General features: G+C 40.9%; 1 protein-coding gene and 1 long non-coding RNA gene across 3 annotated transcripts; one reads left to right on the plus strand and one right to left on the minus strand.

The window, feature by feature from the left end:
- Positions 1–9,612: 9,612 nt before the first annotated feature.
- On the minus strand, positions 9,613–72,948 carry LOC110685198 (putative ubiquitin-conjugating enzyme E2 38). 2 transcript variants are annotated; one of them, XM_021861681.1, is made up of 7 exons: positions 72,819–72,948; positions 37,182–37,351; positions 13,241–13,777; positions 13,079–13,142; positions 12,577–12,716; positions 11,027–11,338; positions 9,613–10,131 (listed from the first exon to the last, which is right to left on the minus strand). In XM_021861681.1, the coding sequence occupies exons 2-7, from the start codon at positions 37,233–37,235 to the stop codon at positions 9,889–9,891; spliced, it is 1,350 nt and encodes a 449-aa protein (XP_021717373.1). In that variant the 5' UTR covers positions 37,236–37,351; positions 72,819–72,948; the 3' UTR covers positions 9,613–9,888. The 2 variants fall into 2 exon arrangements, with proteins under 2 accessions (XP_021717373.1, XP_021717372.1); XM_021861680.1 differs by lacking the exons at positions 37,182–37,351; positions 72,819–72,948 and adding an exon at positions 14,817–15,382.
- A 230-nt stretch (positions 72,949–73,178) lies between these two features.
- On the plus strand, positions 73,179–74,292 carry LOC110685152. Its single transcript, XR_002503920.1, has 3 exons — positions 73,179–73,315; positions 73,645–73,693; positions 73,864–74,292. It is a non-coding gene; the product is annotated as an uncharacterized LOC110685152 (long non-coding RNA).
- The last annotated feature ends 69,887 nt before the right edge of the window (positions 74,293–144,179 follow it).

Here is a 144,179-nt window from a genome sequence, read left to right on the forward strand (position 1 = left end):
CCTCTCAAAGATGACAACCTCAGGAAACGTGCTAGCGAACGCCTTACCTTCATTAGGGTCTTCCTGGACATAATGGACCATTTTCCTCATATGGTCCTTGGTGCCTTTGATAGTTGGGTCGCCTAAAGCAAAGCCGCCTGCAATGGTGCAGATCATGTTCGGATCCTTGTCCGAACCACTATCATCTTTTGCTTCCTTCTTTAACGGCTACTTGGAGTCCGTCATCAGAGTCACCTTGGACTTGAGAATGTAGGATTTCAACAGTCCTTTCTCAACCAATCTATCCAGCAACCGCTTGAGGCTATAATAGTCGTCGGTATCATGGCCTATGTCGTCATGGAAATGGAAGTACTTGCTCTTGTCTTAGTACTTAGCCAGACCTTTCATTTTTTGAGGGCTTCTCAATGCTCACTCGGTCTTTGATTTCCATGAGGATGGAATAGTAGTCTTTGTTAAACTCGTACTTGGAAACGTATGAATTAACTTCTTTATTTTCTTTTCGGACGGCTGACTAGAATCGTCAACCTCCAAAACTTCTTTTCTCTTTTTATTCTCTTCATTTTTCTGAGCCGGATGATCTTGTTGGCTCCCTTGTTGTTTGTCGGACTTCTTGGAGTCCGGCTGCTTGCTGGAGGAGCAGAGCTCAGTCGCCTGTACATAGGCTTCTACCTCCCTCAGCGCCTCTGGAAGAGAGAAGATTATCTTCCGGACAAGGTCGAACTTAAAAGTTGACCCGTCCTTAAGACCCTTGAAAAAGTCTGTGAAAGCAACATCGTTAGACAGCCCTTGAATCTGGATTCTCACCAGACTGAACCACCTAACGTAAGAGTGAAGCCCCTCCCTGTCTCCTTGTTGTAAAGCACTCAAGTCGATGCTTGTCTTCTTGGCGGGTATGTTCATGGAGAAGTTAGAGGCAAAAAGGAATGTAAGCGTCCTAAAATTGTTTATGTACCCAGACGGCAGGTTGTCGAACCATTGTTGGGCAATGCCCTTTAGTGTAGTTAGGAAGCATCTGCACATGCAGCATCATCAAACCCCTGTAGATACATGAGGTTGGTATATGTCATTAGGTGGTCTTCGGGATTGGTGGTGTCGTCATAAGCACCAACCAAAACATTTTTAACCTTGGCCGACTGTGTCGCGTCAGTTATCTCCTTAGAGAACACAATAGGTTGTTCTCCAAGTTTGAGCAGCTAGAGCTGCCAGTCTAATGGTTGGACTTAATATGCCGCATGTCCTCCGAAGAGTGCAGGCTGCTAAAATGGCTGGGCAAACGGCCCGTATGATTGATAGGGCACAAACGGCACGAGCCTATAACTTAGGGACTTGTGTGGACGGACGGGCCGCCTGACAGGTGCTCCTGTGCAAAACAAGAATACCTCAAAGAGGTATTCCTGAAGTTGTCTAGCATTGTCGGCGTTGATGCCATATTAGATAGCTGGATGTTTCTCTTTTGCTCGATGATTTCCTGAGCATCAGTGTAAGTCTTCTTGCTATCATCCGGCCTTGTGTGTCGGATGGGATTCCTCTTTGCAGCTTCAGGGAATCGGAATTTCAACCAATCGATTAATGGTCTGGCCCCCTCCTTTGGCTTGGGATGCAGAGTGGGTTGTCTATCCTTGACTGACTTGGCCTTCTCGGTATGAGAAGGCTTCTTGGCTGACTGTCCCTTGCTTGGACCAGCCGCGTGTTTGGTAATCAAGTCCTTCATCTCTCCCTTGAGTCTTATCATGAATTTCATGAACTCTTCTCGGGTAATCTAAGTAGTCTGCCCTTAAGCCTGAGGCTTGCCGGCTGACTTGCTCGGACCCTTCTAGTTTTCACCCCACTCTCTCTTTTCTTTTTGGCGAATGCGCTTAGAGATGAGGGATCCATCTTAGGCCGTGTGAATTTCGACCTCAGGATCCAATTCTATATCTTGGTCCGAATGAACCTCCACTGTTGGGTGATTGCCCTCAGGAGGCGGTACAGTTTCTTAAGTAACCATCTTAAAGGTACTCTCCCCAAAGACGGCGCCAAATGTTTTGGGATTTTTTATGTGTCCTGCGAGAGAGTTACGTCACCAAGACTGGATCCTCGTCCGCCTGTACCTAAAAAAAATGAGAGAGTTACATCATCAATGAACGTGCCCCCAAATTGGGGTAAATGTCCCTATTGGGTCATTGGGAAACGCGCCCTTCTATAGGTCATTCAGCCCTACGTTGGTGGGATGCGCTGTTTTGCGGCACCTTGGGAAATGGGCCTATGAAGGCCGCCAACTTCCTTCATTATCTGCATGCCATGTGTCATATCCAGGTTGGCCCTTTTTGGACGCTTCCTAGGGTGACACATGTCACACTCTTACTGGACCACGTGGCTTGGGTAAAAATACCCAAAATCAAGATTAATATAATTTATCTCTCACAACTTGCTCTTGAATGAAGCCAATGGGGTCACACCTTGGCACGAAATCAATTGGAGAGACGGAGTAAGCTGGAAGGCCTAAATACGCAAATAAATATAGTTTAGACTAAAATGTCGAATTTTGAGCATAAAGCGTTGAAACCGAGCGTTAAACGTTAAGTCAATACGAGGGATCGACTAAACGAGGAAAAATGTTAAGAAACACAACGTGCTAGGCATGAGGCCTTGTCGCACCATACGCATGGGGGCAAGGCCTAGCCACGCACCAAACAAGGGGTACCAAGCCTTATCTCAAGGCATAGCCTAGTAGCAGCCCCGCACAGTGTTGGCCTTGTCTTCGAGCTAGCTAGGGCTAGCGCAAGCAAGCACTACTAGCTGAGCCTCGCTAGCAAGGGCTCGCAGCTATTGGCGACTTGCGAGTGGGCCGGCTAGCAGGGCAGCCTTGGAGTGCAAGGCTGCCCTTGCTGTCCAAGGCCAGGCAGCATCCAAGCAGCCCCTTAAGGTGGGGCGGGCTGCCCAATGCTTGTTCCCCAAGCATGTGAGTGGTCCTCCCACCTACCCCTCCTTCTTTGTCGTCAAGTGTCGCTTGGCTATTTGTTTTAGCTTTTTAATTTAGTTTTGAATTAAACAAAATGGGTTTTTCCTACCTAGGGTTTTATGATTAAATGGGGATCCTCCTCTATAAGTATGCTAAGGTATTGAGAGGGTTTCACACAAGAATTAGATTTTTGAATCTCCATTTAAGAGTGACAACCGAGAGTTTGAATTCTTAAGTAGTGTCGTATAAGACATTCTAAGCTAATGTCTAACACCAAGGTTGATCGTGTGGGTGGACCTCGTCGGAGGAGTTGTGTTTAAGGCTCTTTGAATTGGCTTGGTTCAAAGTAGAAGCACGCCACAAAGGTATACCTCTAATCCACCTACGCGTTTATGTGTTAATCGTTTGAATTATTACATGGGTCCAGGAACGAGTTTTGGTTTTCGCACGTCAATTAGATCGATGTAGAATCCTGTAATGGTATCAAGAGAGTCTTGAATTTAATTCTTTTGATTTGAAATTGGATTAAAAATAGGGATTAATTTAAGCACTTAATTAGATTAGGCTTTCGAATTTTCATTAGATGAAGTTCGAATAAATGCGTTAATTTGGGAATAACTCAGAATTGGGCATAAAAATAGTGTTATTTGGGTGAAAACGTCGTACTAAGTCAGACTCAACCTACTAGGTAGTTAGGTTCTATCATCCAGTGGCCAAAATTTTTCCGGAAACGTGTTTTTCGAAGGGTCTTTCGTTTAGAACAAATAAATTTTAAATCTTTGGACCTTAATTGATTATTACATGTTATGTTGATTATGTGAATGATATATATGAATTATCTACTGCACTAAAGTTCTATTTTTTCATGTAATTTTTATTATGTTTGTATGATTAAATTAGAGTGCCATAATTCCACTTAAACCATAAACTTGCGTAACATGCAATTGCATTAATTTTGAGTAATTTGGTTTTATTAAACTATGATACCTAGTTAATTATCTCCCTATGTTCAAAGATTAAAACTTTATTGGACTAGGAGTTTTAATTTTAGATGGCTAAAACCCTAAAATAAATAAAAGATTAGATTTTTGATAATTTTAGAATATTCATGTTGAGTTCGAAGAATGTTTTAATCCATTGGATGTTTATAAATTTTAAATTTATATAGTCTTAATTGAATGATTAATTTTTCATAGGATGGTAAAATTATTTATTTGGTTAGTTTGTCAAAAATCATAATTGAATTAATCATAGGAACAACAGATGATCCTCTGATGAATAATTTGGCTTTGGTCGTTAGCTCTATTAATCCTCAGCTCAGACTAATCCTCGGATCAAGAATCAGGCTTCGGCCATTAGCTTTAATGATCCTCAGATCAAGAGTCAGGCTTCGGCCATCCACTCTAAAATGTTCCTCGGATCAAGAATCAGGCTTTGACCCTTAGCTCAAAATGATCCTTGGATAAAGAGTTAAACTCCAGCTAAGAATTTGGCTTCCACCATTAGCTCAAGATGATCCTCATATGAAGAGTTACGCTCCAGCTAAGAATTTTGCCTCCACCATCAACTCAAGATGATCCTTGGATCAAGATTCAGGTTTCGTCCATCAGCTCTAAATGATCCTCTTAGATCAAGAGTTAGGCTTCGGCCATCAACTTTAATGGTCCTTGTATCAAGATTCGAGATTTAGGCTTCAATTAAGAATTTAGCTTCAGTCATTAGCTTCTAAATGATCCTCGAAATTTGACCTCCGCTGTCATCTCTAAATGATCCTTAAATGAAGAAATAGGCTTCGGGCACTAGCTTTAAAATGATCCTCGGATCTAGAGTTAGGCTGCAGCCTAGAATTTGGCATCCGCCATCATCTCTAAATGATCCTCAGATTAAGAGTTCGGCTCCAGCCAAGAATTTAGCCTTCAATATCTGCTTAAGATGATCCTCAGATCAAGATTTAAGCTCCACCCAAGAATTTGGTCTCCGCCATCATCTCAAGATGATCCTCGAGTAAAGATTTTTGCATCTGCCATCAACTCTAAATGATCCTCAAATAAAGACATAGGCTCCTGCCAAGAACTTGGCTTCGCCTATCATCTCTAAATAATCATCAGATCAAACAGCTTTGGCCATCTGCTCAAAATGAATCTCGGATCTAGAGTTAAGCTTCAGCCATCTGCTCGAAATAATCTTCAAATCAAGAGTCAAGCATCAACCATCGTGTTAGAATCCAACTCCTTTTGATGTATTAGATGCTCTTTTAATGCTTTCCTACAGTTTAATTTAAGTTTTCTAGGTCTTAGGTCCCATTATTGTGTTACTGTCATTGCACTATTCACTAGGGATTCTCCATGTAATCAAATTAAAGCTCTTTATAGGGCGAATGATTAATGAAATTAAGAAGCCTTCTACCAAGTGTTGAGTTGCTTTTATGCTTGTTTGTTCTTAGACCTTTATAGATATTGTGTCTTACATACACAATAGCTCCGCTCTACACCAAATTGATGCACTAAGAACTCGTGGTTTAGACCTCCTTATGCCCGCCTTGAAATATCGGCCGTCACAAGCCCCGACCACCCACACTCCATCACCCAAATAGACGTGAGTGCTGCTGAGATTTAATTACCCGCTTGTGTTGCTTCGTGCTCACAAGCCCCACTTCTGCTTAAGGCTAGCGTTCTTGCCGCCAAAAAGGCTAGAGCGTGCCGCACATTCCGGTGCCCAAAATCCTGGACTATGACAGTTGGTATCAGAGCCGAGGTCCAAACCACGTCGCAAGGAACCCGTTTAGGCACCAAGGAGGGCTACACAAAGATGGAATTCGTAGAAGAAAGGCTCGCTTGGCTCGAGGAGAAAGCGCACGAATGGTCTCACCTCTAAGTCATTGTAAAGGAGCAAGCCGAGCAGATTGTGAAATTGATGGAGGATAAAGAGATACGCTCCGCGAGCAATTGAACTTTTCTCAAGGACGAGCTGATGAAGCACTTGAGAAATGTGCTACTCTAATGCGCATTATGGGCAGAGACGCAAATGGGGTTGGTGTGGTGAAGATCAAACCGCCCAATCCTCGCGACTACAGTGGCGCTAGAGATGCCAAAGAAGTTGACAGATTCCTCTTCGACATGGAGCAACACTTCCGAATATGTCAATTAAGTGACGATTAGAAGGTGGATACTGCCATCATGTACTTGTCCAAAGATGCTAAGCTTTGGTGGTGCACCTAGCACGCAGACATCGAAGTAGGGAGAATAAAGATTGATACATGGGAAGAGTTCAAAGAGGAACTCAAAGAACAATTCTACCCCGACAACACAGAATTTGTTGCTCGGATGAAGATGCAAGAGGGCCGCCAGAAAGGCTCCCTCCGCGACTATGTGAAGGAATACTCGGCGATAATGTTGGACATCACAGACATGAATGAGAACGAAAGATCGTGTGTTCAACTTTGTCAATGGGTTAAATGAATGGGCGCAGCGAGAGATTTTAAGGCAGAAGATTGACACCCTCGCTGCTGCCATGTGTGTTGCTGAGAGATTGATGGACTATTCAGTCGAGAAGTTCTGTCAGTCCGAGAATGATTCAAGTGGCACGTCCACACGCTACGATAGCCCGGCTCCAAACTCACAAGAGGGCACAGAGGTCGACTCTCGAGTATTGTCCAACACCGTTGATGGATACCAAAGAAGAAATGGAGGAGATGATGCTTAGAAATCAACATCGACCCCCTCCCACCACTCCGAAAACTCCAAGGCCGCCACGTCCTTGGCAAACACAAGGTCGCTGAACTGCATACTTTTTCAAGGCTCACACAAATGGTGGGATTGCAAGCATACAAAAGAGCTTCACAAGGTCCAGATGAGATTGTAATCCATATCCGTTTAAGAGGCCCCAAAGGAGAAAGAGACCAAGTGACAACAAACCAGTCCAAAGAATGGGTGCAATCTACAGAATGAACTCTATGAGATTGATAGCCCCATAGGAACTCGAAGTCTGACACCTGTTGGCTATGCGAGTGATGGAGCCAGAGAAGATGGTGACATCAAAGAAGTAAGCTTGCACCAGAGACCCTGAGAAGCGGGAGATGAAGCCTTATGAGCTGGCAACATCGAAGATACACCCCTGTCAAAACAAGAATCAGAAACACTACTCGAAGCAAGCAGCGACGAGCCTAGAGACATCAAGGAGACACAAAAGAGGATCTTCCCAAGAGATAAGGAGCACAATGGCCGAGCTAACAACGGAGGTCACGTGCAGGGGATCGCAAAGAGAATGGATACCCAATAGGCACCAGCCACAATTGGAATCTCACCGCCACAACCTTAAGGAAGCAGCTCCCCAACAGATGATCAAGGAAGCAACTCTGCACAAGAACCCAACAGATGTAGCTCCCAAGAGAAAATTTAGAGATGATGCTCTCAACAAGTTGTTCGAGAAGAGCCACCTTAGAGACAAGCTCCAAGGCAACAACAAAGATCCAGATCCGGAGTCGACGAAGATTCAATAAGCCAGTCGCATCAACGGCGCACCAGAGACTCAAGATAGATTAGGATTTTCAAATTCTGATTGTAATTCTTGTAAGCCAACGAGGTTGTCGACATCTTAATTGGGGGAGGATGTTAGAATCCATCTCTTTTTGATGTATTAAATGCTTTTTTAATGCTTTCATAGAGTTTACTTTAAGTTTCTAGGCCTTAGATCCCATTATTGTGTTACTGTCATTGCAGTGTTAACTAGGGATTCTCCATATAATCAAATTAGAGCTCTTTAGAGGGAGAATGATTAATGAAATCAAGAAGCCTTTTACCAAGTGTTGCTTGCTTTTATGCTTGTTTGTTGTTAGACCTTTATAGATATTGTGTCTTACTTGCATAAAACTCCCCTCCACACCAACTTGATGCACTAAGAACTCGTGGTTCGGACTCGCTTGTGCCCACCTTGAAGTATCGGTCATCACAAGCCCCGACCACCCGCACTTCGTCGCCCAAATAGACGTGAGTGCTCCTGAGATTTAATTGCCCACTTATGTTGCTTCGTACTCACAAGCCCCACTTTCGCACAAGGCTATCGTTCTTGCCGCCAAAAGGCTACAGCGCATCGCACATTCCGGTGCCCAAAATCCTAGACCGTGACACATCGGCTCCAAATGATCCTCGGATCAAGAGTCAAGCTTTGGCTATCCACTCTGATGACCCTCGGTTTGAAAATTAGGCTTTAAATTTTCTTCACTACATAAAATAAATCGGGTGGTAAAACTCTCCACTTCAAGTGCTACTATCGAATAACTCGGAAAGAAAAATAAAACCCAACTCATTCTTCAAATAAAGTCGAATATGGGGGTACTAAAATGGTCCTATCCCTTTCAGCCTAATCCAATCCTACCCATATAAGCCCAAAGGGTACCAAAGGCCTTAAAAGGTCCAAACAAGCCAAATGCCCTATTAGGGCCCATTATTGCCCATCCATGTATTACTATATATACGTTCCTTGGAAATATAAAGGAGGATCATCCTTTAACTAAGATGACCATCCTTCCACCTTTCTCTCCCAAAAATACCCTCATGGCTTGTTTGGAAACATGGAATTCATTTGAAATGATGGAATTGGGCTAAATGACATGTTTGGGTAATGTAGGAATTTGGATTCGTATTTAGCCCAAATCCAAGTCTTATAAAAATTGAGTCATGTAGAAGGAATCTGAAATCCAATGTAAAATGGTATCATTTCAAATTCTTAAAAACTGAAAAACCTAGCTAGCCTCCTTTTACTGCTATCCTATTGCTCTCCCCTCCCCTCCCCTCTATATGCCTAGCCGCCATTAATGGAGTTGTGGAAGCTTTATTTCACGGTAAATTTCAGTGTTATGTTAAATAATCGTGGATAATTATGCTTAATTGGTTTTCTTTGCTCTCCTGCAGGTGTCTCCTTTCTCTCTCCTACTTCTCCCATCATAAATGATATTATCTTTCCTCTATCCTCCATTAAAGCTTCGAAGCTGAAGAATTCATCAATCTTGATCAAGTATGATATTATAAATAATGATCTTCATTGTTACCATCTTTATACAATATTGACATTGATGACGAAGTCGGTGAAACTGACGAGAGGTAGTCAGGTAGAGCAATACGAGGAGATAGAAATTAAATTGTTTCAAAAATCAAATTTAGTGCTGAAGAATTAACACCACCTAACTACAGCAATTAAATTAATTTGATACTAAAAAAAATCTTTTTGATTTAATGATTTCATACTTGATTATGGAACTGCAAATAAAAAAATTAAAAGTTCTCAATTCTTGATTTGAAGTATCATCTATTTGACCATATTTCCCAAACGAGGGGAATTGAAAATTTGAAATTCTTGAACTTTAATTTTAGTATTTTCCAAACATGATATCTGGAATTCAAATTCCAGATTTCAAAATCCAGAATTGAATTCATGGTTTCCAAACACTACCTCAAGTATTCATTATTTGGCTTCTAACTTGGTCGTCCAAGGCTCTACCCCAGGGTCCACCCTCAAGGCTCAGAGTACATTTTACAGGTCAACATGAGGCCCAAGTTAACCAAGCCGGTACATGATAATCAAAGCTTCTACTTCATATTCTTTTCAAAAAAAAAAAAAAAAAGCTTCTACTTCATATGTATTCAATATTTGATGTGCCTACTGGAAGAATGATCTTGAGCAGAGAATTTAGATGTCAACAACATCCATTTCACTAAGAAATTAATAAAGCAGATGTTGATTCTGAGAGTTACATTGTCCTAGAAAATCATATCATTTCTAGGCACAATAAAAGCGATAATGCTAGCACTGCACAATAGTTTCCTAAAGTTCTATCAAAATCTGCACAAGTAATTGCATTTAGATTATGCTTAGGTCCTACTTATAAGCCTTTCTAGAGTTATGTCAGTACTTGTTGAGCAATCAGAAGTATCTGATATAAGGTCAACGCATCAGCTCTGAAACTTCTCGCAGTCCTTCGACCCATTATTGATGAAATATTTGACAAGCGGTCTCATTATTTTAGCAACCTCAGTTTTGAAGTTAGATGAGCCGGTTTTTAAAGCATTGTCGCCCTCTTCAAGCCATTTCTTGATATCACACCCTACCTCAGCACCATCAGCATATGCCTTACATGCTGTCATGATATCAAGAGCACGAACACGAAAATGTCCAGCTACCAGAACCTCAAAATGCTGCAGGAAGAGTAATCTGTTTGTGAATCCTCACAAGTACAAATGGCTAAACAGCAACCAAATTGTGAAACATTAGTCATATTCATTCTTTATATCCCCCCCCCCCCCTTCCTCTCTTTTTGCTCTCTCCCTCTCCCACCAAGGAAAAAGACACCCTTAAGTTTTCTAGAAGCCTCAAACATAAGATACTTCCACAGAGTAATCAAACTTCGCTTTTGTGATTTATACTTAAGAAAAAAATAATTATATTAGGTTTGGTTAAATTTGTCTGAATTAATACTTTGACAATATTAACATACTCCCTCCGTGTTTTAATAAGTGTTACACTTACCAATGCGGCCGTGTTTGACAAAAAGCTACATTTTAATACTCCCTCCGTGTTTAAATAAGTGTTAACATTTTTTTTTTTTTTGGCAAAAAGCTACATTTTAATACGGAGTATTATACATTTCTCTTTTATGGTCCCAACCCAAACCCACAATTATTTTTTCTATTATTTCTTTCCTCTCACATTCATTACTTTTCATTAAACTATTAACCACATTATCTTTCTTTTACAATTTTTTAATACTCCAACTACCCCACTTACCTCTTATTTTATTTAAGTCAACTAAATTGACTAAAACTATGTGCCGGTCAAAGTGTAACACTAATTAAAACACGGAGGGAGTATTATAATTTTTACTAAAAAATAATTAAAGAATTAATAATATAAAATGTGCATTGATAAGCGTCAAAACCCTAACGTTGCAATTAAAAAAAGAACGAAGTAAATAAAATAATAAATAAAATAAACTAGTAGAAAGAAAACTTAGCCATCCCATTGTGATACTCATATCCATATGAATTCAAGATCATAAAAAAGAATATACTCTTGCTGCATATGGAGCCATACCTGAGGGGGATTCCTAATTGTGTACATCATCTTTTTCAAGGATTTAATGAAAATATCTTCACTGTATTCCTTGGCTTTTTTCTTCCCCTCGGAACCTCTGTATGTCTTGTCGAACCCAGGTTCATTAAAAAAGGGTTCAGCATTCAGAATTAAAGCTTGAATAGACACCAAAACTTGAAGCATTGTTGACTTTTTTGGAAGCCACATCTCGTCTCGTCCGCCACTCCATGTGTTCAACAAGCTCAAGCAGACTTTTCCACATTCATACAGGTTGGGATTAAGTCGAAAGCCACTTGAATGATAATGGACCATCTGACATATGAATTTCACAAAAGTTAATATTATCAAAATGTAATTATTCTAACTAACTGCTGCGAGTATTTCAAAGCCATTACTCTAACACCAAATGCCTGTTTAATACAAGATAGACAGCGAAGAAAATAAGAAAATAACAATTAAATCCTATAAAGAAAATAAGAAAATAAAAAAAAAACAAATACTTTCATTAAATCCTTAGTTCACATGAATGTGACAATATGATGATGTAAATGCTATAATGCATCTCCATTAGGAAGGTTTATTCTTCATTAGCTAACATTACCCCTCATATGCACAAGCGCAAGATGGTAACTAGAAATGTAAAACAGCTAAGCACCTAATTCGCTGTCTAACTTATCATACACGGAGTACTAAAGACATCATACGTAAAATCACAAACAAATGCACTACCATTCCTATAGTTTAACCCTTGTACGGAGTACCAAATACGACATACAACATCAAATTTTCTCATGAAAATCTAATCTTTTGAACTCATCAACAATTTGTTTGCAACAAAGAACATAAGAAAATAACAAAAACAAATACTACGTATTAAGGAGCTTATTAAGGAAGAAACTCCAGGGGCCAAAGCAGGGTACGGAGGCATACTATGAAACTAATTATTTCCCTATATGATGCCCCCCATTTATTTAAGAAAATAAAATTATAAATTCATGGCACAACCAAAACTGCTACTATGGCTCAGTTATCTTCACCTGATTTTCATAAAATTGAAACTAAACATAATGTTGGACTACTGGTTACTGGTTATTACTGGTTTACTATTGAAACTATACATAAAATTGAAACTATACATAAAATTGAAATTAGTTATTACTGGTTTAGTATTGTACTGGCTACAAAAAGTAACTGGTTAAACCTAATTAAAGCTACATAAAACCGATTTTAACAATATAAAAATTAACTAAAGAGACATGAACCGCCTTCTACAATGTATGGCATTCAGGGTTGTGTCAATGCATAATTTTGAGCAAATTACAAATACCTTTCAATTATGAAGAGTTGATATATTGATAAAGCTAACAAGATCCCACTCAAGTACGAAGTATGTTTAAATTATATATAAATCAGTATACAATCACGGTCAAAATCTATTAATCTCTTGGGTAAAGCTAAAGAGACAGAGGGAGTAATACAATGCAACATCTATGCAAAAGCAAATATAATTTCAAGGTGATTGAAAAGTTTTTGCTGCCATGAAAACATACCGGTGGTTCATTTGGATATGTAGCTGGAAACACAGCATCAAAGACAAAAAGCCCATCATGATATGGAGTACCTGATGGTCCTATAATGACAGCTCTTAAAAGATCCATCCGTGATTCATAAACTCTAACAAATATTGTTTCTGCAAAACAGTAAGCAAAGAATGAGGCTTCGGCTAAGGTTGAGCCTCCTTGGACCTAAAATTTCTCTGTAAAATCAGCCAACCCACCGAACCACACCCCACTCCCTGCAAGAAATAATAAGTTGAACAAAAAAGGTGCAAAAGCATAAAATTATTCAGAGGGTACCTCCTTCCATTTAGTATAATCAGATTTCAACAGTTTTAAGTATATCACTCTTTAAATCAGTAAATAAAAAAATACTGAATGAAATTAAATAATAAATCATAAGGCAAACATGAATCTCTAGAAACCTAAAACGTAAAATTGACTACACGATCCCATAACTTAACAGATATACAACATAAACCATTGAAAGTCAAACCTGGTAAGTTCTGCTCCAGTATCTTCCACTCATCCTGAATTTTCTTTGACCAATCCTTTGAAGGCTGCAGTATCATTTAAAGAAGCACATATATAAGCAAGCTGCAAAACTAACATTTGTTAGACAAGCTATTTATTTCAAGAAAAGGAAAATAGTTTCAACCATTCGCCCTGAGGATTCCATATCTAGATAGTGATGATCAGAACATACAGCGACTGTATCAAATTGTTTGAAGTACATTAATTTTCTCAAAACCTCATCCATCTCTTCTTCCTTTTTAACAATTGAACTTGACTCGGCTTTAGAGCTGCTAGACGCAGAGACTTTCTCTTCCTGGACTGGAAAAGTTGATGTTCCAGCAGCAGGAGGCTTCTCACTTGGAGAAGGATCCTGCAACCAGGGAACTGATGCCTCAACACCAGGGGGCAAGTCTGCATTGTCAAATTGAGCTTGCAGCTTCATAAGTTCATCATCCACATCAGACAAATACTCATCATTATCATAGTAGTCTGAATAAACATCATCATCCACATAATCATCCCCATCATCAATGGCATCATCTTGAAATGATAAGTCGGAAGTAGAACCATTATGATCAGCTGAATTATTGGATCCTGATGTGGAGGTCTTCACACCATTGCCATTATCCACAGAAACTAGCACAGTAGTTGGCACCGCTAGATCAGCCATTAAGACATCCTGTAAGCACAAAACATCAGAGACTGGAGGACATACTATGATAGATTAAAGATATAATTCAGCAGGTTATTAAATTTCCAAGCCGGGTAAAATCTAATTGACAAAGTAAGTCACTTTGGAGCAATGCACACTTTTTTTTTTTACTAATATTAGTTTCCTTTCCAAAATACAAACATTATTGTTTTGAAAAGGGATAATGGAAAATGAATGCCTTGAATGTCATAATTACTTTAATTTTACTTATAGTGCTTATAAAACTCATGAGCAATGTACACTCAACAAATTTTATTTACACACGGTCACAATCATCGAATTTGCAGTGGAAAACTAGCATCATAATCATGATCATAAGAAGCGGAAAGCTTCCTCAGCAGTCACTACCAAACAAACATCTACCAAAACGTTGTAATAATCCTTTTCATGTTTACACATTGGTCTAATCATTATAATTTCATGGCCACTAACATTTTGATATAGCAACAATCATTCCTCAACTGAATTCGGCCACTTATTTTCGCCGGACAAAATTATTATATCATTCGACCCAACAAGAATTTCAAAGAAGTATCCTACAGAATACGAATTTCACAAAAATATGTTAGGAAAGATATCACCAAGAATAAATTCAATTAAAAAACTCCAAAAGAACAGAACAAATTCAACCGAAACCCTAATCGATTGCAAATCAAATATACCTACAAAAAAACCCTGATCAACATTTGTACAAATTAATTGAAATATTATTCCGAGAAATTGAACCATAATCATCGTCTTAAATTAAAAAATAACAATAATTCTCTACAAAAAAAAAAAAAAAAAAAAAAAAAAAAAAAAAAAAAGAGACAAATTCACTGAAAATTAAAAAAAACTTCTGACTACAACTCGTAAAAAACAAAAAATAACTGAATTTCATATATTGAATCAAATTCCAACAAATTCAAAGAAAATCCAATTAATCAGACACAAAAATCAGCGATCAAAAACAGTAATCAAACTCGGTAAGCAAACAAATTACAAAAATCAAGATTAAATTGGCTACCTTTTCATCTTTGAGCTCGTTAGCGATGACAGGATGATCCAATTCCATATCCATAACAAGCAAAATTCTTCTCTTTGGACAAAAAAAACACAAAAATTCGATCTAGAAATGAAATCTTTGTTCTTGTTCTTGTTGTTCCTCAAACGGAACAGTGGTGCATTGTTTCTCCCTCTTTAGTGAGTCGCAGAGAAAGTAGAGGAGAGAGAAAGTGAATAGAGAAATGTGGGACCCTTATATTGGAAGTCTTGGAGAAAGAGAACTGATTAGGTAAAGCTTTTGTGAGTCTGTATAAATAACAATGGGAGAGAGGTAATCCTGTGTGAGCAGGTGTTTTTATCTTAAAATAGATCTGCGATGATGAATTTGAGTATTGTATGATTTCACGCTGGATGTGTTCAATTGCTTTTGTTGTTGTGAGGGCGAGTGGTATGTGATCTTTGCCTTAAGTATATTAGTGTGTTTTTATTCAAATATTATTTTCCTTGTGTTTCGTAATAATTGTAAAACTTATTTTTATCTATGTTATAGTTCTTCCATTTTTTTAAATTGCACCATTTCAAATGGGCACAAAGATTAAGGAAGTAATTCAATCACAAAAATGCCTATGTCACTATAAATAAAAGAAAGAGAGTAAAAATTAGGTAAAAGGGGTAAATACATTTGAACAAGGGTAAATAAAAAATTTTGTGTGTCAACACAACCAAAAAGGGAAAAGTTGTCAAGTAAGGAAATGGTGCAATTAATATGCAATTTCTTAAAAAGAAAAATGGTGCAATTAAAAAATACGGAAGAAGTATAATACTGGCAACATATTTTTATTTCCTTTTTTTTTTCCTACCAATTCTACCTACGCTATAGTGTGCATTTTATTATTTTTCTTTCCTACTAACCATAGACCCCGTTCCAACTACTCCCTCCGCTTTTAATTTAATTCCCCATTTTTACTTTGGCACTATTTATATGCATCGTTTTGACCAATTTTCGTGCTTTTTACACAAGATAAAACTAGGTTATTGAAATGAATGGTGTCTTTCAAACAAGTGTATTATTCCGATAGAGGGTTCGAAATTAATTAAAAAACTAATTGTTCAGTGAGGTCAAGTGATCGGAATGCCTAGCAGGAGGCCGCTTTCGATCAGTAATATTAATGAATAATTAATATTAGCTTAATCTTGACTGAACCCTTCGGGTCACACCCAATCATGTAACCGAATCGAATCGACGAATTAATCCGAAGGATTAAATGAGTCAATAGAGTTTTTACGAACAAAGACGTCGAATACCGAGCTTAGAGCGTCGAAGCCGAGCGTCGTAAGTCGAGTCGAATTTAGGAATTGACAAGACAGAAAAATCAACCAAACGACAAGTCATCGTGGGAAAAATCCTAGCCTCGAACTGGCCTAGCCAATCGAAGGATAGGTAGGCTAGCATGGCTAGCCAAAGCCCTTACCAGAAGGCAAGGCTCGGCCGCAAGCTCAGCATGCACCGCATGGCCGAGCATGCTTGCCGAGCAAGCCTTACGGGCAAGGCTAGGCCAGCCACGCGTTACTAGGAAGGTAGCAGCACCAGCCCCGCACCATCGCAAGCAAGGCCAGCAGCAAATGCTCGCTAGGCCTTGCGCGAGGAAGCAGTAGCAGTAGCACGGAAGCTAGACTTGCGGTAGGAGTGCCCAGCAGCACCCAGCAGCCCGCAATGATGAGAGGCATGCTGGTGCGGGCTGCCAACGCATGCGACCAGCTGGCAAGCCCAACCAAGGGGCCAGGCCGTCAGCGAGGCAGCCTTGGCGCCCAAGGCAAGCCACGCCAGCTGGCGCGCTGCGAATTGGCTGAGAGTATGTGGGAGTCGTTTTGTAGGTTTGCTTGGGGAGCAAGGGGAAGGTGGTCCTTCCCTTGTGGTCCTCACCTAACCCCTTGCTCTCCATGTGACACTTGTCGTTTGGTGATTCATTTGGCTTTTTAATTTTAATGGAATTAAATTAAATTCTATTTTGCCTTTTTACCAACAATCCCACATTGAAAGATGATGGGAATTCTTGAGCTCTATTCCCTATAAATACCAATCATTTGGCATTGGGAAAAGGCACTTGAGTTGGTGAACTTTAAGGGATCTCCAAAGAGAGAAAACCTTTGTTCTAATAACTCTAAATTGTTTTTGGTCTAGCCCCGACTAACCTTTGGGGTAGGGACCGGTTCGGTTCGGTAGCGAGGGTGTGAGTCGTTGGAGGTTCTTGCACTTGCGGAACTTGAAGTTTTCAAGTCCAAGCTCAAAGGTCGAGCGAAACACGCTACAAGGGTGAGCAATCTTTCTCTCTCTTCTCTTCTTCTCCTATGTTCATGTTTATTTTGCATGCTTTTATTTATGTTATAATTGTTATGCATGCGATCCGGCTATTGGGTTGTGTTTCCACGCGGTGTCGGATACCGCAAAACCCAACAGTTATACCCCGTGCTATTGATGCACGGTTATTATAACAGCATCATAAAACAGTATTCCATAAAAAAAGGACTTCACATACCAATTATTAGAGAATATTTTAGAATGTTATAATACTTGTTGTTCCACTTTCCCAAGGGGTGCTGAAGGATGGGAAGTTTTTGGTGTTTCTCTAAGAACGGCACATACTCTGTTAAGTTAGGGTATTGGTTATCTAAGGGGGTGGTAATGATGAGCTTCTAGAAGGCGACAATGATCATCTATGGAAATCAATATGGAGGATTAGAGGCACACCTAAACTTCAGCATTTCCTATGGAGTGCACTTAAAGGCAACCTTGTAGTGAGAGACCATCTTGTGCACCGTCATATTATTGGAGATGCTTCATGTCAGGTATGTGGTTGTGAAAGAGACATTATTATGCAATCTTTGATTTATTTTAATGCTGCTAGAGCAATATGGGAGCATAGTGATCTAAAGGTGAATTTGAATGGAGCACCCAATGAATCTTTTGTGGTCTTCTAGGGATGGCTAAATAATAAGTGCAGCTCTGACGAAGTATGCATGATGGCCACTTTAATGTGGGATACTTGCACTGCTGTAATTTAGTCATCTTTGAGAATGAGCAACCTGATGCGGTAATGCTTACAGTGGGATATTGTAAAATGGTACAAGAATATAATATGTACAAAGCAAAGGTATCTTGCTACTGGTTGTTCATACGCTATCAGAAGCTCTACGTGGAGATGTCCACCTACTAGATGTGTGAGGGTAAATGTTAACACTCATTTCCCCGTGGAAGGAGTTGTTGTAATGGGTGTAGTGTTTAGGGATGAGTAGGGGCACATTTTGTTGATAGCTACTAGGAAGGTTGGAGTGTCAAGCCCGGAGTGTGTGGAAGCAATGTTAATTAGGTATGCTTTGCAATTATTGGCCAAGAGGATGGGTTACTCGAACATATGGGTGGAGTCGGACTCTCTGAATGTCATCTATGTAGTGTCTTTTAAGGATGTTGGTTTTTCTCCTAGTTATGTGGTCTATGATGATATCCGTGTTGATAGAGCTTGGTTTAATGTTTGTCATTTTTCTCATGTCAAAAGATGTTGTAATACAATAGCACATATTGTAGCAAGAGGGGATACAGGGTCGAACATTGAACTTGTACGTATAGGTGCCTTTCCTCAAAGTATTACACTTTGACGAGAATGGACATGTCTTGATTTCTTTTGTTTTTTTTAAGGAACATTTCTTGATTTCTTAATAAAGCTCTGTCATCACTTTCTTAAAAACACAATAAATAGCAACATTTTCTTATTTCTTTTTTTTCCTACCAATTCTACTTACGCTATGAAGTGCATTTTATTATTTCTCTGTCCTACTAACCATGTACCCCATTCCAAATACTCCCTCCGTTTTTATTTTAGTGCTTCATTTTGACTTTGACACTATTTTATGCATCGTTTTGACCATTTTTTGTGCTTTATACACAAGATAAAACTAGGTTATAACTCGTGCAGCAATAGATGCACAGTTATTATAACAACATCATTAAACAAGAATCCATAAAAAAAGGACTTGACATACCGATTATTAGAAAATATAAAGTTTATATTAAAAATAGCCACTTATAATGGTTATAATGAACAATTTAAATTTTAGAAAGCTTAGTTTAAATTTTATGTAAAGTGAAAGTCAAATTTAGATACAATATTTTTTTAGTAAGGAAAATTTAATTTTTTTTGGCAAATATTTTAGGATGGAAAATTTTTAATACAATCATGACAAGGTGTATTTTTGGTTTCGCCTTTAGTAATACTAGCCTTTTGGCCCGTGCCATGCACGGGTTATATATAGAAAAATTGAGAAAGAAAAAGTGTTAACAATTTTATGTCCCTTGAAATATTGTAACCGTTGCATGGGTGATTGAATAACAATCAATCAATTCAATGAAAGTTAAGAAGTAGGGGAAGAAAAGAATTACTTGTATGTGAATTGAAATGGGAAATGAATAATACAATTTATGAAGAATAATGAAGGGATTTAAATGTTGGAGATGAATGGGGAAGGTAGATCTATCGTTAAGGCAGGAGAAATTATAAAAGTTTTTCATATAAAATTATAATTAAATAAATTCAGATGGAGATGAAGGAGAGAGGAGGACATGTGGTGTATTGTAATCCCCCGTATTTTTAAATATTTTATAAATAAAATTTTATTTTATTTATAATATTTATTTGTATTTTTCCAGAATTTAATTTTCAAATTATTAATTTGGGTCAAAAATTATTTTAGGCTAAATTAATTTATGAACATATATCCTACAATCCATTATTATAAAAACAAAGTCTAACCCATTTGTTTAGTTAATTGGCCCATTATTTTCATGAGGCCCAATTCTACCCTACAATTCTCTCCTATAAATACCCCATGAATCCTCAAATTCCCCCCCCCCCCCCCCCACAAAAAGGTTAGTCTTATTTTCTTCCTCTATTTTTTATTATTTTCATAAAGCTTATGTAATTGATTTTTGGGTTTTGGTTTTTTATTGCTTGAAATTAGTTTATTTAGTATCAAAATCATGCTTTTGATGTTTTAAACTAATAATTTCAGATTATAATTGTTGTTTTAATTTTTAGATTTTGTAATTTTAAACATAGGGTTTTAATTTAGTTAAATTAGGATTTTAGGGTTCTAATGATCAATTAATTTGGGGCTTTTGTTCCCATTGAATTTCTAATGATTAATTAAGCATAAAAATAAATTTTCAAGTTTTCGTAATCAACTTATGATCTCCGTTCTTAATTTTTTTAATCACGTTTAGATTCTAACTCGTCAGATTTTTACAAAAAAATAGTGTTTTTCGTGTGTAAACAACGTTTTAATAAAATCTTATTACTTATGGTAGTGAGCACCACCCTCTCGTGGCCAAATTCAGCCTCTAAATATGGTTTTCGGGCAGTTTTTGATTTTTAACTAAGGTTTAATGTTTAAAATAAATTTTCAGATTTTTCTAAAGCTCTAAACTTGCTGTAATTTTATGAATAAGTATGTATTTTAATGTTTTTATGTAGGAAATTTTAAGAATAATATATAAGCTTTTAATTCTAGTAAAAAGGAAGGTTTTAAAGTGTTGTTTAATTGAATTTTGAAGGTTTGATTGAGTTTTTATGAAACTAGTTGAATTCTAATTATATATTTTAAGTTTAGTTGTTGTATTCATACATTCTACTATTAAATTAAATTTTCAGATTTTTAATCTAGGTTTTAAAGGTTTTAAATCATGGTTTTATGATGGATTTTTAGGTTTTGAACATACTAACCTACTATATAATGATTATTTCAAGTAGAGATGTTTATGAGGTTGTTTTATATTCTTAAACTAAATTTCCAGATTATAATCCTTACTTTAGAGTTGCTGGAATTTTATGTTAGAAGCTATATATTCATGATTTTAACATATAAACTTATAGTTGAACTATTGAATTATTAACTTTGACTAATGTGAGTAATTTAAAAGCATTATTTCAATGGTTTAAGGGGTTTTAAAGTAAGTTAGTATTGCTGTAAATTATATTACTTGGGTATTGATTGAATTATTATTGTTTGGTAGGAGAGGATTTTGTAGAAGGCGATTTCTAGTTCCTAAAGTGGCCAACCAACTCGTTTACTCAAGATACGTACAAGGATACGAAAACCTTGACTTTAGAAGCATGTTTAAGGACTTGGAAAACCTTAGAATCATGTTAGAAAACTTGTGGATTGGTTGGAATTGGATGGTAGTAAGTTTAATTGGTGAATAATGTGATGATTGATTTTGTTTCATGTATGAGAATTGCGTATTAATTTATCTTGTAAGCATTATTTATGCATTAACTTACAAGATGAGCTTAGAGGCAAAGGTACGTGAATATGAGGAATGAATTATTTTATTACTCGTTCATGATTATTGAAGTGGAATGAGTAAAGGGAGAATTAAAGTCTTATAAGACGAGGTTGAGGGTTGAGGTGCCTTATGCACTTAAGGTGTTTATACACCGAGGTAGTTAAAGGATTCAACACTAAATATTGTTTGTCACTAATAAATCAAGAATTGAATTAGAAATTTGAATTGTTTGAATGATTGATGTATGATTGGTTGTATTGTTTTGCATTGAGTCATCACCAAGTTTAAACTGGTAAATCACATAAAGTGCATGAAGGATGAGCAATAAAACTCTGGATTTGTGCACATCTGGAGTATTGACAATCAGGGGTTGGGGTTCACAGGGTATTAGCCGTGTACTTTCTAGAGGCCGTCTGATCTACGAGTCTCTTGTTTACAAATGTTTTTTAAAACTATAAGGAGTTAGATGAGATCTCATACTAGCTATGGTCACGGAGTCGTGCCCGTCTGCCATTGGTTGTTTATTAATGTTTCCAAAAGGTGGCATAGGGTTTTTCTTTTATTGATGTTCCGAATTGGAGCATGGGGAGACAACCTGGTCTATTACTTAATCCAACCAATGAGTGAAATGAATTATTGTTAGTAATTAGTGAGGTCTTAGTAATGTTAACAGTTGAGGCGTGTGTGTTTGAGTCAATAATTAGATTGTGTGTGCTGATTGATTTTAGTAACATGTTAGGGATTCTTTATTATATTATGTAGCTTGTATGTACTCAGCGTTGCTGATTGCGTGCTTTTTTTGTGTCTTTTTCTTGGTCATGGCCTTCGCCTTTTCAATGACCCTGTAATGATCCAATTTTTACACTTGTAATATTGGGGAGCAGATTAATCACAGGTTTATACACAATCAGAACTTGCATCAAGGTGGTGGGATTTTGAGTGGAGTGTTGGATATTTTCACAGTTTATTACAACTCTTAAGTTGGATTTATTTTAACTTTGATTTGATTTATTTACTACTTTTAATTGGGTTTGAATAAGGGTCTTAATGGTTCCAACTTGTAAGACTAAATTTGGTTTTGATTTATGGTTTTGGAAACTTATTTATAACTGAGTTAGTTTTTTCGCTGCTAAATTCTGAACTAGCCTTAACGTTTGAACATGTAGCGGTAGTACGTCAGTAATTCTCTTGCAGATTGTTAAAGGTATTTACAGGTTTTTAAAGAGAGAATTATTGGGGTGTTACATGTATATAGTTGTTTTCATGTAATAGGTATATAGGTACAGGTAGAGGAAATAGGTTAATTTATTTGAAAAAATCACTTTAATAATCCCAACTATGGATGATTTACTTCTAATAATCCCAACTATTGATTATTATCTAAAATCCCAACTTTGATACGAGTTTACCTCCAATGGTTCCAACCGGTCAACACCAAGTCAACTACATGTTACAACAGGTATCCATGACACTTGCCAACACGTAATTGGTCTAATATTAAAAAAAATTATAAAAAAAACTCTACTAGCAACCACTCCCCTCCCCTTCCCCCACCGTGAAATCCAAAGTCCAACCCCCTATCCCACTAGAAAACGGTCGACTGCCTCCCCCCCGAAAATGGCCGGCCAGCCCCTCCTAACTCCAAAACAACCCATATTATCTCATTTCTAGGAAACGAAGATAAATTTGCAGAAAAATAATCTAAATTTGATGAACCCACAAATTTGATCGTAGATTTCTTTGATTTGATAGGGCAACCCTTTAATTTTAATCGGGAAATAAATTTAAAAAAATAAAGGAAACTTGTACCTGGATTTGCTAAATTTTCATTCGAATTGCAATGGGAAGGTGCGAATTGTAGCTAAATTGCCGTTAATTTCATCTGAAATTGTAAGGAATTTATTAAGAAATGGGCGGTTTCGGGGGGAGGGGGAGGGAGTAGCTATTAAGTTTTTTTTTGTTTTTGTTTTTGGGTTTTCCGACGATGGGGAGGGAACGAAGAGGGGGTGGTTTTAGGAGTGGGGGTGGATCGACTGGGAAGATTTGGAGTTGAGAGGGGCCGATAGGCCTTTTTGGGGGTTAGGGGAGGTGATCGGCCGGTTTCCGATGGGTTGGGGTTGGGCGATGGGCCTAGGGTTCACGGTGGGGGAAGGGGGAGGGGTGGGAGTGGCTGGGAATGGGTTTTAGGTTTTTTTCTTATTTTTTTTTATTTTTTTTAATTTATTTTTAAAAATAAATTTTAGAGCAAAGCTGACACGTGGCTTTTAAAAAACAAAAAAAAACCTTTCAACAGGTTACCGGTCATTGGGACTACTGGAGGAAAGCTCATATCAAAGTTGGAATGATTATATAATAATCAATAGTTAAAACTATTGTAAGTAAATTGCCCATAGTATTATTAAAGTGAATTTCTCCTAAAGGTCTCTATTATTCAACATAAAGTGGTTGTTATTTAAGCACTATTTGATTGAAAATTTAATTTTTTTTTCTTTTTATAAATTACGTGTCATTTTTATATTTGTTTTAGTGTATAGATTTTTTATTTTCTTAAAAATATCCTAACTAATATAAGAGGATATATACTATAGCTAAAATGGTATAAAATTTAAAAATTCTTTCCATCTTTAAAAAATGTAAGAGGCCTTGACTTAATGTATATTAAAAATTGTATAATAATGTTCATTTTATATTTTAGTAACTTAAATTTATGATGTGAATCAAGAGGCTAATTCCTTTGAAGGGTCCAAGACACTTTTAGTAGGTCCAAATAGCTCCATTATAGGCTGCCCAAACAAGAAAATAAACAAGGAAAGATCCAATAGCTTAAATTGGAAAGAAACAAGCACGAATAGCAAAGAAGAAGAAATTGCGCAGTTCACTTCCGACGAGCACACAGGTTCCACGCGCCGACTCCAGGCCCACGCGCCGGCTCCCTAGCTCCGCCTTGGACCCACCTTGACATTGGTCAGGCGCGTGCATCTCATTGGTGGCGCATTCATTGAGTTCCGGCTTCGACACGAAAAGGATGATTTTCCATCCTTAGTTTTTTTTCTAGAGTTTTTGCTTGCAAGTTTTTACCTTTCACTTGAAAGGGTTTTTCTTGGTTTAATCACTTAGGGTAAGTTTATTTTCTGTCTTTTAGTTGCTATAAACTTCCTAAGATGATTAGGAAAGTTTTTAGTTAGTTAGAGTTTGATTAGGAATAAACTACCTAGCAATCTATCTTTGATGGGATTGAAATTCTATCTTATGTAGGATTATTAGAATCCTATTTAGGTTAGATCTCCTACTTCTAGGAGGACTAGGAGACCTCTTTTGAGGCCTATAAATAGTTTATTTTCGTGGGTCTTCAAGGGACACACAACCAGAAAATTCAATACAAGTTTATTGTTTGTTTTGCTTAATTGCTTACAAATTCTTTTGCTAATTTTCAATTCAAGGAGTTGTTTTGATAATTAGAATGTTCAATACTTAGTTCTAGGAGTAGTCTAAGTTTTGTTCTTCAAAATACTTAGTTCCAGGAGTGGTTTAGGTAGTTTGAGAGGCGTTGAATTCGTTCCAGGAGTGGTCGCTTTCAAGGTCATATCCGGTTTGTTATCCTTAAGTTGTTTGATTTTCTAAGGAGATTCGAAGGGCTTATTTTACTTGTGTGATTTTAGATTCTTTATTAAGTTAAGGGGTTTAAATCCACATCAATTTACCAAAATTAATTTTGGTTGGTAAATATAATATGAATATTGTGAAATTAATGTTTAAACGGTAAATAACAAGTAAAATAAAAAGAAGAAAAAATCAAAATAGTAATTTTTGAGGGAAAAACCAGCACCAAGAAGTGACATGTGTCACTTTCTCTGTTTTAGTATTAAGTTATTTATTGATATGTAATAGATAGTGTTTAGGGTATAAATACCCTTGACAAATGAACCAACCAGAGTCTGACAAGTGTCACCCTAAGAAGAGCCCAAAGTGGACTTACCAGGGCTCGACACGTGGCAGACAGATATTCAAAAAGGGTTTGGTGGCCTTCAGGGCCCAAACTCCTAGGCAACCCATCAGTCCTAGGTTTTTGTAACCTAGGATGGGCACGAATTTTAAGACTCTATAAAAGGGGGATGTTTCCACCTAGGAAACACATTGAATACACACGAGAGAAACACTCAGATATTGAGGTAGTCAATGATTGCCGGATAACACATTCTCACCATAGAGAAACATGATCTCGGAATCCGAGAAGATACTTTACTTTCCGCACTTTTTACATCATCCGAACACGTTTTAACTTGATTGTCAAAGGCGAAACTCCACCCCACCGGAGTCTCTGTTGTTTTGCAGGTATAGGCGCCCGGAGTCCAGTCTTGGAATTGTAGCTCTCCCGAGGGACATAGAAAACTCTGAAACATTTGGCGCTGTGTGTGGGGAGAGTACTTCTAAGATGGCTTCACAACAGTCTGTACCGCCTCCTAATGAGAAACGGCCTACGACCAAAGTTTAGGTCTATTTAGACCAGGACAGTGGTGACGACTTTGACTTCGACACCTATGTAGCTGCTGACGGTTCACTCAGAACCAGGCGCACCCATCCTTTGGAAATAAGGAACGGGGAAAAGATTAAGCCGATCCAAGTGAGACAACTGGACTGCCGTCTGGACAACACTAGGCGGCAGAAAGCGCAGCCCCAGTTACTGAAGACGATCTCATGAAATTCATGATAAGTTTCAAAGGGGAAATCAAGGACTTGATCAACAAAAAGATGGCTGGCTCAAGTAGGGTTAGTCGGCCAAGAAGCCTTCTTCCTCAGAGAAGAAAAAGCCAGTCAAGGACCATGTGCCTACTCCGCATCCCAAACCAAAGGATGGAAACCAGCCCTTGATTGATCTGTCCAAGATCCGATTCCCTGAATCAGGGAACAGGAAGGCCATCCGGTAGGTTCAGCCGGATGGCTCAAAGAAGACTTATTTTGATGCCCGGGTGTTAATCCAGCAGAAGAAAAACCAACAAATGTCTGAATCGTCTTCAACGTCGACTTACTCAGACAGCTTTCTGATTACCTCAATGAGGTATTCGCAATCAAACCGGGAGAGTCAGTCAGGCGGCTTGTCCGTCCAAACTGGCCCTTAGATGATCCATCCGGCTCCGTATGTGCCCCAGCAGCCATACATGTCGTATGGGCAACCATACATGCAGCTGACCCTCTTAGGGGGTCAGGCGGCACAGAATGTCCAACCTTTGGACTAGCAGCTCCATCTGCTAAAACTTGGGGAGCAACCTTCTGCGCTCTGTAAGGAAATAACCTTTTGCGGTCGGTGTTATTACTACAGGCATCATGAGGCCAAAAGTCAAGTACTACAGGCGTCATGAGGCCGAATGTAAGAGTCCTACGGTCAAGAAAACTATCTAACCTGTCAGACTGTCGTGCATTTTATTGTCACAAAGGAAGGGTGGATGGCATAAATTGTCGTTTGATCCTCCTAATAAGCAAGTTGTTCGGCACTATGTTGATAAGTCAGCCGGCCTCAAAATCGTCCAACGAGAGCTCAAGTTCACATGAGAGAGATAAGTTAGGCGACAAAGCTCAATAAAGTGGGTGAGCAGCCGTATGTAAGATTACTCAACAAAGAGGCTACTCGGCATACAAGCCCAAGCTATTTGCTTGAGAATAAGTGAGGCGGCAACTATATGTTAGAATAAGCTAGGCAGCACTTGCCGAATGGCCATGATACTCCCTTTGGAAGTTACTAAGCGGTGTGGCAATATTGTCAAGATGGTCACATAGTGAGGTTCTTCAATGGTGATACAGCTGGTATTGAAGACCGACTCACTACTTTGCTCACCTACACTTAGTGTATGCCGCTTCTCATGCATAGTTAGTCGACCATGATTGAGCCTAGTTGAACGGCAATCAAGCCAAACAATGAAACAAGGGTCAGACAGTATTGAAGCCCAGCTACATACAAGCGGCTTTAATGTCGAGTCGGTTGGATTCGAGTGCGTGAGCAGAGTCTGTTTGGTACACATTATCGTCCAATAGCTCTCTTGTAAGCATAAGACACGAGCGGCTCTTAAAAGCCAAGAAGTCGAGATGTGAACAAGGCATCCGACCATGGTGCCGAGTGTGATGTCGAGAGCTTGCTTACCATGTGAACATGGCTGGACAACTACTTGGTCGAAAGGCCGTCTGAGTATTGTTCAATTCAACAATTATCATTATTATGATTATAAAAAAAAATGGGCCAACTACACTAATCTTTTAGTGAGCCGGCCACGCATGGCTACTCCCATACTCCTTAGTCCTTGATAACTAGCTTGCTTGTAATATATGATGCCAATTACAAGAATTACCTAGGAAAATAGCCTCCTGTTTCAAAAGAGCAAAAAGCTAAGGCATAAAATATATATTACTTGACCTGAATGCATACAACCGGTCAATACAAGCGGACTTGGCCTGAATGCATGCAGCCAGTCAAATATGCTACACAAGCGGCTCTAATGTCGAGTCGAATGGGTTCATGTGAGTGAGTAGGGGCTGCTTGCTACCCATTGTCGTACAAGAGCTCTCTTGTAAGCATAAGGAACAAGCGGCAACTATGTGCCGGGGTCGATATGAAGAATTGAAGCCCCAACTTCGCAAATACAAGCGGTAAATATGCTGACTCAAGTTTAGCTCGAGAGCCTATTCACTCAATTATTGCGGTGGGTCGGCATAATGAGAGTGGTGGCAATATTATGATTGAAACTATCATATATTAATAAATATATGTAAGTCATAATACATTGGCGGCACCACCTTTTGCATAAGCTTAATAAAGTAAGGTGGCAACCGTATCTAAGAATAGCCATGAAATTGGAAGTTACTAAGTGGTGCAGCATCCAAAGAGTTTGAGTTGAACATGTTGGAACAACAAGTGTGTAGTGTGTGAATTTTGTGAAAAAACTCAAAGTCCCACATTGGTGGGAAATGAGAGTTTTACTCTCTTTATAATATAGAGAGTGGGCTAAAGGGGTGTGGCCCTTGGGCTACCCACATCTTGTGGAGAGGGAGGACCTATATGGTAAACCATATATCACACACACGCGCGCCGAACCAAACCGAGCCGAGCCGGGCTGGGTCGGGTTTGGGTTTGGGTTATTAAACAAACTTAATTTTTGTTACCGGTTTGATTAATATTCAGTTACAAAACGTTTTACTGTTTAATGCCTTGATTCTTGCTTAACGAATACACTAATTGCAGTAAACGTTGCTAATCTTTCTCCCGTTTTCATGCTTAAGCTGTTACGTATCTTTACCTATAAAAGGACGGTTCCAGCTTTGTTTTTATATACACGAAAAAAAAAAATACAGAAAACCACTTTGCAAAATATATTTTCTCTTCCTCTCAAAACAGTCGAGCAGTTTCTTTCTGAATTTCTGGTGTTCCGTTGTCCGGTGGTTCGGTGCAAAACCGCCGGTATTTTATACTTGTGAAAGACTGTTTTATCCTGGGGGCATCCGGTTTGGTACGAGCTGCTTGCACAAGTTTGAGGCAGTGCCGCGAATGTTCTAAAGAGAGCGACATAGTCCGCGACTCAGTCTTATTCTCGGTAACACTGTTCTTACTATTTTATTTGTGCAATTCCATTTATAACAATTTTAGAACAGTCGTTTCTGCCTTCGTGAACACTATGTCTACCGAAGAAATGACTATGTCTGCTGACCTTAACAAGCCCTTTCGATTTGAGGGCGCTCACTTTAAAAGATGGAAACAGAAAATGCAATTTTTCTTAACTGTCAAAAAGGTTAATTCTGCCTTAACAGCCCCTCGGCCATTTATTCCTGATAATGCTCTTGAAGATGAATTAGCTTACTTGAATAGTGAAATCGAAACCTGGAATGAAACTGATTTCATGTGCAAAAACTATATACTTAATGGTCTGTCTGATAACCTCTATGACTATTATAATATGGAAAATACTGCTAAGGATTTGTGGGATGCCCTACAAAAAAAGTATGATACTGAAGAAGCAGGTGCCAAAAAGTATGCTGTCAGTAGGTACCTAAAATTCCAGATGACTGATGATAAGTCCGTGGAAGTGCAGTCTCACGACCTTCAGAAAATTGCCCATGAGATAATTTCCGAAGGTATGGCCCTTGATGAACAATTTCAAATTGCTGTTATTATTGACAAGCTGCCTCCTTCCTGGAAAGATTTCAAAAATAATCTCAGGCATAAGACTAAGGAATTCTCCTTAGAGAGTTTGATCACTCGGCTACGTATAGAAGAAGAATCCAGAAAACAGGATCTAAAGGAAGAGATTTTACAAATCTCTGCTAATAATGCTCCTAGGCGATCTGCTGCAGTACTTAAACCTGCTGGTAAGAATTTCAAACCTCAGAACCGGAAGAATAACTTCAATAAACCGAATGTTCAAAAGAACAATGGAAGACAACAGTTTCAACCCCCTAAGAATGGTACTGGTCAATTTCTGTGCTATCGGTGTGGAAAACCAGGCCATATGGCACGAAAGTGCAGGAACATGCCTAACCCTGTGCCTGCGCAGGCTAGCATGATTGAAGAGCCTTTTGTGGCTATGATTACTGAGATCAACCTTACTGGTGGATCAGATGGGTGGTGGATAGACACTGGTGCCACACGCCATGTCTGTTATGATCGTCGGATGTTTAAAACATACACTGAAAAGACCGATGATAAGAAAGTACTGTTGGGTGATTCCCATTCCACTAACATTGCTGGTGTTGGAAATGTTGAGTTGAAGTTTACTTCTGGCAGGACTCTCATTCTGAAAGATGTGTTACACACTCCGGAAATGAGGAAGAATTTAGTTTCTGGTTTTTTGCTTAATAAGGCTGGTTTTATACAAACCATAGGTTCTGATTTGTTTACTTTAACTAAGAATGGAATATTTGTAGGAAAAGGATATGCTACTGATGGCATGTTTAAACTGAATGTTGAAGTTAATAAAATTTCTAATTCCGCTTATATGTTGTGTTCTACTATTAATGTTTGGCATACTAGACTTTGTCATGTGAACAAAAGACTCATAAAAAATATGAGCAATTTAGGCCTTATTCCAAATATCTCTCTCAATGACTTTGACAAATGTGATTCTTGTAGTCAGGCTAAGATTACAAAAACACCTCATAAATCAGTGATTAGAAACTCAGAACCATTAGACTTAATTCATTTGGATATTTGTGAACTAAATGGAACGTTGACCAGAAATGGACAACGATACTTTATCACCTTTATTGATGATTGTTCTGATTATACTTGTATTTATTTGATGAAAAATAAGAGTGATGCTTTTGAAATGTTTAAGTTGTTTATAACAGAGTTTGAGAATCAGTTTAACAAGAAAATAAAAAGATTACGAAGTGATCGTGGTACTGAGTATGATACTGATGCTTTTGTAGAATTTTATAATTCACATGGTATCATACATGAAAGGACAACTCCTTATTCCCCAGAAATGAATGGAAAGGCTGAAAGGAAAAATAGGACCTTTACAGAATTAGTAGTTGCTATTTCCTTATATTCTGGTGCTGCTGATCATTGGTGGGGTGAAATTCTACTAAATGTTTGTTATGTCTTAAACCGTATTCCAAAGACTAAGAGTAAGGTTTCTCCCTATGAAATACTTCGTAATAAACGACCTAACATTTCTTATTTCAGAACTTGGGGTTGTCTAGCATATGTTAGGATTCCTGATCCTAAAAGAGTTAAATTAGCTAGTAGAGCTTATGAATGTGTATTCATTGGATATGCTATTAACAGTAAGGCATATAGATTCTTTGATTTAAATGCTCGTGTAATTATTGAATCTAATGATGTTGATTTTTATGAGGACAGGTTTCCTTTGAAATCTAGAAATAGTGGGGGTTCGTCCACCTCTATTATTCCTAAAGTCAGGTCTAACTCACAAGAATTGGATGCTGAACCTGAACTAAGAAAGAGCAAGCGGGCTAGAGTAGCAAAAGACTTCGGCCCAGACTTTGTAGTTCTTAATGTAGAGGAGGATCCTTCTACCCTCCAAGAAGCTCTAACCTCAGTTGATGCAGATTTATGGCAAGAAGCCGTGAACGACGAAATGGACTCACTTGAGTCTAATCGAACTTGGCATCTAACTGAGTTGCCACCAGGCTGCAAGTCAATTGGTTGCAAATGGGTCCTAAAAAGAAAGCTGAAAGTTGATGGGACCGTTGATAAGTTCAAAGCCCGTTTGGTAGCTAAAGGCTACAGACAGAGGGAGAATGTTGATTTCTTTGATACCTATTCACCTGTAACTAGAGTAACATCTATTAGAGTACTAATATCTCTTGCTTCTGTTTTTAATCTTGTAGTACATCAGATGGATGTAAAGACTGCATTCTTGAACGGTGAATTGGAAGAAGAAATCTACATGGATCAACCGGAAGGATTCGTTGTTCAAGGAAAAGAGCATCTGGTATGTAAGCTAGATAAATCTCTTTATGGTCTCAAACAAGCACCTAAACAATGGCATGAAAAATTTGATAACTTAGTCATCTCACATGGTTTTAAGATAAATGGTAGTGACAAATGCATATATGTAAAATTTGAGAATGACATATGCACTATAATTTGTCTATATGTGGATGACTTGTTAATTTTTGGCTCGAACATTCATGCTGTGAATGATGTAAAGCTATTGTTGAATGCTGAGTTTGACATGAAAGACCTAGGAGAGGCTAATGTAATCCTTGGAATTAAGATTACTAGGACAGAAAATGGAGTTTCTTTGGATCAATCTCATTACATTGAGAAAATCCTAAAGAAATATGGTTACTTTGACTGTAAACTGCTAATACACCTTATGACTCTAGTGTTAAATTATTTAAGAACACTGGTGATGCCGTAAGGCAATCTGATTATGCGAGCATCATTGGCAGCCTTCGGTATGCCACTGATTGTACTAGACCCGACATTGCCTATGTCGTGGGATTGTTAGGCAGGTTTACTAGTTGTCCTGGTAATGAGCATTGGCATGCTATTGAAATGGTCATGAGATACCTTAAGAGGACCATGAACCTAGGGTTGCATTATGAAAGGTTTCCAGCTGTACTAGAAGGCTATAGTGATGCTGACTGGAACACCTTATCAGATGACTCTAAGGCTACTAGTGGATATATTTTTTCTATAGCCGGTGGAGCTGTATCTTGGAAGTCTAAGAAACAGACTATTTTGGCTCAGTCCACCATGGAGTCAGAAATGATAGCACTAGCTACGGCTAGTGAAGAAGCAGGTTGGTTAAGAGGCCTGCTAGGTGAAATTCCCCTATGGGAAAAGCCATTACCGGCTGTCTTGATCCATTGCGATAGTACCGCGGCTATTGCAAAAGTTCAGAACCGTTATTACAATGGTAAGAGACGACAAATACGTCGTAAGCACAGCACTGTGAGAGAATATCTCTCTATCGGAGCTGTTAGATTGGATCACGTACGCACTGAGAATAACTTGGCTGATCCTTTGACGAAAGGATTAGCTAGGGAGAAAGTCCATTTTTCCTCTAAGAAAATGGGACTATTGCCATTGAAATGAACCACACATAATGGTAACCCAACCTATGAACTGGAGATCCCAAGAAATAGGTTCAAAGGGTAATAACAAGTTATGGTGTGATATGAGTTGAATATGTTCAAAAGACATAATTTCCTGAAGCGATCAAGGATGAGTTAATAGGAACTCTTAATGAAATCTATACTCCAATTTGGAGTGGAGTACCAAGCTACAGGAGTACTCTTGATAGATTCACCTATGTGAATGTGGAAGTTAGGCTGCTTCCTATGAAATGTGTGGCAGCATTTCTAGAGCATTCACTACACTGGGATAGACGTGCATGGCCGAAATAGCACGGGTCTAGAACAACACCAAGAGTAGGTTGTGTGTGGTACTTTGTCAGAGATAGGGTTCAAAACTTCGAGTCACCCTTGTTGAATCTGAATCGTACTCACTACGTAGAAGTTCAAGTTGAAAAACACTTCTGTTTATGCGCAACCTATATATGTATGGATTCTGCTCGAAAATGTTTTCAAAAAATTCAAGTGGGGGATTGTTGGAACAACAAGTGTGTAGTGTGTGAATTTTGTGAAAAAACTCAAAGTCCCACATTGGTGGGAAATGAGAGTTTTACTCTCTTTATAATATAGAGAGTGGGCTAAAGGGGTGTGGCCCTTGGGCTACCCACATTTTGTGGAGAGGGAGGACCTATATGGTAAACCATATATCACACACACGCGCGCCGAACCAAACCGAGCCGAGCCGGGCTGGGCTGGGTCGGGTTTGGGTTTGGGTTATTAAACAAACTTAATTTTTGTTACCGGTTTGATTAATATTCAGTTACAAAACGTTTTACTGTTTTGGTTTAAATTTTTCCGTTACATTGCTTGATTCTCGTTGTTGTTTTACTGCTAAACGTTGCACCGTTACACTGATTTAATGCCTTGATTCTTGCTTAACGAATACACTAATTGCAGTAAACGTTGCTAATCTTTCTCCCGTTTTCATGCTTAAGCTGTTACGTATCTTTACCTATAAAAGGACGGTTCCAGCTTTGTTTTTATATACACGAAAAAAAAAATACAGAAAACCACTTTGCAAAATATATTTTCTCTTCCTCTCAAAACAGTCGAGCAGTTTCTTTCTGATTTTCTGGTGTTCCGTTGTCCGGTGGTTCGGTGCAAAACCGCCGGTATTTTATACTTGTGAAAGACTGTTTTATCCTGGGGGCATCCGGTTTGGTACGAGCTGCTTGCACAAGTTTGAGGCAGTGACACGAATGTTCGAAAGAGAGCGACATAGTCCGCGACTCAGTCTTATTCTCGGTAACATTGTTCTTACTATTTTATTTGTGCAATTCCATTTATAACAGAACACTCAAGCGTCACTTCCAAATATTACAATATGTTATACATATAATGTAATATATATGTATACATACCCATATGATGAGCAGCAAGCTTCCTTAACATCATCATTGCCACAATCAAGAGAAGCTGTTGTGTGGGGTCAAGCGGCATTATAGAGAGAACATCACAGGAGGCGGATTATACATGTTCAAGCAAGACTAACGGCTAGCCTTCTGTTGAGTTTAACACTCAAGCGACATCAAAGTGGCCATGCTATCGTTATCAATGGGGTCAGCCGGCACTTAGTTGCCGCATGTATATGGGTTAAAGCCTAGCTGGATGTATATGGGTTAAAGCCTTGCCGCATGTATATGGGTTGACACATTGCCGTCTAACACTTGAATTTGAACATGAAAATAAGCGGCATGGTAAAAAAACCGCCTGGTATAGGGGCTTGTTCTTGTTTAATGGAATGCCGAACGACCAGCATTCAAAGAAACTTCGGTGCGAGAGTATATGATTATAAAGCATCCATTGCAAGAGCATGAGTCTAGCCAGCAGTTCGGCCGTCTATGTACTTACCCTACAAGAAATCCGCCAAGCAAGAGGAGTGCCGCATGTCCTTGAAAAGAAAATCGGCATAAAGAGTCGTCTCTATAATCTGAGAGCAAACTCATTTCACTAACTCGGTTGCTTGACATCTCAAAATCGTCCCAACAAAGGCCCACATTTACAACTTGGCCAAACACCAAGGAAAATGCAAGCAGCACTTCACTGAGTTGAGTCAGCCGGCACTTGATGATTATTATTGTTATTTCATGATGAGTATGATTATATTTGTTATCACATGATGGTTGATATTGTCCATGGGATCAACCGGTGCAAAAAGAAATATATATAAAAGCAAGCGGCATTAAGGGGCATGATGATTGATACTATCATATTTTAAATAGATGTATTATCAATGGGGTCGGCCGGAACTTGATGACCGGATGACCATGAAGGATGAGCAAGCCAAATAACCATGCGAGTGGCCATGTGGCCTACCTGGACGTATTATGTGCAACCGGTGTAAAGATCCGTCCGTGTAATGCAAGAACAAATTCATTTCTCGAGCTCAGCTACTCAGCATCTCATGGCTGCTTGTCACCATTTGAAGAGCTCATTCTCATGAATCAAGCAGGGGGCATCTCAATGTCGTCCAACAAATTGATGAAAATCCTCCATTGAAAGGTACCGTTCAAATAACTCGGTATAAGCATTATGTGATTAATAATCATGATTCTATAAAAATTTATTATTGATTGAATAATTGAATCTCAATAAAGTCTGACGGCCTAAAATGAACGTTAAAAACGCCCATTGAGAAGTTCTAAAATGAACTTCAGAAAAGTTAGACGGTCTAAAAATGACCGCTCAACTTATTTGATTTCTTGAATCATTTAATATTGATTAAGTCTCCCTTAAGGACAACATACTGACCGGAAAAGGTCTAAAAAGTATGTTGAACTAGCTTTTTACATCCAATAAATGATATATATGTCTTCTGATGGGAGAAGCACCACTTGTGCAATGTGCAGGCGGCAAAAATAAAAACTCATATGCTCCAACATGAGTAGATATAAGCTAAGTCCAAAAACTTAGCAGCTAAGCATTGTTCCTTTTAGATCAACTTGATGAGGCTAATGGCCGGATGATGAGGCCAAGGGCCGGATAATATTGAATGATTACTCATCTGCTCCAACATGAGCAGACATCCGGCGACGCCCATTCGGGTGAAATCGTCGCAGAGAGCATCTCCCATCCGGGTGGTACATTGCTCTATAAAATAAGGCCAATGGCCGGATAATGAGGCCAATGGCCGGATGATGAATGCATTAGAGTTTAAAACGCCTGTTGTTGCAAAGGGGCAATACAGGCGGCAAAGTTCAAAATAATAAATATAAGCTAAGTCCAAAAACTTAACAGCTAACATTGTTCGGTTTAGAACAATCTAATGAGGCAAATGGCCGGATAATATTGAACGCTTACCCGCCTGCTCGATGGCCAGCTGTCCGCCTGGTTTGGGGCAATCACCATAGTGGGGCTAAAATAAATAAGAGTCGACATCTGTCTAGTTCAGCAGCAATCATTATTATGATTGATTAACTTAGAAAATGTCATACCATTCAAGATATCAAAATTTTCCAAGTTAATCAAATCTCTCATTTATTGAACTAGACAAATGCCGACCAAAGTGACTTTGAACGGTAGCAAATAAAGCCTTAATTTCGAAAGGAACAATCCCTCTTAAAACAGAAATTACTCCTTCTGAGGGGCTAATGTTTAGGGTAAAATTACCCTAAACAAATGGACCAACCTGAGTCTGACACGTGTCACCCTAAGGAGAGCCCAAAGTGGACCTACCAAGGCTCGACTTGTGGCAAGAAGATATTGAAAAAGGGTTTGGTGGCCTTCAAGGTTTTTGTAACCTAGGAGAGCGCAAAATCCTAGGCAGCCCATCAGTCCTAGGTTTTTGTAACCTAGGATGGGCATGAATTTCAAGACTCTATAAAAGGGGGATGTTTCCACCTAGGAAACACATTGAATACACATGAGAGAAACACTCAGATATTGAGGCAGTCAATGATTGCCGGATAACACATTCTCACCATAGAGAAACCTGATCTCGGAATCCGAGAAGATACTTTACTTTCCGCACTTTTTACATCATCCGAACACGTTCTAACTTGACTGTCGGAGGCAGAACTCTACCCCACCGGAGTCTCCGTTTTTTTGCAGGTATAGGCGCCCGGAGTTCAGTCTTGGAATTATAACTCTCCCGAGGGACACAGAAAACTCCGAAACAGATATAGTTAATGAGTACTCTTTGGAATCATCTATAGCATAGTTTTCAAATATCAACTTTTAATAATTTATACTTATTGATAATTAAAGATATCATTAATCAAATTGTGCATGGGCAAGTGAGCGGTCAAATTGGGGAACTTAAATAGAAATGAAGGGAGTGTACATTATATTATAAAATATCGACGTTGATCCCTAGGCCACATTATAATTTTCCTACATAGTGAAATATATGTAACACCTAGTGTTGCGATTAATACGAAATGTATGTAGTTATGTCTATCGTCACAATGACATGCATCAATAGAATAAGAGTATATAATGCCAATAAATTAAGAATATTACCTTTGTTAATAAGAGAAAACCTTCCATGCACATGAAAATATCTCTTAGAGACATGAAAAAGTTAAGGAAAGGGAAGGAATTGTATCTTTATCAAACCCACACAAACTCTTTTATGAAGACTCGTACCTTCACCAGAAAATCAGAGAATCATAAATATTGATGGAGGTCCCCTGCAATCAAGAATTGAGGGAAACATCAGTCTCAAATTCAACAATTGTTAAAGCAAGAAGAATCCCCTTTGAGATTGCTCCAAGGGAAGCACCAAATAAAACAAAGGCCATCCTTACACATGTAGATCAAGGCAATACTCTGAGGACGATTGAAGAGGCCAAGGATAATACACTAGAGAGTGTTGCTAGCCAATCTAGTAATGGAATAGACAATATGGTGTAGACACCTAAAAATGTCTCCTCAAAACTTAACCCGATGATGAACAACTTTTCACTGCCATTATTGGTCGGGTTGAGTATTTAATCTTTGGAGTGCTTAAATCTATATTCCAATACATTTCATAAACCAACCTAATTCTTAGCCCATTTCCCCAAACCATAAATCATTTTCCCATTTTCGTGTCCACATCACAAAACCGAGCTAAAATGATTTTGTGGCCCTATAGTTTTGATCCAAATTATTTTTTTGGATAGGCCTTGAAATCAGCTTTCTAACGGTATATCAAAAGCCCAATTTCTATTTACAACGAAGAAGATACGAGCAAAACACTAAAACTTGGCCCAAAATCGACACCCTTGCACTAAAATGGCCATATCTTAAATACAAAATATTTTAACCTGATTCCAATTGGGTTGGAAATTAGACTTGAAGATCTTTCCGACGATATATTGTATGCCTTATTCCGATCTACAGATCAAAAGTTATCATAGTTTTAAAAACGCGTAAAAACTAAACATTACCGGGCCACGGTGATTTTTGGCACGCCATGGCAATTTTGCCGTGACATGGCAATTTCTAGGGTTTTTATCTTCTCAGCGCCTTGTTTCTAGGGTTCCGTATCTCACCCCTTACATTTTCTCTATAAATACGAGGCTGATTTCATCAGTTTTAGGGCACCAACACACATTCTCATCTCTCTCTCTCTCACATTTTAAGCCTTAAACTTATTCTCCTAATTACACCATTCCTTCCTAAAGTAATCCAAGGAGTCCATACAACACCCAATGTTTTGGGTAAAAATACCCGGGCCACGTGGCTCAATCAGAAGGTGACACGTGTCACCATGGGAGAGGTTCTAAATGAACCAATCTCCAGTTGACACGTGGCACTCCCAGTCAACAGGGAGAAAGACTGCCTTCGGGCCCAATTCCTGTGACAGCCCATCTTTCCTAGGTTGAAAGTGGCACGAATCCCAAGACCCTATAAAAGAGAGATGTTCCAACCTAGGGAACACAAATTCCATTCAACACGAACAAACCAGAGCAGTCAATGATTGCAGATAATTAACTCTCACCTCAGAGAATATTCCTGATCTCGGAATCCGATAAGATACTACTTACTTTCCGCACTTTTTACATCTTCCGAACGCATTCTAAATTGATCGTTGGAGGCGGAACTCCACCCAACCAGAGTCTCCATTGTTTTGCGGGTATAAGCGCCCGGAGTCCAGTCTTGGTGCTGTAACTCTCCCGAGGGACAAGGAAAACCAAGAAACATTTGGCGCCATCTGTGGGGAGAGTACCTTTAAGATGGCTTCACAAGAACCTGTATCGCCCCCTAATGAGAAACGGTCTGCGACCGAATTTGAGGTCTATTCGGACCATGACAATGATGACGACTTTGAAGTCGAAACGTATGTGGCCGTTGATAGGTCACTCAAAACCAGGCGCACCCGCCCCAAGGAAAGAATGGAACGGGGCGATGATCAGGCTAGTCCCATTAAGTCATCCGGATAGCCGTCTGGACAACCCCAGGCGGCAGAAGGCATAACCCTAATTACACGGGACGAAGTCTTGAAATTCATGAAAAGTTTCAAAGGGGAAATAAAGGACCTCATCAAAAAAAGAAAGGATGGCTCCAACAGGGGCTAGTCGGCCAAGAAACCTTCTCCCTCTGAAAAGAACAAGCCGCCATAGTTGGGTGCTCTGCTTTAGTGTGATTGACGCGAACCCCCCCCCCCTTAGATATCTATATATTAAGGGGCACACCTCGCCTGGTGATCCCTAGGTTGCAGCACGTCCGTTCGTTAACTCCTCGCGTCAGGGACTGACAGCCCACTCCGCATCCTAAATCAAAGGAGGGAAAGCGGTCCTTGATCGATTTTACTAAAATCCGATTCCCAGAGACATGGAAGAGGAAGGCCATCCGGCATATCCTTCCGGATGGCTTAAAAAAGTCATACTCTGATGCCCGGTTACTAATCAAGCATAAGAGAAACCAACAACAGTCTGAGTCAGCTTCAACTTCGACCTACCCAGACAGCTTCCAGAATACCTCAATGAGGTATTCTCAATCTACAAAAGAGAGTCAGTCAGGCGACCTGTCTGTCCACACTGGCCCTCAGATGATCCATTCGGTCACGTATGTGCCTCAGCAGCCATACATGACGTATGAACAACCTTACATGCAACCGGCCCTCTTTCGGGGTCAGGCGACACAAAACGTCCAACCTTGAAACTAGCAGCTCTATCTGCTAAAACTAGGGGAACAACCTTCTACGTTCTTGAGGGAAATAACTGAGGCAGCACAGCCGGCCAAGGTTAAAAATGTTATGATGGGTACTTATGATGGTACCACCAACCCTGAAGATCACCTCATGGCCTACACCAACCTCATGTACTTACACGGGTTGGATGATGCCACATGGTGTCGATGCTTCCCAGCTACATTGAAGGGCATCGCCCAACGATGGTTTGAAAACTTGCCAGCCGGATGCATCAATAGCTTCAAGACGCTTGCGTACTTGTTCGCTTCTAACTTCTCTATGAATATCCCTACTAAGAAAACAAATCTTGAATTGGGTGCAGTACAACAGGGAAATAGAGAAGGGCTAAGGTCATATGTTAGGTGGTTCAATCTGGTGAGAATCTAGATTCAAGGGCTGTCTGATGAAGTGGCCTATACAAACTTCTTCAAGGGTCTAAAAGACGGGTCAACCTTTAAGTTCGACCTCGTCAAAAAGAGGGTTGCTACCCTCCAAGAAGCTCTGATGGAGGCGGAAGCCTATATACAGGCGATCGAACTCTGCTCCATCAGCAGACAGTCGGACTCCAAGAAGTCTAACTAAAAAGAGAGTCGACCAACTCAGCCGTCTAAAAAAAAGAGAGTAAAAAGAGAAAAGAAATCTGGGCGGCAGATGACTCTGAACAGCTGTCCTAGAAGAAGATAAAAGAGTTTCAACCATACGTCCCGAAGTACGAGTTTAACAAGGATTGTTACTCCATCCTCATGGAGATCAAAGACCGGGTAACCATTGAGAAACCGGCTGCTATGAAAGGTTCAGTAAAAAACCGGAACAAAAACAAGTATTGCAACTTCCATGAGGATATTGGCCATGAAACCAACGACTGCTACAATCTGAAGCGGTTGTTGGACCATCTAGCTGATAAAGGGGTGCTGAAATCCTACATTCTAAAGTCCAAGGTAACCCTAAGGACAAACCATGGGCAGCCGTCAAAAAAGGCAGCCCAACCTACTAATAGCTCGGACACTGATGAAGAGCCGATCTTTACAATAGTAGGCGGCTTTGCTGGAGAGGGCCTAACCATCCAGGGAACCAAGGACCATGTCAGGCGGCTGGACGTCAGTTCAGTTGATGAGGGCCACGCGTCTACTGACACCTTCCCTGAAGTCATCATAACTGAAAAAGACAGGGGCAAGGTCAGGCGATCGCATGATGACCCCATTGTCATTGAATGCAAGGTGGCCAACCAGAAGGTAGGCCGGATCCTCATTAACACTGAAAGCTCGTCTAACCTCATCAACCACAAGTGCTTGGCAAAGCTGAAGTACAAGCCTGGCAGCATGCACAAGGTATCTCATCCCTTAGTTAGTTTTGGGGATGGGGTTGTGCACCCGGTAGGACCGATCGACCTACCCATTCGACTGGGGGAGAAGGGAGAAGAATGCCACATGGTAGTTCGGTTCCTGGTCGTTGAAGAGTTAACCGCCTATAAACTAATATTAGGTCGTCCAACTCTCAAAGCTGTCATCATTCCATACCTTATGCTACTGAATTTAAGAAAGATGACGGGTTTGTCAACTCCCTAAATGGGGACCAGAAGATGGCTAGAGAGTGCTACCTCTTAGACGTCAAGCCCACAGTGGCTGCATCCGGCTAAAGTGAGGAGCCAATAGACCTTGACGAAGTTAAGGAAACCGCGCCTGCTCCAAAAGAAGGCAGCAGAAAGAGAATGGCCGACCAGTTGGTGGCCGTGAAAAATGAGAAGCAATAGCAATCACTGACCGGGGAACGATCAGATGAACTTCGTCCCCAGCTGGCTGGAGAACACATTGATATTGCTCTAGACGACACACGTCTGGAGCATACTGTTAAGGTTGGGACAGCTGCTTTTGCGAATTTGGGTGCAGACTTGCACAATCTGTTGAAAGAATTCAAAGACATCTTTTCCTTTGAAGTAGAAGAAATTCCAGGAATCAGCCCAGATCTAGCTGTTCACAAACGTGTCGTGGATCCCAAGAAGAAGCCGGTTAGGCAAAAGAAAAGAAACCGTTGCGAGGAGTGAAGTCAGGCGACATCCGCTGAAGTGAAACAACTATTAGATGTTGGGTTCATTCGGCAATGTTACTTCCCAGATTGGGTTGCAAATGTTGTTCTTGTAAAAAATCCGAATGGTACCTGACACCTGTGTGTTGATTACAGTGACTTGAAAAAGGCATGTCCGAAGGATGTTATCCACTCCCCAAGATCGACAGTTTGGTCGATTCTACAGACGGCCATGCTTTGATGAGCTTTATGGACGCCTATTCAAGTTTTCATTAGATACCCTTGTGGAAGAAAGATCAAGAGAAGACGACATTCGTCACTAATCAGGGGTTATTCTGCTATACCGTAATGCTGTTTGGCTTGAAAAATGCGCCTGCTACTTTCCAACGAATGATTAATACAGTCTTCATTTAATCAAATTGGGAGGAATATAGAGGCATACATTGATGACATGATAGTCAAATCCAAGCTACAAACGGATCACCTTGCTGACCTCCGAGAAACCTTCACCACACTCAGGCGGCACAAGGTCATGCTTAATCCCAAGAAGTGTGTCTTTGGTGTTGAGTCTGGGAAGTTTCTTGGATTTCTGATTGATCAAAGGGGGATAGAGGCTAACCCAGAGAAGATACAAGCGGTCATTGACATGAAGTCACCCTGCACTGTGAAAGAAGTTCAAAAATTAATCGGTTGTTTGGCGGCATTGGGGAGATGATGTTTTTTTCCAAGCTATCAAAAAGAAGACTAGGTTTAAATAGGGGATGATGTTGAGGAGGCCTTTCAGAAATTGAAAGAACACTTGCACTCCTTGCCAAGGCTTGTTATCCCTCTGCCAAAGGAGGTGCTTTACATGTACTTAGCCGTCTCAAACCATGCTCTCAATGATGTTCTCCTTGTTGAGAGAGACGACATCCAGCTCCCGGTCTATTTCATCAGCCAAGTTCTTCGAAATGCTGAACTACGGTACCCAACCGTTGAAAAATTTTGCCTTGCTCTTTTCATGACAGTCAAGAAGTTGAAACCTTACTTCCTGGCACATCTAATTGTGGTCTACACAGACCAACCCCTCAAATGACCAATGACAACTATGGAGTCATCCGGTCGAATGATCAAATGGGCTATTGAAATTCAATTCCTTGAAATCTCTTTCGTACCAAGGAAGGCTGTGAAGGGACAGGCGTATGCCGACTTCATTGTCGAAATGACAAGGCTGGCTGAGCCGGAGAATCTTGACCAAGTTTGGAGAGTATACGTAGACGGGAGCTCTACTATGAACGGCTGTGGTGCAGGCGTTATATGTCGGTCTCCTAAGGGGGATAAGTGCGAATATGCGCTACGGTTCAAGTTCCAAGCCTCAAATATTGAGGCGGAATATAAAGCCCTACTACCCGGCATCCGCTTGTGCAAGGCGGCAGGGGCAAGAAAGATTGACGCTTGCTCTGATTCACAATTGATCGTTAGCCAGTAGCATAGTGACTATGAAGCCACCCATCCGGCTATGGTCAAATATTTGCAGGCGGTCAAAGAAGAGGCTGGTACCAAATCTGAGAACAATCGGCGGATGCTCTCTCTAAACTGGCTTCATCCGCCTCCTGTGATACACCCCGGTCGGTCTTTTGGGAAGTAATGGAAAAGCGAAGTATTGAAGAAGATCCCATTGGGATACTAGACCGGAGTTCAACTTGGATGGATGGCATCCGGGCCTATCTTCTAGACGGCACGTTGCCGGATGCATACCCAGATACGGCTGCGATGAAAAAACGTCCTGCCAACTTCGAGATTCATAATGGAGAACTCTTCAAGAAGGGTTATCTTCAACCTCTTTTGAAATGCATCACCTCAAAAAGGGGGCAAGAGGTTGTAGAGGACCTGCACTCGGGTTTTTGTGCATCACACATAGGCGGAAAGTCTCTAGCAAAACGGGTCAGGCGGCAAGGCTACTTTTGGCCCACCCTTAAGGCAGACGCCATGGAACTGGTGAAGAAATGTGATAAGTGTCAAAGATTCGGCAAACTCATACACCGTCCGGCTACTGATCTGACAGCCATTCCCAGCCCAGTACCATTCGCCAAATGGGGCATGGACATTCTAGGTCCGTATACGCCTACTACTGGCAGACGGCGATATGTTCTAGTTGCTGTTGACTACTTCACCGAATGGGTAGGAGCAGAGGCGGTCAAAGGCATTAAGACAAAGGATGTCATCTCCTTCATCTGGAGAAATATTATTACCCGCTTTGGGGTACCTATGTCTATGATCTTTGACAATGGCCCTCAGTTTGAGACGTCTGCTCTCAAGTATTGGTTAGGAGATCAAGGAATCTCTCATTGCTTTGCATCAGTCGGTCGTCCCCAAGCAAACGGCCAGGTTGAAGCCTTCAACAAGCTCATCTCAGACGACATTAAGGAGAAAATTGAAAAGGGTGGCAGTCTATGGGCGGATGAGTTGCCTCATGTCCAATGGGCCATCAGAACAATTAAAAAAGGGGCAACCGGTGAAACCCCATTTCTCATGGTTTATGGTGCTGAAGCTGTCTTTGCGATTGAACATTATGAGCTGACTCTTCGAGTCATGCTTTATGACGAAGAAGCTAACTGGGAGGCCATGCGGCTAGCATTGGACTCACTCCCGGAAGGCAGGGGAAATGCCGCCTTGTGTCATGATATTTACCGTCTGAAAATGACGAGAACCTACAACAAAAGAGTACACAAGCAACCCTTAAAAGTAGGGGACTTTGTGTTACAGAAAATAGAGGCAATCGGTAGGGCCAATGAGCAAGGAAAGTTGACTCCCAATTGGGAAGGACCCTACCGGATCTATGAAGAAGTGAGAGTTTCCTGGAAACCCCAGACGGTAGGCAGCTAGCCAGAACTTGGAATGTAGATAACTTAAAAAAGTACTACTTCTAAGACTTGTAAATTATTGTACATAAAAATTCCATCAATAAAAAGTCGCTTTCTATTTTCAACAACTTTTGCTGTTTTCTGTATACATCTGCCAATGGGAATACCATCTGTGCAATGTGTAGACGGCTGTATTAAAACATAGCGTATGCTCAAACATGAGTAGATATAAGCTAAGTCTAAAAACTTAGCAGCTAAGCACTGTTTGTTTTGGAACCTAATGAGGCTAATGACCAGATGATATTAAAATCACGCCTGCTCCAACATGAGTAGGCAACCGGCGACGCCCATCCAGGTGAAATTGTCACAGAGAGCATCTCCCATCCGGGTGGCACATTGCTCTATAAACTCCAAAACAAACGGCCCTACCGACTGTCTTGATTAAGATAAACTCGCAGCCTTCTGAATCGATCCAATGAGGCCTAGATAACGAAGGTTACCGCCTGTCCTTGATTACTACCTTGATTAGATACAACCCGTTGTTGCTTAGAGGTAATACAAACGGTTAAATTGGAAGATCTAAGCTAAGTCCAAAACTTAGTAGCTAAACATTTAAAGCAACTAGATACGGTCGATGGCCGTCTGCTACTAAACGATAGCGTCTGCTCCAACAAGAGCAAGACATCCGACAAAGACTGGTAAACCCATAAGGGCTAACTCACAGCCGTTTGACCTGAATAATCTAAAATGGAACATAAACGGCATAACGAAAACCGCATGTCTTATTGACACCAGCCGATAACCGGCCGGTGTTCCAACTTGGAATAAATTCTCTAGAAATTTGATTTAGATCCAGTTAAATGACCATCTGATGTTCTATCTAGATGCTCGATGGACAACTGGCCTCTTAGTTTGAGGCAATCACCTTAGTGATTGATTGACCTAGAAATTAGTCGTACCCTAGTAGGTAACCTACTTTTGAAACCAAGCGTACATCCGTCCAGCGGAAAATACGTCTGTTAAACTGTGTGTATCATGCTACGCACTTAGCAAAATATATGCATATCAAAAATCGCAAAAATTAAAGCAAAATTGATAAAACCGACTCAGTCGGCTATTTCATAAAAATTGAGTAATTTTAAACCAGATCTACGTCCAGGGAGTTGAAATAGATTGTCAAAAGATACAACAGAATTACTGATGAGTAACATTTATGTCACTCTTAGGGTAGTCCTTTCTAGTAGTTTTAGTAATAATTTGGTCCATTTTAGTACGTCTTTGCTATGATTCTCCTAGTTTGAGTTTTCTACCTTTGTGATGCGTAATGTGTATTCATGTGGTTTAGGTAGTCTATACTCCCCTCCCCTTTCGTTGTATTATTCTTTGCCTTCCTGTTCCATGATTGTAGGTGTATGCCGTTGATTCAGAGACGGAAGGAACAAGGGAAAAACGGGAGAATTCCAAACCAGACAAAAGGCGCGGGCGCGCCTACCTTGAGCGCGGGCGCGCTGATGAGCTGGACCAACCATTAAATACCCACTTTGGAGCGGGCGCGTATTTTGAGGAGCTGGCGCGCCTGTCTGCTGCGGATTCAAATCCCGAATTCAGTCCAAACAACAAAGGGGAGAAAAGACGGCTAACATAAAACAACATTCCATCATTAGGATACTTTAGCATAGGAACCTTGTATGAGAGCTTTTGAGGAATTTTTCTAGGTTATTGGTTTAGCCACTTTAGTATTGAAGAATCTTTATAGTTTTTAGTGTAATTTCATTTCCCATTCAACACTAGTTCTACTCTTAGTTTTTGAAGAAGAATTTTGCAATATTGGTGTATGGTCAAGCTTGGAGCTTGGGTGATGTATGGTTCTTTACTTGGATTTCAATGAAGGTTTTGGTGTATTTCTTTATATTCTCTTGTTTTTATGTTTAAAGTTCCTATCTTTGTTGGTTTAGTTGATAAAGTTATCATCTTTCTCATTAATTCCTTAGTTACTATGTTAATTAGTATAATTATAGTTAGGGTTATGGATTGTGAGTAGTTCTCTTGTTGCTAGGGGTTTGGTGAAGGCATTCTTTGAGTTTGATGTATGTTAGGCTAGGTTAATTTGGAATATTTGTGATTCCTTGTGCTTATACTTATTGGCCACTCCATGTTTATGGCCATATACATGTTGTGGTTGAGTGACTTGAACTAAATCATGACAATAGTGTGATTTAGGAATAGTCATTAGGTGATTGATTATTGTATGCCTTATGACGATAGTGTAAATGTATGCTAGCTAGGATAGCTCTTAATCCCGATAGGTGATTAGAGAGTATTCTTGATATTGCCCTGTATGAGTTGCTTGGGTTACATGTAAACCTATTTTCCGATGCCTAACTTCGTTGAATTCATAGCATGTTTGATCCTTCCCCCTAGTGCTTGTTTTAATTGTTATTCTATCCCCTTTAGTCATTACTTTACCCACCATACTTCTTAATCGAACTAGATTAACATTAGGAGATAAATAGAGGTGCTTAATCGTTTCCCTGTGTTCGACCCTTGACTTGCCTCTATACTCATTTAGTTGCATGTTTAGGATTACAAATATCATTTGACAGAGGTATCTTAGTAACGACCTAAAATACCGCCTATCAAATTGGCGCCGTTGCCGGGAAAACGGTTTCCATTGTGTGTTTATTTTCTTGTTGAGACTAGTTCTTTTCCGTTCTTTTGTTTTTCCGTATCTTGTCAGTGCTCACTTTCTGCTTAGCTTTGTATGTGCACAGGAGGCTTAATTGCTCTAAGCCTTTGGTGTCCATAGACCTTGAGCTAGAGCATACTCTGGCCCAATTGAGGAGACAAGCAAGGGAGAGAGGTGAAGACCCACTTCAAGAGGAAGTGAGAAGTTTCCCTACCCCATCTTCACCCACTTCAAGCGAGGAGGGTGAACCATCCACAAGCTCAATTCCCAACCCATTTTCCAATAACCATAATCAATAAAGCATGGGTGATCAAGGAAACATGGGTGATCTAAGGTCACTAAAGCAACTTAGAGCGCCCGAACCATATGCCTCTCAAAGTGGGATCTTAGCCCCCAACACTCAAGCGAACAATTTTGAGATAAAGCCTAATTTCATTTCAATGGTAAAGAAGAGGCAATTTACCGGTGGTAAGTTTGAGAACCCACATGAGCATCTTAAAGAATTTCTCAAGTATTGTGACACTATCAAGATCAACGGAGTATCCCAAGAGTACATCCGGTTGAAAATGTTTCCATTCTCTCTTATGGGAGTGGCCGAGCATTGGTTGAACAACGATGTGCCCCCCGGTTCTCTTACAACATGGAATGAGGTTACTACGACATTTTTGGGAAGGTTCTATAATCATAAGAAAGCTACCGAAGCTCGTTCTAAGATTTAAAGCTTTCGTCAACAGGGAGGTGAGTCTCTATGTGAGGCTTGGGAAAGGTACAAGGAACTTCAAAGACAATGCCCTCATCATGGCATTCCCAACTACCAAATCCTTCAAAATTTCTACGGAGGCCTCTTACCCTAAAGCAAGACAAGTTTAGATGCCGGGGCAAGTGGTCCTATTATGAACAAGAGAGAGGATGAAGTTGAAAGCATAATAAAAGATGTAGTCCGGAATTATGAGGATTGGTACGAAGGTGAGAGAGAAGCCACTTCAAGAAAAGGAACGGTACAATCCGTCGAGCAAACCAATGCCATCACAAATCTTTCCAACCAAATGGAAAAGATGACGAAACAAATGGAGGAGTTCATGAAATCAAGTTCTCAAAATACTTCCTCCCCTTCTCCCAAGGGAGGCCATGGTATGAATCCTTCTACTTCTTCTCCCTCTAATTACAATGCTATGCCTCCCGGTTGTATGTTTTGTGATATATGTGGAAACTATGATCATGATTCTCAACAATGCATGTCCATTAATGTATCAAAACCCTTCCCAAGAAAATGATGATAATGTTGAATATGTGAATGCTATGAATTTTGCTCCCCAAATGGGAAATTCGGGAATGAGGCCCAACATGAACCGTGGTTGGAATCAAAATTGGAACCAAGGAGGTGGTGGTTTTGATAACCAAAACCATGTTAGGGGAGGCCCTTCCAACTTCAATGGAAGAGGATACCCTAACCAAAGAGGTTTTGGAAGCCAAAACCAACACCACCACCCCAATTACTATGACAATCAAAACCAAGGTTTTGGTGGCCAAAATAACATGGGGTACAATCAACAAAAATACAACTTCAACCATGGCGCCGGGGAATATAGACCTCAAAATGCTTCTAATTTCTCACAAAATAGTAAACCCCCCGGTTTTGACCAAGTAAGGCCCCATTCTCAAATTCCCCATGCTCAATCCCTCCAAATAGAAGCCCCTCCGGATTCTATGATGACTATGCTTCAAAATTTCATTAAAAATAAAGAAAACCATAATAAGAGTAAAAAGGAAGAAAAGAAACAAATCAAGGCACACATGAAAATGCTTGAGACTCAAATCTCTCAAATTGCCCAACCAAGTTCTTCATCCTCCCCTTCTTCCTCTTCTTCTTTACCTAGCCTATGTATGCCATTACTACTAGAAGTGGGAAGACCCTTGAGAGTGATTTAAATGTTGAGAAGAGTTCCGATGAAGGGATAGGACTTGAGGTTGAGGATGAGTCATCAAGAGAGAGTGAGATCCTAGAATGAAGTGCCAAAGAGAATGAGAGGGGTGAGAAAGAGAAAGAGAAGGAACCCGAAAAGGAGAGCACCAAATGTAAAACACCTTTACCCCTTAATCTCCAACCTAGGAATGAGAGGTTGCCTTTTCCCCAAAGATTTGCTAGGTCTAGGCTTGATGTCCGATTCGGAAAATTTTTGGATGTAGTAAAGAGCTTGCATATTTCTATACCCTTTGTGGATGCTATGAAAGAGATGCGTCACTACTCTAAATTCCTAAAAGACATTTTGAATGGAAGGAGAAAAGTTGAAACCGTTAGCTTAACCGCAAATTGTAGTGTTATTCTCTCTAGTAAGCTACCAACCAAATTGCAAGATCCCGGTAGTTTTTTCCATCCCGTGTTCTATCAATGAGGTTCATTTGGGGAAGGCTTTGTGTGATCTAGGTGCTAGTGTGAGTTTAATGCCTTTCTTGGTCTACCAAAAGCTTAATGTGGGAAGTCTTTCACCTACAACCATCACCCTCCAACTTGCGGATAGGTCCACAAAATTGCCTATAGGGAAGGTAGAGGATATGCCCCTTAGAGTTGGTAAGTTCACTTTTCCGGTGGACTTTTATGTTCTTGAGATGGATGAAGATGAAAGAATTCCTATAATATTGGGTAGGCCATTTCTAGCTACTTCTAAAGCAATCATTGATGTCAAAGAAGGTAGGATGACCTTGAAGGTTGACAATGATGCTATCGAATTTGATTTGAATAAGGTAATGAGACAATCTTACTCTGGTAATGAAGGTTTTAGAATAGATACAAGTTAAAATTTGATGAATGAGTTTAGATACCCTCATATGCATGCTTCTAATGATCTACTTGAGAATGTTTTGTAGAATGAGAATGAAGTAGGTGATCAAAAGGAGATGCAATTATATGAGGAAATGCTTGATGAGAAAGAGGAGAAAACCACCAACCAAGAGATGCTCCAAACATATTAAGTCTTCCAAGTAGAAGAGGAGGAGATCTCCAATGGTAAGGGAGCTCCGAGAAATGTCTTTTTGGATGCTAATGAGACTTCCCCGGTCATTGTCAATGCTAACCATACGGAAGAGAAAACCTCCTCATTGCTTAATGTTTTGAAAAAGCATAGGAAGGCTTTGGGTTATACTCTTGATGATCTCAAGGGTATAAGCCCCTCCCTATGCATGCATAAAATCGATTTAGAGGAGGGTGCTAAGCCGTGTAGGCAACGGCAAAGGAAACTTAATCCTTCCATGCAAGAGGTTGTGAGGTAGGAAGTTTCCAAGCTACTTGAAGCGGGGATCATCTATCCAATCGCTCATAGTGATTGAGTGTCCCCGGTTCAAGTAGTGCCAAAAAAGGGAGGTATGACCGTAATGGTCAATGATAAGAAACAATTGGTCCCAACTCGGCTTGTTACGGGTTGGCGTATGTGTATTGATTACCGCCAATTGAATGCCAATACTTCCAAAGACCATTTTCCATTACCGTTTATCGACCAAATGCTTGAGAGGCTTACAAAGCATGCTTTTTATTGCTTTCTTGATGGTTATTCGGGATTCTTCCAAATCCCAATTGACCCAAAAGATCAAGAAAAGACCACTTTCACTTGTCCCTACGGTACCTTTGCTTACCGTAGGATGCCTTTTGGTCTTTGTAATGCCCCGGCTACCTTCCAAAGATGCATGATGTCAATATTCAGTGACATGATCGAGGAAGAAATGGAATTTTTTATGGATGAGTTTTCTGTTGGTGGAGGCACATATGAGAAGTGCCTCATGAATTTATCTCATTGTTTAGAAAGTTGTGAGAGCACCAACTTGGTGCTCAATTGGGAGAAATGCCACTTCATGGTAGAAAATGACATTGTTCTTGGCCATAAAGTTTCCCAAGCGGGCATCGAAGTTGATGGTGCAAAGGTTGATATGATTGAGAAGCTTCCTCCTCCCACAAATGTGAGAGAAGTGAGGTCCTTCCTTGGTCATGCCAGCTTTTACCGCCGCTTCATCAAAGATTTCTCTTTGATTGCTAAGCCTCTCACATCTCTTTTGCAACAGGATAAAGATTTTGTGTTTGATGAATTATGCTTGAGTGCTTTTCATAGGTTGAAAGAAGCCCTATGCTCCGCTCCAATTGTCCAAGGACCCGATTGGTCATTACCGTTTGAGCTAATGTGTGATGCAAGTGACAAGGCTATTGGGTCGGTTCTAGGACAAAGGAAAGAGGGTAGGCTACATGTGATATCATATATGTCCAAGACTCTCAATGATGCACAAAAGAACTATACCACAACCGAGAAGGAGTTCCTAGCGGTTGTTCATGCTTTTGAGAAGTTTAGGCCCTATCTCATTGGGTCTAGGACTATTGTGTACACTGATCATTCGGCCCTTAGATATTTGATGAGCAAGAAGGATGCAAAACCAAGGTTGTTGAGATGGGTTTTGCTCCTTCAAGACTTTGATTTGGAGTTAAGAGACAAAAAGGGAGCTGAAAATGTGGTAGCCGATCATCTTTCTAGATTGGGGAGCAACAAAATGATCGAGGATGACCTTCCAATAGAAGATGCTTTGAGAGACGATGTGTTATATGCTCTTGATACCAAGGAGGCTCCTTGGTTTGCCGACATTGTCAACTACCTTGCGTGTAGTGATATACCACCAACCTTCACTCCTCAACAACAACGACGACTTAAGTATGAAGCAAAGAAATACATTTGGGATGATCCAATATTGTTGAAGAGAGGGGTGGATGGACTTTTGAGAAGATGTGTTCCTAATGAAGAGTTCGAAAGTGTGCTCTCAATGTGCCACTCATCCCCTTGTGGTGGACACATGAGTGCCCAAAAGACCGCCTCTAAGGTCTTGCAATCAATGCTCTTTTGGCCGACTTTGTTCAAGGATGCTTGGTCCTTTGTCAAGACTTGTGATAGATGCCAAAGGACGGGGAACATATCAAGGCGTGATGATATACCCCAAAATCCGATTCTTGAGCTAGAAATTTTTGATGTTTGGGTAATTGACTTCATGGGCCCTTTCATCTCATCCCAAGGAAACCGGCACATTCTAGTTGCCGTTGATTATGTTTCCAAGTGGGCAGAAGCCGTGGCATCTCCCACCAACGACTCAAAGGTGGTCATCAACTTGTTTAAGAAGGTCATCTTCCTAAGATTTTGTATCCCGAAGGCAATTATAAGTGATGGAGGCTCACACTTCAAGCACCATGCATTCAACAAGCTCCTCTCAAAATATGGTGTTTCGCACAAGCGTGGTCTTTCTTACCACCCTCAAACAAGTGGTCAACAAGAGATCACAAATAGGGAGTTAAATATCATCTTGGAAAAGACCGTGGCTAGAACAAGGAAGGATTGGTCTAGTAAGCTCATTGATTCATTGTGGGCTTATAGGACCGCCTTCAAGACTCCGATTGGGACAACCCCTACAAACTTGTGTATGGGAAGAATTGCCATCTCCCGATGGAAATGGAGCACAAGGCGCATTGGGCCATAAAGCAAATTAATTTTGACCTCCATGCCGCGGGTGAGCAAAGGATGCTAGATCTCCATGAGTTGGAAGAGCTTCGAATGAACGCCTATGATAGTGCAAGCCTCGACAAAGCAAGAACCAAGGCATGGCACGACGCTCAAATTTCCAAGAAGGAGTTTGTGGAAGGACAAAAGGTCCTGCTTTACAATTCAAGACTCAAGCTTTATCCCGAAAAATTAAGGTCTAGATGGAGCGGGCCATTCCAAGTGTCCAAAGTCTTTCCATATGGCTCAATCGAGATATTCAATGACAAGTACCCTCCATTCAAAGTGAATGGGCACCGTCTCAAGCCATACTACGAGGGTCAACTAATTGAGAAGCCGAAAAATTTGTCACTCCTTGATGTTTTCAAGTCACCATGATTCTTTTATGAAGGGCGTCAAGCTAGTGACGTTAAAGAAGTGCTTACGGGAGGCAACTCGGTTTCTAACCTTTTGATTTTATGTCCTTTGTCACACTTGAACGAATCAATCTAACACTTTTCTTGATCAATTGTGTTGTAGGTGTGATTGTGTGTGATCGTGTGTGTCTATGAGAAAAGAGAGATAAGAGTTGAAGCAAAATGAAAATTTTTGAGAATTTGTGGTCAAATGCAGACCAAAAACAGAGAGCCGGAGCGATTTGGTCGCGCCTATGAAGCGGACCACGTTATCAAAGAGGCGCGGGTGCGCTTGTATCGGGAGCGGGCGCGCTATTTCTTTGGTCTAATTTTCTCAAATTCCAGAGAGTTGAAGCGATTTTGTCGCGATTTGAGAGCGGTCCGCGTCTTCAATTTGGCGCGAGCGCGCCTATTTCGGGAGCGGGCGCGCCCTTTTGGGTTCCAAAAAAAATACGGCTTGCTTCATATCTTGATTCCTCACAAACTCCTTTAACCCTCACAAACATAACCTACCTCCCTCATAACCTTCCTCCCTCTAACCTCGCGGCCGCTCCTCACCACCCACTCTCAAGATCCCGTACATCATCATCTTCTACCACCCTCATCATCGAAGCTTCAATGCTGCGTCAGTCACGAGTCATTCATCATCATCAAGCTTCAATCTTGCATCCAACCGTTCGTTCATCACCAAAAAGCAAATAGGCATCATCAACACCAACCACAACGAACTTCTTTGCTACTCAAAATCTTCAACAATTCGACACCAAAACAGCGATTTTTCGCATAAAGGAAGGTATTCAAATTCCTTCGTTAGTTATTCTCTTTTGATTAATTTTAAAGCAAGGGTTTTGGTTACCTTATGTTAATATCGGGATTTTGTTGATTATTGTTGAAAATATTGCTGGATTCTGTTGAAATTGTTGTTGGATATATTCGTTGTGTTTGTTGGATTATTATTGCTGGTAAATAGGTACATTGTGGTTTTGTGGAGGTTAAGGTTGGAAGTAGTCAGGAGTTGGCTTTGAAAAAGAAGTGAAAACAGAAAAAAAAGGGGGGGGGGGTAGTCATAAGTCTAAAGATTGGGAAAAAGAGAAAAACCACAAAGTCAGGACAATCGTCCCAAAACCCAGAGTCGGACCAACCCAATACCCTACCCACCTTAAAGTTCTTAAACAAAAGCCACTCCTCCATATACTCTGACATGAAAAAAAGAAAGTTGCGACCTTCTAGGCACTACCATCGGGGAGACATGATAAAACTTGGGATAAATGACGACTTGTGGATTCTTTTTGACAACCTTCGACTAGGGTCATTCGTAAACTCTTCATTCATGACCTACCAAGAACCCACCTTAGAGTTTTTCTCGTCTTTTCAAGTTGATACACTAGATGATAATGAATTTCGGATATCTTTCCAACTCTTTAACAACCAACACACCATGTCACTAGCATAGTTCAACCAAGCCTTGGACTTTCACTCAGATGTTGACCTTCGCTATCCGCTTTATGAGCACTTTGGGGAGTATAGTGAGTACGCTTGGTGGCGTTCCATTTCAGGTAAAAATGAGTTTCATACCAAGAATTCCATAGCCAGTGAGATTTGGCACCCTGCCCTTAGGATCCTTCACCTTTTATTAGGGTATTCCACCATTAGTAAACAGGACCTAGGTAAACTAACTAACGAAGAGGTCCTTTGCCTGTGGATAGCCACAAAGGGAGAGCATGCACAGAGATTGAATTAGGGTTTCCTCTTTATGCAAACTTGCCAAGCCATCGCGAAAGGGAAAAAGTCAGGGGAGATACATTGCGGAGCGATGGTCACTAGATTGGCCACCAAGTTAGGTTACACTGACCTTCTACCTCTATGCACGGCCGTAGGTAGTAGTGGGGATATTTACGTTGACTTGGACCAGCTTCGCCACTCTAATTTTATCATGCCCACGACAAACCCCAAAGCTTTTAGGTGGTTAGTTAGAGGAGCCCACCATTGTTTCCTCCCTAAGCCTCACTTCACTTCCCTCACACGTCAGTCCTCTAATAAGTGGAGAGTTTTGAGAGATAGCGGGCGAGTGCCAAATGTTGATGGGGATGATGAGGTAGGGGTGGGCAATGAGGAGGAGGTTCAGGAGCAGCGGAAGCAACCGGATACCCAGCAGCCCACAAGTATAGGTACATTTCAGCTATCTGATATAGCTAAGCAGTTGCAAGTGATTTATGAGTCACAACAGGGCCACCATCTGCAGGAACAGGCCCTTTATGACTCAGATGTGGATAGAGGAGAGATTGCTCCCCCTGTGAACTACCCTAATTGGCCGCCTCAGCACGGCCCTGTTCCTTCTTGGGGGGGGGGGGGGGGACAATCTCCCCACCTACCCCTACTGGCAAGGTCCTTCCGAGCCTGGTAAGGAGCTCCGCAGCTTCCCAGAGGACGGACAGTACGATTATCGTGTGCCCGGCGGGTGTGACTTTAGAGGAGACCCTGCTTACCCCTACGTGCATCCTGATCACCCCGCTCCTCTGTATTCCTAGTCTAAAGACACTCCCTCTGATCCTTTACCCAGTTGGCAAGAGGATCTTTAAAGGGGTCACTATGGTTGGCCGCCGGGCTTTGACGGTGGTTGGGGCCTTTTCGGCCCCCCTAGTGGCATCTCTTATGATGTGCCGCCACGTCAGCCTGGCTCACCTAGTGAGCCTAGTCCTAGTACGCTACATCCCTTGAGTATATCTCTCTCCCCTGCTCTTGCATGCTTATTTCGATGAGTAGGAGATATACTCTTGGTAGGGAGTGACTTGGCTGGGATTCTCACTTGATTGCCTGCTGATCTTTCATTGTTTTACCTGCACCTTTATGCTGCTTATTCTGCTGAGTTACCTATGACTGCTTTCTTTGGTTGATTTTGCCCTTGTTTACTGATATTGTTGATGAGTTTTTGATGTGATTTTGATGATGATGCTGCTTTGGGGACGCTTCTCTCGGTTTGCTGGAAACCGGTGAGTCCGCCCTCGTTTTTCCTAATGATGATGATGAATACTGGTTTTCGCCGGTGTGGCAATTGACCAGTACAGGCATGTGTATATATATTGTTCAATGATTTTTGATGATGATGTTGATTTTTGAGGAAATTAAGAAATTTTGTCAGTGGTAGATTAGTTTGGTTTGAAGCAAAACTAAAAGCCATAATAAAAAATAAAAAAATAAAAAAATAAAAAAAAAAAAACGAACAAGTAAGGGTTGCATTTTATCTTCTGTTTCTCTTCCCTATTTTCTTTCCTTTTCACCCTCATTTGTGCTAACCCTTTGTGTATATAGTTTGTCTTTTTCTTTCTTTCTTTAGATACTCACCTCTTTTGGGAAGCGTGCTATCACTTGGATATGCTTGCGAGGCGTCTTTTTGGTGAGATCTTTCCCTTTTTATTTTTTTTCCTATTTCTTTTGGTGTACTTCAGGATAGTTGTAGTTTAATGGAAGTTGAATGGTTCGAGGATGTTTGCTATTAACACCTAGTGTGTTTGGGGCCGTTGATGTTGATATTTAACGGCCACTTGTTTGTCGATTGGGATCCATTTGATTATGCTTGCTTCCTCTTCTATTTCCGCTTTCTCTTTTATTCCACTCCCTTTCCTTGTTCTAAAAAAAAAAAAGCTTAATGGATTTGCATTCTTAAATGTCTTTATTCCTAAGGATTAAGAGTTTCCGCGTTCTTGGATTGCCATTGGTTGACTCTAGGATATGTCTATGCTAAGGTAGTTGTGCTAGAACTCGTAAGGCCCATCGAACCCAAATTCAATTGTTTGTGGTAAGAAGGTGTTGCTCTCATTAGGGGATTTGAAGAACCTCAAGGTAGTTTTTGTACCCCAATGTGAGCTCTATTGTTCAAGCCTCCAACACTTCTTGTATGAGCGGCATAGGATCCTCACAAAGGCATGCTTAGATTGACAACTTGATGTCTAGCTACCCAAGATCGCGACCGAACTACATCTAGGGAGGACAAAGGCATTTTCTTCGGTGACTATCTTTGCTTTTCTAAGCTTAACCTTTCTTTTGTTGCTTCTTGGTAAATTTATTTGCATTTGCCCCTTGCTAGCCATGTTGAGCCTACACCTCCTTGTTCATGAACACGTTCGAACCCCTTGGCCTTTAGTTTCATTTTTCGCCCATAGAATTGTGAAGTTTGAGCCATAAAAGTTTGTTGTGATTTTGGTTCGACAAGTTGAAAGGTGATGATTTGGGATGAAAAGTAAGGTTGTGTTTTTGAATTCTTATGTTTAATTAAAGCAAATGTATATTCAAGAAAAAGCCGCCCAAACTTATAAAAGGCAAGGACAATGCAATAAAAGTTGACAAAAGCATTAAAAAAAATACATATATATTTATTCTGCTAAAAGATTGTGATGTAGTGTCTTCCCTAGTTTGAGCATTGGGGACAATGCTCAACTCAAGCTTGGGGGAGAGGTTCTACGCATTTTATATATAATTTTGTGAGTTTGTGTTAAATAAGCTTGGGGGAGATGTATTTTTGTTTGGAAATTGGTGATATTCTACGTTGTTTTGAGAATTGGCGCCATTCTTTGCTTCACAATTAGGATTTACCACCAAATTTTCATATTTTTCCTCACCTTTACCTCCTAGCCTACGTTACAACCCTTTTTTTTTAAAGTCCTTTTAACTTGGATTAGTTGAGTCACTAGTCGGAGGAGGGAGCTAGATTTCAAGCATATGGAGAGAGCGTGACTTGGTAAGTGTCGGGTCACCCTTGTCTTATTGTCTTATCTTTGTTCCGGCTCCTTCGTGGAGTCATGAGATGGTACCTTGAAGGGTGGATTTGAATCTAGATGAGGGAACGCGGTAAGAATATATGGAATGCGGGGGGAGTGGAGCATGTTAGAGTTCTCTATGCTTAGCATAGCTTATCTTTCAATCAACCATTGGCATCTAAAACTGTGTTTACTCTCATTGCTTAGAAAGATTGTCATCCATCTGTGCTTGTCTTTTCAATATGCTCTTCATTTCCTTGTTTTGTTCCGTGTTTGTAGTTGATTTTCTTCTTTATTTGCTCTTTTGTTTTGGGTTTGTTTTGAGCATGTTGCCAAGAGTTGTGGGTTCAACTCTTTAGAAACCCCCTCGGCAACTTTGAGGTTTAAATGGCTTGTTGTTTATGCTAAAAAAAACCGTGATTCCTACAAAAGTGAGTTAGTGTAAATTCCTCTCCCTCCTTTTCTATTTTTTTTCTTGTGTTTGAATAATTGTGTCTTATTCTTCTTTGTCCTTAGCTTTGCTCGAGGACGAGCAAAGGTTTAGCTTGGGGGAATTTGATGAGTGACATTTATGTCACTCTTAGGGTAGTCCTTTCTAGTAGTTTTAGTAATAATTTGGTCCATTTTAGTACGTTTTTGCTATGATTCGCCTAGTTTGTGTTTTCTACCTTTGTGATGCGTAATGTGTATTCATGTGGTTTAGGTAGTCTATACTCCCCTCCCCTTTCGTTGTATTATGCTTTGCCTTCCTGCTCCATGATTGTAGGTGTATGCCGTTGATTTGGAGACGGAAGGAACAAGGGCAAAACGGGAGAATTCCAAACCAGACTAAAGGCGCGGGCGCGCCACCTAGATGCGCGGGCGCGCCTACCTTGAGCGCGGGCGCGCTGATGAGCTGGACCAACCATTAAATACCCACTTTGGAGCGGGCGCGCTAATGAGCTGGACCAACCATTAAATACCCACTTTGGAGCGGGCGCGTATTTCGAGGAGCAGCCGCGCCATCATTTAACACGCGGGCGCGCCTGTCTGCTGCGGATTCAAATCCTGAATTCTGTCCAAACAACAAAGGGGAGAAAAGACGGCTAACATAAAACAACATTCCATCATTAGGATACTTTAGCATAGGAACCTTGTATGAGAGCTTTTGAGGAATTTTTCTAGGTTATTATTTTAGCCACTTTTGTATTGAAGAATCTAGATAGTTTTTAGTGTAATTTCATTTCCCATCAACACTAGTTTTACTCTTAGTTTTTGAAGAAGAATTTTGCAATATTGGTGTATGGTCAAGCTTGGAGATCTTGAGTGATGTATGGTTCTTTACATGGATTTCAATGAAGGTTTTGGTATATTTCTTTATATTCTCTTGTTTTTATGTTTAAACTTCCTATCTTTGTTAATTTAGTTGATAAAGTTATCATCTTTCTCATTAATTCCTTAGTTACTATGTTGATTAGTATAATTGTAGTTAGGGTTATGGATTGTGAGTAGTTCTCTTGTTGCTAGGGGTTTGGTGAAGGCATGCTTTGAGTTTGATGTATGTTAGGCTAGGTTAATTTGGAAAATTTGTGATTCCTTGTGCTTATACTTATTGGCCACTCCATGTTTATGGCGATATACATGTTGTGGTTGAGTGACTTGAACTAAATCATGACGATAGTGTGATTTAGGAATAGTCATTAGGTGATTGATTATTGTATGCCTTATGACGATAGTGTAAGTGTATGCTAGCAAGGATAGCTCTTAATCCCAATAGGTGATTAGAGAGTATTCTTGATATTGCCCCGTATGAGTTGCTTGGGTTACATGTAAACCTATTTTCCGATGCCTAATTTCGTTGAATTCATAGCATGTTTGATCCTTCCCCCTAGTGCTTGTTTTAATTGTTATTCTATCCCCTTTAGTCATTACTTTACCCACCATACTTCTTGGTCGAACTAGATTAACATTAGGAGATAAATAGCGATGCTTAATCGTTTCCCTATGTTCGACCCTTGACTTGCCTCTATACTCATTTAGTTGCATGTTTAGGATTACAAATATCATTTGATAGAGGTATCTTAGTAACGACCTAAAATACTGCCTATCAAATACTCGACACACAGGCCGGAAATACAGACGGCCTCAAGGCCAAATAGAACTTACAAAAGCTGATATTTACTGAGGCGGGGCTGTAGGCGTATCCTTCCCTGGCGGAAGTAGAGTAGAGCTCACTTGGGCTTTGTTGTCACGTTGCTCTTCCTCCTCTTCCTCCCTTGCAGCAGGCTCTTCCCCGTCTAAGGCCTTTTTGTTGGCCCATTCCTTAAACGATTCAGGCTCCAGCTTCCCTTCCGCCTTTGCAGAAAGAACAAGATCTGCGTACTTGTAGGCCAGCGCCCAGATGCCATACTCAGCATCCTGATGTACAAGGTCCCAGGCCATCCTCATGCGATCTTTGCAGTCCTACTCATTCTCCTCTATGAGGCGGCTTTACTCAGCCTCTAGAGTTACCCTGAAGTTGCCCTGGGAGGCGGCCATCTCATTCTTCAGACGGTCGACGTCTGCTCGGAGAGTGACATTCTCCCTGTCACCGTTCTTCAGAGATTGGAGGTTTGCCTAATCATTTTTTAGCTTCGCCTCCAGATTTGAGGCCTTCAGGTTAGCCTTAGCAAGGGAAGCCGTAAGCTGCTTGATGGAATCCGCCTGTGACATTAGCTCAGCTTTAGTCTCAAGTTCATTTATTGTAATCTGATATTGAGCAACGTTAGTGGACTCAGACGCCTGTTTTTTTGGCCCGCCTTACCTGTTCCTACTTTTGAGCATACGACTATTTCAGCCCCTCTACTCGCAGCATCGTCTGTATACATACAAACAGTGTTAGAAATGCAACCGGAAATATACTTAAAAGAAATGAGAGTAAAGCTATTATACCTCAGATACCAGGGAGAGGATGCGATCAACATTGAATGCCTGAATCCCAGGGATGGCCTCCTTGTCCTCCTTGGGAATAAACCTCAGCATGGTCTTGGAGAACTGCTGCACATCCGGCCACCAGGGGGATTGATCTACAACAGAAGGTAGATATGGTGAGAAAGCTACATAAGCGCAACCAACAGACGGCCGGCTGCCTGAAGAACCCTTTGATTGTAGCTGTGAATGTGATTTGACTCGCATGGGCCAACCAAGCTCAAAGGAGGAGTTGAAGGGATCAGATCGCCTACAGCCGTTGCAGAACCGCTTGCAGCTTTGGGTGGCTCGCCACCCTTCGGCACCACAGAGGCACCCGGCTTGTTAGTAAGGTTTATCCCCAGACTAACATTTTTGACACTTTTCCCCCTAATGGTCAAACGACCCTTCCTAGCCGGAAGGTCAGAAGCCGTCTGAGAAGAAGATAATTTTCTAGACTTGGTAGAGCTAGTGACCTCGTCATCCGGCCTCCGCTTGATAATCTTGGAAAGGGATATGGGAGCCCCCTTGTCTCCATCCTAAAAAACGAACTATACGTTAAACATACAGTCGGAAGCAGGCATTAATCATACATTTAGTTCATAACCGTCTGTATACATAAACATGCAATGAGGGAGAAGCTAGGATAGGCGATCAATACCTGGCCCTTAGCCGCCAATGCGGCTTTCTTCTTCTTCGCATTTTCCTTGCGGATGTCCGCTACAGAACGAGCAGGCGTCTTGTCTCTACAAAAAGAACCGTCCGTCGGATCATCAAGTAGAAGAGAAAAAATCATGTTAGAAACAATAAAGATGGCATAACATTACAGGATGCATGCTCTACATACGTTTGTCAAACATGGTACTCAGACCGTAGGAGGAAAGAAACCCCTCGTCTCTCAGCCACTCATGTTTGGGTACCCAGTTCTTGGGTACACTGATTAATTCGCTGGATGAGAGGGGGTTTGTTGTAAGTTCAAAAAACCCGGCCTCTATTAGTTTTTCATAGTCCTCAGCCGGAACCTGTGGGAGTTTACACTTCTAGCCCAATAGATCCGGCTTTTTGTTGTAACAGTGATATTCTAAGTTATCTTGCCGTTTGGGGGCAAAAACCAAGTAAAACCGGTTCTTCCAATCAGACCACTTAGACGGTTTGTCTAGGGTCATCAAATAGTTGGGGTAGGTGGTCAAGGTGTACCACGCCCGTTAACCGCCTGGGCTACGGCTCAGATAGTGCATGTGGGCACGCAAAAGCCTCCCAGCCGGGATGAAGGCCCTGCATCTCACAGGCGGCAATGTAGCCCAAGATGTTAACCAAAGAATTTGGGGTTAACTGCCACACTCCCAGGCCATATCCTCGTAGGATAGCCTTGATTGCATCGTGGAGGGGGTAGCGGAGACTAGCTATGAAGGCCGCCTCATAGCAGCCGAAGTAGCTGTTGGCATTTGGCTAGTCATCCTTCCAGGCAATGGTGCCCAATTCAGGTGGCACCCTGATGTCATAACCCTCGCCAAGAGGACGTTTAGACTTAAAAACCTCCAGGTGCTTTTCCATGGTTGCCCTATCTCTGGCAGATACATGGATCCAGAAAGAATCCCCCTCATTGTTCCACTTTAATCTCTCTTCTACCTTACTATCCTCAACCGGAGATAGTGAGCTACTGCTCTCCTCTGAGCTAGACCCAGAGGCGGTCTCACCCCCGCCTCTCTCAGAGACAGCCTCATCCGCCTCCTCAAAGCCAGACACAGAGGCGGCTTCTTCACCGTCTCTTTCCTCTGATTCAAGGATCCCGTCACTAGGAGTGCTAAGTGCGCCCGGAGGGGATCCTCTTTGCTCTTCAGCCTGAACTACCTCAGGCGGCACAACTTCGGTGCTCTCTTCCCTATAGTCCGGATCTACAGTCGTCCATCTTGTCCAAGCCATAGTACGTGTCCTACATAGACACGGAGACGGTCGAATTTGGAGATGAACAAGGGTGATCCAAACACCTAGAGACGGCACCCCCTGTCCTAGACTCAGCCGTACCAGGGGACCGCCTGCCTACTGAACTAGTCTGTGTCGTGTGTGCTGTTGGTGAACCCATTTATGGAATGAAATGTACACAAATGGAAAAAGTATGAAAAAGTTGAGAAGGGGAGAGACAGTACCTCTGAGATGTTTCAAAAAATTAAGTCAAGCGTTGACCGACTGTAACAGGCAGGCAGAAAATCACGCAGCTGCTTGTGAGGTGCACAGACGGAAGACCGAATGTACCCACTTGGAAAAGGAGAATTGTTTGGAAAGTATCTAGGCGGTTCTCGGAAGTTCTGTTTGTTAGGTGCACAAACGGATGACCGGCTGTAACCACTTGAAAAGCAAGAGAATTCTAGAAAGTACCCAGGCAGTTCAGATTTTCTCCCGTTTGTGAAATCCACAGACGGTAGACCTGATGTATCTAATTGAAAAAGAAGTCAATTGTCTGAAAGGTACACAGGCGGTTGTCAGAAGCTATCTCACTAGGGTCGGTTGACTCTCTTTCTAAATCTTGGAAATGTCCGAAAAAAGAGGAGGGTAAAATGCTATCTATGGAGGCCTCTCGGTTTTTGACCTGCTTATTCCTTCCAGAATGGGAGGGCTTCTTGGCCGACTGTTCCCTGGTGGAAACGGTCGTCTGTTTGTTAATCAGGTCCTTAATCTCCCCTTTGAAACTTGACATGAGAGTCATGAGCTCGTTTCTGGTGATAGGGACGAAGCCTTCGGCCGCCTGGAGTTGACCGACCAGCTGGTCGGCTGGTTCGTTAGGGCTAGCTTGTTCGTCAATCCGTTCCCTCCTTTCGATGGGACGGATGCGCCCAGTTCTTAGAGACCCATCAGGGGCCGGGTGCGTATTGACTTTATAATCGTCATCTGTATCCTGGTCTGTATAAACCTGAACGTCGGCCATAGGCCGTTTCTCATTAAGAGGTGGTACAGGTTCTTATGAAGCCATTTTAGAAGTACTCTCCCCACAGACGGCGCCAAATGTTTTGGGGTTTTTTATGCGTCCTGCGGGAGAGTTACAACACCAAGACTGGATCCACGTGCCTGTACCTGCAAAACAACGGAGACCCCTGAGGGTGGGAGTTCCGCCTCCGACGATCAAGTTAGAACGTGTTCGGATGTAAAAAGAGCGGAAAGTAAAGGGGATTAGGCTCCTCTTAAGAGAGAAGTGATCATCCAGCTATCTGAGATAGCCTCGAAATCCGAGTCTTAGCTCTCAAGAAGTGCAATTAAAGCTGGAGATAATGCTCAGCAATTAATGTATACGTGTGTTTAATAATTTCTGAATGATGTTCCTTAGGGGGGAACATCTCCCTTTTATAGGGTCTTGTAATGCGTGCCCAGTACTAGGTTTCGGAAACCTAAGACGGACTGGGCTTGCCTAGAAATTTGGGCCATTTAAGGCCACTTTCCTAGCTGGCAATCTGTCTGCCACATGTCGTGGTCTGATTGGTCCACCTTGGACCTCTCTCGAGGTGACACGTGGTGGACTCTGGTTGGTCCACGTGGCGGGGTTAAATCCCCTAATCAAATATGACAATTCATTTTGGACGGAGAAAGTAATAAAGCAAATTCCATTCTCAACCGCCACAGCATTACACCATAACCAAACAAACGACAACTTGCCTGAACTCACTAAACAAGATTGTACATTATAATAAAGAATCTGAGGTTAACTGATACAACAAGGAAGTTCATGAGCAAGATTGTACTCGATGTCTAGGGAAGCTATACAAGACAAATAGATTCAATTTGAGTACAATATACATTTATTTCCTAGGAAACTATCAAAGAAACTACAAGACTCCAAATCTGCTTCAGTTTAAGTGAGAATCTTAATCGGGTCCCTAGGTGTCGTAAGTCTAGGAAACAATTCAAATTATACCCTAACCTTTACACTAAAGAGTAGTATAGTGGAGTAGGGATCGTATCCACAAGGAAGTAGGTGAAAAGAATTGGCAAAAGTCAAATTTTCTTATCGAGGGTCTATTTTTTGGGTTTTTAGGTATAAAAGACAACTACAACCTATAAACTAGAAAATAGAACAATAAAGAAGAAGACGAAACAAGAAATAAAAGCACTAGGGAAAGGGGATAAAGGGAATTAACGAGACAAGCACAAACATAGTAATGAAAATGGGCATTCTTAATCAATTAGAGGGGGTGTTTCCTAACCATCTAGGTCTCTCCCGAGCACACTACACAATCAAGCACCCAATCCCGGCCAAAGACCCGTGATCAACTCAAGGAGGCTAACATCTACCTAATTAGCTCTTTTCCAAGCAACCAAGACGAGTAGCAATTAGATCATGCATTCAATTAGCCAAAAAGAAAGCAAGCATTAAAAGCACACCTCAAAGAGCCGTCCAATTTACCAAGAAATACCTAAATACACCATTACACAAGCACTAATCAATCGCAAACAAACAACGATAGATAATCTAATTGATCATATTAATAGAATGGAGAAATGTCTAACAACCTAGGTCACTCACGCGCACTCTAGGTAGTCAAACTCTCAACCCCGCCTATAAGGTCGTGGTCAACTAAATGATGAAAGTCTTCTACTAGGCTAGCTCACTTCCGCACAACTTGCATAATAGCAATCAAATCGTGTCAATTGGCTAGAAAGAAATCAAGCATTAAACACATCATCCTTAGTCCAATCTATCAACAATCTCAATTAAATCATCAATAATTGTTCAATTTGCATCACTAATCACCCATTATCCCTAACCCTAGCTAATAATCTACTCAAGCATGATGAAATTACAAAATAAAGAGCAAAAACAAAATCACAAAATAATAACAACCAAGACTTAATCTAGGAAAATAAAGCAATAAACAAGTAATCTAAGAAAAGCAATAAAAGCAAACAATAAATAAAGCAATAAATGAAAGAAGAGATAATAAGAAATGCTCAATGTTGGATGAATCTTCCTTCAAATTGATTTGTCACTAACAATTTTCTAAAAGTTTCAATCTTTCCTTGATTTTTCTCACTTTCTCCCTCTAAAAAAATAAGAACCCTAAAACTAATCTAACCCTAAGCTAAGAGAGAGAAAAATAAAAGAGAGAGTCCTAATCTAATGAATTGGGGAATAAAAGTTATTGAGAGTAATAACCCATAAATGCGTATTTATAATAACCCATAAATGCAAGAAATAAATAGAAGAATAAATAAAAGAGAAAACAAAACAAAACCAAAAAATCCCTTCAAACCCCCTAACTCCTTCATTTCGTGGCTGCTGTAATTCAATCAGCTCCCACATCATCACAATCAAGAGCATCATCGTTCAATCAGGACCGTTTATCATCATCAATCGAAATCTTGACCATTCGATCTCGTTGACACGCGGAAATCACGTGAGATTTAAAACGGTTAGGACCCACGATGGAGCGGCCGCACCAACCCATATGAGCGGCCGCTCAAGCTTTCTACTCCAATTGGTAGAAATTAAGACATAGAGGAGCGACCTGTCACGTGCCGACTGCTTTGCCCTAGTCACGCACCGTGCGCCACCCGCTTACAGTCCGTCGTAAGACGAGTCAGGCTTTCTCCTTGGCACTTACTCCTTGTGCCCACGTAGCACAACTCCTTGTGCTGCTAGTATAAGTTTGCTAGCACGATCCCTTTGTGCTAACAAGTCCCCTTTGGTTGAACTAAGCACTCACCCTTAGTGCCTTAGTCCGAATTTACGACTAAGTGTCGTAGACAATTGAGCACCCAAGCTATCACCCTTGCTGGTATGCCCGATCACTCACTTGGCACCCTCGTGCCTTAGTTTTCCTCACACTCTCTAAGTGTTGGAAGGAAAGGATTGAGTTACAAGAGAACACAAGTGCTTAAGAAAGGCTTTTTGTATTGCTCTCAACTTATAGCTCTTAACTTGTTGATCTCTCAACTTGAATGTACAAATGATGCCTTGGAGCCTATTTATAGTGCTCCACCCTACTTACTCTCTTTCTCTAGAACGTTCCTAACCTCCTCAAATGGAGGGTTCTAGACTACAACAATCTAGAGTGTTCCCACCTCCTTAGGAACTACATACATGGAGGTTTCTACAAGCTTCCTACCTAGAATGCTAAGGACTAACCTAGAACATTCTAGAACTTTACATTCAAAATGTACATACATAGAAGGCCCTAGAGACTTCTAAGATGCACTGGATGAACCTTGAATATTCTAGAGACATCCTCTCTAGAATACTCCTCCAAAAGAACTCCGTAGATAGCTCCGGAACCTTCTAGAAGCTTCCCACGTTTCCCGGGCTACCTACTGCACAAACTTGTATTTCGGGACCTTGTCTCGGAAAACTGACACCACCATCGTCTTCCTTGGCCCAAAATACGGTGGACCCCCAAATTTGGGCCCATTTGGACTTCATTTGGGTCTCCAAACGACCCATTATTGTGTTACTGTCAAGTGGGTGTTCACTAGGATTTTAAGCAAGGTGCAATATAAAGCTCTTTAGGGGGAAGTGCTTACCTGAGCACCAAGGCAAGCCCCCTAGCCCCGATTGTTGCCTTGCTGCCTAGTGACCCTCTTGACGCCCATCCTTGGTGTGGGAGATGACCCGTGACAGACCGCTTCGAATTGTAGAGCGCCGCTCAGAAGGGTCTGCGAATTGGGCTGAATTGGAGTGTGAATTGCTGCGATTGCTGGTTGCGAGGCTGACGGTGGTGCGTGGCTGCTTGCGATGTTGGGTGGCTGTGAGTTGTGGTTGTTGTTGTGGACGGTGGTTGGAGGAGGTTGAGATTGGTGATGCATGGTGAAGTGTTTTGGGCAGCGAGTTGAGTGGAGGTTGGAGATGGTGGATGACGGTGGTAATTGGATTGGTGGCTGGTGGGAGCAGCGCTGCTTGTTGCATTGGGATAGTGAGCACGGAGTAGGGGAAGTGAGGTCTGAGGTGTTGCTGCGGTGAATAATTTGCGGGTTGCTAGTGGGATGTTGCGGGTTAAGAACAGGGGAGTGTGAGAGATAATGAGGAGTGAGGTGGCTGTAAGGTGGCGCGACAGCTGTTGTGTGGCAAGTTGGTTACGGTGATTGATTTGTAGTGGTGGTGTTGGTGGTGAGGGTGACTTGGTGTTTGGATTGGTGAAGGAGATGGGTGATTTGTGATGGCAGAGGTGGTGCGTATGCTGGTGTTGAGCAGGGGAGTGTTTTGGTTGTGTGGTGGTTAAAAGGTGTGAAAAAAGCAGGGAAATGAGTTTTGTTGGTGTTGTGTGAAGAAAACTGGGGAAATGTGGGTCTTGGTTGCTGCCTTGGTGTGAGCTCTTGACTTGATCCCGAAACCCATACTCGCTCTTAGGCCTTGTTTAGTTCACCTTATTTTTACTGATCTGATCTGGTCTGGTCTGGTCTGATCTGATCTTCTGATTTGACTAAACTTTGACCTTAAGTGTACGATAATCTATAAGGAAAAAAATATACCAAGTGGAATCTTGTTAGATTCGTAATAATGTGTAGTTTATTAATATGTAATTTTCACAATTTTTTTCATTACGAAATTAAGAATATTTAGTGATAAAAAACCGCTCATAAAACGATGTTCTGATCTGAACTTATTTTTTCTGATCTGATCTGATCTGAACTTATTATTTCTGAAATAAGTAAATATAAGTTGAACTAAACAAGGCCTTACACACAAAACCGAGGGGAGAATAAAGAATAAAATAAAATAGTAAAATAACTCGAAGTAAAATAAAATGCTAAACTAAAATAAATAAGGAAAAGAGAGAAGTGAGAAATTATTAACTAAAACTACGAAAATAAATTAAAATTTATTAAAAACTACAGAAATACTCAAATTAAGTGACAAAATACAAAGAAAATAAGTGAAATACAGACTAAAAAGGGTGACATAAATAGTAAAATAACTAGAAAACTAGTTTAAAAACACATCACAAATCATGATCAAGAAGAACTTTTTAGAGAGACAAGCATATATGAATGACAAACTTTCTAAGCAATAAGAGTGAGCACGTAAGCGGATGTCAATGGTTGATTGAAGGATAAGCTATGGTAACCATAGAGAACTCTAACAAGCTCCACTCCCCCCGAATTCCAAACAATCTTACTATGTTCTCTCATCTAGAATCAAATCCACCCTTCGAGGTAGCATCTCTTGACTCCATGAAAGAGCCGGAACAAAGATAAGACAATAAGAACAAAGGGAACCCGACATCTTTCCAAGTCATGCTCTCTCCATATGCTTGATATCTAGCTCCCTCCACCGACTAGTGACATAACTAATCTAAGTCAAAAGGATTATAAAGGGTTGTAACGTAAGCTAAGGGGTGAAGGTGTGGAAAAATTTGGTAATTGATGCTATGCGTAACTGTAAAGTAAAGGGTGATCAAGCCTCTAATTCAACATCAAACTTTTATCCAATTTCAAACAAAAACTCTTTCAGGTCACCGGTCATTGGAACCATTGGAGGCAAACTAACCCCATAGTTGGGATTATTAGACTTAAATCTCCCATAGTTTATATTATTTAAGTGTATTTTTCCTATTTTTTTATAATAATAATTACTACATACTTAATTTTCTATATGTAGCTGTATAAATTATACATTGAAATTATTGATTTTGGGTGGAAAAGATATCATTACATTGATTTTTTTTTTTTGAATACTTCGTATAAAAGATATGGAAGATTTGGAATGATATTTAATTTAAATATTAGAAAGGAAAATATTAAAGTAGATTATTTAAGATGGTTTGCAAAAAAAAAAAAAAAAAAAAAAAAAAAATTAGCGGGAAAATTTTTAACCAGAAATTGACACATGTCATTTTCTATTCGCCTTTAGTATATAGTTATAGATGGGTGGTAGAGGACGGTCGGTCGTTTCGGCGATTAAGGTGGGTTAGCCGGTCAGTTCCCGGCGAGATTAGGGGTGGGGTTAGGGTTCCGGCGAGGGTAGTGGGTGGGGAAAGGTGGCTGGACTTTTTTTATATGTTTTTTTTTTAAAAAATTTAATTGGGAATTTCTACATGGTGGCCTCATAAAATCAGCTTTTCTACATGGAAGACGAACTTTTTTCCAACTCTTTTAAGTGGCACCAAGGTTTAGGAAAATTAACCATAGTGCCTTTTTTTAGGTTTATGGACAACTTTTTTTAGTTAAAATGGTTAACCTTTGATTTTTTTTTATTAAAAAATTATTTAAATTATATTTTACAATAATAAAATTAAAAAAAAACGTAAAAAAAAAAAAAAAATCCCAAAAATTCCCAGCCACCCCACAAACCCTAACCTTGCCAGAATCCGGCCAGCCACCAACTCCCGACCACCACCGACAAGTTGTGAAACCACCACTGGCAAGCAACGAAACCAACACCACCAATAACCTCCTTAAACCGCCGCCATCACCCATGAAAACCCACTCCCACAAACTTTGAGATCGCCACCATTCTTACCGCCTAACTCGAAACCACCACCACCTAACTCGAAAATCGACTCCCACAAACCCAGATGCACGGCCGCCCACTTGCGAACTCAAATCTGATGACACAGATGAACAACGATGAAGATTTTGATTTGCTGAGCCAATTTTGATTAGGTGAAATTGGTGAGGTTTTGGGTGGTGGTACATGCTTTCGGTGGGATGGTTCGATTTGGGGCATGCATTATGGTTGTTTGAATTAGTGGGGTTTCATCGTTAGAGAAGATGGTGTTGGTTGTGGTGAGTTTTGGGATGGTTGGCTAGAGGGCGAAGGTGAGTCGTAGGTGGTTGTTTCACTTGGAGATCGGGAGTTGGCTGGGAGGTGGTTTCGGTGGTCGGGAGTTAGCTGGGAGGTGGTTTTGGTGGTCGGGAGTTGGCTGAGAGGTGGTTTCGGCGGTCGGGAGTTGGTGGTTGGCCGGATTCCGGCAAGGTTAGGGTTTGTGGGGTGGCTTGGAATCTTTGGAAATTTTTTTGTTTTTTTTTTTACTTTTTTTATTTTCTTTTAATTTTATTATTTTAAAATATAATTTAAATTTTTTTTTAATAAAAACAATCAAAGGTTAACCATTTTAACTAAAAAGTTAGCCATAAACCTAAAAAAATGCACTATGGTTAATTTTTCTAAACCTTGGTGCCACTTAAGAGAGTTGGAAAAAAGTTTGTCTTTCACGTAGAAAAGCTGAATTCATGAATCCACCATGTAGAATTTCCCTTTTTAATTTTGGACCATTCACGTGTCAACACGTGGCAATTAAAACTAAAAAAAAAAAGATAAAAAACTCTTTCAGCAAGTCCATTGGGACCATTGGAGGCAAACTAACCCCATGGTTGGGATTATTAAAAAATAAACCTTAGTTGGGATTATTAGAAGTAAATCTCCCATAGTTAGGATTATTAAAGTGTATTTTTCCTATTTTTTTTTAATAATAATAATATCTACTACATACTTAATTTTCTATATGTAGTTACATAAATTATACATTGAAATTATTGATTTTGGGTGGAAAAGATATCAATGCATTGATTTTTTTTTTTTTTGAATACTTCGTATAAAAGATATGGAAGATTTAGAATGATATTTAGTTTAAATATTAGGAAGGAAATTATTAAAGTAAATTATTTAAGATGGTTTGCAAAAAAAAAAAAAAAAAAAAAAAAAATAGCTGGAAAATATTTAACCAGAAATTGACACATGTTATTTTCTATTCGCCTTTAGTGTATAGTTATAGATTGTAATGTTCAAAATACTTTTAATTCTCTTGTTAATGAATAAGGTGGTATGTAAATTAGAAAATCATAATTAAGATTAATGATCTTTCATACTTAGGAATCATCCTGTATTCTTCTTCTTCTTCTTGTTTTTTTTTTAAACAAATATTTAACCCAACTCATACTAGGCAACTGAACAAGAGTACACCAAACTAGAAGCAATCACTTATTACCTTACATAAGAATTAACAGCTAACCTCCCAGCAACAGCCTATTACTAACCAACAGTGACAAGCCAAAAGCGTAATTAACCTTCAAACACCCCTCCCCTAGGTCCTCCAAACACACATGATGAGCGTAGCTAGAAACAGCTAAATTAGTTTTGGTTTCAGCCCTTATTTGATGGGATTTTCTAAGAAGGAACACAAATTTCTTTTAACCATACGGGCCATACCTAAATTTGTTATTCTTACATCATTTTCCCTCCTTATAAAACTCAATGTTTGGTCCTATCTTGTAATATATTACACTGTAGCATCAATTTTCAGAGTTTAGTAACATTTAATTGCAAAATTTAGTTCCAACTTGAACTCCTAGACGGCTAGACAAGCGGAAATCCCATTAATAATAAATCATTGAGCAATAAGTAATATATGAGGAAATTATCAATATTTAAAAAAAAAAATTAAAAAAAGAAAATAAAATGAATTTTTTTTTAAAAGGAATCGAAAAAAATTCGCACAGAAACATTAAAAAAAAAATCGCAAAAATTTGATACAATCGAACAGGAATTTCGATCAAAAACAATCGATCAATTTGATAACTGACGAAAAAAAAGATCAATATGATGACTAACGAAAATAAAAAGCAAATAATCGATCAATTTAAACTAATAATTTTTTTAAAAAAAACAAACTAAAAAAATCGAGCAATTTTATAACAACTGAAGAAAAAATAAATAAAAACAAAAAAAAGGATCAATTGTTTGATTTTTAAGAGAAAAAAATTAAAAATTGAGAAATTTTAGAAAGATCTGTTCGAAATTAACGGGAGAAAAAAAAATCGAACATAATACAAAGAAACTAAATTTAAATTATCAAAACCGAACACATAAATTTAATAAAAGTAAGAATAAAAATTATTAAAGTTGAATGACAAACCTTAATTTCTTGAAGAATTTCATGAACTTGCGTTGATTGAAAGAATTTGCAGCAAGAATTATGAGAAGAGAGAGACATGTAACAAGGCTGGAGAGAGAAAATAATTTTCTACGTATTATGAGTGAAGGAGGATAAAGAGAGGGGTAATTGTGCAGTTGAAATTACAAAAGCGCCATTACTAACCTATTTATTTTAGACGGTCAGATCTTTCTGATCACACGATCCAGATTTATTCTTATATAAAATTAGGTTCTGTGGAAGGTTCTTTTATGAGTCATATGAGATCATGTGAGAACAAATCTAGACCATTGATCAAAATTGATCCAATGTATAAAAAACAGTATTAGTAGTGACATTTTTGTAAATTCCACAAAAATACACCTCTTTTTTCTTCTTCTTTCCCATACAACTGTGAAAATTTCTCACATTTCACTCGTTATCTCTCTAAAATTTCAACCAAGAGGAAGATCAAATCAAAACGATTCATCATTCAATTAGTAAGTTCGTCAATTTCGATTTTGTAAATTTTTTGTGAAAATTTCTCAGGTTTCACTCATTTTTGTAAATTTCGATTTTGTATTTTTTTTGTGAAATTTTTTGATTTACGATTTTGCTTATAATCTGAATTTTGTCTTTGTGGTTGAATTTTCAGATTATATTTTGCTGAATATTCATATTATATAGAGTTATTTAGTCTGATGTTGTTTAATTTAGATGTAATGTTGCTAAAATTTCATACAAAATTACGTTATTCATTAAATTTGGTTTTTGCGAATTTTTTGCTGATACCCTTGAAATCGCGAATTGCAAATGGATTCAACCAAAGCTCCAAACGATGAACCAAAATTTCCAGCTGTTACCTATGAACGAAGAATGTAAGTATCAATTTATTTTAGTTTGGTTTGCTCAATCTATTAAAGTTTGCTAATTTTATTTCACTTTGTTCATTTGAATTTAGTTTGCTCATTTTTTTTAGTTTGCTCATTTTTTTAGTTTGAATTTATAAGAAAGAAAGGTAGTGAGCTTCTTCCCATGAATTATACAGGTTGGTGTAGCTGCATTTCTGCCTTCGGGTAGATGTTTGTCCTTCGTATTGCCATGTGGTGGAGCTTTTTTGCTCTCCTTTATATAGCATGTCCTTTACTAATTGATTGTATAATCAATTTAAATGTCTTTATTCAAGTGAGGCGTGGTGTGTAATGCTTAGGTGGAAGTTACAAAAAGAATCAGCGGGATGTGATCTTAGTAGTCTGTAGGATGCAAAATGCACCTAAGAGTTGTACTTGCAGTCATTGCAAAGGCAATGTGTGGCGGAAAGGAATCTATAAAGTATTAGTTCTAACTCTCCTAAGTCTATGGCCATGAATCAAATTGTGAAAAAGACATTCTAGCAAGTATATAATCTGTAATTCTGTATGCATGTTAATTAGAACATTGCCAGGAATCCGTGATAATGTAAAAATCTTAATAGGTACCTGTGGTAGTGACCATGATTTGCATATTGTATTGTTGTTTGAACTTTTGTTCATAATGTACCTTAAATGAAAAACTTCCTAAAATAGTATCCTTCCTATGCAATCAGAGCTTATAGATAGTTTCAGTGAAGCACATTACATACAGCTTATCTTTGTCACTAGCCTTCCTGCTCTTTTCAGCTGCTCTCAAGTTCAGATTCAAAATCTTAGCCGCTTCTTTATACTGCAGCAGCCTCAAATTGTTACCCCCAAACTTCCAAAGAGAAACCACGCTCAAAGAACGAGTGCTGCACTTTTTGAAGCTGCTTGTGACACATAACACAATTAATATCACATAAAATTTCATCATATTAGCTGAACCTATCTGTTGTGTACAATTCATTCTGAAATATTAACAGCATTGAAAATTTCCCTTTTTTTTTCCGCATCTTTTAAACCTACAAAATAGATGTTTTGTATGGTAAAGACATTGTAGGCATGGATTCATTAGTCTTAGAAAAATGAATATTACATCCTCTAAGAAATAGGAGGAAGTTAGGGAAGCTTAAAAGAGTTGTTTTAAGACGTATGCAAGGGTATCCACAGCAAATTGGTCAATGCAAAACCATACTAGATGCTGATTCTGATGCAACCAATGTATCATTCCTGTGAACAATAGGTGACAGTCGCACATATTGTTGATGCTCATTTCACCAATGACCTTAGAGCAGCCTCAACATCAGCAAGTGGCTGACCATGATAAAGCTTTAATTCTCCCTTCCTTAGAACAAATGCTTTGTTGTCAAGAGCTTTCTAAAATAAGTAATTTCTGCAGGTGCTTCTAGTTGATATACACTCTCCCAAACTCTTCTTCTGCCATCCGAAACAGCTCTCTAAACACCTCGCTCTTCAGATATGACAAGGGGATCATAAACCGTTTTTCATCTATAGTATACACAATAAAATGACCTTTTTGTTCATTTGAATAGGTTTATTGTTTTGCTCACTTAAATAGGTTTATTATTTGCTCATTTTTCAAATATGACAAGGGGATCATAAACCTAGAAATGTTTATTTGACAAATGAGCAACTAACTATTTGCTCATTTGACAAATGAGCAACTAAGTTTTTGCTCATTTGTTAAATAGGTAACTTAGTACTTGCTCATTTTACAAATGAGCAACTAACTATTTGCTCATTTGCTAAATGAGCAAAAAATTGATTGCTCATTTGTTAAATTTTCTTGTTGCTTTAATTTTTCAATTTTATATCCTACAGGTGATAACCATACAAAAACTTCGTGTGAAGTACACCCTATCAATAATTTTAAGTGAAGTAAACACAATGTAGTCCATTAAAGAAATTCCTCATAAGAAGAAAAAGCATAAGAAAGTTTCTGTTAAGGCTGAATAAGAAAAGGCTAAAGGAGTAAAGAAGAAAAGGCTAAAGAAAGCTACTTGTTAGTGAAACCTCAATATTTTACTTGGTAGTGTTGATTTAGATACTTGGTAGTGTTGATTTGGCTTTCTAGGTTTAGGGAAGTAGGGAAAGAATGATTTTATCAACCTGTAAGCAGTTTAGTAGTGTTGATTTGACTTGAAATTAGAAACTTAGTTTGAATCGAAATTGGATCTTTGTTAATCTTTGAATGATGTAAATAGTTAATTTAGCAAGAGCCTACCCTTTTAATTATGGTGACTTTTGTGGTGGTTATATTTGAATTGAAATTGGATATTTTTGTAGTTTTTACTTGAAATACTTTGTCATTTATAATTATACGTAGCGTTAGTTTATTTGAAATATTTGTTCATTAGACAAATGAGTAAAGAAATATTTGCTCATTTGTCAAGTGAGCAAAGAATTGATTGTTCATTTCACAAATGAGCTAACAAATGCTTGCTGATTTAATGAATGATTAAAGAAATGTTTGCTCATTTGACTAATAAGCAACTAAGTTTTTGCTCATTTGTCAAATGAGCAAAAAATTGGTTGCTCATTTGCCAAATGATCAAAGAAATGTTTGCTTATTTGACAAATGAGTAACTAATTATTTGCTCATTTGTGAAATGAGCAATTAGTTTGCTTATTTGTCAAATGAGCAAAGAAATGCTTGCTGATTAATAAATGATTAAAGAAATGTTTGCTTATTTGACAAATAAACAACTAACTATTTGCTCATTTAACAAATGAGCAACTAAGTTTCATGATTGCTAAACACAACCTCTACTTACTACTATACACCTCTCCTAAATACCCTAAATACCCTTCTAAGCTAAATATATACGCTGCGCTAAGTAAACTCAGGTTGCGTTTAGCGCTAAGTAAACTTTTTTGCTCATTTGTTAAATTAGCGACTAAGTACTTGCTCATTTCACAAATGAGCAACTATCTATTTGCTCATTTGTTAAATGAGCAAAAAAAAAATTGATTGCTCATTTGCCAAATGATCAAAGAAATATTTGCTTATTTTACAAATGAGTAATTAATTATTTGCTCATTTGATATTTGAATAAAAAATTGTTTGTTCATTTGATAAATGAGTAAAGAATTGTTGCTCATTTAATACAAGAGCAAATAATTGTTTTCTCATTTGATAAATAAACACAAAAATTGTTTGCTTATTTGATAAATGAGTAAAAAATTGTTTGCTCATTTGATAAATAAGTAAAGAATTGTTGCTCATTTAATACATGAGCAAAGAATTGTTTTCTCATTTGATAAATAAATATAAACATAAGAATTATTTGCTCATTTGATAAATGTTACAAAGAATAGTTGCTCGAGCAAGGAATTGTTTGCTCATTTGATTATTAAATGAGCAAAGATCAGAATAATTTGCTCATTTATAAATGAGCAATGAATTGTTTACCTATTTGATAAATGTGTAAAGAATTGTTGCTCATTTGATACATGAGCAAAAGATTGTTTTCTCATTTTGGACTCAGATGGAAAAAAACGTTTAGATATATGTTTCCTCAAATTTCAAAAGTTTTTCTCATATACATTAATAAACTATGTGGGATTCGAACCCACTTTCTTTGTGCATCTACACAATGCTTTACCAATTGAGCTAGTAGGTTAGTTTTTTGAGAAAAATAAGTCAAAAGAAAAATCTCAAATTTTTAATGAAGCATACCACCTTGAGATATAGGAATTACAGAGATTATGTTCAACCCACCTAAAAAGGAAACCAGTGGCCAATATAACATGCAGGCATTCAACCAAAATTGAAGTGATCACAAAGAAACTAACAATCCTTATTTTTTACAATAATGACGCAATAAATGTATCCATAGTGCCTGCCTTTAAGAAAATTGCAAATTAGAATCACATCAAGTACATGAGCAAGTAGTACATTCAAACAACCCCAACACGAAGTTATAAAATACAACCAACGTACCTTCTGACTATAGAAATCATAAAGGGTCTACAGTGCATCCACAAAGTACACTGCTGGTTTGTCTACTTATTGAATATTCCCCTAATTTAGCCTGAATACAAAGAGAACATAAATGATAAGGCTCAAAGCACCCAAAAGTTACAAACCAGAGAATTAGAGATGAATATAAATTGAGGATGCTAAAAATTAAAGAATAGCAAGACTGTTCACCAAACTTAAACTGCTCATACAAGAAAAAGTTTGTTATACACTATTTTGGAAAGAAAACTGAAGGAGGCCTTTAGTGATACTAAATACTGAGATAGCAAAGTAACAGAGCTGTAGTCCAAGATGAAATCTAAACTTGGAGGAACATTTACAATAGATAAGAAATGTTGCTCATTTGATAAATGAACAAAGAATGTTTGCTCATTTAATAAATGAATAAAGAATTGTTTGCTCATTTAATAAATGAACAAAGAATTGTTTGCTTATTTAATAAATGAACAAAGAATTGTTTGCTCATTTGACAAACGAGCAAAAAAACTGTTGCTTATTTGATAAATGAGCAGAGAAATTGTTGCTCATTTAGTCCAAGTAATCAATTCCAATAAATTTAACCTAAATATACCAGTTTACACTAAAATAGTTTGCATAGCTTTGATTAAAATTATCAATTTATAACATCAAGTTTGAAAAAATAGAATCCACAAAAAATCAGAAAAAAGAAAGTGGAATGAAAATAGAACAATATATACACACATTCATTATGCTATTTATTTGCTCAATTTAATTCTGTTTGCTCATTTTATTTTTACTATATTACTTTGCATATTTAGGTTTGCTCATTTTACATATCTTTGATTGAAATTATCAAATTTATAACACTAATTTTCGAATGACTTGACAAAAAATTACCAAAACAAGAACATTCAATATGAAATTTAACGAAAATTAACAAAAATTAACACGCAATATGAAAATGTTAACGAAAACCCTAAATTGAGAACACTCAAAGTAAAAAATCAAGCAAAAATTAGAAAATCAAACTCGAATAACCAAAATTAAGAGCATTCATATTCGAAATTTCAGAAAACTAAAATCGAATGTTAGAACATCAAATTCAAAAATTTACTAAATTAAGATCACTCAATTTGAAAATTTTAACGAAAATCTGAAAATAAAGAGCATGAAATTTGAAAATTACTAGCCAAAATTAAGAACATCACTTGTTTATTGTTTAATGAACCTTGTTTCTTGTTGTTGCTGAAATCTGACATAAATTGAACGGATTTGTGCTAAAAATCTTTGAATCTCATTGAAATTGTGATTGGAGCTCATAAGTTCTTCCGCCTAAGTTCTTCTAAGGACCAGTAAGTAGTTTTCTATAAAGGGGGAAAAGTTTGGTTTTATTACTATTTTGCCATTATAGAGGCGCGTTTGATGTGAGTCGTTAATGACGTTTGATCCTAAGGCCTAGATTTGTTCTCATGTATTAGTAGTGTTCTCACATAAGGACCTATTCTCACTGAATCTCGACCCTCTATATATATATATATATATATATAACCGAATTACCGTGAGAACTAGCTGAATAATAGGAACTAAAAACTAATCTGGACCGTCAGATCAAACACAAAACGCGCGTCATCTAACGGCCTTGATTTATTCAGACAAATTAAATGAGGCACGAACATTCATGCGCCATTTTCTCTCTCTTCTCTCTCTCTCCTCCGCCATTTTCTTTCTTCGGTATTTTCTCTCTCTTCAAAACTGCTCAAAAACCTTCGAAAAACCGTTCAAAATCTTCGAAAAACCGGCATAACCGCCAATTTCAACTGCATAATTGCGCTATATAAGCATAATTCAAGTTCTATTATCTACATTTCTTCAGTTTCGGAACAAAAGTTGTCAAAAATTGGCAAAAATTGGCGAATATTAGGTATTACTTCGAAACTTTGAAGTTCATACTCTTTCGTTTAATTTTGTTGCAATTTCTTACTTATTTTTGTGTTTTTTGTTTGAATGTGTTGAATTTGAAGTAAAAGAAGTTAAATCGGAGTAGTTCGAAGTTCAATTTATGTGTTTTGAAGTTCAATTGCTTGATATTTAGGTATTTTTGGAATTTTGTTTGTTTTGTTCTAATTTTGTTTGATTTACTTTTAATTTCTGGTTAAATTTGTTGTAATTTAGTTTAAAATTGGTTAGAATTTAAATCGAAGGTTTTTTTCATATTATTTTATTTTATTTTATTTTATGAATTTTAGTATAAATTTAGATCAGATTCTTTTTACGAATATTGGTAAAAATTTAGATTTGTTTATTTTTACCAATTTGAGTAATTTTGGTTCTATTGCGACTAATTTTAAGTGATTTTAGTTAATTTTTGAGTAATTGTTGATAATAGTTAAAAGAAATTAGATAAAAGTTGATATAAAATAATTAAAAGTCAATTAAATAATGTATAATTTGTTTGAAGTTAAGCGATTAGTAATTTTTTTATCTTTACTATCATTAATTTGGAGTAGTTTCCTTTAAGTTTTAGTATTTTCTTTTAATTTTGAGTGGTTTTTCATACAAGTAGATAGAAATTGGCTAAAAGTAACTTTAAAATTGATTAAAAGTTAATGAATTATTGAATGATCTATAACTATTATTGTTTTGGGGATTTTTGATGTCCTGCGGGAGAGTTACAATTCCAAGACTGACCTCTGGACGCCTGTACCTGCAAAACAACGGAGACTTCGGTGAGTGGGAGTTCCGCCTCCGACGATCAAGTTAGAACGTGTATGAGGAGTAAAGTGCGGAAAGTAAAAGGTCTCTCTTAGATTGCAAGAGAGTATCTGCAATGTGAGATTGCTCAGTTCGAGGTGTCATGTGTCTGAATTTCTCTGATTGTGAGTTAATGTGAATTAAATGTTTCTGAATGAATGTTCCTCAGAGGGAAACATCTCCCTTTTATAGGGTGTTGAAAAACGTGCCCAATACTAGGTTTTAGTAAACCTAGGGCTGACTAGGCTTTGCCTAGGCCATAGGAGGCCATTTTCCTGATGGACTATCTGTCTGCCACGTGTCGTGGCCTGATTGGTCCACTTTGGACCTCGATGTGACACGTGGCGGACTAAGGTTGGTCCACGTGTCCGACACGTGGCAGGACTTGAGTGGTCCACGTGGCGGGGAAAATCCCTAATCATTTGCCCCTCAAAGGGGTGATGTGGCATGCCACATGGCACATGTGACAGGTGTCACGCCATGATTGGCTAACGGTTTTTACTGTTTTTTTTTCACTGTCTGTTGGAATTCACCCCCCTATAAATAGGGGATGTCCAAATCATTTGTTCGGACGTTTCCAAAAATTTCTAGAGAGCTTTTCTTTGTCTTAGAAAGAACTTCCAACTGCACCAGACCGCCTGTTTTACAGACCGCCTACTCTTACAGTCGTCGTAGACTTTCAAGTACTTCAATCTTCATTAACTAAAGGTAGCCGTCTGTTTCTTTTTATTTTTTCGTACTTTGTTTTTTCTTTTGAAAATGGTTTCCCAAAAGCACACGACACAGCCTAGGTTAGTGATCAGCCGGTCACCGGGGACGGCTGAATCTATAACTAGGAGTGCCGACTGCCCCTTGTTGGATCGCACTTTGCGAACTGCCCTAAGTCCGACTATCTATGTGTCTATGCAGGACACCATGGCCAGAACTAAGAGAACAACAAGGGTGACAAATTCAGACGACTCTTTCTTTCATGCGCCTGTTAGCGAGGTGTGTGACGTGCCGCCTGGTGCCCCAAGTACCCCTAGTGATTCTATTTTAGACGAATCAGGGGAAGAAGTTGAAAATGTAATGCCACCCTTTGTTGATCTGGCCAGGCAGGCGGACCCTTCATCCGAGAGCTCAGATAGCTTTTCTAAGCTAAGCACTTCAAGTAAATTTTCGGATGAATCTGAAGAGAGGCACTCTCGGCTAGGGAGTGCCCGAGAGTCCCTATTAGTAGACTTGGGACCAAATTGCGCGGAACCGTCTGCTACCAACCGAGAGCAATACACCGCCTACTATCATCATGTCCCCAAAGGTAGGTGAAAAATGATGGCTGAAAAAATTGAAAACTTAAGAGCTAACCATGTCATGGGACATGGATATGTCATTTGCACGCCGAATGTCGAGGACACGGTAGTCTGGCCCGAGCAGTCCGGCTACGGGGACGCCTGTTTTGGCTGCTTTGAGGTGGCAATTAAGGCTGGCCTGAGATGTCCTCTACATCCGGCTGTAAACGATTTTGGATGGATACCAGCTAGGTATCTGGCAACTAGCCCCTAACTCTTGGTTCAACATTTTGGGCTATGTTGCCGACTATGAAATGCATGAGGTAGAGCCAAGCTTTAAAGCATTCGCTCATATGCATTACCTCACCCAGACCCCAAAAACAAGCAGGACCGGCTGGTATCAATTGTATAGCCACAAGGGCTATATGATGACTGTGGGGAAGGAGAACAAGTGGAAAGATTGAAGGAACACTTTCTACATCATCTCCAGCCCTGACACAGTTAGAAACAAAAAATTTAACAGGTGGAACAGGAACCCACCTTTTCTAACAGGTGGCTCTGAGTTGCCGCCTATTCCCCGTAAATCCAAAGAGGAGATCCTTGACAGAGGGCTCTTCAAAGTAGACATACAGGCGAACCCCGAGACTGGGGTGAGGGAGTTCATTCCTCAAAACTATGTTCCCAATTATAAGTGGTTATATGATGGGACATATCTTGCCGCTTGTGGCCTAAGTGAAGAGATGCCGAGAGGTAGCTGACCGCCTATTTAAATGTCTTGTGAAACTTGATTTATTTTGAGTAAAACTAACTCTTTGATTCATCTTTTGCAGACAAAGCCATGGAGAAGCTCTCGGCCTCTAAAAAAGCTGCTGCTCAGTACCGCTCGGCCATCCTTGGCAAGCGACCTGCTGAAGAATCGCCTGTTGTGCAGGCGTCAAAGGTGAACTTTCAACTGAACTTCATTTAGCTTTTCTGTCGCCTGTTTTTACTTATTATGATTATTTTGCAGGACACTTCAGCAAAGCCTTTTTCCTCCTCCGAGCCGGATCCTAAGGTTAGGAAACAGACGGCTGGTGATGTGACAACTCCTGGGAGAGCCAGGAAGCATGTGGCCTCAAAGCCAGGAGGCAATGCACCCCCAAAATCTCCAGTCGTCCCTGCCGGCAGTCGGCAGGGGAAGGAGAAGGAGAAGGAGACGGCTACTGAAGGTATCAAGGACCTGTGTCCTTTCTCTTACCCTTTGAGGGTCAAATTCAATCGGCAGTCGCCTAACACCTCTGAGAGCAGTCGCTCTATTGGACGAATTTACACCAAGTACTTACAGGGTATTGATTGTGTAGATGTCCCTCAAAGGCCGGATCTGGTTCAGATGGCTAGGTCCATGCTGAAGGCTATCCCTGTCGAGGACAGGAAGTCTGTTAAGGGAGTCGGCACCCTTAACCTTCAAGCCATCCTGGCTCTCCTGGCCGAGGTATACTTAGTAATTTTTTCTTTTGTTTGTTTAAATAATTGCATAGCGCCTATTTTTGACGATTGTTTTTTGTCTCCGCAAGCCCCTGACCGAAAAGGCCAAAGAGGTAAAGACTGCGAAGGCCCAGGCCGCCTCTGATTATGACAAAGATATGTTCCAGATTGCACAAAACGAGATTATGACCACTAACATACTGTATTATCAGGCGTCTGCCAATTTGCAGGTCAAGAAGGACTTGGAGGCGGCCCAAAAGAGAATCTCAGAGCTGGAGAAGTCTGTATCGGACCTCAAGGCTGAGCTCGGGCCTCTAAGGGAGCCGGGCAATGAAGCAGCCGGCCTTCGCAGTTGATAACTTGCTATTTGATATGATTTTAGGGTGTTTTTGAACCTAGTTTACTTGATTAAATTTGTGTTTTGGTTCATTTTTACTCTATTATTATGCAATTTTTGTGTATCCTATGCTTCACGGGTTGTTGGTGTTTTTGTTGAGATTCTAGGTTCAAAAGAACGACCAAATGGAGCCCATAGATACAAAGCCGAGGTTAGAAGCAAGAAGATGGTTGAAAGAAGCCAAGGAAAGGAGCACTATAAAAGAAAAGATGGAAACAAGGGCTTAGAAGACCCTGTACGGCCGTGCCAGACCTTGCACGTCCGTGCAGAAGAGGCTGCACGGCCGTGCCAGACCTTGCACGTCCGTGCAGGAGTGCTCCAGAAACTTAAAACATTCTGCCAAGGCTTGCACGGACGTGCCAAATTAAGCACGTCCGTGCAGATGTAGCTGCACGTCTGTGCGAATATCTGCACGTCCGTGCGGAGCTGCTCGATTCTTAGCAGTACGTTCTGCCTCAATTCTGCCCCCTCTGCACGTCCGTGCCGAATCTGGCACGACCGTGCTTATGCTTGCACGTCCGTGCCGAATCTGGCACGTCCGTGCGGATCTGCAGTCAAGCCCGATTCTTGTTTTCTCCGTCCTTTTTATTTGGGGGTCTTATAAATACCCCCTTTGAGCTCATTTGTACGGATATATGCAGTTTTTTAGAGCTTTTCTCTTAGTTTGTAATCTTAGAACATTAAATTCTCAAATCATTAGTTAGTTCTCAATTATTAGCTTGGAAACATTCAAATTCAATCATTGTAGAAGACAAAATTCACCATTGTTGCTCACTTTGAAGCTTCATAGTAACCATTTCTTACTCATCTTTTCTACTTCTTTTTACTTTGTTGTTGATTACTTGCTTAATTCTTGCATGCTTAGATTGTTAATTAGCTTAATCCTTAGTTTGAACTTGTTCATGAATTACTCGAAACCTCTAATTGCTTTAACCTCCATGGATTGTGAGTAGTCTAAATTCTAGGGTTTGGGTAAAACCCTCAATGTAGTCACTAATTACTTGTTGCATGTGCTAATTTGGTTGTTGTGGGGTGTTAATTAGTTGAGCTTAAGTGGTTTAATTGCTTAGTTCTTGTATATGGCCATTGCTAGAACTATTTATCCAAGCTTTCTCAACGAAGGATTGAGAGATGAACTTGAGTTAGCTCCCTTATGCTTGATTGACCCGAAATGCCATGAGAATAGGGATTACCGGTCAAGGGAATGTTTATGTCATCGTGATTATGCTTTAACACTTGTTTTATGCTATGTGACCACGAGAGTAGGTTGTATTCATGATTCAAGTAATCCCTCTAGCTTGAGAGAGTAGTTGGGTGCTTTAGATGACTTCCCCTAATTTATCCCATTAATTTACCTTGATTGTTGCATGCTAATTGTGATTTGTGATGAAATTGAGTGGTGTAACCCAAGCCCTAGATTCCTCTTAATATTGTTAATCTCCTCTTAGCTTTAGTTGAATTGAATTAGAAGAAGTTACTCAAAACCAACCCAATTTAGAATTCATTTAGCTTATTTAAACGATAGTACTCGGTGGTTGATTCAACGCCTCTCTTGGGTTCGACCCTTTCTTACCCTTACTATTGTTAGTGAGACCAAGATAGGAATTATTATCTTTGGTAGGCTCGACGACGGCCTATCAAATTTTGGCGCCGTTGCCGGGGAGGCAAAGTCACATTGAATGTATTATTGTTGAATGAGATTAGATGTGTGTATATGTATAGTAGTTTTCTTACCTTAATTTTTGTTTATGTGTGCTTAACTTGTGATAGTCATTGCTAACGTTCTTCTTAGCTTTGTTTGACTTTGCATGACACGAAAGAGTAAGCAATCACCGCTTATTCCCGTTGATCCAGAGCTAAATAGGACTTTGAGAAACGTGAGGAGACTCTTGCAAGGCACACCCGAGTTTTCCATTGTATATTCGGATTCCGATCCGGAAGAGGTTTTTGGAGGTAACGAAGAAGATAACATGGGAGAGAATCCTCCTCAACCATTGTTAAGAGACTATGACCACCCCAACGCATTCCAACTTCGGAGTGGCATACGTCTTCCCACCACGAATGCAAACAACTTTGAACTTTCACCTCAACTCATCCGTATGATTCAAAGCGATCAATTCGGAGGTAGTCCTCATGAGTGTCCTTTTTCTCATTTGGACAACTTTCTTGAGTTGTGTACAACCATCAAGCAAAACAACATTTCGGAAGAGTTCATCCGTTTGCACATGTTTCAATTCTCCCTCCGTGATAAAGCAAAACATTGGTTGAGAACGGTTGAAGAGGGATCATTGAGCACGTGGGACGAAGTCACTAGAGCCTTTCTTGGAAAGTATTGTCCTCTGGAAAAGACCGTCGAATTAAGAAGAAAGATCACTAATTTCAATCAAGACATTGATGAAACATTGAGTGAAGCTTGGGAGCGTTTCAAAGATTACACAAGGAAATGCCCTCACCATGGTTTTACATCATGGATCCTTGTACAAAGCTTCTATGACGGTCTTACTCCTATTTCAAGGGCCAACCTTGATTCCGGGGCCGGTGGTAGCCTCAAAAAGCTATCGGTGGATGATGCATATAAGATGATTGAAGAAGTGGCCAAACATTATGCATATGGAGGTGATCGAAGGCAACCTCAAACAAAGAAGGGCGGAATTCATGATCTTAGTGCAATAGATCTTACTGCATCAAAGTTTGATATGCTAGCTCACAAGTTAGATCAAGCCACCCTCACACCCTCAAGCTCTTCCTCACAAGTCATGTCTTGTGAGACTTGTGGAGGAAATGATCCCTTGTCCTCTTATTGCAACTCAACAAACCAAGAGCAAGCGGCGGAAATTGGGAAAAGCAATGAACAATACTCCCAATCCCACAATCAAAGTTGGAAGCCCCAACAAAACACGGGATGGAAGCAATACAACCAAGGTCCCCCACAAAATAACTACAACCAAAATCAAACCCAACCTCAAAACCACTACAACCAACCTTATTCTCAAAACCAACAAGCTCCACACCGCCATCCTAACCAAAGGGATCAAAACCACCAAAGATCACAATATAACCAACCCGCTCCTCCTCCTCCACCTCCTCAAAAGACTAGCCTTGAGTCCGTTCTTGAAACTTTCATGACTCAACAAATAAGGAACAATGCGGATATGAATGCAAACATCCAACAACTCCAAGCACATAATAAAATAATGGAGAGCCAATTGGCTCAAATTGCACAACAAGTTGGAAGTTCATCCTCCAATCCTAGTGGTCACTTTCCAAGCTTAACGGTAGTGAACCCAAAGGAGCAAGCTAAGGCTATCACTTTGAGATCGGGAAGGGGTTATGAGGGCCCGGTTATGAGTGAAGAGGAGCCACAAAAGAGAGATGAGGAAGTTGTGGTGAGAAGTGAGGATGATTTTGAAAATGAAGTAGTTGAAGTTTAGAGAAAAGAGAAAAAGAGTGATGAGGGAGCCACAAAGAAAGAAGAGGGAGATGAAGAGAGAATAGAAAAGCCCCCTATGAGAGTATATAAGCCCCCCATTCCGTTTCCTCCTAGAATTGTAGAGAAGAAGTTGAATGAGAAGTTTTCAAAATTTCTTGAAGTCATGAGAGGACTTCAAGTGAACATCCCCTTTCTTCATGCTATGTCACAAATGCCTACATATGCAAAATTTTTGAAGGATCTTCTATCCAACAAGAGTAGGCTTGAAGAGAGTGCAACCATCTCCCTTCCTAAGGAGGTGAGTGCAATCATTCAAAACAAGCTTCCCCAAAAGCTTGGTGACCCTGGTAGCTATGCAATACCGGTAAAGATTGGAGATTTGGAAGCTATGGATGCTTTATGTGATTTTGGGGCAAGTGTGAGCTTGATGCCCTATTCTATTGCAAAGAGCTTGAAAGTTGGAGACTTGAAACCAACAAGAATGTCCTTACAACTAGCCGACCGCACGGTTAGGCTACCTTTGGGGATTCTTGAAGATGTGCCGGTTCAAGTTGGAAGAGTATTTGTGCCATGTGATTTTGTAGTAATGGAGATGGAAGAAGATTCAAGAGTACCCCTCATTTTGGGGAGATCATTTTTGAACACCGCGGGAGTGGTGATTGATATGAAAGAAGGAAGATTGACTTTGAATGTGGGAGATGAGAAAATTTCATTTTCATTCTCACAAACTTTGAAAAAGCCATTGATTGATGAAGTTCATAGAATTGACACATTGGAGAGGGACTTAGAAGAGTTCCGAGAAAGATTGTATGAAAGAGATCCTTTACAAGCTACCTTAACGGGAAGCTTAGTCGAGGAGGGTGAAGAAGCAAAGGGGTATGATCTCTTACTCAACCAACCTTTGGTCCACGATGTGATGAAATTTGAAGTGCTTAACGTGGAGGCAAAAGAGGAGAGGACTACGCCTCCTCCTAAGGTTGAACTTAAACCCCTCCCCCCTCTACTTAAATATGCTTTTCTTGATAATAGTGAGAATTATACCGTTATTGTCAATGCTAAGCTCGATGACACCTCTCTTGAGAAACTCCTAGTTGTTTTAAGGGAGTATAGAGATGTCATTGGGTACAAAATTGATGACATTAAGGGGATAAGTCCCAATATATGCATGCATAAAATTCTACTTGATTTTGATCATGCTTCCTCGATTGAGCACCAAAGAAGGCTCAATCCCAATATGAAGGAAGTGGTGAAAAAAGAAGTTTTAAAACTTCTTGAGGCGGGCATAATCTACCCTATCTCCGATAGTAAGTGGGTTAGCCCGATTCAAGTTGTGCCTAAAAAGGGAGGCATGACCATCATCAAAAATGATAAGGGTGAGACCATTTCTACGAGGTCGGTCACCGGGTGGAGGATGTGCATTGATTATCGAAAATTGAATAAATCTACCCGGAAAGACCATTTCCCACTCCCCTTCATTGATCAAATATTGGAAAGACTAGCATCACATAGTCATTATTGCTTCTTGGATGGATACTCGGGATTCTTTCAAATCCCAATCCTACCCGAGGACCAAGAAAAGACTACATTCACATGTCCCTTTGGCACCTTTGCATATCGAAGAATGCCATTTGGACTTTGCAATGCACCTTCCACATTTCAAAGGTGTATGATGTCTATTTTTTCCGACATGCTTGAATCATCAATTGAAGTATTCACGGATGACTTTTCTGTTTTTGGTTCATCTTTTGACACTTGTCTTTCAAATTTGATTAAAGTGTTAAAAAGATGTCAAGAGGTGAACTTAGTTTTGAATTGGGAGAAATGTCATTTCATGGTAGAGGAGGGTATTGTTCTTGGTCATGTGATTTCTAATAGGGGCATTGAGGTAGATCGTGCCAAGATTGAAGTAATTGAGCGCCTCCCACCCCCTACAAATGTGAAGGGGATAAGGAGCTTTCTTGGACATGCGGGTTTTTACCGCCGGTTCATAAAGGATTTTTCAAAAATTGCAAAGCCGCTCACTCAATTGTTGGTAAAAGATGCCCCTTTTGTGTTTACTAATGATTGTTTGCTAGCATTTGATAGGTTGAAGGATGCCTTGATTTCGGCTCCTATTATTCAACCCCCTAATTGGGAGCTTCCTTTCGAGCTTATGTGTGATGCTTCGGATTTTGCCGTTGGGTCCGTTCTTGGACAAAGGAAGGACAAGAAGATCCATGCTATCTATTATACTAGCAAAACATTGGATGAGGCACAAAGGAATTACACAACCACGGAAAAGGAGTTTCTAGCCATTTTTCATGCAATTGAGAAGTTTAGGTCCTACTTGTTGGGCTCTAAGGTCATAGTCTTCACCGACCATGCGACCTTGAAGTACCTCTTGTCCAAGAAAGAACCTAAGCCAAGATTGATACGGTGGGTCTTGCTATTGCAAGATTATGATATTGAGATTAGAGACAAGAAGGGTGCCGAAAATGTTGTGGCCGATCATCTTTCACGGTTGCCTATCTTTGTAGTTGATCTTGGTAACTTGCCAATTGATGATTAATTTCCGGATGATCGACTATTTGCTATCCTTCAAGCACCGGCACCATGGTTTGCGGACATTGCAAACTACTTGTCTTGCTCTATTCTTCCTCCCGACCTCACCTATCAACAAAAAAGGAAGTTTCTTCATGATGTTCGCCAATACTTTTAGGACGACCCCTTGCTCTTTAAACAAGGTGTTGATGGCCTTTTTAGAAGGTATGTCCCGGATGATGAGATTGAAAGTGTTATCACAATGTGTCACTCCTCACCATGCGGAGGGCATATGAGTGCTAACAAAACTTTGGCGAAAATCTTAAAATGTGGTTTCTATTGGCCTTCCATGTTCAAAGATGTGTGGGGTGTAGTGAAAGCTTGTGACCGGTGTCAGAGAACCGGCAATATTTCAAGAAGAAGTGAAATGCCATTGAACAACATTCTTGAGTTGGAGATTTTTGATGTATGGGGCATAGATTTTATGGGCCTTTCCCGACCTCTTTTGGGAATAAATTCATTCTTGTGGCCGTCGATTACGTGTCAAAGTGGGTAGAAGCGGTTGCATCTCCTACTAATGATGCTAAGGTGGTGGTCAAACTCTTTAAGAAGGTCATTTTTCCGAGGTTTGGGGTGCCACGTGTCGTCATTAGTGATGGAGGTTCGCATTTTGCAAAGCGGTCCTTCCAAGCTCTTCTTGGGAAGTACGGTGTGAGGCACAAGGTGTCATTGGCTTACCACCCTCAAACAAGTGGTCAAGCCGAGATTTCAAATCGGGAGATAAAGGTGATCCTAGAGAAGACGGTGGATAGGTCTAGAAAGGATTGGTCTACGAAGCTAGATGATGCTCTATGGGCCTACCGCACCGCATTCAAGACTCCCATTGGCACCACCCCTTACAAGTTAGTATATGGGAAATCATGCCATTTACCGGTAGAACTTGAGCATCGTGCTCATTGGGCTATTAAAACGTTGAACTTTGACCTTCAAAGTGCCGGTGAAAAGAGGTTACTTGACCTCCATGCCTTGGAAGAGCTAAGATTGGATGCATATGAGAATGCACGGATCTACAAGGAAAAGACCAAGGCTTGGCATGACAAACATATCAACAAAAGAGAGTTCAAGGATGGTGACAAGGTCCTACTATTCAATTCCCGGTTGAAGTTGTTTCCGGGTAAGCTAAAATCAAGATGGAGTGGACCTTTTACCGTCAAGAAGGTGTTCCCATATGGTGCAATCGAAATTTACAAGGACCGTTCAAAGTAAATGGCCAAAGGTTAAAGGCGTACTTTGACGGTTTTGTGAATGAAGAGGCAAAAGTTGTTCACCTTGATGAGTTCGATATTCCTCACTAACATTTGATCCCGCAATGTCGTCAAGCTAGTGACGTTAAAGAAGCGCTTCCGGGAGGCAACTCGAGTTCCTCATTCTCTCTCAATTATCATTATTTCATTTGTTTTATTTCTATTATTACTAACTTTTTTTTTATATATCTGTTGTAGGTATTTATTGAAAAGAGAAGTAGTAGTAGTAGTAATAATAATAATAATAATAATAATAATAATAATAATAATAATAATAATAATAATAATAATAATAATAATAATAATAAATAATAAAAAAAAAGAGCTGGAAACCGTGCACCATCAGGTCCGCACGGCCGTGTAGAACACCGCACGTCCGTGCATATGAGAGCAGAAGCAGCAGAAAATCGAAGTACTGAAATTTGAGTTTCTGCACGTCCGTGCCAAATCAGCACGCCCGTGCAAACTATGTGGCACGTCCGTGCTGGAGTCTACACGTCCGTACACTGGAAGACAGAAACTGTCAACTATTCTGGCTGGAGCTGCACGTCCGTGCAATATCCGCACGTCCGTGCAACTTAAGTGGCACGGCCAAGCCTAACTCTGCACGTCCGTGCTGTCGAAGGCAGAAACTAGTAGCGCTTCTGACCGAAGCTGCACGTCCGTGCCAACCCTGCACGTCCGTGCAGCCCCAGTATAAGGCCCAATTCAGCAGGTTTGACAGCATAAAAAAAAACATTTCTCACTCTCAACCTCACGATTCTCTCTCCTCTCTCTCTAAACTCCATCTTCCTCCTCCTCTTAAACTCCATCAAAACACTCAAATTCCCACCCACATTCAACATTTTTCATCAAAAATCTCACTCCTTTTCAACAAATTTACAAAATACTACTCCATTCTCCATATTTAAACCCAAAAAAACACCCAAATTTTTCAAGCCCTAACAAAAAAAAAAAAATCAAATTGGGGGTTTTCTTGTGGGTTGAAAATCAAAGCAATTGGTTGAAGGAGGAGGCTCAAGCAAGCACAAGGAAGGTTAGAAAAGTTCATTTGCGGGTTTTACACCCACGTTAGACCCGATATAATCGTTCTTTCTACTCACTACTTCCATACTTACAATCTTGATATTTTGTGCTTAATTTTGCTTGAAAAGATGTTTGAATTGGTAGTGAGGGAATAATTGTAGATATATGTTAAGCATTGTTGACATTGATAGTGTTTTATGAATTTTGTGAAAATTGGGTGTTTGTAAGTGAGTAGAATTTGGAGGATTTTATTTGGTGAATGAAGAGCATGCTAGCCTAGTTGTGTTGTTGATTGTGATGAATTGTTGAAATAAATGCATGTGTTTTTCAACCCTTGGTGTTAAATTGTTGTGAATTGAAATAGTGAAGACCATCTTGGATGTTTTTGTGTTGATTAAACTTGATCATAGGTGGTGTACTTAGAGCACTTACGTGTTTTGTATGGTGTTGTACTGGTGTTGATTAAGCCTTGAATTGTTTGGTGTGGTGACTTTAATTTTTGTGGCGTGTTCAATTGTTTTGCATAAGAACCAAACATGTCAAGAAGAAACCGCCCAAGAAACACCTCCTCCGCTAGACTTAGGAACCCATCGCCTTCTCCTCCCGTTGGTCCACCTCAAGTGGATACAATGGGAATAATTTTCAATGACCTGGCCTTTTCGGCCAACTTTCTTAGGAATAGTAGGAGGCGAATTAGACCCACTAAGTTTTACGATGAAGAGGTAGCCAATGCCCTAGGGGTGGGTGACGATGTTAGGATGTTGTTTGAGGGTACCGACTTAGGTTCTTGGCTACAATTACATGCCCAAACCTATAGGAGACTAACCCTTGAATTCCTCTCCACCCTTTATGTGCATCGGGACACCACGAGGACCCCCCGCTACACAACCTTCCAACTCATGAACACCCATCACAAAATGACTATAGCTAGAGTTAACCAAGCTTTTGGGTGGCCCACAACTGGAACCATCGGACCTAAGGATAGGCAACCCCGTGGCTATAATGCGGGAGATTTTTGGAGAAGAATCTCGGGGGCTTTTGAGTACAACCCTAGGTCCGATAAGGCCACCGCCATTATCCACCTTGCATTTAGACTCTCACTGCGCACTATAGCAAACACGACGTTTGCTAGGGGGGATAGCTCGGGAGTGGTGTCCACAAGGGAGCTCTACTTCCTTTGACACTTGAGTGAGGGTAACACTAGCTTGGATGTGGGGTCTTGGTTTGTAGACCACCTTGAGGATGTTGCCACAGGATCTGGCAACATCACCATTGGTGGAATGATTACTATTATTGTTGTTGCTCTTAACCTTGATTTTGCAGATGAAAATATTGTCCTAGGACCGACACAGTTGGACATGCAGTCATTGAGGGCCATGAAGTGGCTCACGGATGTAGAGGGGAACTACCCCTACTTGTGGTTGGTGAGTAGGCGTCCCTATGCCTATCTCCCTGACCCGGAAGCCACCGCCATCTATGACCAAGGCAATTGGATTTTCGCAATGGACTTTCCTTGGGCTCCTGGTGAAGAGGGAGAAGAGCAAGGACAAGAGCAGCAACATCAACAACAACATCATCAACAACAACATCAACAATTTCAGCATCAACAATTTCATCAACAACACGAGTTCGAACAAAGGCACCAAGAGGGGTACCAAGATCAAGGCGTGGGTGAAAACAACCCCTACCTTGCTTTTGAGCAGCAAATCGCCAACATGAATGCGAACTTTGCCCGCATGACCACCAAATTTGAGACCATGAGGAAGTCCAACGAAGACATGAGGACTTCTTTCGACGGAATGAGAACAAGTTTTGAGGGTCTTAGATCGGAGTTGGGCGATTTCCGAAATGTGTATCGGCATCTCTACCCAGGGGGCTCAACCTCCCAAGGGGGCCCGAACCAATGAGTTAGTTTCTTCCTCCCCTTTTCTTTGTGCTTGCATTGCTTTAACATTGGGGACAATGTTTATGATAGCTTGGGGGGGGGGGAGTGTTCTCTCATGTGTCATTGGTTCGTGTTGTGTTTTCGTGTTTCCATGATTGAGTTTGCATGCTGTTTATTCCCATTCCCTTCTTCCCTAACATCCAAATCCTTTAAATCCAAATTTGCTCCCTTTGAAATTCAATACCCTAAATCCAAATTTCTTATCTTGTGATTACCTCTCTTATCTTTTTATTTAGATGTATAGTTTTTTTTTTATTTTTATGCTTAGTTTAGCTAGCCTAATGCTTTAATTTTTCATTTCTTACTCAAAAAAAAAAAAAAAAAAAATTGAAAAACGAAAAAATATTGAAAAATGAAAATTGCCCAAGGATGAATCTCAAATGACGACGCTAATATGTTTTGCTTTCTTGACTCTTGAGTGATGAGTAAAAGTTCTTTTAGAAGGGTGTATGCAAGAGTTGGGGTCATTTAGAGGTCTATTAATCCTGGTTGCATTAGAGTATATGAAATGAAAGCCGATGAATGCTCAATTGCACGTCTAGCATAAGATATTGTCAAATTTGCCCAAAGTAGGATATGTTTGAGTCAAATTGCGGTCCCTTGTGCCCTTAATGTGCCTCCTCTCCTCCCCGAAATGAAACTCTATTAAGGAATTAGCTCTACTTGTATTATGTGTAATAAGTGGCATAATAAGCCACACGTTTCGAATAAAGAAAGAGTCGCTCACAGTTAAAAGAGGCGAGGGCAATAATGTTAAAAAAAAAAAAGAAAAAAAAATAGAAAAGAAGGGAGAACAAAAACTCCCCCAAATTTCTCAAAATTTTGATTTTCTTTTCTTTAGAGGTCAACTTGTGGATGCCTCCCACACATTGTCGAATATGTTGTTTATTGTTTCTTGTGAAATTCCCGAGTTAGAGTGTAATTAAGGGACCTTGGGTGTGCATTTTGGGAGGTGGACTAGCATTTTGAGATTTTATAACCGAAGGAGGGCTTGTTACAACTTTGGAATATCTAGATGTGCTCTAATGAACTAGTAAAAGGTCTAAAGAAGTATCCTAATGCAACCTTGCTTACTTTCCCTCTTTACCCCCAACTCAAGTGTACATTTATATGATTGGTAATCCTTGAAAGTTGCTTACTTGACTTGCTTGCGATTTATATCCCAATGAGTTGACTTGGGTGATAAAAATATTGGAATTTGTGTAGTTGATAGTTTTGTCATGGTCTGTGTAAGTTGTGGGTTAAACTCAATGGAAACCCTCACGAGATAAAAACTCGTCCTCTAAGGCGACTTAGAGGTTTAAATTGCTTCTCACTTGTGCTAAAAGTGATGATGGTTGTCACCATGCGGATTTGTTTATTTATGCTTCCTCCTTGTTGCCTCTCCTTAGATTGATGTTAGCAAATTGTTTTCCTCCTTTGGTTTGACATGTTTGTTTTGCTCGAGGACAAGCAAAAGCTTAGCTTAGGGGGATTTGATAACTTTCTATTTGATATGATTTTAGGATGTTTTTGAACCTAGTTTACTTGATTAAATCTGTGTTTTGGTTCATTTTTACTCTATTATTATGCAATTTTTGTGTATCCTATGCTTCACGGGTTGTTGGTGTTTTTGTTGAGATTCTAGGTTCAAAAGAACGACCAAATGGAGCCCATGGATACAAAGCTGAGGTTAGAAGCAAGAAGATGGTTGAAAGAAGCCAAGGAAAGGAGCAATATAGAAGAAAAGATGGAAAAAAGGGCTTAGAAGACCCTGCACGGCCGTGCCAGACCTTGCACGTCCGTGCAGAAGAGGCTGCACGGCCGTGCCAGACCTTGCACGTCCGTGCAGGAGTGCTCCAGAAACTTAAAACATTCTGCCAAGGCTTGCACGGACGTGCCAAATTAAGCACGTCCGTGCAGATGTAGCTGCACGTCCGTGCGAATATCTGCACGTCCGTGCGGAGCTGCTCGATTCTTAGCAGTACGTTCTGCCTCAATTCTGCCCCCTCTGCACGTCCGTGCCGAATCTGGCACGACCGTGCTTATGCTTGCACGTCCGTGCCGAATCTGGCACGTCCGTGCGGATCTGCAGTCAAGCCCGATTCTTGTTTTCTCCGTCCTTTTTATTTGGGGGTCTTATAAATACCCCCTTTGAGCTCATTTGTACGGATATATGCAGTTTTTTAGAGCTTTTCTCTTAGTTTGTAATCTTAGAACATTAAATTCTCAAATCATTAGTTAGTTCTCAATTATTAGCTTGGAAACATTCAAATTCAATCATTGTAGAAGACAAAATTCACCATTGTTACTCACTTTGAAGCTTCATAGTAACCATTTCTTACCCATCTTTTCTACTTCTTTTTACTTTGTTGTTGATTACTTGCTTAATTCTTGCATGCTTAGATTGTTAATTAGCTTAATCCTTAGTTTGAACTTGTTCATGAATTACTCGAAACCTCTAATTGCTTTAACCTCCATGGATTGTGAGTAGTCTAAATTCTAGGGTTTGGGTAAAACCCTCAATGTAGTCACTAATTACTTGTTGCATGTGCTAATTTGGTTGTTGTGGGGTGTTAATTAGTTGAGCTTAAGTGGTTTAATTGCTTAGTTCTTGTATATGGCCATTGCTAGAACTATTTATCCAAGCTTTCTCAACGAAGGATCGAGAGATGAACTTGAGTTAGCTCCCTTATGCTTGATTGACCCGAAATGAGAATAGGGATTACCGGTCAAGGGAATGTTTATGTCATCGTGATTATGCTTTAACACTTGTTTTATGCTATGTTACCACGAGAGTAGGTTGTATTCATGATTCAAGTAATCCCTCTAGCTTGAGAGAGTAGTTGGGTGCTTTAGATGACTTCCCCTAATTTATCCCATTAATTTACCTTGATTGTTGCATGCTAATTGTGATTTGTGATGAAATTAAGTGGTATAACCCAAGCCCTTGATTCCTCTTAATATTGTTAATCTCCTCTTAGCTTTAGTTGAATTGAATTAGAAGAAGTTACTCAAAACCAACCCAATTTAGAATTCATTTAGCTTATTTAAACGATAGTACTCGGTGGTTGATTCAACGCCTCTCTTGGGTTCGACCCTTTCTTACCCTTACTATTGTTAGTGAGACCAAGATAGGAATTATTATCTTTGGTAGGCTCGACGACGGCCTATCAGCAGTCGGGTAGACAAGCTGAAGCAGCGGCTGGCCAACCAACAGACCCAGCTTGCCGCAAAATACACGTCTAGGGCCGACGATGAGAACGGGGAGCTGATGAAATCGACGGGGAGCTGGAAGCCTTCTCTTTCAGCAAGGAGAACGGCAATGAGAGCATGATTAGAGACGACCAAGTACATGTATAACACTTCCTTTGACAAAGGGCTGACTAGCCTTGGCAAAGAGTGCAAGTGTTCCTTTAACTTTTGGAAGGCCGCCTCTGCATCCGTCCCCCATTCAAACATAGTCTTCATTTTGATTGCTTGGAAGAAATAGAGGTACTTGTCAAGTGATTGACTGAGGAATCTCCCCAATGCCGCGAGACAACCTGTTAACTTTTTGAACTTCCTTTACAGTACGGGGCGACTCCATGTCTATGACCGCCTGTATTTTTTCTGGATTGGCCTCTATCCCCCTTTGATCAATCAGAAATCCGAGGAACTTCCCAGACTCAACACCAAAAACACGTTTCTTAGGATTAAGCATGACCTGGTGCCGCCTGAGTGTGGTGAATGTTTCTCGGAGATCTGTAAGATGGTCCGTCTGAAGTTTGGATTTGACTATTACATCATCAATGTACGCCTCCACATTCCTTCCAATTTGATTAATGAAGACTGTATTAACCATTCTTTGGAAGGTAGTAGGTGCATTCTTCAAACCAAACTTCATCAAAATATAGCAGAATAACCCCTGATTAGTGACGAAAGCCGTCTTTTCTTGATCTTTCTTCCACAAGGGTATCTGGTGAAAGCCTCAATAGGTGTCCATGAAGCTCAACAAGGCATGGCCGGCTATAGAGTCGACCAGACTGTCGATCTTTGGGAGAGGATAGCTATCCTTTGGACATGCCTTGTTCAAGTTTGTGTAGTTTACACACATGCACCAGGTTCCATTTGGCTTCTTTACAAGTACAACATTGGCAACCCAATCAGGGAAGTAGCATTGTCGAATGAACCCAACATTTTACAATTTTTTCACCTCGGCGGCTGCCGCCTGGCTTCTTTCTTCACCCTAGTTCCTCTTCTTTTGCCTTACTGGCTTCTTTTTAGGATCCACAACAATTTTGTGGACGGCTAGATCCGGGGTGATGCCTGGCATCTCATCCACTTCAAAGGCAAAGATGTCTTTAAATTCTCTTAACCAGTGGTGTAAGTCTACAATAAGTTTAGAAAAAGCAGTTGTGCCAACCTTAACAGTCCGGTCAGGACGAGTGTCATCTAGGACAATGTCCATGTGCTCATCAACCGGCTGGGGACGGAGTTCATCTGGCCTTTGACCGGTCAGTGATTGCTATTACCTGTCTTTTTTATCGGCCACCATTTGGTTGGCCTTTCTTTTCTTGCCGGCTGCTGTTGCAGCAGGCGCAGCTTCCTTGACTTGGTCAAGATCAGTAGTTTCTCCACTGGGGCCGGCTGCGACCATAGTGGGCTTGACATCAGAGAGGTAAAAATCCCTGGCCATCTTCTGCTCTCCCCGTAGGGAGCTGACTGTTCCATCATCCCTCTTAGACTTGAGAAGCATGAGAGACAGAATGATAACAGCGTTGGATTCATTCAGGGTGGGATGCCCCAAAATCATGTTGTAGGCCGTCAATTCTTCAACAACTAAGAACCGGACCATCATGTGGCGTCCCTCCCCTTTCTTGCCTAGACGAATGGGTAAGTTTATTCGACCTACCAGATGTACCACACCACCCCCAAATCCCACTAAGGGATGAGAGACCTGGTGCATACTCTCGGGCTTATACCTGAGCTTGGTCAGGCACTTGTGGCTGATGAGATCAGACGAACTCCCAGTGTCAATGAGTATCCGTCCAACTCTTTGGTTGGCCACTTTGCATTCGATTAAAACAGGGTCATCATGCGGCCTCTTGACTCTGCCCATGTCTCCTCAGTAATAATGACTTCGGGGAAAGAGTCCTTGGACGCCTGACCTTTGTCGACTGAGTTAACATCGAGCCGCCTGATGTAGTCTTTATTACCCCGGATGGTAGGGCCCTCCAGCGGAGTTTCATCAGTATTCGAACTATTAGCAGAGTAGGACTTCTTTTTGGGCGGTTTCCCAGTGTTAGTTTTTAGGGTAACTTTGGACCTCAGAACACAGGACTAGAGTACCCCTTTGTCAGCCAGGCGGTCCAACAGACGCTTGAGGCTATAGCATTCGTTGGTATTATGGGCAATATTCTCATGGTAGTGGCAATATTTGTTTTTGTTCCGATTTTTGACGGAACCTTTCATAGGAGCCGACTTCTCAATAGAGACCCGGTCCTTAATCTCCATGAGGATGGAGTAATAGTCCTTATTGAATTCATAGTTCGAGGAGTACGTCTTCGCTTCTCTCTTTTTCTTCTAGGATGGTTGTTCAGAAGTTTCAGCCACCCAGACTTGTTTTCTTTTCTTTTCTTCTTTCTTAGCCGGCTGTGATGGCCAACTCTCTTTTTTGTCACACCTCTTTAAGTCCGATTGCTTATTGATGTTACAAAGCTCGGTTTCCTGTATATAGGCGTCCGCCTCCATCAGTGCCTCTTGGAGAGGGTAGCCATCCTCTTTCTTACGAGGTCGAACTTGAAGGTTGACCTGTCCTTCAGACCTTTGAAAAAGTCTGTGTAGGCTACCTCATTAGACAGCCCTTGAATTTGAATTTTCATCAGATTGAAGCGCCTAATAAATGAGCGCAGCCTCTCCTTCTCTCCCTGCTGTATGACTCCCAAGTCAAGACTTGTCTGCTTTGCAAGGATATTCATTGAGAAGTTTGACGCAAACAAGTATGCGAGCGTTTTGAAATTATTGATGCATCCGGCTGACAGGTTGCTGAACCATTGCTGGGCGACGCCCTTTAATGTGGCCGAGAAGCATCTATACCATGTGGCATCGTCCAACCCTTGAAGATACATAAGGTTGGTGTACGCCAACAGGTGGTCTTCAGGGTTGGAGGTACCATCATAAGTTCCTACTAACACATTCTTCACCTTAGCCGGCTGTGCGGCCTTAGTTATTTCCTTGGATAAAGCTGAGGGTTGTTCCCTAAGTCTTAGCAGTCGGAGCTGCCAGTCCAAGGGCTGGAAATTAGGTGCCGCATGCCCTCGGAAGAGAGTAGGCTGCATATATATGGTTGTTCATACGGCATGTATGGCTGTTGAGGCGCATACGGGGCCGCTTGGAACATCTGTGGACTAGAGTGATCGGACATGCCGCCTGTCTGATCCTTTCGGTTTGATTGAGAATACCTCATTGAGGTATTCAGAAAGATGTCATTGAAGTTCGACGTTGAGGCCGACTCTGACAGTTGCATATTCTTCTTTTGCTGGATTATCATGCGAGCATCAGAATATGTTTTCTTGGAACCATCCGACTATACATGCCGGATGGCCTTCCTCTTCCCAGTCTAAGGGAACCGAAGTCCAGCCAAGTTTATCAAGGGCTTCTGTCCCTCCCTTGGTTTAGGGTAAGGAGTAGCCTCTCGGTCCTTGACTGGCTTTATCCTCCTAGAATGAGAGGGCTTCTTGGCCGAATGTTCCTTGGTAGGGACATTCGTCCGTTTATCAATAAGATCCTTTATCTCCGTTTTGAAACATGTCATAAAATTCATGAGCTCGTTTCTAGTGATGGGGGTGGATCCTTTGGCCACCTGGAGAAAGCCAGTCGACTAGACGACTGTTTCACTATGACCTGCTAGGTCGGTGTTCCGTTCCCTCCTTTCGGTGGGGAGGGTGCGTCGTGTCCTGAGGGACCTGTCAGGGGCCGTGTGGGTGGCGACTTCATAATTGTCAATTGTATCTTGATCTGAGTAGACCTGGACATCGGCCATAGGCCGTTTCTCATTAAGAGGCGGTACAAGTTCTTGTGAAGTCTTCTCAAAAGTACTCTCCCCATTGACAGCACCAAATGTTTCGGGGTTTTTTGATGTCCTGCGGGACAGTTACAATTCCAAGACTGACCTCTGGACGCCTATACCTACAAAACAACGAAGACTCCGGTGTGTGGGAGTTCTGCCTCCGACGATCAAGTTAGAATGTGTATGAGGAATGAAGTGCGGAAAGTAAAAGGTCTCTCTTGGATTCCAAGAGAGTATATGCAATGTGAGATTTCTCAGTTCGAGATGTTAGGTGTTTGATTTTCTCTGATTGTAAGCTAATGTGAATTAAATGTTTCTGAATGAATGTTCCACAGAGGGAAACATCTCCCTTTTATAGGGTGTTGAAAAACGTGCCCAATACTAGGTTTTAGTAAACCTAGGGCTGACTGGGCTTTGCCTAGGAATTTAGGCCATAGAAGGCCAATTTCCTGATGGGCTATTTGTTTGCCACATGTCGTGGCCTGATTGGTCCACTTTGGACCTCTCGCGAGGTGACACGTGGCGGACTTTGGTTGGTCCACGTGTCCGACACCTGGCAGGACTTGAGTGGTCCACGTGGCGGGAAAAAAATCCTAATCATTTGCCTTTCACAGGGGTGATGTGGCATGCCACGTGGCGCATGTGACAGGTGTCACGCCATGATTGGCTAACGGTTTTTACCGTTTTGTTTTTCACTGTCTGTTGGAATTCACCCCTCTATAAATAGGGGGGTGTCCAAACCATTTATTCGGACGTTTCAAAAAAATTTCTAGAGAGCTTTTCTTTGTCTCAAAAAGAACTTCCGACTGCACCTGACCGCCTGTTTTACAGACCGCCTACTCTTACAGTCGTCGTAGACTTTCAAGTACTTCATTCTTCATTAACTAAAGGTAGTCGTCTGTTTCTTTTTTTTTTTTCGTACTTTGTTTTTTCTTTTGAAAATGGTTTCCCAAAAGCACACGGCACAACCTAGGTTAGTGATCAGCCGGTCACCGGGGACGGCTGAATCTATAACTAGGAGTGCCGACTGCCCCTTGCTAGATCGCGCTTTGCGAACTACCCTAAGTCCGACTGTCTATGTGTCTGTGCAAGACACCATGGCCAGAACTAAGAGAACAACAAGGGTGACAAATTCAGACGACTCTTTCTTTCACCCGCCTGTCAGCGAGGTGTGTGACGTGCCGCCTGGTGCCCTAAGTACCACTAGTGATTCCTTTTTAGAAGAATTAGTGGAAGAAGTTGAAAATGTAATGACACCCTTTGTTGATCTGGCTTGGCAGGCGTACCCTTCATCCGAGAGCTCAGATAGCGATTCTAAGCCAAGCACTTCAAATAAATTTTCGGATGAATCTGAAGAATGGCACTCTCGGTTAAGGAGTGCCCAAGAGTCCCTTTAAGTAGACTTGGGACCAAATTGGGCGGAGCCGTCTGCTACCAACCGAGAGCAATACACCGCCTACTATCATCATGTCCCCAAAGGCAGGCGAAAAATGATGGTTGAAAAAAATAAAAACTTCAGGGCTGACCATGTCATGGGACATGGGTATGTCATTTGCACGCCGGATGTCGAGGACACGGTAGTCTGCCCCGAGCAGTCCAGCTGCGGGGACGCCAGTTTTGGCTGCTATGAGGTGGCAATAAAGGCTGGCCTGAGATTTCCTCTACATCTGGCTGTAGAGAGGATTTTGGATGGATACCAGCTAGGTGTCAGGCAACTAGCCCCTAACTCCTGGTTCAACATTTTGGGCTATGTTGCCGACTATGAAATGCATGAGGTAGAGCCAAGCTTTAAAGCATTCGCTCATATGCACTACCTCACCCGGACCCCAAAAACAAGCAGGACTAGCTGGTATCAATTGTTTAGCCACAAGGGCTATATGATGACTGTGGGGAAGGAGAACAAGTGCAAAGATTGGAGAAACACTTTCTACATCATCTCTAGCCCTGACACAGTTAGAATCAAAAAATTTAACAGGTGGAACAGGAACCCACCTTTTCTAACAGGTGGTTCTGAGTTGCCGCCTATTCCCCGTAAAGCCAAAGAAGAGATCCTTGACAGAGGGCTCTTCAAAGTAGACATACAAGCGAACCCCGAGACTGGGGTGAGGGAGTTCATTCCTCAAAACTATGTTCCCAAGTATAAGTGGTTATACGATGGGACATATCTGGCCGCTTGTGGCCTAAGTGAAGAGATGCCGAGAGGTAGCTGACCGCCTATTTAAATGTCTTGTGAAACTTGATTTATTTTGAGTAAAACTAACTCCTTGTTTCATCTTTTGCAGACAAAGCCATGGAGAAGCTCTCGGCGTCTAACTTCAATGACAGCTTTCTGAATACCTCAATAAGGTATTCTTAATCAAACCGAGAGGATCAGACAGGCGGCCTGTTCGCTCACTCTAGTACGCAGATGTTCCAAGTGGCCCCGTATGCGCCTCAACAGCTATACATGCCGTATGGATAACCATATATGCAGCCTACTCTCTTCCGAGGGCATGCGGCACCTAATGACCAGCCCTTGGACTGGCAGCTCCGACTGCTAAGACTTTGGGAACAGCCCTCAACTTTCTACAAGGAAATAACTGAGGCCGCACAGCCGGCCAAGGTGAAGAGGCGGCCTTCCAAAAGTTAAAGGAACACTCGCACTCTTTGCCAAGGCTAGTCAGCCCTTTGTCAAAGGAAGTGTTATACATGTACTTGGCCGTCTCTGATCATGCTCTCAGCGCCATTCTCCTTGCTGAAAGAGACGGCTGCCAGCTCCCCGTCTATTTCATCAGCTCCCCGTTCTCCTCGTCGGCCCTAGAGGTGTATTTTGCGGCAAGTTGGGTCTCCTGGTTGGCCAGCCGCTGCTTCAGCTTGTCTACCCGACTGCGGAGGCCGACTGCTTCATTGTCCTCCTTCCTAAGTGGCGCAAGCTCGGCCTTGAGGTCCGATACGAACTTCTCTAGCTCAGAGATTCTCTTTTGGGCCGTTTATCAAGGGATTTTGTCCCTCCCTTGGTTTAGGGTAAGGAGTAGCCTCTCGGTCCTTGACCGAATTTTCCTCCTAGAATGAGAGTGTTTCTTGGCCGACTGTTCCTTGGTAGGGGCAGTCGTCCGTTTATCAATAAGATCCTTTATCTCCCTTTTGAAATATGTCATGAGAGTCATGAGCTCGTTTCTAGTGATGGGGGTGGATCCTTAGGCCACCTAGAGCTGGCCAGTCGGCTGGCCGACTGTTTCACTAGGACCTGCCTTGTCGGTGTTCCGTTCCCTCCTTTCGGTGGGGCGGATGCGCCGTGTCCTGAGGGACCCGTTAGGGGTCGTGTGGTTGGCGGTACAGGTTTTTGTGAAGTCATCTCAAAAGTACTCTCCCCACAGACGACACCAAATGTTTCAGGGTTTTTTGATGTCCTGCGGGAGAGTTACAATTCCAAGACTGACCTCTGGACGCCTGTACCTGCAAAAAAATGGAGACTTCGGTGAGTGGGAGTTCCGCCTCTAACGATCAAGTTAGAACGTGTATGAGGAGTAAAGTGCGGAAAGTAAAAGGTCTCTCTTGGATTGGAAGAGAGTATCTGTAATGTGAGATTTCTCAGTTCGAGGTGTCATATGTCTGAATTTCTCTGATTGTGAGTTAATGTGAATTAAATGTTTCTGAATGAATATTCCTTAGAGGGAAACATCTCCCTTTTATAGGGTGTTGAAAAACGTGCCCAATACTAGGTTTTAGTAAACCTAGGGCTGACTAGGCTTTGCCTAGGAATTTAGGCCATAGGAGGCCATTTTCCTGATGGGCTATCTGTCTGCCACGTGTCGTGGCCTGATTGGTCCACTTTGGACCTCGATGTGACACGTGGCGGACTAAGGTTGGTCCACGTGTCCGACACGTGGCAGGACTTGAGTGGTCCACGTGGCGGGGAAAAATCCCTAATCATTTGCCCCTCATAGGGGTGATGTGGCATGCCACATGGCACATGTGACAGGTGTCACGCCATGATTGGCTAACGGTTTTTTCTGTTTTTTTTTTCATTGTCTGTTGGAATTCCCCCCCTATAAATAGGGGATGTCCAAATCATTTGTTCGGACGTTTCCAAAAAATTTCTAGAGATCTTTTCTTTGTCTTAGAAAGAACTTCCAACTGCACCAGACCGCCTGTTTTACAGACCGCCTACTCTTACAGTCGTCGTAGACTTTCAAGTACTTCAATCTTCATTACCTAAAGGTAGCCGTCTGTTTCTTTTTATTTTTTCGTACTTTGTTTTTTCTTTTGAAAATGGTTTCCCAAAAGCACACGGCACAGGCTAGGTTAGTGATCAGCCGGTCACCGGGGACGGCTGAATCTATAACTAGGAGTGTCGACTGCCCCTTGCTGGATCGCACTTTGCGAACTGCCCTAAGTCCGACTGTCTATGTGTCTGTGCAGGACACCATGGCCAGAACTAAGAGAGCAACAAGGGTGACAAATTCAGACGGCTCTTTCTTTCATGCACCTGTCAGCGAGGTATGTGACGTGCTGAGAGGAATGGTGTCCTTCCAACAAGTGTATTATTCCGATAGAGGGTTCATAATTATCGGAAAGCTAATTCTTCATTAAGGTCAAGTGATCAGAATGTCTAGGTGGAGACTGCTTTCGATTAGTAATATTAATGTACAATTAATATTACAGCTTCATCTTGAATGAACCCTTTGGGTCGAACCAAATCGAACAACCGATCCGAGACGACGAATCAATCCGAAGGATTTGATGAGTCGTCGGAGTTTTACGAACAAAGACGTCGAATATCGAGCTTAGAGCGTCGAGATCGAACGTCGCAAGTCGAGTCGAATTTAGAATTCGAAGAGACGCGAAATCAATCGAGTTACAAATACAAACCTAGCCGTAGCCTCGCATTGGTCTAGCCATGTGAAAACTAGGCTAGGCGAGATCCATCGCAAGCCTAGCATGCTAGGCGTGCTAGGGCATTGCGTGCTAGCAGGCCATGCGCCCAAGCAACATTGCACCATTACACCATCGCAGCATTGCATGTGCGTGTGGATGTGCTAGGGGCTGGCGCTAGGCAAGGCCTAGCACTGCTCATCGTACTATGGCAGCATGTGCGTGTGCGTGTGCGTTGCTAGCACAGCACCATGCACCATCGCATCATGTGCATGTGCGTGTGCGTTGCTAGCACAGAACCATGCACCATCACTGCATGTGCGTGTGCGTATGCATCGCACAGCACCATGCACCATCACTGAATGTGCGTGTGCGTATGCACCGCTAGCACATCACCAAGCAGCAGCGTGCTTGTGCGTGTGCGTAGCAATGCAGCGCCCAGCATGCGTGACTCGCTAGCAGCACGCATGCTGGCAGTGGGTGGGATGCTTGCTAGCTGGTTGCGCTATGTGATAGCAGTGCTGGCTTGCAAGCACAGCCTAGGCGCCAGGCGCCAACAAGGCTGCCTTGGCTGCCAAGGCTGGTTGGAAGTCAACTGTCCCAGCCACATGGAGGATCCGGTTGTGTGTGGAGACCAAGGGTTGTGGCCATTGCCTTGGGCACCAAGGCTATGGTCCCCCCCCTTCTTGGAATGGTCCTCACCTACCCTCTCCTCTCCATGTGCCACTTGTAACTCATTGATTGCATTGTTTATTAATTTGTTTTTGATTAAAAAAATTAGTAGGAAAATGCAATTGTCCCACATTGCTCATGAATGGGATGACAAGTTGATTTTCTCTATAAATACCCAATGGTTGGGCATTTGGGAATTCACTTGAGTAGAACTCAATGAGGCATCTCCCATTAGGTGAGAAAACCTCTAAGTTCGTAAAACTCCTTTTTTATCAGTCGGGTCCCGACTAACCTTCAGGAGTTGGACCGTTCGGGTCGGGTTCATGGGTACGAGTCGTTGGAGGCGGTCACGATTGTGACGCTCGAGCTTTCGAATTAAGAGCTCGATTTGCGAGCGAAGCACGCGTTGAGGGTAAGAATGTCTTTTCTCTTTCTCTCTTTATGTTGTTAATTATGTGATTAAATTTTTAGTTGCTTTGATTAGTGAGCGGGTCTTGGGCGGGTTTCTCTTCCGCGTAGCGTTAGACGCTACGAAACCCAACAGCGGTATCGGAGCCGCGCTCACTTTAATTATTGTGACTAATAATTAATTAAGGTGATTTAAAATGGATTTAAATTTCTGGTTGTGCCTTCTAAATTAGATTAGAAGCTCGTTTTAATTAATTTTAATCTCGTATTTTTATAATTTTGGCTGATGAACCCAGATTTCGACTCAAAAATAGTGATTTTTGGGTGGAATCAACGTTCTAAATCGTTTTTGACCCTTTAAGGATTGTCCAGAAGCCAAAATCCACCCAGAAATATGTTTTTCGTGGGATTTTTCGTTTTTGACGAAAATTTTTAAATATTTTAAGGTTGATTAATTATTGCATGTTGAAGGTAAATTAAATGTATGGTTGCATCCCTAATCTACTGCAATTATAAACCTCATTAAGCATGTTTATGAAGTCATAATTGGTGCTTAATTTGGTGTGTTCACTTTTCACATAAACTTTTTTTTTTCACATTATTGCAAATAAATTGCTTTGAGTGTGAATGTTTATGGTGAACTTGCAATTTGGAAGCCCCTAAACTTTCAAAGATCCAATCTATATAATTGTTTATTTGGTTGGAACTTTGATTGCTAAATTCCATGTTGAATTAAAATTTTGGATTTAATCATTTTTGTGTTGATTAATGTCCTTAAAGTTCAAAACTTGTGATTGAATTTTGATTAATCTTCATATTGGAAGATGTAATTTTTCAATTTTACACAAGTTATTGTTGGAAAATTTTTCCCAAACCCCTTAATTTTGTCAAATTTCATTATTAATTTACATTTGATTAAATTAATTATGAGTGTAGCCCTTCAATTTTGAAGCATCTAGATAAACCTAAATTGATTTAAAGAATGGTTCTTAAATAATTCAAGTTTGTGCACCATTAAAATTGAATTTAATTAAGTTGGACTTATTTTATTTTCATTTTTTCCATTAATTAATTCTAAAATAAATTTAGATTAATTTTACGTCACACGTAAATCGGGATTAAAATCCCGAGAAACGACACGCAAATTGAGGCAAAAACACCCAAGCGTCACCAAGGCTAGCCGGGCTGCCCACACAGCCCACATGTGGCTGCCTTAGGTGCGCGCAAGGTGACTGGCCTCATAGCGATGTTGTGCTGTGTGGCGAGGTGTGCGTGTTATGCGCTGTTGCTAGGTGCGTGGCAAGGTTGTTGGAGTAGCTTGGGCGCGCTGCTGGGTAGCAAGGCATGCAGCAAGCCCCAGCCAGCCTGCCATACGCTGCCAAGCTCCAGCAGGCATGCTAGCATGTAAAGCATGCGTTGCGTGCTGCTGGTGCTGGCTGGCGTAGCATGCTACGCTGGGTGCAGCTTGCTAGCACCCAAGCACAACAAGCGCAACACCAAGGGCTGTGTAGCAGCCTTGGTGCGCAGCCCACAAGGCTTATGGGTGGGTTGCTTTTGATTAATTTTTGGGCTATGGCTTTTGCAAAATTTTGCCGTTTTAATTTTGTTTATTTAATTTAACGAGGCTAGGCCTTGATTTTTCCGGCTTTTGCAAAATTTTTATTTTGACAAAATTTGGGTAAACCGACTTAATTAATTAGATTAATTAAGTCGGATGCGGAATTTAGTGGGAGCTTCGTTAATTGCATGATATAATTGCGTCTTAATCACATAAAATGTTTAACAACTTTGACTAGTTTTAATTAGGCGCATTAATCGGATTAACCACCTAAGTTAGTTACTAGTTTACGCGTGTTGTGCATTGTTACTTGTTTTTCGTTGTAAAATGCATGGGCCATTCACATATAGTGAATGGATGAATGGAAGATATATTGTTTCACAGGTTTCGTGAAAATGGCAACTAGTGGGACCCGATTAGGATAGTAAATACGGACTGCGATCCGTTATGTATTTTTGTAAATCTAAATACGGTCTGCGTACCGTTGCGTATTTTTATACCTTAATGTTTAGATTGATCCTAGTCGTAGTAGCTAGTAATTTTATTTTGGCGAAGATGTCTCAAGATGGTGTTTCTATGAAGACGAGCCAAGATGAAGACTCTTGAAAATTTGAAGATTTCAAGGGGTCATGCTAGTTGCCAAATGCATCTATCTTATGCTTTATATATATTGTTATGCGTATATATACATATTTGAATGCTAGATGAATGTTTAGGATTTCAAATGTTGCGATGAATAATTAAGTTCACTTAAATCAACCAACATAGAAACCCTAGGTCCCTATAATATTGAGCTAAAATATGCCATTCCAAGAACAACACTTACCGAACTAATGCGCGTATGTGATGGGCTATGCCAAAGCGAGGCATCACTACTTCCCTAGGAACGTAAGGTATACTAGGTATACAAGTTGCCTTGGTTAAGCTCAACGATATCAGTAAGGAGTCCTTAGATGTCGTGGCAATGGAGATAAAATGTCAAGGAAGCATTAGATGCGACGTTTTATCGAACCAAGAGTAGCTTGGAGCTATTAGCAATTGGATTGCTTACCCTAAAATATTAAGTGTTAAGACAAGCCAAAGCATGCTTAATCACTTTCTGATTTTTGGGATCTTGGAATCGTTTTATTCTCGCCTAAAAGGGACAATTTATAATGCGTGGATAAGACGCGTAATAAGATTGAAAGTTTGCATGTATGGCTTTAAATTTCAAACTTATTATGATATTAACTTGATAAATGGTTATACTTTGCACTTATGTTTGTAGAATTTGTAATCAAATTATTGTTTCCATTGATTGGTAAAAGAAATCTTTCAAGAATGGTTCTCGAAGAAAGAAAAGGGCACTTCTAAGATACAACTTCTCATAAACGACTAAAGTCCGAAAGGACGGTTGGATATCATGTTTTAAAAATACTATGTAGTTGACAAACTTACATATCTTTTCACTTCATAAGCTTATGAGTAGGACTCATTGATGAAGTAATTCAGGTACGGATTAGTTGAAAAGATAGAACTTTGTTTTGCGGCGCATTAGATGCTTAATTATGCCTAACAAAGTATAAAATTCGAGGAACTTAAAGAAATGATTCTTAAAGTTATGAGATGATGTATTATAAGAAATATAGGAAACAAGGAACAAAGAAAAGAATGAGATTCCTTTTCTACGCTTGAGTTCATGTTATTATGGTCAACTTAGCAACTCATTATCTTCACAAGTATTGGATACTACTTGAATGTTCCACTTTGAAAGTGTTTTCAAACTGTTGAAGACAAGCTAAGTTATTAACTTACAAGCTTAGAATGAAGCAAGTAATGCTACATCAGTTGTAAGGTCACTTGTTTTGTTTAAAGTCCTTTTAAAACTAAGGCTGGAACAAATAATGGTTATTGTGTTCCATAATCAGCAAACGATCCGTTTACACACGGAAAGACTCACATTCAAAAGTAAAAGCAATAGTTGCTAGGTTTACTTGAATGACATGGTCGCATAAGCCATGAGTCAAGAATGCTTGATTATAAACAAACATTTCCCAACCATGAAACTCACAAAGTTCAAGTCATGGACATGATTTGTATTCCAAACCCTTTAGCAATGTCACTAACAACAAGAACGTACTCAAGGCTCTATTAGATAGACTCTTGATAGTTGATCGATTTGGAATCGTTCTAAGACAAGCAAGTCTTATTACTTGTTGAAATCGACAATGAAAGGAGCTATTGTGTTTGGCATAGACAATTAACTCTAAAAGCTAAAGAGGATTCCACTTACTTCAACGTCTCACAAGAATTTGGAAGAATGTGGCTACATTCATCTAATATGAGCAAACTAGACCTTGAGTATCTCAAACGTTCAGTGAAGTATAGAATCGACTTGGCAAGATATCACAACGTCTAGCTAGATTAGATCGAGCGATGTTTGCTTGAGCCAAGTGTGATCACATCAAACTTATGAAATTTAAATTTAACAATGAGCTCCAGAAAGAACATAGTGTTTCTTGACAGAGACCTCGATGCCATTTGGAAATGACTCCAATGATGATGGATCACATCCCTTCCTATAGAGTTCTTAAAGATTTGCAAATGACTAAATGTTACACTAAACAAAAGTGTCGAAGCTAAGAACGGACACCATATTCAGTTATGGATAGAAATAGTTTCTAGCGTCTTTTCAAGTATATGTCTAGTGCTCTTAGCTCAGTGGGAGTTCATTGACTCAGTGGGAGCTAAGTGGCTTAATAAGGGCTAAGATAGCTCGAGAAGGAGCTAACTGTTTGTTTCACAACGAACTTTTACCTAACACAAAAACTCCCCCAAATTTCTCAAAATTTTGATTTTCTTTTCTTTAGAGGTCAACTTGTGGATGCCTCCCACACATTGTCGAATATGTTGTTTATTGTTTCTTGTTAAATTCCCGAGTTAGATTGTAATTAAGGGACCTTGGGTGTGCATTTTGGGAGGTGGACTAGCATTTTGAGATTTTATAACCGAAGGAGGGCTTGTTACAACTTTGGAATATCTAGATGTGCTCTAATGAACAAGTAAAAGGTCTAAAGAAGTATCCTAATGCAACCTTGCTTAGTTTCCCTCTTTACCCCCAACTCAAGTGTACATTTATATGATTAGTAATCCTTGAAAGTTGCTCACTTGACTTGCTTGCGATTTATATCCCAATGAGTTGACTTGGGTAATAAAAATATTGGAATTTGTGTAGTTGATAGTTTTGTCATGGTCTGTGTAAGTTGTGGGTTAAACTCAATGGAAACCCTCACGAGATAAAAACTCGTCCTCTAAGGCGACTTAGAGGTTTAAATTTCTTCTCACTTGTGCTAAAAGTGATGATGGTTGTCACCATGCGGATTTGTTTATTTATGCTTCCTCCTTGTTGCCTCTCCTTAGATTGATGTTAGCAAATTGTTTTCCTCCTTTGGTTTGACATGTTTGTTTTGCTCGAGGACGAGCAAAAGCTTAGCTTAGGGGGATTTGATAACTTTCTATTTGATATGATTTTAGGATGTTTTTGAACCTAGTTTACTTGATTAAATTTGTGTTTTGGTTCATTTTTACTCTATTATTATGCAATTTTTGTGTATCCTATGCTTCACGGGTTGTTGGTGTTTTTGTTGAGATTCTAGGTTCAAAAGAACGACTAAATGGAGCCCATGGATACAAAGCTGAGGTTAGAAGAAAGAAGATGGTTGAAAGAAGCCAAGGAAAGGAGCAATATAGAAGAAAAGATGGAAAAAAGGGCTTAGAAGACCCTGCACGGCCGTGCCAGACCTTACACGTCCGTGCCGAATCTGGCACGTCCGTGCAGACCTGCAGTCAAGCCCGATTCTTGTTTTCTCCGTCCTTTTTATTTTGGGGTCTTATAAATACCCCCTTTGAGCTCATTTGTACGGATATATGCAGTTTTTTAGAGCTTTTCTCTTAGTTTGTAATCTTAGAACATTAAATTCTCAAATCATTAGTTAGTTCTCAATTATTAGCTTGGAAACATTCAAATTCAATCATTGTAGAAGACAAAATTCACCATTGTTGCTCACTTTGAAGCTTCATAGTAACCATTTCTTACTCATCTTTTCTACTTCTTTTTACTTTGTTGTTGATTACTTGCTTAATTCTTGCATGCTTAGATTGTTAATTAGCTTAATCCTTAGTTTGAACTTGTTCATGAATTACTCGAAACCTCTAATTGCTTTAACCTCCATGGATTGTGAGTAGTCTAAATTCTAGGGTTTGGGTAAAACCCTCAATGTAGTCACTAATTACTTGTTGCATGTGCTAATTTGGTTGTTGTGGGGTGTTAATTAGTTGAGCTTAAGTGGTTTAATTGCTTAGTTCTTGTATATGGCCATTGCTAGAACTATTTATCCAAGCTTTCTCAACGAAGGATCGAGAGATGAACTTGAGTTAGCTCCCTTATGCTTGATTGACCCGAAATGAGAATAGGGATTACCGGTCAAGGGAATGTTTATGTCATCGTGATTATGCTTTAACACTTGTTTTATGCTATGTTACCACGAGAGTAGGTTGTATTCATGATTCAAGTAATCCCTCTAGCTTGAGAGAGTAGTTGGGTGCTTTAGATGACTTCCCCTAATTTATCCCATTAATTTACCTTGATTGTTGCATGCTAATTGTGATTTGTGATGAAATTGAGTGGTATAACCCAAGCCCTAGATTCCTCTTAATATTGTTAATCTCCTCTTAGCTTTAGTTGAATTGAATTAGAAGAAGTTACTCAAAACCAACCCAATTTAGAATTCATTTAGCTTATTTAAACGATAGTACTCGGTGGTTGATTCAACGCCTCTCTTGGGTTCGACCCTTTCTTACCCTTACTATTGTTAGTGAGACCAAGATAGGAATTATTATCTTTGGTAGGCTCGACGACGGCCTATCAGCAGTCGGGTAGACAAGCTGAAGCAGCGGCTGGCCAACCAACAGACCAAGCTTGCCGCAAAATACACCTCTAGGGCTGACGAGGAGAACGGGGAGCTGATGAAATCGACGGGGAGCTGGAAGCCTTCTCTTTCAGCAAGGAGAACGGCAATGAGAGCATGATTAGAGACGGCCTAGTACATGTATAACACTTCCTTTGACAAAGGGCTGACTAGCCTTGGCAAAGAGTGCAAGTGTTCCTTTAACTTTTGGAAGGCTGCCTCTGCATCTGTCCCCCATTCAAACATAGTCTTCTTTTTGATTGCTTGGAAGAAATAGAGGTACTTGTCAAGTGATCGACTGAGGAATCTCCCCAATGCCGCGAGACAACCTGTTAATTTTTGAACTTCCTTTCCAGTACGGGGCGACTCCATGTCTATGACCGCCTGTATTTTTTCTGGATTGGCCTCTATCCCCCTTTGATCAATCAGAAATCCGAGGAACTTCCCAGACTCAACACCAAAAACACGTTTCTTAGGATTAAGCATGACCTGGTGCCGCCTGAGTGTGGTGAATGTTTCTCGGAGATCTGTAAGATGGTCCGTCTGAAAAGTGGATTTGACTATCACATCATCAATGTACGCCTCCACATTCCTTCCAATTTGATTAATGAAGACTGTATTAATCATTCTTTGGAAGGTAGTAGGTGCATTCTTCAAACCAAACTTCATCAAAATATAGCAGAATAACCCCTGGTTAGTGATGAAAGCCGTCTTTTCTTGATCTTTCTTCCACAAGGGTATCTGGTGAAAGCCTCAATATGTGTCCATGAAGCTCATCAAGGCATGGCCTGCTGTAGAGTCGACCAGACTGTCGATCTTTGGGAGAGGATAGCTATCCTTTGGACATGCCTTGTTCAAGTTTGTGTAGTTTACACACATGCACTAGGTTCCATTTGGCTTCTTTACAAGTACAACATTGGCAACCCAATCAGGGAAGTAGCATTGTCGAATGAACCCAACATTTTACAATTTTTTCACCTCGGCGGCTGCCGCCTAGCTTCTTTCTTCACCCTAGTTCCTCTTCTTTTGCCTTACTGGCTTCTTTTTAGGATCCACAACAATTTTGTGGACGGCTAGATCCGGGGTGATGCCTGGCATCTCGTCCACTTCAAAGGAAAAGATGTATTTGAATTCTCTTAACCAGTTGTGTAAGTCTACACTAAGTTTAGAAAACGCAGTCGTGCCAACCTTAACAATCCGGTCAGGACGAGTGTCATCTAGGACAATGTCCATGTGCTCATCAACCGGCTGGGGACGGAGTTCATCTGGCCTTTGACCGGTCAGTGATTGCTATTACCTGTCTTTTTTATCGGCCACCATTTGGTTGGCCTTTCTTTTCTTGCCGGCTGTTGTTGCAGCAGGCGCAGCTTCCTTGACTTGGTCAAGATCAGTAGTTTCTCCACTAGGGCCGGCTGTGACCATAGTGGGCTTGACATCAGAGAGGTAACATTCCCTGGCCATCTTCTGCTCTCCCCGTAGGGAGCTGACTGTTCCATCATACCTCTTAGACTTGAGAAGCATGAGAGATGGAATGATAACAGCGTTGGATTCATTCAGGGTGGGATGCCCCAAAATCATGTTGTAGGCCGTCAGTTCTTCAACAACTAAGAACCGAACCATCATGTGGCGTCCCTCCCCTTTCTTGCCTAGACGAATGGGTAAGTTTATTCGACCTACCGGATGTACCACACCACCCCCAAATCCCTCTAAGGGATGAGAGACCTGGTGCATACTCTCGGGCTTATACCTGAGCTTGGTTAGGCACTTGTGGCTGATGAGATCAGACGAACTCCTAGTGTCAATGAGTATCCGTCCAACTCTTTGGTTGGCCACTTTGCATTCGATTACAACAGGGTAATCATGCGGCCTCTTGACTCTGCCCATGTCTCCTCAGTAATAATGACTTCGGGGAAAGAGTCCTTGGACGCCTGACCTTTGTCGACTGAGTTAACATCGAGCCGCCTGATGTAGTCTTTATTACCCCGGATGGTAGGGCCCTCCAGCGGAGTTTCATCAGTATCCGAACTATTAGCAGAGTAGGACTTCTTTTTGGGCGGTTTCCCAGTGTTAGTTTTTAGGGTAACTTTGGACCTCAGAACACAGGACTAGAGTACCCCTTTGTCAGCCAGGCGGTCCAAAAGACGCTTGAGGCTATAACATTCGTTGGTATCATAGCCAATATCCTCATGGTAGTGGCAATATTTGTTTTTGTTCCGATTTTTGACGGAACCTTTCATAGGAGCCGACTTCTCAATAGAGACCCGGTCCTTAATCTCCATGAGGATGGAGTAATAGTCCTTATTGAATTCATAGTTCGGGGAGTACGTCTTCGCTTCTCTCTTTTTCTTCTAGGATGGCTGTTAAGAAGTTTCAGCCACCCAGACTTGTTTTCTTTTCTTTTCTTCTTTCTTAGCCGGCTGTGATGGCCAACTCTCTTTTTTTTGTCACACCTCTTTGAGTCCGATTGCTTAGTGATGTTACAAAGCTCGGTTGCCTGTATATAGGCGTCCGCCTCCATCAGTGCCTCTTGGAGAGGGTAGCCATCCTCTTTCTTACGAGGTCGAACTTGAAGGTCGACCTGTCCTTCAGACCTTTGAAAAAGTTTGTGTAGGCTACCTCATTAGACAGCCCTTGAATTTGAATTTTCATCAGATTGAAGCGCCTAATAAATGAGCGCAGCGTCTCCTTCTCTCCCTGCTGTATGACTCCCAAGTCAAGACTTGTCTTCTTTGCAAGGATATTCATTGAGAAGTTTGACGCAAACAAGTATGCGAGCGTTTTGAAATTATTGATGCATCCGGCTGACAGGTTGCTGAACCATTGCTGGGCGACGCCCTTTAATGTGGCCGTGAAGCATCTATACCATGTGGCATCGTCCAACCCTTGAAGATACATAAGGTTGGTGTACGCCAACAGGTGGTCTTCAGGGTTGGAGGTACCATCATAAGTGCCTACTAACACATTCTTCACCTTAGCCGGCTGTGCGGCCTTAGTTATTTCCTTGGATAAAGCTAAGGGCTGTTCCCTAAGTCTTAGCAGTCGGAGCTGCCAGTCCAAGGGCTGGAAATTAGGTGCCGCATGCCCTCGGAAGAGAGTAGGCTGCATATATGGTTGTCTATACGACATGTATGGCTGTTGAGGCGCATACGGGGCCGCCTGGAACATATGCGGACTAGAGTGAGTAGACACGCCCCCTGTCTGATCCTCTTGGTTTGATTGATAATACCTCATTGAGGTTTGCTGAAAGCTGTCATTGAAGTTCGACGTTGAGGCCGACTCTGACAGTTGCATATTCTTCTTTTGCTGGATTATCATGCGAGCATCAGAATATGTTTTCTTGGAACCATCCGGCTATACATGCCGGATGGCCTTCCTCTTCCCAGTCTAAGGGAACCGAAGTCCAGCCAAGTTTATCAAGGGCTTTTGTCCCTCCCTTGGTTTAGGGTAAGGAGTAGCCTCTCGGTCCTTGACTGGCTTTATCCTCCTAGAATGAGAGGGCTTCTTGGCCGAATGTTCCTTGGTAGGGACATTCGTCCGTTTATCAATAAGATCCTTTATCTCCGTTTTGAAACATGTCATAAAAGTCATGAGCTCGTTTCTAGTGATGGGGGTGGATCCTTTGGCCACCTGGAGAAGGCCAGTCGACTAGACGACTGTTTCACTATGACCTGCTAGGTCGGTGTTCTGTTCCCTCCTTTTGGTGGGGAAGGTGCGCCGTGTCCTGAGGGACCTGTCAGGGGCCGTGTGGGTGGCGACATCATAATTGTCATCTGTATCTTGATCTGAGTAGACCTGGACATCGGCCATAGGCCGTTTCTCATTAAGAGACGGTACAAGTTCTTGTGAAGTCATCTCAAAAGTACTCTCCTGACAGACAGCACCAAATGTTTCGGGGTTTTTTGATGTCCTGCGGGACAGTTACAATTCCAAGACTGACCTCTGGACGCCTATACCTACAAAACAACGAAGACTCCGGTGTGTGGGAGTTCTGCCTCCGACGATCAAGTTAGAATGTGTATGAAGAATGAAGTGCGGAAAGTAAAAGGTCTCTCTTGGATTCCAAGAGAGTATATGCAATGTGAGATTGCTCAGTTCGAGATGTTAGGTGTTTGATTTTCTCTAATTGTAAGTTAATGTGAATTAAATGTTTCTGAATGAATTTTCTACAGAGGGAAACATCTCCCTTTTATAGGGTGTTGAAAAACGTGCCCAATACTAGGTTTTAGTAAACCTAGGGCTAACTGGGCTTTGCCTAGGAATTTAGGCCATAGAAGGCCAATTTCCTGATGGGCTATTTGTTTGCAACATGTCGTGGCCTGATTGGTCCACTTTGGACCTCTCACGAGGTGACACGTGGCGGACTATGGTTGGTCCACGTGTCCGACACCTGGCAGGACTTGAGTGGTCCACGTGGCGGGAAAAAATCCTAATCATTTGCCTTTCACAGGGGTGACGTGGCATGCCACGTGGCGCGTGTGACAGGTGTCACGCCATGATTGGCTAACGGTTTTTACCGTTTTTTTTTCACTGTCTGTTGGAATTCACCCCCCTATAAATAGGGGGGTGTCCAAACCATTTGTTCGGACGTTTCCAAAAAATTTCTAGAGAGCTTTTCTTTGTCTCAAAAAGAACTTCCGACTGCACCTGACCGCCTATTTTACAGACCGCCTACTCTTACAGTCGTCGTAGACTTTCAAGGACTTCATTCTTCATTAACTAAAGGTAGTCATCTGTTTCTTTTTATTTTTTCGTACTTTGTTTTTTCTTTTGAAAATGGTTTCCCAAAAGCACACGGCACAGCCTAGGTTAGTGATCAGCCGGTCACCGGGGACGGCTGAATCTATAACTAGGAGTGCCGACTGCCCCTTGCTAGATCGCGCTTTGCGAACTACCCTAAGTCCGACTGTCTATGTGTCTGTGCAAGACACCATGGCCAGAACTAAGAGAACAACAAGGGTGACAAATTCAGACGACTCTTTCTTTCATCCGCCTGTCAGCGAGGTGTGTGACGTGCCGCCTGGTGCCCTAAGTACCACTAGTGATTCCTTTTTAGACGAATTAGGGGAAGAAGTTGAAAATGTAATGCCACCCTTTGTTGATCTGGCTTGGTTGGCGTACCCTTCATCCGAGAGCTCAGATAGCGATTCTAAGCCAAGCACTTCAAATAAATTTTCGGATGAATATGAAGAAAGGCACTCTCGGTTAAGGAGTGCCAAAGAGTCCCTTTAAGTAGACTTGGGACCAAATTGGGCGGAGCCGTCTGCTACCAACCGAGAGCAATACACCGCCTACTATCATCATGTCCCCAAAGGTAGGCGAAAAATGATGGCTGAAAAAAATGAAAACTTCAGGGCTGACCATGTCATGGGACATGGGTATGTCATTTGCACGCCGGATGTCGAGGACACGGTAGTCTGCCCCGAGCAGTCCAGCTGCGGGGACGCCAGTTTTGGCTGCTATGAGGTGGCAATTAAGGCTGGCCTCAGATTTCCTCTACATCCGGCTGTAGAGAGGATTTTGGATGGATACCAGCTAGGTGTCAGGCAACTAGCCCCTAACTCCTGGTTCAACATTTTGGGCTATGTTGCCAACTCTGAAATGCATGAGGTAGAGCCAAGCTTTAAAGCATTCGCTCATATGCACTACCTCACCCGGACCCCAAAAACAAGCAGGACTAGCTGGTATCAATTGTTTAGCCACAAGGGCTATATGACGACTGTGGGGAAGGAGAACAATTGGAAAGATTGGAGAAACACTTTCTACATCATCTCTGGCCCTGACACAGTTAGAAATAAAAAATTTAATAGGTAGAACAGGAACCCACCTTTTCTAACAGGTGGTTCTGAGTTGCCGCCTATTCCCCGTAAAGCCAAAGAAGAGATCCTTGACAGAGGGCTCTTCAAAGTAGACATACAAGCGAACCCCGAGACTGGGGTGAGGGAGTTCATTCCTCAAAACTATGTTCCCAAGTATAAGTGGTTATACGATGGGACATATCTGGCCGCTTGTGGCCTAAGTGAAGAGATGCCGAGAGGTAGCTGACCGCCTATTTAAATGTCTTGTGAAACTTGATTTATTTTGAGTAAAACTAACTCCGTGATTCATCTTTTGCAGACAAAGCCATGGAGAAGCTCTCGGCGTCTAAAAAAGCTGCTGCTCAGTATCGCTCGGCCATCCTTGGCAAGCGGCCTGCTGAAGAATCGCTTGTTGTGTAGGCGTCAAAGGTGAACTTTCAACTGAACTTCATTTAGCTTTTCTGCCGCTTGTTTTTACTTATTGTTATTATTTTGCAGGGCACTCCAGCAAAGCCTTCTTCCTCCTCCCAGCCGGATCCTAAGGTTAGGAAATAGACGGCTGGTGACGTGACAACTCCTGGGAGAGCCTGGTTACACGTGGCTTCAAAGCCAGGAGGCAATGCACCCCCAAAATCTCCAGGACTTCGGTTCCCTGAGCCAGGGAGGAGGAAGGCCATCTGGCATGTACATCCGGATGGTTCCTAGAAAACATATTCCGATGCTCGCATAATAATCCAGCAAAAGAAGAATATGCAATTGTAAGAGTCGGCCTCAACGTCGAACTTCAATGACAGCTTTCTGAATACCTCAATAAGGTATTCTTAATCAAACCGAGAGGATCAGACAGGCGGCATGTTCGCTCACTCTAGTACGCAGATGTTCCAAGTGGCCCCGTATGCGCCTCAACAGCTATACATGCCGTATGGATAACCATATATGCAGCCTACTCTCTTCCGAGGGCATGCGGCACCTAATGACCAGCCCTTGGACTGGCTGCTCCGACTGCTAAGACTTTGGGAACAACCCTCAGTTTTCTACAAGGAAATAACTGAGGCCGCACAGCCGGCCAAGGTGAAGAGGCGGCCTTCCAAAAGTTAAAGGAACACTTGCACTCTTTGCCAAGGCTAGTCAGCCCTTTGTCAAAGGAAGTGTTATACATGTACTTGGCCGTCTCTGATCATGCTCTCAGTGCCATTCTCCTTGCTGAAAGAGACGGCTACCATCTCCCCGTCCATTTCATCAGCTCCCCGTTCTCCTCGTCGTCCCCAGAGGTGTATTTTGCGGTAAGTCGGGTCTCCTGGTTGGCCAGCCGCTGCTTCAGCTTGTCTACCCGACTGCAGAGGCCGACTGCTTCATTGTCCTCCTTCCTAAGTGGCGCAAGCTCAGCCTTGAGGTCCGATACGGACTTCTCCAGCTCAGAGATTCTCTTTTGGACCGTTTATCAAGGGCTTCTGTCCCTCCCTTGGTTTAGGGTAAGGAGTAGCCTCTCGGTCCTTGACCGGCATTTTCCTCCTCGAATGAGAGTGTTTCTTGGCCGACTGTTCCTTGGTAGGGGCAGTCGTCTGTTTATCAATAAGATCCTTTATCTCCCTTTTGAAATATGTCATGAGAGTCATGAGCTCGTTTCTAGTGATGGGGGTGGATCCTTAGGCCACCTAGAGCTGGCTCGTCGGCTGGCCGACTGTTTCACTAGGACTAGCCTGGTCGGTGTTCCGTTCCCTCCTTTCGGTGGGGCGGATGCGCCGTGTTCTAAGGGACCCGTTAGGGGCCGTGTGGCTAGCGGTACAAGTTTTTGTGAAGTCATCTCAAAAGTACTCTCCCCACAGACGGCACCAAATGTTTCAGGGTTTTTTGATGTCCTGCGGGAGAGTTACAATTCCAAGACTGACCTCTGGACGCCTGTACCTGCAAAAAAACAAAGACTTCGGTGAGTGGGAGTTCCGCCTCCAACGATCAAGTTAGAACGTGTATGAGGAGTAAAGTGCGGAAAGTAAAAGGTATCTCTTGGATTGCAAGAGAGTATCTGTAATGTGAGATTTCTCAGTTCGAGGTGTCATATGTCTAAATTAAATGTTTCTGAATGAATATTCCTTAGAGGGAAACATCTCCCTTCTATAGGGTGTTCAAAAACGTGCCCAATACTAGGTTTTAGTAAACCTAGGGCTGACTAGGCTTTGCCTAGGAATTTAGGCCATAGGAGGCCATTTTCCTGATGGGCTATCTGTCTTCCACGTGTCGTGGCCTGATTGGTCCACTTTGGACCTCGATGTGACACGTGGCGGACTAAGGTTGGTCCACGTGTCCGACACGTGGCAGGACTTGAGTGGTCCACGTGGCGATGAAAAATCCCTAATCATTTGCCCCTCACAGGGGTGATGTGGCATGCCACATGGCACATGTGACAGGTGTCACGCCATGATTGGCTAACGGTTTTTACTGTTTTTTTCATTGTCTGTTGGAATTCCCCCCTATAAATAGGGGATGTCCAAATCATTTGTTCGGACGTTTCCAAAAAATTTCTAGAGAGCTTTTCTTTGTCTTAGAAAGAACTTCCAACTGCACCAGACCGCCTGTTTTACAGACCGCCTACTCTTACAGTCGTCGTAGACTTTCAAGTACTTCAATCTTCATTAACTAAAGGTAGCCGTCTGTTTCCTTTTATTTTTTCGTACTTTGTTTTTTCTTTTGAAAATGGTTTCCCAAAAGCACACGGCACAGCCTAGGTTAGTGATCAGCCTGTCACCGGGGACGGCTGAATCTATAACTAGGAGTGTCGACTGCCCCTTGCTGGATCGCACTTTGCGAACTGCCCTAAGTTCGACTGTCTATGTGTCTGTGCAGGACACCATGGCCAGAACTAAGAGAGCAACAAGGGTGACAAATTCAGACGGCTCTGTCTTTCATGCACCTGTCAGCGAGGTATGTGACGTGCTGAGAGGAATGGTGTCCTTCCAACAAGTGTATTATTCCGATAGAGGGTTCATAATTATCGGAAAGCTAATTCTTCAGTAAGGTCAAGTGATCGGAATGTCTAGGTGGAGACCGCTTTTGATTAGTAATATTAATGTACAATTAATATTACAGCTTAATCTTGACTGAACCCTTTGGGTCGAACCAAATCGAACAACCGATCCAAGACGACGTATCAATCCGAAGGATTTGATGAGTCGTCGGAGTTTTACGAACAAAGACGTCGAATATCGAGCTTAGAGCGTCGAGATCGAACGTCGCAAGTCGAGTCGAATTTAGAATTCGAAGAGACGCGAAATCAATCGAGTTACAAATACAAACCTAGCCGTAGCCTCGCATTGGTCTAGCCATGTGAGTACTAGGCTAGGCGAGATCCATCGCAAGCCTAGCATGCTAGGCGTGCTAGGGCATTGCGTGCTAGCAGGCCATGCGCCCAAGCACCATTGCACCATTACACCATCACAGCATTGCATGTGCGTGTGGATGTGCTAGGGGCTGGCGCTAGGCAAGGCCTAGCACTGCTCATCGCACTATGGCAGCATGTGCGTGTGCGTGTGCGTTGCTGGCACAGCACCATGCACCATCGCATCATGTGCATGTGCGTGTGCGTTGCTAGCACAGAACCATGCACCAACACTGCATGTGCGTGTGCGTATGCATCACACAACACCATGCACCATCACTGCATGTGTGTGTGCGTATGCACCGCTAGCACAGCACCAAGAAGCAGCGTGCTTGTGCGTGTGCGTAGCAATGCAGCGCCCAGCATGCGTGGCTCGCTAGCAGCACGCATGCTGGCAGTGGGTGGGATGCTTGCTAGCTGGTTGCGCTATGTGATAGCAGTGCTGGCTTGCAAGCACAGCCTAGGCGCCAGGCGCCAACAAGGCTGCCTTGGCTGCCAAGGCTGGTTGGAAGTCAACTGTCCCAGCCACATGGAGGATCCGGTTGTGTGTGGAGACCAAGGGTTGTGGCCATTGCCTTGGGCACCAAGGCTATGGTCCCCCCCCCCCTTCTTGGAATGGTCCTCACCTACCCTCTCCTCTCCATGTGCCACTTGTAACTCATTGATTGCATTGTTTATTAATTTGTTTTTGATTAAAAAAATTAGTAGGAAAATGCAATTGTCCCACATTGCTCATGAATGGGATGACAAGTTGATTTTCTCTATAAATACCCAATGGTTGGGCATTTGGGAATTCACTTGAGTAGAACTCAATGAGGCATCTCCCATTAGGTGAGAAAACCTCTAAGTTCGTAAAACTCCTTTTTTATCAGTCGGGTCCCGACTAACCTTCAGGACTTGGACCGTTCGGGTCGGGTTCATGGGTACGAGTCGTTGGAGGCGGTCACGATTGTGACGCTCGAGCTTTCGAATTAAGAGCTCGATTTGCGAGCGAAGCACGCGTTGAGGGTAAGAATGTCTTTTCTCTTTCTCTCTTTATGTTGTTAATTATGTGATTAAATTTTTAGTTGCTTTGATTAGTGAGCGGGTCTTGGGCGGGTTTATCTTCCGCGTAGCGTTACACGCTACGAAACCCAACAGCGGTATCAGAGCCGCGCTCACTTTAATTATTGTGACTAATAATTAATTAAGGTGATTTAAAATGGATTTAAATTTCAGGTTGTGCCTTCTAAATTAGATTAGAAGCTCGTTTTAATTAATTTTAATCTCGTATTTTTATAATTTTGGCTGATGAACCCAGATTTCGACTCAAAAATAGTGATTTTTAGGTGGAATCAACGTTCTAAATCGTTTTTGACCCTTTAAGAACTGTCCAGAAGCCAAAATCCACCCAGAAATATGTTTTTCGAGGGCTTTTTAGTTTTTGACGAAATTTTTTTAATATTTTAAGGTTGATTAATTATTGCATGTTGAAGGTAAATTAAATGTATGGTTGCATCCCTAATCTACTGCAATTATAAACCTCATTAAGCATGTTTATGAAGTCATAATTGGTGCTTAATTTGGTATGTTCACTTTTCACATAAACTTTTATTTTTCACATTATTGCAAATAAATTGCTTTGAGTGTGAATGTTTACGGTGAACTTGCAATTTAGAAGCCCCTAAACTTTCAAAGATCCAATCTATATAATTGTTTATTTGGTTGGAACTTTGATTGCTAAATTCCATGTTGAATTAAAATTTTGGATTTAATCATTTTTGTGTTGATTAATGTCCTTAAAGTTCAAAACTTGTGATTGAATTTTGATTAATCTTCATATTGGAAGATGTAATTTTTCAATTTTACACAAGTTATTGTTGGAAAATTTTTCCCAAACCCCTTAATTTATTCAAATTTCATTATTAATTTACATTTGATTAAATTAATTATGAGTGTAGCCCTTCAATTTTGAAGCATCTAGATAAACCTAAATTGATTTAAAGAATGGTTCTTGAATAATTCAAGCTTGTGCACCATTAAAATTGAATTTAATTAAGTTGGACTTATTTTATTTTCATTTTTGCCATTAATTAATTCTAAAAAAAATTTAGATTAATTTTACGTCACACGTAAATCGGGATTAAAATCCCGAGAAACGACACGCAAATCGAGGCAAAAACACCCAAGCGTCACCGAGGCTAGCCGGGCTGCCCACACAGCCCACATGTGGCTGCCTTAGGTGCGCGCAAGGTGACTGGCCTCATAGCGATGTTGTGCTGTGTGGCGAGGTGTGCGTGTTGTGCGCTGTTGCTAGGTGCGTGGCAAGGTTGTTGGAGTAGCTTGGGCGCGCTGCTGGGTAGCAAGGCATGCAGCAAGCCCCAGCCAGCCTGCCATACGCTGCCAAGCTCCCGCAGGCATGCTAGCATGTAAAGCATGCGTTGCGTGCTGCTGGTGCTGGCTGGCGTAGCATGCTACGCTGGGTGCAGCTTGCTAGCACCCAAGCACAGCAAGCGCAACACCAAGGGCTGTGTAGCAGCCTTGGTGCGCAGCCCACAAGGCTTATGGGTGGGTTGCTTTTGATTAATTTTTGGGCTATGGCTTTTGCAAAATTTTGCCGTTTTAATTTTGTTTATTTAATTTAACGAGGCTAGGCCTCGATTTTTCCGGCTCTTGCAAAATTTTTATTTTGACAAAATTTGGGTAAACCGACTTAATTAATTAGATTAATTAAGTCGGATGCAGAATTTAGTGGGAGCTTCGTTAATTGCATGATATAATTGCGTCTTAATCACATAAAATGTTTAACAACTTTGACTAGTTTTAATTAGGCGCATTAATCGGATTAACCACCTAAGTTAGTTACTAGTTTACGCGTGTTGTGCATTGTTACTTGTTTTTCGTTGTAAAATGCATGGGCCATTCACATATAGTGAATGGATGAATGGAAGATATATTGTTTCACAGGTTTCGTGAAAATGGCAACTAGTGGGACCCGATTAGGATAGTAAATACGGACTGCGATCCGTTATGTATTTTTGTAAATCTAAATACGGTCTGCGTACCGTTGCGTATTTTTGTACCTTAATATTTAGATTGATCCTAGTCGTAGTAGCTAGTAATTTTATTTTGACGAAGATGTCTCAAGATGGTGTTTCTATGAAGACGAGCCAAGATGAAGACTCTTGAAAATTTGAAGATTTCAAGGGGTCATGCTAGTTGCCAAATGCATCTATCTTATGCTTTATATATATTGTTATGCGTATATATACATATTTGAATGCTAGATGAATGTTTAGGATTTCAAATGTTGCGATGATTAATTAAGTTCACTTAAATCAACCAACATAGAAACCCTAGGTCCCTATAATATTGAGCTAAAATATGCCATTCCAAGAACAACACTTACCGAACTAATGCGCGTATGTGATGGGCTATGCCAAAGCGAGGCATCACTACTTCCCTAGGAACGTAAGGTATACTAGGTATACAAGTTGCCTTGGTTAAGCTCAACGATATCAGTAAGGAGTCCTTAGATGTCGTGGCAATGGAGATAAAATGTCAAGGAAGCATTAGATGCGACGTTTTATCGAACCAAGAGTAGCTTGGAGCTATTACCAATTGGATTGCTTACCCTAAAATATTAAGTGTTAAGACAAGCCAAAGCATGCTTAATCACTTTCTGATTTTTGGGATCTTGGAATCGTTTTATTCTCGCCTAAAAGGGACAATTTATGATGCGTGGATAAGACGCGTAATAAGATTGAAAGTTTGCATGTATGGCTTTAAATTTCAAACTTATTATGATATTAACTTGATAAATGGTTATACTTTGCACTTATGTTTGTAGAATTTGTAATCAAATTATTGTTTCCATTGATTGGTAAAAGAAATCTTTCAAGAATGGTTCTCGAAGAAAGAAAAGGGCACTTCTAAGATACAACTTCTCATAAACGACTAAAGTCCGAAAGGACGGTTGGATATCATGTTTTAAAAATACTATGTAGTTGACAAACTTACATATCTTTTCACTTCATAAGCTTATGAGTAGGACTCATTGATGAAGTAATTCAGGTACGGATTAGTTGAAAAGATAGAACTTTGTTTTGCGGCGCATTAGATGCTTAATTATGCCTAACAAAGTATAAAATTCGAGGAACTTAAAGAAATGATTCTTAAAGTTATGAGATTATGTATTATAAGAAATATAGGAAACAAGGAACAAAGAAAAGAATGAGATTCCTTTTCTACGCTTGAGTTCATGTTATTATGGTCAACTTAGCAACTCATTATCTTCACAAGTATTGGATACTACTTGAATGTTCCACTTTGAAAGTGTTTTCAAACTGTTGAAGACAAGCTAAGTTATTAACTTACAAGCTTAGAATGAAGCAAGTAATGCTACATCAGTTGTAAGGTCACTTGTTTTGTTTAAAGTCCTTTTAAAACTAAGGCTGAAACAAATAATGGTTATTGTGTTCCATAATCAGCAAACGATCCGTTTACACACGGAAAGACTCACATTCAAAAGTAAAAGCAATAGTTGCTAGGTTTACTTGAATGACATGGTTGCATAAGCCATGAGTCAAGAATGCTTTATTATAAACAAACATTTCCCAACCATGAAACTCACAAAGTTCAAGTCATGGACATGATTTGTGTTCCGAACCCTTTAGCAATGTCACTAACAACAAGAACGTACTCAAGGCTCTATTAGATAGACTCTTGATAGTTGATCGATTTGGAATCGTTCTAAGACAAGCAAGTCTTATTACTTGTTGAAATCGACAATGAAAGGAGCTATTGTGTTTGGCATAGACAATTGACTCTAAAAGCTAAAGAGGATTCCACTTACTTCAACGTCTCACAAGAATTTGAAAGAATGTGGCTACATTCATCTAATATGAGCAAACTAGACCTTGAGTATCTCAAACGTTCAGTGAAGTATAGAATCGACTTGGCAAGATATCACAACGTCTAGCTAGATTAGATCGAGCGATGTTTGCTTGAGCCAAGTGTGATCACATCAAACTTATGAAATTTAAATTTAACAATGAGCTCCAGAAAGAACATAGTGTTTCTAGACAGAGACCTCGATGCCATTTGGAAATGACTCCAATGATGATGGATCACATCCCTTCCTATAGAGTTCTTAAAGATTTGCAAATGACTAAATGTTACACTAAACAAAAGTGTCGAAGCTAAGAACGGACACCATATTCAGTTATGGATAGAAATAGTTTCTAGCGTCTTTTCAAGTATATGTCTAGGGCTCTTAGCTCAGTGGGAGTTCATTGACTCAATGGGAGCTAAGTGGCTTAATAAGGGCTAAGATAGCTCGAGAAGGAGCTAACTGTTTGTTTCACAACGAACTTTTACCTAAAGACAATATACATGTCTCTTTGTAAGCATTCAAGTGAGACTACGAGCATTACCTCCACAACCTAATTGAGAACATAGTATTTTTTGCTCTAAATGGTGTCTTTCTGGAAAGTAACACCTTTCCAAAATGACAAGTGGGAGGAAAATCGAACTCGACGAAGTTCGAGAGGATGAGCAACAGTGTTAACCTGATAAAACTGACAATCAAAATGCTTTAGAAGCAGTTGATAAGATTGGTCAGAATCAAACAGGCAATGTAAATGCTCAACCCATTACCCCGTATAGGTATAGAATTCACCAAAGGCTTGGATTGAATCCTATAAATTTCTAATAAGTTAGAAATAAACCTAAGACTTACAAGCATACTATTCACCATTGGATGGTGAGGGAATAGTGTCTTGTAAATTAGCTACGACAAATCCAAATTCCAAATAATGGTTAGAGACCATAAAATCTGAAATAGACTCCATGTTTGTAAATCATGTTTGGAACTTGATTCATTTGCATGAAGGTTGATAGACCCATCAATCGCAAATAAGTTTTCAAGGAGAAAACTGACAGATGTGGAAATGCATAAGCATACAAAGCTAGATTGTTTGAAAAGGATACAATTAATTCACGGCGTTGATTTTAATAAAAACCTATTCACCAATCGGAACGTTAAAGTCTTTTCGTGATTGTTCTAGCAAAATTGCGCATATGAAATATGGAAAAATACAAAACCGCCTTCCTAAAATTGGATTTTGGAAGAGACTATGGAAATAGTCTAAGGATTTTGTAATCCTAAATAAATGCTAGATTTGAAAGCAAGCTCAAGAAATCCATTGTGGGATTAAATGAAGCATTGCATGTAGGAATTTGAACATGCATTCTCATAAAGTCAATAAAAGGTTTGGCTAATGGAGAATCATAGAAATTCTTATAAACAAGAAGTTTAGTGGTAGCAAGGGTCAATCTTGTATGGTCCAACAAGAAGTTTGTGAACTCTATTGTGAAATGACTATCAAATACTAAATGCTTAGGTTTGAAAGGATTTTCGACAATGGACCAAGCAAAAGGCGACACTTAGTACACAGTGGGAATTAAGATCTATTAGATAGACTTAATGAAATGTTTAAACGAGTAGAGGAATTTACCATGTTAAACATGAAGGACTTGAAAAGGCTTTTGACCCATATGTATAAAACTAAGTAAATGTTTGAACTAAGTCAAACAAGAAAGACTCTAGTAGAGACTTTCAACCGTATCACATAGCAAACAGTTTAGCAAGACTCAGTGAAACTGGATGAGCTAAAAGGCCACATGAATGGAACAAATTGGGAATAATTCTGCAATTAAAACCATCATGTATGCTATGATATGGAGTCGTCACTCAAATTACATGCTTAGAGCATGAGAAGTATAAAATACCAATCAATCTAAATCTAAGTGATGAATCGTTAGATTATGGTCAAGAAAAACAAAAGTACTTTGATAAGTAAAAGGGGATAAGTTCTTGACGCATAGAAACAAATGTAATTTAAGAATTGATGTTGCAAGCATATCCTTAGCAAGGATTAGATCCATAATAAGGAAGCCATTTATAAGCACGAGCTAGAACACGTCGTGGCTTGAGAATGGTAACATGGACGCGGATCCATGTATAATGTGCAAAAATTTAAGGTAAATTTCCATAATCACAAGTGATTAGGGTCTCCCAAATCATTGTGAGTCATTCAGAATAAAATCCGAGCAAAGCAACATCCGAATGTTTACTAAAATATATGTTGAGAATATTGTTGCCTGGAAGGCAATAATAAGAAATTGTTCAATGGAAAGTTCGTTGTCAAACGTTGATTGTAGGTTGTCAAGTTGAAAGATCTCAAGTCATGAAAATGAGTGGGAGCCATCACTTGGACAATAAATCCTAAATCACATATGATCCATAACACTCTCAAAATTTTATCGTCTTATTATGAAATTGTTCGATAATGAAGATGCTAAGATTTGCAAAAGTAATAGTGGCTAAACCTATGCAATAAGTGAACGACAACATTCACAACTGCATAAAAGAAATCGAGCATATTAAGTATAAGTGTGATTTCTATAAATGTTTAATGAAGAGTATTACTCTTAAAACATTTGAAGAAAACTATTTATCATAAGATGAAACGTTTGGAAGTTTCATAGTGGAATAAAATTTTACTAATAAAACTCCACAAACTATTTAATTGTGGTTTAAAATTAAATAATGAGTCCATTCGATTTCTAAGAATATTCAATACACGGTATCAAGACCATGTCTTGGATAAAGAAACACCTGTTAAGTGAACATTGAATATTTAAATCGGAAATTATCCCTAATCGAGCTCCTTTAACAGATGGACGATTAATGACCACCAAAGATTAGTGTGTAGTATGATTTACAGCATCGTTTCTTGTGCTGCAAGGACATAGTAGTCATAAATCATTTGCACAGGTGCTAATTTGGAACTGCACCGGATCGACCTATGAGAGTACTTTTTAAGAGATTTAAAATCTTCATAAGTACAATTCACATTATAACTATCGGAACCTCTTTCCTCGACCATGAGTGTCGTGAAGTTCTCTTGTTTGAGTACTAGTCGTTTTGATGTTGTCAAACGTCTGCCGTAACTGCGGATTATAACGGCAACACTTGGGCAACTAGGTCCTCTTAGTAAGGGAAGCTTACGGTACAAGACTAGTAATGTCCTCCTATTAACAGTAGGGAATGTGTCTTTGTTGTTTACAAGGCCGCTCGAAGAGCGAGAATGTGAAAATGCATGGCCGTGCTCAGATGGATTTTAGAAATCATCTGCTTATTGACAGTCGAACTCGAAGATCGAGAAACACTTCTGAACTTAATAAGGATGACGATGAATCTTACCTTATAGTTCACGAAGAGACATTAAGCGACATAGGAAATGGGCTATACACTGTATGCACACTTGTCCGGAAGGACAAGTGGGAGATTAAAAGGAATGGTGTCCTTCCAACAAGTGTAATATTCCGACAGAGGGTTCAGAATTAACGGAAAGCTAATTCTTTAGTAAGGTCAAGTGATCGGAATGTCTAGGTGGAGACCGCTTCCGATCAGTAATATTAATGTACAATTAATATTACAGCTTGATCTTGACTTTACCCTTCGGGTCGAACCAAATCGAACAACCGATCCGAGACGACGAATCAATCCGAAGGATATGAAGAGTCGTCGGAGTTTTACGAACAAAGACGTCGGATATCGAGCTAAGAGCATCGCAAGTCTAGTCGAATTTAGAATTCAAAGAGACGCAAAATCAATCGAGTTACAAATACGAACCTAGCCGTAGCCTCGCATTGGCCTAGCCATGTGAGTACAAGGCTAGGCGAGATCCATCGCAAAACTAGCATGCTAGGCGTGCTAGGGCATTGCGTGCTAGCAGGCTATACGCCTAAGCACCATCGCAACATTGCATATGCATGTGGGTGTGCTAGGGAATGGCGCTAGACAAGGCCTAGCACTGCTCATCGCACCATGGCAGCATGTGCGTGTGCGTGTGCGTTGCTAGCACAACACCATGCACCATCGCATTATGTGCATGTGCGTGTGCGTTGCTAGCACAACACCATGCACCATCACTACATGTGCGTGTGCGTATGCATCGCACAGCACCATGCACCATCACTGCATGTGTGTGTATGTATGCATCGCTAGCACAACACCAAGCAGAAGCGTGCTTGTGCTTGTGCGTAGCAATGCAGCGCCCAGCATGCGTGGCTCGCTAGCAGCACGCATCCTTGCAGTGGGTGGGATGCTTGTTAGCTGGCTGCGCTATGTGATAGTAGTGCTGGCTTGCAAGCACAGATAAGGCGCCAGGCGCCAGCAAGGTTGCCTTGGATGCCAAGGCTGGCTGGCAGCCAACTGTCTCAGCTACATGGAGGATCCGGTTGTGTGTGGAGACCTAGGGTTGTGGCCATGGTCCACCCCCCCTTCTTGGAATGGTCCTCACTTACCCTCTCCTCTCCATGTGCCACTTGTAACTCATTGATTGCATTGTTTATTAATTTGTTTTTGATTAAATAAATTAGTAGGAAAATGCAATTGTCCCGCATTGATCATGAATGGGATGAAAAGTTAATTTTGTCTATAAATACCCAATGGTTTGGCATTTGGGAATTCACTTGAGTAGAACTCAATGAGGCATTTCCCATTAGGTGAGAAAACCTCTAAGTTCGTAAAACTCCTTTTTTATTGGTCGGGTCCCGACTAATCTTCGGCACTTGGACCGTTCGGGTTGCGTTCGGGGTACAAGCCGTTAGAGGCGGTCACGATTGTGACACTCGAGCTTTCGAAGTAAGAGCTCGATTTGCGAGCGAAGCACGAGTCGTGGGTAAGAATGTCTTTTCTCTTTCTCTCTTTATGTTGTTAATTATGTGATTAAATTTTTAGTTGCTTTAATTAGTGAGCGGGTCTTGGGTGGGTTTCTCTTCCGCGTAGCGTTAGACGCTACGAAACCCAACACGTGCCGCCTGGTGCCCCAAGTACCCCTAGTGATTCCATTATAGACGAATCAGGGGAAGAAGTTGAAAATGTAGTGCCCGAGAGTCCCATTCAGTAGACTTGGGATCAAATTGGGCGGAGCCGTCTGCTACCAACCGAGAGCAATACACCGCCTACTATCATCATGTCCCCAAAGGCAAGCGAAAAATGATGGCTGAAAAAAATGAAAACTTCAGAGCTGACCATGTCATGTGACATGGGTATGTCATTTGCACGCCGGATGTCGAGGACATGGTAGTCTGGCCCGAGCAGTCCAGCTGCGGGGATGCCTATTTTGGCTGCTATGAGATGGCAATTAAGCCTGGCCTGTGATTTCCTCTACATCCGGCTGTAGAGAGGATTTTGGATGGATACCAGCTAGGTGTCTGGCAACTAGCCCCTAACTCCTGGTTCAACATTTTGGGCTATGTTGCTGACTATGAAATGCATGAGGTAGGGCCAAGCTTTAAAGCATTCGCTCATATGCACTACCTCACCCGGACCCCAAAAACAAGCATGACCGGCTGGTATCAATTGCATAGCCACAAGGGCTGTATGATGACTGTGGGGAAGGAGAACAAGTGGAAAGATTGGAGGAACACTTCTACATCATCTCCAGCCCTGACATAGTTAGAAACAAAAAATTTAACAGGTGGAACAGGAACCCACCTTTTTTAACAGGTGGCTCTGAGTTGCCGCCTATTCCCCATAAAGCCAAAGAAGAGATCCTAGACAGAGGGCTCTTCAAAGTAGACATACAGGCGAACCCCGAGACTGGGGTGAAGGAGTTCATTCCTCAAAACTATGTTCCCAAGTATAAGTGGTTATACGATGGGACATATCTGGTCGCTTGTGGCCTAAGTGAAGAGATGCCGAGAGGTAGCTGACCGCCCATTTAGTCTTGTGAAACTTGATTTATTTTGTGTCAAACTAACTCCTTGATTCATCTTTTGCAGATAAAGCCATGGAGAAGCTCTCGGCCTCTAAAAAAGCTTCTGCTCAGTACCGACCGACCATCCTTGGCAAGCGGCCTGCTGAAGAATCGTCTGTTGTGCAGGCGTCCAAGGTGAACTTTTAACTGAACTTCATTTAGCTTTTCTGCCGCCTGTTTTTACTTATTGTTATTATTTTGCAGGGCACTCCAGTAAAGCCTTCTTCCTCCTCCCAGCCGGATCCTAAGGTTAGGAAATAGACGGCTGGTGACGTGACAACTCCTGGGAGAGCCAGGAAGCATGTGGCCTCAAAGCCAGGAGGCAATGCACCTCCAAAATCTCCAGTCGTCCCTGCCGACAGTCGGCAGGGGAAGGAGAAGGAGAAGGAGAAGGAGACGACTACTGAAGGTATCAAGGACCTGTGTCCTTTCTCTTACCCTTTGAGGGTCAAATTCAATCGGCAGTTGCCAAGCACCTCTGAGAGCAGTCGCTCTATTGGCCGAATTTACACCAAGTGTTTACAGGGTATTGATTGTGTAGATGTCCCTTAAAGGCCGGATCTGGTTCAGATGGCTAGGTCCATGCTGAAGGCCATCCCTGTCGAGGACAGGAAGTCTGTTAAGGGAGTCGGCACCCTTAACCTTGAAGCCATCCTAGCTCTCCTTACCGAGGTATACTTAGTAATTTTTTCTTTTGTTTGTTTAAATAATTGCCTAGCGCCTGTTTCTGACGATTGTTTTTCGGCCGAGTGAAGTCTTTGCTGCAAGTGTATGGTCTCCGCAAGCCCCTGAGCGAAAAGGCTAAAGAGGTAAAGACTGCGAAGGCCCGGGCCGCCTCTGATTATGACAAAGTTATGTTCTAGATTGCACAAAACGAGATTCTGACCACTAACATACTGTATTATCAGGCGTCTGCCAATTTGCAGGTCAAGAAGGACTTGAAGGCGGCCCAAAAGAGAATCTTTGAGCTGGAGAAGTCCGTATCGGACTTCAAGGCTGAGCTCGGGCCTCTAAGGGAGGCGGACAATGAAGCAGCTGGTCTCCGCAGTCGGGTGAACAAGCTGAAGCAGCTGCTGGCCAACCAGGAGACCCAGCTTGCCGCAAAATACACCTTTAGGGCCGATGAGGAGAACGGGGAGCTGACAGCTGTCTCTTTCAGCAAGGAGAACGACACTGAGAGCATGATCAGAGACGGCCAAGTACATGTATAAAACTTCCTTTGACAAAGGGCTGACTAGCCTTGGTAAAGAGTGCAAGTATTCTTTTAACTTTTGGAAGGCCGCCTCTACATCCATCCCCCATTCAAACGTAGTCTTTGATCATGCTCTCAGTGTCGTGATCAACTGAGGAATCTCCCCAATGCCGCGAGACAACCTGTTAATTTTTGAACTTCCTTTAGAGTACGGGGCGACTCCATGGCTATGACCGCCTGTATTTTTTCTAGATTGGCCTCTATCCCCCTTTGATCAATCAGAAATCCGAGGAACTTCCTAGACTCAACACCAAAAACACGTTTTTTAGGATTAAGCATGACCTGGTGCAGCCTGAGTGTGGCGTATGTTTCTCGGAGACCTGTAAGATGGTCCGTCTGAAGTTTGGATTTGATTATCATATCATCAATGTACGCCTCCACATTCCTTCCAATTTGATTAATGAAGACTGTATTAATCATTCTTTGGAAGGTAGTAGGTGCATTCTTCAAACCAAACTTCATCAAAATATAGCAGAATAACCCCTGATTAGTGACAAAAGCCGTCTTTTCTTAATCTTTCTTCCACAAGGGTATCTGGTGAAAGCCTAAATAGGCGTCCATGAAGCTCATCAAGGCATGGCCGGCTGTAGAGTTGACCAGACTGTTGATCTTTGGGAGAGGATAACTATCCTTTGGACATGCCTTGTTCAAGTTTGTGTAGTCTACACACATGCACCAGGTTCCATTCGGCTTCTTTATAAGTACAACATTGGCAACCCAATCAGGGAAGTAGCATTGTCGAATGAACCCAACATCTAACAATTTTTTCACCTCGGCGGCTGCTGCCTGGCTTCTTTCTTCACCCTGGTTCCTCTTCTTTTGCCTTACTGGCTTCTTTTTAGGATCCACATCAATTTTGTGGACGGCTAGATCCAGGCTGATGCCTGGAATCTTGTCCACTGCAAAGGCAAAGATGTCTTTGAATTCTCTTAACAAGTGGTGCAAGTCTGCACCAAGTTCAGAAAAAGCAGTCGTCCCAACCTTAACAGTCCGGTCAGGACGAGTGTCATCTAGGACGATGTCCATGTGCTCATCAACCGGCTCAGGAAGGAGTTCATCTGGCCTTTGACCGGTTAGTTATTGCTATTGCTTGTCTTTTTTCTTGGCCACCATTTGGTAAGCCTTTCTTTTCTTTCCGGCTGCTGTTGCAGCAGGCGCAGCTTCCTTGACTTGGTCAAGATCAGTAGGTTCCCCACTAGGGCCGGCTGCGACCATAGTGGGCTTGACATCAGAGAGGTAACACTCCCTGGCCATCTTCTGCTCTCCCCGTAGGGAGCCGACTGTTCCATCATCCCTCTCAAACTTGAGAAGCATGAGAGACCGAATGATAACAGCCTTGGATTCATTCAGGGTGGGATGCCCCAAAATCATGTTGTAGGCCGTCAGTTCTTCAACAACTAAGAACCGGACCATCATGTGGCGTCCCTCCCCTTTCTTTCCTGGACGAATGAGTAAGTTTATTCGACCTACAGGATGTACCACACCACCCCCAAATCCCACTAAGGGATGAGAGACCTGGTGTATACTCTCGGGCTTGTACCTGAGCTTGGTCAGGCACTTGTGGCTGATGAGATCAGACGAACTCCCAGTGTAATGAGTATCTGGCCAACTCTTTGGTTGGCCACTTTGCATTCGATTACAACAGGGTCATCATGCGACATCTTGACTCTGCCCATGTCATCCTCAGTAATAATAATGACTTCGGGGAAAGTGTCCTTGGACGCATGACCTTCGTCGAATGAGTTAACACTGAGCCGCCTTATGTAGTCTTTATTACCCCGGATGGTAGAGCCACCTCCAGCAAAGCCGCCTGCTATCGTATAAATCGGAGTTTCATCAGTATCCGAACTATTATCAGAGTAGGACTTCTTTTTGGGCGGTTGCCTAGTGTTAGTTTTTAGGGTAACTTTGGACCTCTAAACATAGGACTAGAGTACCTCTTTGTCAGCCAGGCGGTCCAACAGACGCTTAAGGCTATAACATTCGTTGGTATCATGGCAAATATCCTCATGGTAGTGGCAGTATTTGTTTTTGTTCTGATTTTTGACGGAACCTTTTATAGGAGCCGACTTCTGAATAGAGACCCGATCCTTAATCTCCAAGAGGACGGAGTAACAGTCCTTATTGAATTCATAGTTCGGGGAGTATGTCTTCGCTTCTCTCTTTTTCTTCTAGGATGGCTGTTCAGAAGTTTCAGCCACCCAGACTTGTTTTCTTTTCTTTTTTTCTTTCTTAGCCGGCTGTGATGGCCAACTCTCATTTTTGTCACACCTCTTTGAGTCCAATTGCTTACTAATGTTACAAAGCTCGGTCGCCTATATATAGGCATCCGCCTTCATCAGTGCCTCTTGGAGGGTAACCACCCTCTTTCTGACGAGGTCGAACTTGAAGGTCGACCCGTCCATTAGACCTTTGAAAAAGTCTGTGTAGGCTACCTCATCAGACAGCCCTTGAATTTGAATTTTCATCAGATTGAAGCGCCTAATAAATGAGCGCATCCTCTCCTTCTCTCCCTGCTGTATGGCTCCCAAGTCAAGACTTGCCTTCTTTGTAGGGATATTCATTGAGAAGTTTGACGCAAACAAGTATGCGAGCGTCTTGAAATTATTGATGCATCCGGTTGGCAGGTTGCTAAACCATTGCTGGGCGACGCCCTTCAATGTGGCCGGGAAGCATCTATACCATGTGGCATCGTCCAACCCTTGAAGATACATAAGGTTGGTGTACGCCATCAGGTGGTCTTCTAGGTTGGAGGTATCATCATAAGTGCCTACTAACACATTCTTCACCTTAGCCGGCCGTGCGGCCTTAGTTATTTCCTTGGATAAAGCTGAGGGCTGTTCCCTAAGTCTTAGCAGTCGGAGCTGCCAGTCCAAGGGCTGGAAATTAGGTGCCGCATGCCCTCGGAAGAGAGTAGGCTGCATATATGGTTGTCTATACGACATGTATGGCTGTTGAGGCGCATACGGGGCCGCCTGGAACATATGCGGACTAGAGTGAGTAGACACGCCCCCTGTCTGATCCTCTTGGTTTGATTGATAATACCTCATTGAGGTTTGCTGAAAGCTGTCATTGAAGTTCGACGTTGAGGCCGACTCTGACAATTACATATTCTTCTTTTGCTAGATTATCATGTGAGCATCGGAATACGTTTTCTTGGAACCATCCGGCTGTACATGCCGGATGGCCTTCCTCTTCCCTAGCTCGGGGAACCGAAGTCCAGCCAAGTTTATCAAGGGCTTTTGTCCCTCCCTTGGTTTAAGGTAAGGAGTAGCCTCCCGGTCCTTGACCGGCTTTTTCCTCCCAGAATTAGAGGGCTTCTTGGGCGACTGTTCCTTGGTAGGGACAGCCGTCCGTTTATCAATAAGATCTTTTATCTCCTTTTTGAAACATGTCATGAGAGTCATGAGCTCGTTTCTAGTGATGGGGGTGGATCCTTTGGCCACCTAGAGCTGGCCAGTCGGCTGGCCGACTGTTTCACTAGGACCTGCCTGGTCAGTGTTTCGTTCCCTTTTTTCGGTGGGGCGGATGCGCCGTGTCCTGAGGACCCGTCAGGGGGTCGTGTGGGTGGCGACTTCATAGTCGTCATCTGTATCCTGGTCTGAGTAGTTCTGGACATCGGCTATAGGCCGTTTCTCATTAAGAGGCGGTACAGGTTCTTGTGAAGTCATCTCAAAAGTACTCTCCCCAAAGACGGCACCAAATGTTTCAGGGTTTTTTTATGTCCTGCGGGAGAGTTACGCTTCCAAGACTGACCTCTAGAAGCCTATACCTGCAGAACAACGGAGACTTCGGTGTGTGGGAGTTTCGCCTCCGACGATCAAGTTAGAACGTGTATGAGGAGTGAAGTGCGAAAAGTAAAAGGTCTCTCTTGGATTCCAAGAGAGTATCTGCAATGTGAGATTGCTCAGTTCGAGGTGTCAGGTGTCTGACTTTCTCTGATTGTGAGTTAATGTGAATTAAATGTTTCTAAATGAATGTTCCTTAGAGGGAAACATCTCCCTTTTGTAGGGTGTTGAAAAACGTGCCCAATACTAGGTTTTAGTAAACCTAGGGTTGACTGGGCTTTGCCTATGAATCTGGGCGTTTGTTCTTACATTTAACACATGGACACCTAACCTCATCCGGATTACTACTCTCAGGATGATCTCTGACGTACTGAATGAATTCATCAACTCCTTTCACGAAATCTGGATTAATACTTTGCCCAATCGTCCTTTTATATATCCAGCTACGTTCTCTTCGTTTCATGATTACAACTTCTACACAGCTCACGCATATGTACAATCACATTAGTCATGAACGGTATTTCGCAATCATTATCCACCACAGCGTTATGGAAATGCAAATGAGATTTGAAATGCTTCCAAAGGGTCCTTATCACTTCAACCTAACCCATCCTTGTACGTTTATTCTCACTAGGGAATGTAACCCAGGTTTTCAATTCTATGGAAAATCCGCCAGCATTTCCCTACAGTTCTCCAAGTACACGATGTAGGCGATTATACACACCTACATATGTACCCAGAGAACACGGTAGAGAAGTGCATGAAAAGGCAGGATTTTCCCTAGAATAAAAAACAAGGCTTACGTTCACCACCTAAGTTAGAATAAGCGTACAAGGACAGTCCCAACCGGGGACTATTCAAGACATACTTCTAATCCCTAATGTGTATGCCTTGAACGGGTATCTAGGCATATGATTATGCAAATGATTCATTTATTATAATATATATATATATATATATATATATATATATATATATATATATATATATATATATATATATATATATATATATATATATATATATATGTATATAAACTAACTTGCATTACATTAAACTAACAAATATATCATAATTTATCTAAAGAAAAGTAACATATCATAATATTCAAATAAACCAATCAAACAAAACCAAACTACAATAAAATTTCATTATATTAAACCAAAATAGGATACATTATATAAATTAAACTAAACTAAGCTACAATATATTAAACTAAAGTAATGTAACATACATCATATTAAACTAAACCAAACCAACCTACATTATAATAAATTAAACAAAACTAAACAACATTATATTAAAATAAAGTAAGCTAACATACATCATATTAAGCTAAACTAAACTAAACCAACATAAATTATTATATTTAACTAAACCAAACTAAACTAACCTATTATAATACAACTACACTAAACTAACATATTACCCTAAACTATACCAAACTAAAGTAACGGGTTATAATAAAGTAATTAAAAACTATACTTAAATTACCTACACTAATCTAACATATTATAACACAAACACATTCATTTCAAAAATTTCAACAAATTGAAATATAAATATAACAAATTGTAAATACAATAACTAAAAACAATATTAACCTACCACTTATCTACACACCATTAGGATTTAACATGCCAAGTATGTACTAAATTTATAAATTTAGCTTTAGAATAATGTCTAACCTGTAGATCTGAGTGTGTAATTGCCAAAAAAACAATTTAACACACAAAACCTACAAATATTCAAATTTAACAAAAATAATTAACACCAAACAAAAGCATGAACTTCATTTATGATTTAAGCTTGAATAATTAACTTAAAAAAAACAAAAAAAAAACAGAAAAGCAAAGAAAAAAGCAAACAACCTGCTGGTGGCGGCGGCGGCGGCGGTGGCTGGTCGTGGTTGACTCGCCGGCAACTTCACCACTAGGTGAACACTCACGTACACCCTAGTTCAAAGGTGGTGGTTAGGGTTTGAAGGAAAAAAAAAATTAAAAACAATATAAACAAACCCTTACCGGCGGCGGGGCGGCAGCGGAGGGGGCCCTGTGGCGGCGGCGGCGGCTGGGTGGAGGCCTTTCTCACTCTTCCTCATTCTCTTTCTTCCTTTCTCTTTCTCTTCCTCCTCCCTCTCCCTCTTTCGCTTCCTCTCTCTTCCCCTTTCTCCCTCTTCCTCCTTTTCCCTCTTCCTCCTTCTCCCTCTTCCTCTTTCTCTCTCTTCTTCTTCCTCTTCCTCTCTCCTTCTCTCTCTTCTTTCGTTTTTTTTTTTATTTTCGCTTCTGTGCAGACTGCAGAACGTTACTTCTTTTTTTTTAATTAATCGCAGTTTCCGACGGAATTATTTCCCTCGGAAAGCACAGGTTCCGACGGAATTATTTCCCTCGGAAAGCACAGGTTCCGACGGAATTTTCTGTCGGAACTTGTGATTTCCGAGGGAAATATTTCCGTCGGAAGCTGCTCTGAGGGAATATTCCGTCAAAACATCAATATTCCGAGGGAAATCAAATCCGTCGCAACTATTTCGACGGAATATTCCGTCGGAAGGGAATAGTTCCGACGAATTTTTCCTACGAAGTCAATTTCCCTCGGAATTTTTGAATTTTTCGAGGGAATTAAAGTCCGTCGGAAGCTTTCCCTCGAAAATAAGCCTATTTCTAGGAGTGCATTTTCCTGATGGGCTATTTGTCTGCCACTTGTCGCGGCCTAATTGGTCCACTTTGGACCTCTCACGAGGTGTCACGTGGCGGACTCTGGTTGGTCCACGTGGCCAACACGTGGCAGGACTTGAGTGGTCCACGTGGTGGGGAAAAATCCCCTAATCAATTATGGGTTGTGTATAAATAAAGAAATTGATGTGGTTGAAAAGAAGATTAGATTTTGTTTTTGTCGAAATGTTGCATTTATAGAAATCGTTTGTTGTTGTTATTATAATTACAAGAGTTGATTTGAAAGTATATATCAAGCAGGATGATCCAAACGAAACACCTTGCTAGTTTAATATTTTATCACTCGGTATTTTAAATCTTGAAGTATAAATCAGGAAACAAAAAAAAACTATCAATCTATATTTTAAAAAACCATCAATATATCAGAAAGCATATATCATTTTTGTTTTGAATTACATGCAGATTAAAATGACGAAAAGTCCAAAGAAAAATGTTGCAAAGAAACCTCTAATACAATCTACTGTAGCAACCAAAAAATCTCCAAAGAAACCTACAAATATAAAGAAACCTCAAATGGAAGATCCTACAGGAAAGAAAGCTCCTATAGCAAAGAAAGCTCCTGCAGCAGAGACGATATCTCCAAAGAAAACTGTTAATTCAATGAAATCTCCAATTGAAGGTATATTATCTTAAAGTAAAAGATTCAATTTATAAAGCAAATAGAAACAATTATAAAGTAAACTATATGCCTTTATAGGTCTATGCTATCAATATAAATATTATGATACATACAATTAAATGATTGAATATAAAAACTTAAAGATAAGTTTAATAAAGTAAATATATATATTTTTAAAGTTATTTAACATGCTTTGTGTTTATATACTCCTTTTATTAACATAAACTCATTGTTAAACTTAACTATATTAGGCGTTAAACTTCAAAGGATTTCAAAAAAGTAAATATTGATAAAGAGAAGCCTTAAGGAACTTGAACCTTCAAAAGGTCTATAAAAGTTTATTGTATTAGGTTCTAAAGTTAGATTGATATGTTGTGAATTAGGTTGTTTATTCTTGAATATTTTAATTTTAAAAGTAAATGTTTTAATATCTTCTAGTTTAACAAAATATAGGAACCAAAAAAAGAACTAAAGCTGAAGATAAAGATAGCAATTATGAACCAAAAGGAGATAACAATGAAGAATGTGATGGATCATCAGAAGAAGACAGAAAAAAAATACCAAAGCTCATTTAAAGAAGAAAATGAAGCTTGAAATTTCGAAAACGGAGGTACAAGAAGTTATAGAGGTTAAAGATGTAAGTGACAATGATGATGGTAATCTGGACATCAAGAAAACACACTACAGACACAATGCAGTATTTGATATTATCAAGGACTTCAGTGAGAGACAGAGAATAGATGTTCTAAGTTTTGGATTTGGAGGCTTGCTTGAACTAAAATTGACAAAAGTTTCGACAAAGATGCTTCCATGGCTTTGTCATCATTTTAATGAAAATATTTGTCTGTTTAAGATTGACATGCTCAAGGAGTTCTTTGTAAGTTCCTATGATGTTCAAGATGTTTTCTTGCTTCCAAATGTAACAGAGAACAAGTTGACATATCAGTTAAGGAAACAACCTATAGCAAACATCATGATTCAGAATGAGTGGAAGAAGAAGTTAAGAATTGTAGAAAGTGATGACATTTTTGTGAAAAATTTGGAGAACAAAATAAGAGTTTAAAGGAAGGAGGTGATGATTTTAAAAGGTTCTTTGTGATGTATGTTTGTAGCACATTCTTGGCCCCTGTTGCAAACAGAGTGATAGATTATAAGATAATCAACTATATATGCAGACAAGGTAAAAGAAATATGTAACCTGGATTGGTGTGGTTATGTACTCAATAACTTGTGCAAAGCACTAGGGAGTTTTAAGAAAAACAAGCATAAGGAATCAAGATCAAGAATCAGTGGATGTGTCCTGATTCTTCAGATTGTGTACTTTCATCACCTTTTGTTTACGGTAAAAATTACCCTAGACACGTGGCCCAATGGCCACGTGACACGTGGCCCAATGGCCACGTGACACGTGGCCCAATGGCCACGCGACACGTGGCAGCTAGCCAAAGGTCAACAAGGCACCAATCCCCTGTTGACACGTGTCCTTTGAACCCTAGATGGGGTACCGGTCTCCCCACTATAAATAGTGGGTAAGACCTCATTTATTGGGCATTCATAAACTTCCAAAAATACAAACACGAATCCTGAGCAATATTAATTGCAGAATCCTCCTGTTTTAGCGAGGAGTATTTACTATTTCTGCACCTATTACCTCATGTACGTTACTGACTTGATCGTCGAAGGCGGAGCTCCCACCAACCGGAGTCTTCGTGGTTTTGCAGGTACAGGCGTCGGTTGCACATACTAGGGATTGTAACTCTCCCGTAGGACACATCAAAAATCCCCGAAACATTTGGCGCCGTATGTGGGGAGAGTACATCCTAAATGGCTTCTGAAACTGTACCAACAAATGAAGGCAAATGACCTACGGTCGAGCTGGAGGTCCATACAGACCAAGAAAGTGGTGACAATTACGAAATTGACACCTATGTGGCCCCAGATGGGTCCTTCAGGACAAAACACATCTACTCCAAGGAAATAAAGGAGCGGGGTGAAAGTCAGACTGCTCCAGGCAGCCCAAACGGCAGACCAACTGGGATAACCTAGGCGGCAGAAGGTGCAGCTCCCGTCATAAGTGATGAACTCATGAAATTTATGACAAGTTTCAAGGGCGAGATCAAGTGAAAGGAATAGTGTCCTTCCAACAAGTGTATTATTCTGATAGAGGGTTCATAATTATTACAGAGCTAATTCTTCAGTAAGGTCAAGTGATCGGAATGCCTAGGTGGAGGCCGCTTCCGATCAGTAATATTAAGGTATAATTAATATTACAGCTTAATCTTAACGGAACCCTTTGGGTCAAACCCAATCGAACAACCGATCCGAGACGACGAATTAATCCTAAGGATTTAATGAGTCAACAGAGTTTTTACGAATAAAGACATTGGATATCGAGTCTATGGCGTCGAGACCGAGCGTCGCAGAATCACAAGCGACAAGTACGAGCTTAGCTGTAGCTAGGCTAGGCTAGCTCATCGCAGCCCTAGCATCATGCCTAGGAGCCATCGCAGCCCTAGCATCATGCCTAGGCGCCATCGCAGCCCTAGCATGATGCCTAGGCGCGC

This window comes from Chenopodium quinoa, unplaced genomic scaffold (genome assembly GCF_001683475.1).
Source record: "Chenopodium quinoa cultivar QQ74 unplaced genomic scaffold, ASM168347v1, whole genome shotgun sequence".
NCBI classification, from domain to species: domain Eukaryota; kingdom Viridiplantae; phylum Streptophyta; class Magnoliopsida; order Caryophyllales; family Amaranthaceae; genus Chenopodium; species Chenopodium quinoa.

Bases quoted from the DNA above. Each gene is read 5' to 3' on its own strand.
- LOC110685198 (XM_021861681.1), bottom strand. From the start codon at position 37,235: ATGTCTCTAAGAGATATTTTCATGTGCATGGAAGGTTTTCTCTTATTA. The intron at 13,778-37,181 runs GTAATATTCTTA...TTGTGCTTACAG, and splicing joins GTTTTCTCTTATTAACAAAG to GATGTCTTAATGGCTGATCT. The intron at 13,143-13,240 runs GTTGAAACTATT...ATGATACTGCAG, and splicing joins TGGAATCCTCAGGGCGAATG to CCTTCAAAGGATTGGTCAAA.